We start from the raw sequence: 144,179 nt of genomic DNA, 5'->3' as shown, positions 1-144,179 counted from the left end.
CACGAGAAATACATAGGCTGAGCGTTTGATCCCTTTTTTGTGAACACGCCTCTACACCCGTACGATTGGCCGGGGCCGTGTGAACGTCCAAGTTATCGATGCATCATCCCGAGTTATTGTCATTTTTTCTAGTGTGGACTTCACACTAGTTATTAACTGCTGACGCGTGCCCCGTGTACACAGTCTCGCATGACCTTCCCGCTATCACGGTCCGAAATTAGTTGAAACTAGATACGAACGATCCCGCGGGCGGCAAAATCTCCCGCCTCCTTCTAAAATTTCCGCCACCTAGTCTTTAGCATGCGAAATTCCCCTTTTCTCCTTGGTGCACGGAGAACAACAGTAACAATACTGCCCTCATCTACATAATAGGTCGGGGCTGCTTTGGTAACTTCCGGTTCCCCCCACCAAACGGCACCCCATTTCCTCTCCCCCTCCCGCAAAAAACGACTAACTCCACAGCACCAGAGCATCTTACATCACGTCGTCCATACTTCATCGGCCTTTCTACCCCTCCCCTCTCGAAACCCTAGACTGCTCATCCACCGGCGTACCAGAGCCCATTCACTGCCAGTGGCATCCACCTCACTGGATCTGCTTCTGCGGCCGCATATACCCCTCCCACCTCCACTAGAAACTAGTAGATTGCTCATCCACCACTGTACCACAGCCCATTCAGTGCCGGCCTTGTCCACGGCACCGGATCTGGTTCGCCGGTACTCTTGTCAACCGTAGTGCATCTGTAGCTTCGTGCACACCCCCTCGAGCCACCCCACCGATGGCCTTTGATCCTCTTCACCGACACCTTCCTCAACCCTACCGGAGCCGCTTCACCGACACCATCGCCAACCCTACCGGAGTAGCTTCACCTATACCATTCTCAACCCTACCGGGGTCGCTTTGCCAACTCACAAGTCCACGTCCACAGATCCGCTTCATCGCACCCTCATCCAACCTACCGAAGCAGCTTCTGACGCCACGTCCACGACCACAGATCCTTATCATCGACACCATCCTTAACCCAACCACTGGAGCAACTTCACTGACGCCCTTGTCCATGGCCACAGATCCGCTTCGCCCACACCGTAGTCCACCCTACCGGAGCCACTCCACAAACACCCTACTCGATGGTTCTAGATCTCCTTACCGGACCCCGACAGCCAGCGCAGCGTCATCACCCTTGACATTTCTAACCTGATTCCTACCATCTGGAAAGATGCCAACCACACGCCACAGCCTAGGTACTTGTCACCTTTAAACCCGTCCATTATCACCTGCCCGGTGTACTTCAAATCTACTAACAGGTGGTTGTTACCTTTATGCAGCTGGCAAAAACTACAAGGACGGTGTTTCTTCTGGATCTAACAGCTTGGCCAACCAAGATCCTGGACTCAGGCATTTCTATGATCTTGTAAGTGCGTCTCTCTCTCTCTTGTATTGTTGTGTGCCTGGCAGCATGCTTTGCTAGGATTTTCGACCAGTAATCCCTTTGTCCAGACAATGATTTCTACTACTGGCTGCTAAATTAGATATGTAGATGTCATACATGATACTACCTCATACCTCCATTCCTAAATATAAGTCTTTCTAGAGATTCCTCTATAGGCTACATACGGAGCAAAATGAGTGAATCTACACTCGAAAATGCATCTATATACATCTATATGTGGTCCATACTGGAATCTCTACAAAGACATATATTTAGGAATAGAGGCAGTACATTACACAAAATCATAGGTGCCATGGAGGAATTCCAGTGCACTACATTAGGCTCCCTTAGAGTGCCTGCTAGTCCAGCACACAGAGTCATGGCTATCAGATCACGGGTTCCGGCACAACCCTTAAGATTCGGACACTGGGGTGCGCACGAAGATTCCCCCACTATCGATCTGCGTCCTAACTTAGCCTAGATCTCACAAACTAACTCAATGAACTCGCAACACAAAGAACACGAGATTTATACTGGTTCGGGCCACCGTTGTGGTGTAATACCCTACTCCAGTGTGGTGGTGGTGGATTGCCTCTTGGGCTGAGGATGAACAGTACAAAGGGAAGAACAGCCTCATCAAGTTGAGGTGTTCTTGTGCTTGGTGCACTTGTGTGGCTGAGGATGATCTTGGATTCTCTCCCCGCCTATGGTGGTGGCTAGTCCTATTTATAGAGGCACTGGTCCTCTCCCCAAATATTGAGCGGGAAGGGAGCCAACAATGGCCAATTTGAAAGGGGACAACTAGTACAAGCTATCCTAACAAAAGGTGGTCTTCGCCTGCCAAAGGTTGTGGCGGTGACGCCGTCTTGGGCTCCATGGTGACCTTCGTCTTGCCATCCTTCTGGTCTTGGTCTCGTTGCACCAATATGGAAACCTTTGCTTGATGCCTCGGTAATCCGCGCCTATGCTTGCCCCCTTAGCACCAAAGAGGAAATATGGATGATGTGCATGCTGGCGCCTGCCTGGTCTCGATCGTCATGGCTTGCGTCACGAGAACCTCGCGAGGTTTGCCCTACCTTGAAGTCTCCGCTCCTCACGAGCCATCCTGATGAGCCTGCTCCCGAGGAGGTCTTGTGTCATCCGCCTCGCAAGGCTTGGCCCCTCATGAGGGTCTTGATTCCTTGTTGATGAAGATGGGACATACAGGCCTGCCAGCAAAGCCACGCCGTGGGCCGCAGGCAGGTAACTCTGGGGACCCCTGTTCCCGGAACGCCGACAGTAGCCCCCGGTCCCAAGGCGCGCTCAGGCTTGGCATCAAGGCGAAGCCAAGGGTCAAGTGCGGAGCACCGCGGGCCCCAATAGCCTGCTGCCTCGGTCGGCGCGTGGCGGTTGATTGGACGCGGGCGTCTCTGCTTCACCATGCTGCCTTGATACCCGCCTGGCTAAACAGACACCGCGGTGTACACGGTTATTCTTCCATCGCTTGCGCCATTCTCCTCCAATTCCTCTGCTTCCCCAAGACTCTGCTCCTCTTTCCAATCTGACCTTAGCTCTGCTTGCCCCATCGCCATGGTGCCGACGCAAGCGGATAAAGGGAAGAAGCCTCTGTCTTTGGCTAGTGCGCCCCCGGCCACTGAGCCCGCAGTAGGCCGATCGTGGGTGCTCAACGATGAGGCCATGGGCAAGGTGTGTCCCATGCTCGCATCTAGCTTCAACGAGCAGGGAGAGATGGTGGCTTGGCCTGCTTCCCGTGCTCGCATTGACTGGACGGCCACTGAGGTCCCCTTCTTCATCGACGCCCTCTGGGCCGGCTTGGTCCCTCCTTTCTCCTCCTTCCTCAACATAGTGCTTTCCCATTACCAGATCCACATGCTACACCTTGATCCCTAATCCGTGACCCTACTTGCCGTCTTTGCCTTCGTTTGCGAGGCCATGGTCGGCATTGCTGCTTTCGTGGCTCTTCTCTGCCACTTCTTCTCGCTGCACCTGATTGATCCTAGGCAGAGCTCCGGGTGCCTGAGCTTTCAGGTCGTGGTGGCGACGGCTGGCGATGGGATTGACTTCGAGCTTCCACCATCCGCGAGAGGGTTCCGGACATGGTGTGTGTTTGTTGATGCCGGAGTGCTCAGTCCCCTGCTCTCTTCTCAGTCTGAGCCCGCCATTCCTAACTCCGGCTGGTGCCACCGGAGGCTCGCTGATCCTTGCGTTGTCCCCGTCAGGCTGAGGTTGAGATGGCTCAAAGACCTTGGCGTGACTGCGCCTATGGTGGTGAGGGCGTTCATCCGGCGCTGAATTGCTCCGCTTCAACGCCACTCCCGGCCAATGTGGGCCTTGCTTAGCAGCCAGGACCACATGAGACTTCAGGAGTCTAAGCTCCCCTATGAGGGGCGGCGAATGATGTTTGAGGTCCTGACGGGCGTCCCATTGCCAGACGACTTGCCGAGGAAGAGTTGTGTCTTGTACCGCTGCTCGAACAAGATGTCCTTCGCGGAGCAGATGCCCTCCTACGGCGAGTGGGGGTTGCGCCCAGTTGGCCTCATGGGGCCCCATGAGAACCCCATCGTCGTGGTTCCTTTCCTCGATGCTGGCGCAGAGCTCACCCCAAGTGTTGGTGCAGGGGGGGCGTGCACCGCTGGGGGCCGATAGTGAAGGTGCCGAGATGCTGGTGCCGCCCAAGGCTCCCGAAGCATCGACCTCGGGATCCCGTTACTCTTGCCCTTGGGCGGCGGTTGAAGGGGCGGTGCAGCCCGCGTCTCCCGCAGCCGGGGCTCCTGAGGGCTTGGCAAGTCACTTCGAGGTAGAGCCGGCTAGCTCCCCTCAGCCTAGCGCTTCTGAGGTTGCCCCTCCGAGCACTTCTCCAGCCACACCTTGCATCGGCCTCCATGTCCAGTGCTTCGGCTGGCTGTGCGTGGACTTCGCAGAACTCCGCAAGAGAAAGGGGTCCCCAAGCTGCGGTAGTGGAACCTTCGGGCCGTTGAAACGGAGGAAATATATCGCCGTTGACGAGTAAGTACCTTATCTTGGTGATCTTTTGTGTGCCGCCTTCCTTCCTGACGATCGTCCCCTCAAGACCCCTTCTGCCAAGGCCGTAAAATCTCCTGAGAAGCAGCTCCCTCTCGTCCTATTGCACATGCCAAGCTTGAGCGTCGCAGGCTCATGTGCCGCCCACGACGCGGGGTCCACCGCGGGAGTTGGCCCGTCATCAGGGCATCTTGAGCTTGCGCCTTCGCCGTCCTTCCTTCGCGGCCTGGCTCGGAGCGCGGCAAGTGTGCCAAGGCCTCCTCCCCTGATCACTGCCGGCGGCTGGCTAGCTTCGATCCTGGGGTCCTCTTCAAGTAGCGGGCCCCGTTTAGTTTGGGCCCCTCACGAGACCCAGCCGGCGCCTGGGGTAGCGCAAGCCCCCTACCCCCAGCTAAGAGGGGATGTACCGCGTTAGGCGTCACCCACAGCCCCTGTAGCGGAGGGCGAGATGAGCCGTGCACTCGAGTTTGAGCACGAGCGGAGCGTTGTTCGTCACGAGCTATTCCAAGAGGCGATGGGCGCGATGAACCGACTCGGTGAAGAACTTGAGGGTGTCGACGCGCGCCTTGAGTCCGAGGGTCTTCGGTTGGCGGAGGAGTGGCACAAGCTGAAGGTGGCCATCAACCTCAGGCGCCACCAGTGCGAGCTGGACAACAGGAAGGACGAGGCTTCTCTTGCAGCCTCCCTTGAGGCCTGCTCCCGAGCTCTAGAGGAGGCTCGGGAAGCTGACCACCGTCGCGAGGCCGCGGAGAAACGTACGTGGAAGCAGGTGGAGGCACGCAGGGCTGCTCTAGCGTCATTGAGGGGGTCACCTGCCGAGGAGGAAGAGATCCGGAAGTGCGAGGAGGTGCTGGCGCTGGAAGCCATGGAGCGCAGCCTTGAACTCGAATGGCTGGAGACGAGGGAGCACCTGGTTGCTCATGCGGAGGACGATGTCGGCGCACATGAGGTCAGGGACCAGGAGGTGGTCAACCGCCGTGTGGCCAGGGCTCGCGCGGATCTCGAGAGCAGGCACAACCTGAAGCTGAATCTCGTGGAAGATGGGGACGCTGGTAGGACTGCTGCCCTCAAGTCCCGGCTGGTCGAGGTGGAGCGGCGCGAGGAGGCCACCTCATCAGCCCTGGCCTCAGCGCAGGCTGAGCTGGTTTCATCCCACGCCGTGCTGCTCTCTCTTCGGCAGCGGGTCGCCGACGCCGAGTCCATCGTGCGGCAGAACAGGGATGAAGTGCTTGAGTGGCAGACGTTGGAGCGTGTGGATGCCCCCATGCTCAAGGACCTCAGGAACAGGGCCAACACTGCCCTGGGCCATATCTGCAATGAGAATGCTCCTCATACACATGCAAACAACTACGCCAACCACCTCCACTTCTTCGGGAATGTGGTGACGCGCCTGCAAAACCGTTCCGAGAGGGCTCGCCAACTTGTTGAGGAGAGGAGTCGCAGTCTGCTCTGGCGCGCGTTCTCCCGCGTCTTCAGCCACCTCCGGAACATCAACCCCAACTTTGATTTTGACGCCGCCATTTCTCCCATACCAGAAGCCATCCGAGGTGATCTGGCGCGATGGGTTGAAGACAATGTGGATGCGCTGGTCAGGGCCTTCACTTCTGATGACGACGGGGTAGTGGTCGTGGTAGATGAAGGCGTCGTGGTTGACGCCGGCGACGCTGGCTGATAACCCACAAGTATAGGGGATCGCACCAGTTTTCGAGGGTAGAGTATTCAACCCAAATTTATTGATTCGACACAAGGGGAGCCGAAGAATATTCTCAAGTATTAGCAGCTGAGTTGTCAATTCAACCACACCTGGAAACTTAATATCTGTAGCAAAGTGTTTAGTAGCAAAGTAATATGATAGTAGTGGTAATGATAGCAAAAGATAGTGGAAACTCAGGCCCTAGTGACAAGCATTAAGCATAGCAAAGTCATAGCAACATCAATCTCAGAACATAGTGGAAACTAGGGATCAAACCCTAACAAAACTAACTCGATTACATGATAGATCCCATCCAACCCATCACCGTCTAGTAAGCCTACGATGGAATTACTCATGCGCGGCGGTGAGAATCATGAAATTGGTGATGGAGGATGGTTGATGATGACGATGGCGACGGATTCCCCTCTCCCGAGTCCCGAGCAGACTCCAGATCAGCCTCACGAGGCTTGGCGGCGGCTCCGTATTGTAAAACGCGATGATTTCTACTCTCTGATTTTTTTCTCATTGAAACTCAATATATGGAGGTGGAGTTGGAGTCGGAGACGTAACAGGGGGCCCACGAGGTAGGGGGGCGCGCCCCCACCCTCGTGGAGAGACGGTGGGCCCCTGGCCTTCATCTTTGGTAGGTATTTTTCTTATTTTCTGAAAAGTGTCTCCGTGAAGTTTCAGGTCATTCCGAGAACGTTTGCTCCTACACATAAATAACACCATGGTAATTCTTCTGAAAACAACATCAGTCCGGGTTAGTTCCATTCAAATCATGCAAGTTAGAGTCCAAAACAAGGGCAAAAGTGTTTAGAAAAGTAGATATGTTGGAGACGTATCAACTCCCCCAAGCTTAAACCTTTGCTTGTCCTCAAGCAATTCAGTTGACAAACTAAAAGTGATAAAGAAAAACTTTTACAAACTCTGTTTGCTCTTGTTGTTGTAAATATGTAAAGCCAACATTCAAGTTTTCAGCAAAGGTTATAAGTAATGACATTTGCAATAACACATAGGTCTCAAGTTTACTCATATCAATAGCATAATCAACTAGCGAGCCATAATAATAAAACTCGGATGACAACACTTCCTCAAAACAATCATAATATGATATAACAGGATGGTATCTCGCTAGCCCTTTCTAGGACCGCAACATCAATGCAGAGCACCTTTAAAGACCAAGGACTGACTAGACATTGTAATTCATGGTAAAAGAGATCCAGTCAAGTCATACTCAATGTAAACTAACAATAATGAATGCAAATGACAGCAGTGCTCTCCAACTGGTGCTTTTTAATAAGAGGATGATGACTCAGCATAAAAGTAAATAGATAGGCCCTTCACAGAGGGAAGAACGGATTTGTAGAGGTGCCAGAGCTCGGTTTTGAAAAAGAGATGAATAATATTTGGATCGGTATACTTTCATTGTCAACATAACAACCAAGAGATGGTGATATCTTCCATGCTAGACACATTATAGGTGGTTCCCAAACAGAATGGTAAAGTTTATACTCCCCCTTCCACCACAAGCATCAATCCATGGCTTGCTCAAAACAACGAGTGCCTCAAACTAACAAGAGTCCCAGGGGGAGTTTTGTTTGCAATTATTTTGATTTAGTTTGCATAAAGCATGGGACTGGGCATCCCGGTGACCAGCCATTTATCTCGTGAGTGAGGAGCGGAGTCCACTCCTCTTGAGAATAACCCGCCTAACATGGAAGATACAGACAACCCTAGTTGTTACATAGGTGGCATGGAGGAATTCCAGCACACAGAGTCATGGCTATCAGATCACGGGTTCTGGCACAACCCTTAAGATTCGGACACTGGGGTGCGCACGAAGATTCCCCCACTATCGATCTGCGTCCTAACTTAGCCTAGATCTCCCGAACTAACTCAACAAACTCGCAACACAAAGAACATGAGATTTATACTGGTTTGGGCCACCGTTGTGGTGTAATACCCTACTCAAGTGTGGTGGTGGTGGATTGCCTCTTGGGCTGAGGATGAATAGTACAAAGGGAAGAACAGCCTCATCAGGTTGAGGTGTTCTTGTGTTTGGTGCACTTGTGTGGCTGAGGATGATCTTGGATTCTCTCCCCGCCTATGGTGGTGGCTAGTCCTATTTATAGAGGCACTGGTCCTCTCCCCAAATATTGAGCGGGAAGGGAGCCAACAATGGCCAATTTGGAAGGGGACAGCTAGTACAAGCTATCCTGACAAAAGGTGGTCTTCGCCTGCCAAAGATTCTGGCGGTGACGCCGTCTTGGGCTCCATGGTGACCTTCGTCTTGCCATCCTTCTGGTCTTGGTCTCGTTGCACCAATATGGAAACCTTTGCTTGATGCCTCGGTAATCCGCGCCTATGCTTGCCCCCTTAGCACCAAAGAGGAAATATGGATGATGTGCATGCTGGCGCCTGCCTGGTCTCGATCGTCATGGCTTGCGTCACGAGAACCTCGCGAGGTTTGCACTACCTTGAACTCTCCGCCCCTCACGAGCCGTCCTGATGAGCCTGCTCCCGAGGAGGTCTTGTGTCATCCGCCTCGCAAGGCTTGGCCCCTCATGAGGGTCTTGATTCCTTGTTGATGAAGATGGGACATACAGGCCTGCCAGCAAAGCCACGCCGTGGGCCGCAGGCAGGCAACTCTGGGGACCCCTGTTCCCAGAACACCGACAGTAGCCCCTGGGCCCAAGGCGCGCTCAGGCTTGGCTTCAAGGCGAAGCCAAGGGTCAAGTGTGGAGCACCGCGGGCCCCAATAGCCTGCTGCCTCGGTCGGCGCATGGCGGTTGATTAGACGTGGGCGTCTGTGCTTCACCATGCTGCCTTGATACCCGCCTGGCTAAACGGCCACCGCGGTGTACACGGTTATTCTTCCATCGCTTGCGCCATTCTCCTCCAATTCCTCTGCTTCCCCAAGACTCTGCTCCTCTTTCCAATCTGACCTTAGCTCCGCTTGCCCCATCGCCATGGTGCCGACGCAAAGCGGATAAAGGGAAGAAGCCTCTGTCTTCGGCTAGTGCGCCCCCGGCCACTGAGCCCGCAGTAGGCCGATCGTGGGTGCTCAACGATGAGGCCACGGGCAAGGTGCGTCCCATGCTCGCATCTAGCTTCAACGAGCAGGGAGAGATGGTGGCTTGGCCTGCTTCCCGTGCTCGCATTGACTGGACGGCCACTGAGGTCCCCTTCTTCATCGACGCCCTCTGGGCCGGCTTGGTCCCTCCTTTCTCCTCCTTCCTCAACATAGTGCTTTCCCATTACCAGATCCACATGCTACACCTTGATCCCTAATGGGTGACCCTACTTGTCGTCTTTGCCTTCGTTTGCGAGGCCATGGTCGGCATTGCTGCTTTCGTGGCTCTTCTCTGCCACTTCTTCTCGCTGCACCTGATTGATCCTAGGCAGAGCTCCGGGTGCCTGAGCTTTCAGGCTGTGGCGGCGACGACTGGCGATGGGATTGACTTCGAGCTTCCACCATCCGCGAGAGGGTTCCGGACACGGTGGGTGTTTGTTGATGCCGGAGTCCACAGTCCCCTGCTCTCTTCTCAGTCTAAGCCCGCCATTCCTAACTCCGGCTGGTGCCACCGGAGGCTCGCCGATCCTTGCCTTGTCCCCATCAGGCTGAGGTTGAGATGGCTCAAAGACCTTGGCGTGACTGCGCCTATGGTGGTGAGGGCGTTCGTCCGGTGCTGAATTACTCCGCTTCAGCGCCACTCCCGGCCAATGTGGGCCTTGCTTAGCAGCCAGGACCACATGAGACTTCAGGAGTCTAAGCTCCCACATGAGGCGTGGCGAACGATGTTTGAGGTCCTGATGGGCGTCCCATTGCTGGACGACTTGCCGAGGAAGAGTTGTGTCTTGTACCGCTGCTCGAACAAGATGTCCTTCGCGGAGCAGATGCCTTCCTACAACGAGTGGGGGTTGCGCCCAGTTGGCCTCATGGGGCCCCATGAGAACCCCATCGTCGTGGTTCCTTTCCTTGATGCTGGCGTAGAGCTCGCCCCAAGTGTTGGTGCAGGGGGGTGTGCACCGCTGGGGGCCGATAGTGAAGGTGCCGAGATGCTGGTGCCGCCCAGGGCTCCCGAAGCATCGACCTCGGGGTCCCGTTACTCTTGCCCTGGGGCGGCGGTTGAAGGGGCGGTGCAGCCCGCATCTCCCGCAGCCGGGGCTCTTGAGGCCTTGGCAAGTCACTTCGAGGTAGAGCTGGCTAGCTCCCCTCAGCCTAGCGCTTCTGAGGTTGCCCCTCCGAGCACTTCTCCAGCCATGCCTCGCATCGGCCTCCATGTCCAGTGCTTCGGCCGGCTGTGCGTGGACTTCGCAGAACTCCGCAAGAGAAAGGGGTCCCCAAGCTGCGGTAGCGGAACCTTCGGGCCGTTGAAACGGAGGAAATATATCGCCGTTGACGAGTAAGTACCTTATCTTGGTGATCTTTTGTGTGCCGCCTTCCTTCCTGACGATCGTCCCCTCAAGACCCCTTCTGCCAAGGCCGTAAAATCTCCTGAGAAGCAGCTCCCTCTCGTCCCGTTGCACACGCCAAGCTTGAGCGTCGCAGGCTCATGTGCCGCCCACAGCACGGGGTCCACCGCGGGAGTTGGCCCGTCATCAGGGCATCTTGAGCTTGCGCCTTCGCCGTCCTTCCTTCGCGGCCTGGCTCAGAGCGCAGCAAGTGTGCCAAGGCCTCCTCCCCTGATCACTGCCGGCGGCTGGCTAGCTTCGATCCTGGGGTCCTCTTAATGTAGCGGGCCCCGTTTAGTTTGGGCCCCTCGCGAGACCCAGCCGGCGCCTGGGGTAGTGCAAGCCCCCTGCCCCCAGCTAAGAGGAGATGTACCGCGTTAGGCGTCACCCACAGCCCCTGTAGCGGAGGGCGAGATGAGCCGTGCTCTCGAGTTTGAGCATGAGCAGAGCATTGTTCGTCACGAGCTATTCCAAGAGGCAATGGGCGCGATCCCGTGCCGTGCTGCTCTCTCTTCGGCAGCGGGTCGCCGACGCCTAGTCCGTCGTGCGGCAGAACAGGGACGAAGTGCTTGAGTGGCAGACGTTGGAGCGTGTGCATGCCCCCATGCTCGGGGACCTCAGGAACAGGGCCAACACTGCCCTGGGCCATATCTGCGGTGAGAATGCTCCTCATACACATGCAAACAACTACGCTAGCCACCTCCACTTCTTCGGCAATGTGGTGACGCGCCTGAAAAACCGTTCCGAGAGGGCTCGCCAACTTGTTGAGGAGAGGAGTCGCAGTCTGCTCTGGCGCGCGTTCTCCCGCGTCTTCAGCCACCTCCGGAACATCGACCCCAACTTTGATTTTGACGCCGCCATTTCTCCCATACCGGAAGCCATCCGAGGCGATCTGGCGCGATGGGTTGAAGACAATGTGGATGCGTTGGTCAGGGCCTTCACTTCTGATGACGACGGGGTAGTGGTCATGGTAGATGAAGGCGTCGTGGTTGACGCCGGCGACGCCGGCTGATAACCCACAAGTATAGGGGATCGCAACAGTTTTTGAGGGTAGAGTATTCAACCCAAATTTATTGATTCGACACAAGGGGAGCCGAAGAATATTCTCAAGTATTAGCAGCTGAGTTGTCAATTCAACCACACCTGGAAACTTAATATCTGTAGCAAAGTGTTTAGTAGCAAAGTAATATGATAGTAGTGGTAATGATAGCAAAAGATAGTGGAAACTCGGGCCCGTGTGACAAGCATTAAGCATAGCAAAGTCATAGCAACATCAATCTCAGAACATAGTGGAAACTAGGGATCAAACCCTAACAAAACTAACTCGATTACATGATAGATCCCATCCAACCCATCACCGTCCAGCAAGCCTACGATGGAATTACTCACGCGCGGCGGTGAGAATCATGAAATTGGTGATGGAGGATGGTTGATGATGACGATGGCGACGGATTCCCCTCTCTCGAGCCCCGAACAGACTCCAGATCAGCTTCACGAGGCTTGGCGGCGGCTCCGTATCGTAAAACGCGATGATTTCTACTCCTTGATTTTTTTTCTCATCGAAACTCAATATATGGAGGTGGAGTTGGAGTCGGAGACGTAACAGGGGGCCCATGAGGTAGGGGGGCGCGCCCCCCACCCTCGTGGAGAGACGGTGGGCCCCTGGCCTTCAACTTTGGTAGGTATTTTTCTTATTTTCTGAAAAGTGTCTCCATGAAGTTTCAGGTCATTCCGAGAACGTTTGCTCCTACACATAAATAACACCATGGTAATTCTTCTGAAAACAGCATCAGTCCGGGTTAGTTCCATTCAAATCATGCAAGTTAGAGTCCAAAACAAGGGCAAAAGTGTTTAGAAAAGTAGATACGTTGGAGACGTATCAACTCCCCCAAGCTTAAACCTTTGCTTGTCCTCAAGCAATTCAGTTGACAAACTGAAAGTGATAAAGAAAAACTTTTACAAACTCTGTTTGCTCTTGTTGTTGTAAATATGTAAAGCCAACATTCAAGTTTTCAGCAAAGATTATAACTAACGACATTTGCAATAACACATAGGTCTCAAGTTTACTCATATCAATAGCATAATCAACTAGCGAGCCATAATAATAAAACTCGGATGACAACACTTCCTCAAAACAATCATAATATGATATAACAGGATGGTATCTCGCTAGCCCTTTCTGAGACCGCAACATAAATGCAGAGCACCTTTAAAGACCAAGGACTGACTAGACATTGTAATTCATGGTAAAAGAGATCCAGTCAAGTTATACTCAATGTAAACTAACAATAATGAATGCAAATGACAGCAGTGCTCTCCAACTGGTGCTTTTTAATAAGAGGATGATGACTCAGCATAAAAGTAAATAGATAGGCCCTTCACAGAGGGAAGAAGGGATTTGTAGAGGTGCCAGAGCTCGGTTTTGAAAAAGAGGTGAATAATATTTTGAGCGGTATACTTTCATTGTCAATGTAACAACCAAGAGATGGTGATATCTTCCATGCTAGACCATTATAGGCGGTTCCCAAACAGAATGGTAAAGTTTATACTCCCCCTTCCACCACAAGCATCAATCCATGGCTTGCTCAAAACAACGAGTGCCTCAAACTAACAAGAGTCCCAGGGGGAGTTTTGTTTGCAATTATTTTGATTTAGTTTTCATAAAGCATGGGACTGGGCATCCCGGTGACCAGCCATTTATCTCGTGAGTGAGGAGCGGAGTCCACTCCTCTTGAGAATAACCCGCCTAACATGGAAGATACAGACAACCCTAGTTGTTACATGAGCTATTCGAGCATACAAAACAGGATATTTATTTGAAGGTTTAGAGTTTGGCACATACAAATTTACTTGGAATGGCAGGTAGATACCATATGTAGGTACGTATAGTGGACTCATGTGGAATAACTTTGGGGTTTAAGGGATTGGATACACAAGCAGTATTCCCACTTAGTACATGTGAAGGCTAGCAAAAGACTGGGAAGCGACCAACTAGAGAGCGACAACAGTCATGAACATGCATTAAAATTAATCAACACTGAATGCAAGCATGAGTAGGATATAATCCACCATGAACATAAATATCGTGAAGGCTATGTTGAATTTGTTTCAACTACATGTGTGAACATGTGCCAAGTCAAGTCACTTAAATCATTCAGAGGAGGATAACACCTATCATACCACATCATAACCATTTTAATAGCATGTTGGCACGCAAGGTAAACCATTATAACTCATAGCTAATCAAGCATGGCACAAGAAACTATGATCTCTAGTTGTCATTGCAAACATGTTTATTCATAATAGGCTGAATCAGGAACGATGAACTAATCATATTTACAAAAACAAAAGAGGTCGAGTTCATACCAGCTTTTCTCATCTCAGCCAGTCCATCATATATCATCATAATTGCCCTTCACTTGCATGACCGAACGATGTGAATAATAATAATAGTGCACGTGCATTGGACTAAGCTGGAATCTGCAGGCATTCAATAAATAGGAGAAGACAAGGCAATATGGCATCTTTTGTCAGATCAACAATAATGCATATAAGAGCCACTTCAACAATTAATCATGGTCTTCTCCTATCGACCCCCAAAGAAAAGAAAAGAAATAAAACTATTTACACGGGAAAGCTCCCAACAAGCAAAAGAAGAACAGGAAATCTTTTTGGGTTTTCTTTTTAATTATTACTACAAGCATGGAAAGTAAATTAATTAAAAGCTACAACTAATTTTTTGGGGTTTTTCTTAAGGTTTATTAAACACACAAGAATAAAGCATAAAAAGAAAGGTAAACTAGCATGGATGATACAATGAAAAAGTATGAGCACCGACATCTAGCAATGAGTGTATGAGCATAAATGTAATGTTGGTGAGAAATACGTACTCCCCAAGCTTAGGCTTTTGGCCTAAGTTGGTCTATGGCCACGGCTGGCCTGGCGGATATCCATAATAATAGTTGGGGTCATACTGTGGTGTCAAAGAGGAAGACTCTGATTGCCACTTGTTGACAATCATCTCCGGATCCCACTGATAATTAGACTGTCGTGAAGGATCAAATTGTGGTTCCGGCTCTGGCTCGTCGGCTGGTGCAGGGTTCCAGAGGGCGTGGATAGCCGTCAACGGAACAAGGTACGTGCCTACAGTCAAATTAAACAAAGAAGGAGCAGGCAAGGTAATAGTCTCGGGATGATGTTTATTTAAGAACAATTGATATTTAAGCTCTCCTTCCCTATTCTTAACAATAAAGTCATGTGCTACCATAATTTTATAATCTAAATAAACACGAGGCAGCACCTTTTCTTCCTTCTCATAATGCCTAATAGGTGTCACACCCTAGCTAGTTCAAGCATTAGAATGTGCATCATGTTTAAATTCTTCTTAAATTTGAATTAGGGAAGACAGAACCCCCAACACCCCCCTGGAAACAACTAGGGTTTACTAAAATTATTTTCAATGAACCTGAAATGCCCTTCTAAAAAGTTCACCCTCTTTGTCTTAGGTTAGAACCTCTGGCAAAATTGGTGCACAATTTTCTAGGTCAACAGAAGGTCATTGAATTAAATCATAAGTATTTGAATTTGGGCATTTAAATGCTATAAAATAATCTAAGTGCTAAAATAATTCTGGGAATAAATGTTTCCTGTTGGAAATAATCTAAACAGAGGCCACATTTATTTTCAGGATTTTTGGAAACATTTTAGTATTTTATTTAAAGCCCAATAGTTGCAGTTAAATAGAAAACAAAAACTAAATAAATAAAAAAAGAGGAGAAAGAAGCCCACCTGGGCCTTACCTGTGCTAGCCCAGCCACCTGGCTCGGCCTAGCCTGCTGGCGCTGCCAGTCGTCGTCCTCCTCGTGCCAGAAGGACGCGGGGCGCGTGCTTGCCGCGCGCCGGCCACGCGCCGGCCACCTCCTGCTTCTGCCGACGCCGGGAGATGCCCAGAGGACGCCACGCGACCCCCACGTCTCCCTCTCATCCTCTCTCCTTCCCCCCCCCCCCTTGTCCCCTCATCCTCTCCCGCAATGGCCGAGCGCGTCCCTCGCTGCCGATCGCCGTAGTCGCCGCCAGAGACCTCCCCTCGCCCCTCCGACGAGCCCCTCAGCTCCGCCTCGACTCCCTCGTCCTCCCCACCGAGCTACACTTTGCCGGAGGCCCTGCAACACCGCCTTCACCCTCGTCTTCAACCTTGGGCACCCGAGCCATCTCCGGTCGATTCGCCGCCGCCAGGACTTCCCCGAGCTCGCTGACCCCCTCTCCGACTCCGCTGTGAGCTCCTCTTCCTCTTCCCCTAGCTCCTGTGCTCGTTTGGCCCCTGTAGCCGTCGTTTCCACCGCACCCAAGAGATCCCCGCCCCCGGCCATGGCGCAGCCGTGGCCACAGCCGTGCAAGCCCACAACGGAGCGCCTCACCGTGCTCAGTGCAGCACCAGGAACCCGTAGCCACCCCCAGTTCTCCCTCCCGTGCACCGTAGCGTCGAAACCGACCTCGCCCGAACTCCGGCCGCCGCCACGAGCTCGATTCCGGTGAGCTCGCTCCACCCCAGCTCCTCACACTTGCTCCATTGGATGCGCGAGAGCCTGGGCTTCGCACGGGTGGTCTCCGGCGTCGATTTGGTCGCCGGAGGGCATTTTCCAAGCCGTGCCGCCGGCGAGTTGACCCAGTTTGACCCCTAGGTGGGCCCAGGTAGACCCCCCCTGAGTCTATGACAGGTGGGGCCGGTCTGTTAACTAATTTATGTTTAGTTTTCATTAATTTTAATTAAATCAGTTTCTGACATGTGGGCCCAGGCCCCACTGACAACTAATTAATGTTAATCTAATCTTGCTAATTAGCTGAGAGGCTGACAGAAGGGGCCCACCAGTCAGGTTTGACCTGGGCTGGCGCCTTTGACCTGCTGAGGTCAGCATGACGCAATGCTGACGCAGTAATGCATTTTCTGGATTTAGTTTTTTTATTCAGGAAATTCCAGAAAATGTTTAAAACTTCTAAAAATCATAGAATCTCAACCGTAACTCCAAATGAAATAATTTATATATGAAAAATTATCAGAAAAATTCAATCTATCCATCTGTAATGGTTTCATGCATGACAAAACAAGTTTACCTTGCTGGTTAAGCATAATAAGGAAATGCACTATTAAGACCATGTTTAATGAGCTAATATTTGAATCTTTGATTCAAATGAGTTCATCCCTTTCTATTCTAGCTTGCATTAGGCCAAAACACATTCATATTGCCATGTCATAGCATGCATAATATTGTTGCATATCGTCATGTGTTGATTGTGTTCCGATGTGTTCCCCGTGGTAGGTTCTGCCTCCGAGGATATTCACAAGTATCCAACTGAAGGGCAGTATCCCGCTACCACTCCATCAGGCAAGCAACCATTGATCATTCCGATACAAACCCATGTTCTCGCTTCTGCTCTTGTTTACTGCAATAAGACAACGCGATTCAAACTGCTGTGTGCTACGGTAGTTGAACCCTTATCCTTTGCATGACCTGTCATTGCCACAGTAACTAGATGAAACCCACTAGCATGTGTAGGAGTTGATTGAGCCATGTATGTGATTCCTACCTTGCTATGCCTGCTATGCTTAGAGTTGTGTCAGGTCTGGTTCATATGGGTGATGGGCTAGAGTGAAATGCTTATGTCGGTAATGTGAGGGATGTGTTGAACATGTTTTGGTAAAGGTATTGATGAGAGGCCATGTAGGAGTACATGGTGGGTTGTTTCATTGAGGCCGTCCATAAGAATTGAGATCTGTATGTGTGATTTCAAGATTCAGCTACTACCATGCATTGGGATCCTTAATTGACCCTCTCGGATTCTTAATCACCCTAGTACTCTGTCCAGGAGTTGCAAATAGTTTCTGGTGTTTGTAGGTTATGTGTTGGCGGCCGTGCGTAGCGCTGACCCTAGGGGTGGGCTATGTTGTGGTAGATACACCATGGCCGGGTATGCCGGGCGCCCGTTTGGCGTCTCGGGACCCTGTTCACATCGTTCGGGGCCGTATGTGGAAACCTCGGCCGGACTCCCTGCGGATGGAACCTGGATAGGCGATAAACCTGGACTAGAGACTTAAGTGTTTAGGTAGGCCGTGGCCAACACCCTCGCTGGGCTTCCGCTTGAAGGTTGCTGAGTACATGTCGTGTAAGCGGCGGTAAGTGGTGAAAGTGTGTATGAAGAAGTACACCCCTGCCTCCAATTAATGGATACTACTAAAAGACTCAAGATAAGTGTGAGTACCGAGGATGGCCCTCACGTAGGATGACGAGGGAGGATCCCCGGTGGAGTATTGTGTTGGTGAGTAGTGGACTCGTGTGTGAAAACTATTTTACTAGAGAGGTTCCGTAGGATAGCTTAGCCAAGAGTCAAAGTTGGCTTGCTGCATCAACCCCACCACCTTCTTGAGAATAAGCATGTATAGTAGGTTCTGATGTAAGACTTGCTGGGTACCTTTGTACTCATGTTTGCTTAATTACTATTTCAGACGACACCGCCCACTCCGATGTGTTTTATGTAGACCTTGACATCGATGAGTGACTAGCCACCCAGGTGGTGATCCCGGCCATGGAGGGCCCTATGTAGATAGTCAGGCTTCGAGAAGCCTTCTTACTTTCTAGAGTCTGTACTCAGACTAGTTCCTTCCGCATGTGCTTGTATGTTTGTATGACTCGAGTGTCGGGTCATGTGACCCCTATCTGTATGAACATGTTATGTATGGCTCTCTGGAACCTTTAATTAAAGTACTTGAGTTGTAGAGTTTTGTTGTGATGCCATGTTGTATGTACTCATATCGGGCATATTGTGTGTATGATTGAAATGCTTGGTATAAGTGGGATCCGACAATCTAGTTGTTTGTCCTTGGAAGCTTTTCTTATGGGGAAATGTAGTCTAGTGTTCCTCGAGCCATAGTAGTCCGCTACAGCCCAGTTCACCGGAGTCCTGCTAGCCCAGCACTACTGTTCAGGACACTTGACTAGCCGGCATGTGTTTCACTTTGTTCCTATGTCTGTCCCTTCGGGGAAATGTCACGCGATGATATCCGGAGTCCTGCCTAGCCTGCTACAGCCCGGGTTCCCCGGAGTCCTGTTAGCCCAGTGCTACAGCCCGGAATCACTCGTTGATGACCAACATGCTCGATGTGATTCATGTATGCCTGTCTCCATAGGTCTGTGCTGCTTTGGGTTCACGACTAGCCATGTCGGCCCGGGTTCTCTGTCATATGGATGCTAGCGACACTATCATATACGTGAGCCAAAAGGCGCAAACGGTCCCGGCCATGGTAAGGCGACACCCGTGGGATACCGTGCGTGAGGCCGCAAAGTGATATGAGGTGTTACCAGCTAGATCGATGTGACTTGGAATCGGGGTCCTGACAGCGTTGGCATCAGAGTCGGACTGCCTGTAGGTTCGTTGAGCCAAACTGGTCGATGTCGAGTCTAGAAATGCTTTAGTTATATGTAGGGGAATTGATTGTGGAAGGGAACGTAAGTCTCTTTTACTCCTTTACCCTATGCCTCTAATCTGAGTCGTTCTCTTCTCATTCAATGTGGGTTAAGGACTAGGCTCTCTTCTTCTATCGGGTTCATGTGTTACTAACCTGTAGTAGCTTATAGGATTGTTGTTACCAGTCCCAGTTCAGTTTCTACTATTCTTAGTATGTTGCTAATTGGATCAGAACCTTGATATGATGTTGTTGAGTGGTATTGCGAACTGTTGGGGATGTCTCAAATCTTTTTTGGAGCATTTACAGCTATTATGCTGTCCAATTTTCCCTAGAAATTCTGATGTCTTTACATTGTGGTTGTGCTTTCAGATGGCCAACCGTGTTCCAAACCAAGTGGTTCGCCTGACCCGGTGCCTCGACGTGCCTGGTCATACTGCTATGTTAGTCCGGGTCATGATCGAGACGGGCTACCATTGGTATCCCGAATACACCGTCGAAGAGCAGTTCCGCGACTTTAATCAAAGCCAATATCTCTGCACCGTCAGGATATTTCCTTCTTATCCTGGATCTACCGAGCCCCTTCACTATTCCTATGGACTTGGGGTTACTGTTGAGATGGCTGTGCAGGATGCTGCCTATTCCATGATGACCATCTTGCGAGTCCGGACTGGCCTGCTTCGGAACACCGACTTCCGTTACATGCCAGCTTCACTTCCGGGAGCGCAAGGGTACCTTCAGGCTATCTATGTTGACTCCACTCAGGAGGACTCATTAACTCGTACCACTGCCGAGATGCTTGAAGATAAGGACCGAGAGAATCGGGCCTTGAGGCTGGAGCTTTTCAATACCCGTGCTGATCATTGGGCCACATTGACTCGGTTTGCACCTACGGTGCAAGATGGATGTATGGATACAAGGGATCTGTATCCTGTGAGATCAGCTCTACCAGGCATGGTGGATTGGCGTGATGTGGGAGGAATCACCCCACCCCGTGGTCCCCGCAGGCCATCGTTTGTTGGTCCAAGACCTCATCCTAGCCCCTATGGTCCACAGGCTCCTCAGGACTGTCTGTTTCCGGATGGTCACGTTGAACTTCCAGGCTATGGAGGTGACTTCTATGAGAACTACTACGGAGTTGTCTGAGTTAGTAGTAGTAACATTAGTTTTGTAGTAGTTGTATCTCCACTGTCCTGCGAGACTTGTGGAATATGACTTTGTGTGTAATCAAATTCGGAGGTGTAGACAAATAATGTATAGGAGCTTGGAATGCCTTCGATGAGATGTAATGTCTTTCATCATAGTTGTACTGTAGCCTGGGCTTGTACTAAACTATGTATGATGTGTATGACCGTTGGTATATATATGGCAGTTTTATATTACCATGACATACGGATGAACATCTCTGCATTCCGTGCTATCCATTACATTCTGCACTTCCTTGCTAAGTTTGAGCCATCCTTGTCTAAACCGTTGTCTTGTTTTTCTCCTAGGATGGTCAACACCCGCAGCAACCCTGCTGCCTCGGAGCAGGGGGAAGCCAGTGCAGCTAGGGGTGAAAATCTGCCTCACCCGCCTTCTCTGGCCGAAGTAATGCTGGAGGCGAAAAGAAACAAGCGTGAGACCAACCGCCTGCTGGAGCGGATTGAGCAGAACACTACACGCCACCCACGAAATGACTTGATGTCAATCAATGACTTTATCAAGCTATACCCACCAAAGTTTAACCACTCCGTCGAGCCCCTCGACACAGATGACTGGCTTCGCAGCATCACCCACAAGCTACGTTCTGCCAACGTAGCCGAAGACGATAAGGTTACTTATGTTGCCTATCACCCCGAAGGCCCTGCTAGCCTTTGGTGGGAAAACTTTGAAGCTATGCGCCCGGTCGGCCAAATCACTACTTGGGCTGAATTCAGTGAGGCTTTCCGTGAGCATCACATTCCGGAAGGTCTCATGGATCACAAGAGGGAGGAGTTCTGCAACTTCACCCAAGGAAGACTGACTGTGGATGCATATAGTCGTGAATTTGGGAATCTGGCACGCTATGCCCCTGAAGAGGTTTCTACTAACGCTAAGAAGCAGGCAAGGTTCCGCAAGGGACTTAGCCCTGAGCTTCGCCGCGATCTCCGTCTGCACGAGTGCACATCCTTACAAAAGCTGGTCAATAAAGCCATCAGCGCTGAGACAGGCCAGACTGATTATGACGCTTCACGCAAGCACTCCCGTGATTTTGGCTCTTCAGCCGGCTCTGGAGCTCAGAAGCGCCGGGTGTGGATCCCAAGCACGGCACTGCCAGCCAGGTTAATCCCGAGGCCATCCTTTGAGGCGCCTCGTCCCAACCAGCAATTTGCACCACCCAAGCCCTATGGTGGCCCCGCTGCTAATGCTGCTCCACGCCCCAATGTGGTTGCATGCTTCAAGTGTGGAGAGCCGGGTCACTATAGCCGAGAGTGTCCCCAGAACAACAACCCCAATCAAACTGGAAAGTCCGTTGGCCATGATAAGCCCGCGGGGAAGACTTTCTACGCCAAGCCGGCCACCACTGCACGTGGCCATGTCAATTATGTTTCAGCCGAGGAGGCTCACGAGGATCCCAATGTCGTCCTTGGTACGCTCCTTGTTAACTGCCATTCGGCATCTGTTCTTTTCGATACTGGAGCATCTCATTCATTCATATCCGAGAACTATGGTCGATTGCATAACACGACATTCTGTGACATGCCCTCTACCATGGAAATTCAAACCCCTGGCTCTAGATGGCAAACTTCTAGAGTAAGCCATGGGAACGAAATTCTTGTCGATAGGCTTGTCTTCCTTGCATCCTTAATAGCTCTCAAGTCCTCGGACATAAACATCATCTTGGGTATGGACTGGATGTCAGCTCATTATGCTAAGATCGATTGTGCCACTAGAACCGTTCAACTTACTCACCCCTCGGGCAAGACGGTTAACGTCTTAACCCGAGTGGCCAAGCGCCAACTTTACTCCCTAAATGCCAACACCCTTCCAGACCTTGAGGATGTTCCGGTAGTCCGAGACTTTCCGGATGTCTTTCCAGAAGAACTGCCAGGTGTTCCACCTGACAGGGATGTTGAGTTTGTGATTGACCTTGTTCCAGGAACCGTGCCAATTTCTAGAAGACCCTACAAGATGGCACCCTTAGAACTAGCCGAGCTTAAGAACCAACTCGATGAGTCCTTGAAAAAGGGTTTCATCCGTCCTAGTTCCTCTCCTTGGGCTTGCCCCATCCTCTTCGTCAAGAAGAAGGATGGAACGGATCGAATTGTTGTGGATTACCGACCTGTCAACCTGGTCACCATCAAGAACAAATACCCTCTTCCCAGGATCAATGATCTGTATGATCAGCTCGCTGGATCCTCAGTCTTTTCCAAAATGGATTTGAGGTTGGGCTACCATCAAATCGATACAAACCCATGTTCTCGCTCCTGCTCTCTTCTACTGCATTAAGACAACGCGTTTCAAACTGCTGTGTGCTACGGTAGTTGAACCCATTTCCTCTGCATGACCTGTCATTGCCACAGTAACTAGATGAAACCCACTAGCATGTGTAGGAGTTGATTGAGCCATATGTATGTGTTGTTCCTACCTTGCTATGCCTGCTATGCTTAGAGTCGTGTCAGGTCTAGTTCATCTGGGTGATGGGCTAGAGTGAAATGATTATGTCGGTAATGAGAGTGGTGTGGTGAACACGATTTGGTAAAGGTGTCGATGAGAGGCCATGTAGGAGTACATGGTGGGTTGTTTCATTGAAGCCGACCTTAAGCACTGAGATCTGTATGTGTGATTTAAGATACAGCTACTACCATGCATTGGGCCCTGAAATATGACCCCGCTCGACTGCTTATTCACCCTAGCTCTCTGTCCAGGAGTTGCAAGTAGTTTCTGGTGTTTGTAGCCTACTGGAGGCCGTGGACAGCGCTGACCGTAGGGGTGGGCTGTGATGCGGTAGGTACGTGGCATGGTGTACCGAATACCCGTTAGGTATCTCGGGAACCCTGTTCACATCGTTCGGGGCCGTATGGGAAACCTCGGCCGGACTCCCTGTGGATGGAACCTGGATAGGCGATAAACCTGGACTAGAGGCTTAAGTGTTTAGGTAGGTCGTGGTCTACACCCACGTCGGCTTTCGCTTGAAGTCTGCCGAGCACATGTCGTGTGCAGACGCTAAGTGGTGGAAACATGTATGAAGAAGTACACCCCTGCAGGGTTATCATGATCTATTCGAATAGCCGCGTCCACGGTAAAGGACTACTTGGTTGCCTATACAGTTCATAGACAAGTAAATGGAAACTACTAAAAGCCTCAAGATAAGTGTGAGTGCCGAGGATGGCTCTTCCGTAGGAAGACGGAGGCGGATCCTCGGTAGTGTATTGAAGTGGTGAGTAGTGGACTCGTGTGCGCAAAACCATTTCAAGTTGAAGTATCGTAGGATAGTCTAGCCAAGAGTCAAAGCTGGCTTGCTGCAATAACTCCACCAACCCTTCTTGATAATATGCATGTATGTAGGATCTGATGTAAGTCTTGCTGAGTACCTTTGTACTCATGTTGCTATAATTTACATTTTTACAGAAGACGCTGCAACCCCTTCTGATGGGTTCTATGTAGACGTTGACATCAACGAGTAGGCTAAAGGCCCAGGTGGTGATCCTGAGCTTATGAAGGACCACGTAGTATAGTTAGGCTTTCCAAGCCTCTTTTATTTTACTAGTTGTCTGTACTCAGACAAGTTACTTCCGCTGCTGGTTTGTATGACTGTATGACTTGAATGCTGGGTCGCGAGACCCGTACCTTGTGTATGTTATGTATGGCTCCCTGAGCCTTAAATAAAGTACTTGTGTCGTAGAGTCATGTTGTGATGCTTAGTTGTATTTGCACATATCGAGCATATTGTGTGTATGATTGAAATGCTTGGTATGTGTGGGATCTGACTATCTAGTTGTTTATCTTTAGTAGCCTCTCTTACCGGGAAATGTCTCCTAGTGTTACCGCTGAGCCATGGTAGCTTGCTACTGCTCTGGAACACTTAGGCTGGCCGGCATGTGTCCTTCTTCGTTCCTGTGTCTGTCCCTTCGGGGAAATGTCACGCATTGAGTACCGGAGTCCTGTTAGCCCGCTACAGCCCGGTTCACCGGAGTCCTGCTAGCCCAGTGCTACAGCCCGGACCCACTTGCTGATGACCGACACGTTCGAAGCTGGGTCATGGATGCCTGTCCCTGTAAGTCTGCGCCACTTTGGGTTTACGACTAGTCATGTCAGCCCGGGCTCCTTATCATATGGATGCTAGCGACACTATCATATACGTGAGCCAAAAGGCGCAAACGGTCCCGGGCAAAGGTAAGGCGACACCCGTGGGGATACCGTGCGTGAGGCTGCAAAGTGATATGAGGTGTTACCGGCTAGATCGATGTGACATCGAGTCGGGGTCCTGACAGCGTTGGCATCAGAGCCGGACTGCCTGTAGGTTCTCCAAGCCAAACTGGTCGATGTTGAGTCTAGAAATTCTTTAGCTATATGTAGGGGAATTGTTTGTGGGTTGGAACGTAAGGCTCTTTTTACTCCTTTATCTTATGACATTCTGATCTGAGTCAGTCTATTCTTCCACCGGGGGTTAAGGAATTAGGATCTATTCTCTCTATCAGGATCAGGTGTTACTAATCAGTAGTACCTTATAAGTTTAATGGATACAAGCCTAGTTCAGTTCTTCTACCACGTTATGTTGCTAGGATGGACTCAGAACTTGATATGATGATGTTGAGTGTGTATGAAATCCTTTGACAAATGTCTCAAAATCCTTCTTGAGCATTTACAGCTGTTATGCTGCCGAAATTTTGCTAGAAATTCTAATGCCTTTGCATTATGATTGTGCTTTCAGATGGCCACTCGCGACCTTAATCAAGTGGTTCGTCTGACTCGATGCCTAGATGTACCCGGCCATACTGCCATGTTGGTCAGGGTAATGACTGAGGCTGGATATCGTTGGTATCCTGAGTACACGGTCGAAGAGCAATTCCGAGACTTTAATCAAAGCCAGTATCTCTGCACTGTCAGGATATTTCCATCTTATCCTGGATCCACCGAGCCCCTTCACTGCTCCTATGGACTCGGGGTTACTATTGAGATGGCTGTGCAGGACGCCGCCTACTCTATGATGACCATCATGCGGGTCAGATCTGGTCTATTTCGGGACTCTGATTTCCGGTATATGCCAGGATCACTTCCGGGAGCACAAGGGTATCTCCAGGCTATCTATGCTGACCCCACCCAGGAGGATTCACGGACTCGCACCACTGCTGAGATGCTCGAGGATAAGGACCGTGAAAATCGGGCCTTGAGGTTAGAGCTCTTCAATACCCGTGCTGACCACTGGGCCACATTGACTCGGTTCGCACCGGCGGTGCAAGCTGGATATTCGGATATGCGCGATCTCTATCCTGTGAGATCTGCTCTGCCAGACGTGATGGGTTGGCGTGATGTAGGAGGCATCACCCCACCTCGCGGTCCCCGCAGGCCACCGTCTGTTGGTCCAAGACCTCATCCTAGCCCTATGGTCCACAAGCTCCGCGAGATCGTCTGTTTCCAGATGATCATGTTGAGCTTCCAGGCTATGGAGGTGACTTCTACGAGGACTACTACGGATCGGTCTGAGTTAGTGGTAGTATCACTAGTTCGTGTTAGCTGTGTCGTCTATCGTCCTGCGTGACTCGTGGGATATGACCTAGTTTGTACTCTTTCCGGAGGTGTAGAAAAATAATGTATAGGAGCTTGGGATGCCTCCGATGAGATGTAATCCTCTTTTCACCGTAATAGTACTTTGTTTGGTCTTGTACTAAACCCTGTATGGTGTGTATGACGATGGAATAAAGAAGCAGTTTCTGTATCTACCATGTCATACGGATGATCATCTTGCATTTCGAGTTATTCCTTACATTTGTATCCTATGTCGGAATTTTATCATTCTGACTAAATCATTGTCTTGTTTACCTAGGATGGTCAACACGCGCACTAACCCTGCTCCTCAAGAGCAGGCTGAAGGCAGTGAAGTCAGGGATGCAAATCTGCCTCATCCTCCTTCCCTAGCCGAGGTTATGATGGAAGCTGAGAGAAACAAGCGGGAGACCAACCGTTTGTTGGAGCGTATTGAACAGAACACCGCACACCATCAGAGGACTAACGTGGTGTCACTCAGTGATTTTATCAAATTACATCCACCCACGTTCCACCACTCCGTCGAGCCTCTCGACGCTGATGACTGGCTTCGCAGTATCTCTCACAAACTGCGTTCCGCGCTGGTAGCGGAGGCTGACAAGGTCACCTTTGCTGCATATCATCTTGAAGGCCCCGCCAGTCTATGGTGGGAGAATTATGGAGCTATGCGCCCAGCGGGCCATGTCACTACTTGGGCTGAATTCAGCGAGGCTTTCCGTGAACATCACATTCCGGAGGGTCTCATGGACCGTAAACGTGAGGAATTTTGCAATTTCACCCAAGGCCGACTCTCTGTGGATGCTTACAGCAGGGAGTTTGGTAACCTCGCACGATATGCAACTGAGGAAGTTTCTACTGATGCCAAGAAGCAAGCAAGGTTCCGTAAGGGACTTAGTCCTGAGCTTCGCCGCGACCTCCGTCTGCATGAGTGCACATCTTTTCAGAAACTTGTTAACAAAGCCATCAGTGCTGAAACTGGTCAGACTGATTATGACGCAACACGCAAGCATGGCCGTGACATGGGTTCCTCATCCGGTGCTGGTCCTCAGAAGCGCCGCGTGTGGGTGCCCAACACCGCCCTGCCACCCAGGTTCACACCGAGGCCATCTTTCCAGGCGCCTCGCCCTGTTCAACAGTCTGCTCCAGCCAAGCCCTATGGGGGTCCAACCAACAATGCTCCTCCACGTACCAGTTCCGTGACTTGTTTCAAGTGTGGGGAATCTGGCCACTATATGCGTGAGTGTCCCCAGACCAACCCCAACCAATCTGCTAAAGCTGTTGGCCGTGGCAAGCCGACAGGGAAAGTGTTCCACGCCAAGCCGGCCACCGCCTCACGTGGCCATGTCAACTGTATCTCTGCCGAAGAAGCTCAAGAAGATCCCAACGTCGTTCTCGGTACGCTCCTTGTTAATTGCCACCCGGCATCTGTTCTTTTCGATACAGGAGCCTCTCATTCATTTATATCCGAGAACTATGCTCGTTTGCATAACACCGCATTCTGTAACATGCCATCCACTATGGAAATTTCTACTCCCGGTTCTAGATGGCAGACCTCCAGGGTAAGTTATGGAAATGAAATCCAAGTCGATAGACTTGTTTTCCTTGCATCTTTGATAGCTCTCAAATTTTCAGATATTAATATCATTTTGGGTATGGACTGGATGTCAGCTCATCATGCCAAAATTGATTGCTTCTCTAGGACTGTTCAACTCACTCACCCTTCGGGCAAGATAGTCAATGTCTTGACCCGATTAGCCAAGCGACAATTATATTCTCTTAACGCCAGCCCTTTGCCAGACCTTGAGGACGTTCCGGTAGTCCGTGACTTCCCGGATGTCTTCCCAGAGGAATTGCCAGGTGTTCCACCTGACAGGGATGTTGAGTTCGTAATAGACCTCATTCCAGGAACCGTTCCGATTGCTAGAAGACCCTATAAGATGGCACCACTAGAACTAGCCGAGCTTAAGAAACAACTCGATGAGTCCTTGAAAAAGGGTTTCATCCGACCTAGTTCATCTCCGTGGGCTTGCCCCGTCCTCTTCGTCAAGAAGAAGGATGGTACGGACCGGATGGTTGTAGATTATCGACCTGTCAATTTGGTCACAATCAAGAACAAATATCCGCTTCCCAGGATCAACGACCTGTATGATCAGCTCGCTGGATCCTCAGTCTTCTCCAAGATGGATTTGAGGTTGGGCTACCATCAAATCAAAATCAGAAACGGGGACATTCCTAAAACGGCCTTTGTTACTCGTTATGGCCAATACGAGTACACCGTCATGTCCTTCGGTTTAACCAACGCTCCAGCCACCTTTTCTCGGTTAATGAACTCAATCTTCATGGAGTATTTGGATAAATTCGTCGTAGTTTATCTCGATGATATACTCATCTACTCCAAGAACGAGGAAGAACATGCCGAACATCTAAGGCTAGTGTTGAAGAAACTTCGAGAGCATCGCCTTTATGCCAAGTTTTCCAAATGTGAATTTTGGTTGTCAGAAGTGACCTATCTGGGTCATGTAATATCTGGTAAAGGTATTGCTGTTAACCCTGAGCGAGTTCAAGCCGTCCTTAATTGGACTCCACCTGAATCGGTCAAGCAAGTTCGGAGTTTTCTGGGCTTAGCGAGCTATTGCCATCGCTTTGTCGAGAACTTCTCCAAAGTTGCCAAACCTCTAACCGAACTCCTCAAGAAAGATAAGAAGTTCGAATGGACTCCACAATGTGAGCACAGCTTTCAGGAACTGAAAAGACGCCTGACTTCTGCTCCCGTACTGGTACCGCCAGACTTCTCCAAGGACTTTGTTATCTACTGCGACGCCTCGCGACAAGGACTAGGTTGCATTCTCATGCAAGATCGACACGTAATTGCTTACGCTTCACGGCAATTGCACCCACATGAGGAGAATTATCCTACTCATGATCTAGAGCTTGCAGCCGTAGTCTATGCACTTAAGACCTGGCGACATTACCTCCTCGGTAACCGTTGCGAAATATTCACTGATCACCAAAGTCTGAAGTACATCTTCACCCAACCGGATTTGAATCTCAGGCAAAGACGTTGGGTCGAGTTGATCACAGATTTCGACTTAGGAATAACTTACACCCCAGGGAAAGCCAACGTCATGGCTGATGCACTAAGTCGTAAATCTTATTGTAACAACCTGATGTTACAACAAAGTCAACCGCTTCTCCATGAGGAATTTCGGAAGCTTAACCTTCACATTGTTCCTCAAGGATTTCTTTCCACCTTGGTGGCGAAACCTACTCTTACGGATCAAATCATCGCTGCCCAGAAGCGAGATAAGGGAATATCTAAAATCAAGGAGAACATTGCTAGCGGAGGTGCTAGTTGTTTCTCCACAAATGATCATGGTGTTGTGTACTTTGAGAACCGTTTAGTGGTTCCCAAGAACCAGCATCTACGGCAGTTGATCCTTAAGGAGGCTCATGAATCTCCTCTCACCATTCATCCCGGTAGTACTAAGATGTATCAGGACCTACGCCAGAGGTTCTGGTGGACTAGGATGAAGAGAGAAATTGCTCAGTATATTGCTAATTGCGACGTCTGTCGTCGTGTAAAAGCAGAGCATCAACGGCCTGCTGGCACCCTTCAACCCTTAGCTATTCCTGAATGGAAATGGGATAAAATTGGTATGGATTTCATTACCGGTTTTCCCAGGACCAAGAGAGGGAATAATGCTATCTTCGTCGTTGTCGATCGTCTTTCCAAAGTAGCCCATTTCTTACCTGTTCGTGAGAGTATAACCGCTAGTCAGCTGGCAGACTTATACATCTCCCGGATAGTGTCTCTCCATGGTGTTCCTTTGGAAATTAACTCGGATCGAGGAAGTCTTTTCACCTCTCGATTTTGGGAAAGTTTCCAAAATGCTATGGGAACCCGTCTCTCCTTTAGCACCGCTTTCCACCCTCAGTCGAGTGGTCAAGTGGAACGCGTCAACCAGATTCTAGAAGACATGCTTCGAGCCTCTGTTATCTCATTCGGAATGGATTGGGAGAAGTGCCTTCCATTTGCCGAATTCGCTTACAACAACAGCTATCAATCTAGCTTGGGTAAAGCCCCTTTTGAAGTTCTCTATGGACGACGGTGTCGAACACCCCTTAACTGGTCAGAGACCGGGGAAAGACAATTCTTTGGCCCGGATATGATTCAGGAAGCAGAAGAACAAGTTCGCATCGTTCGTGAAAAGTTGAAAACAGCCCAATCTCGTCAAAAGAGTCAATATGACCGAAAACATAAGGCTATGACTTTCGAGGTTGACGAGAAGGCTTACCTTCGGGTTACCCCTCTGAAGGGAACCCATCGTTTCGGTATCAAAGGCAAATTGGCTCCTCGTTACATTGGACCTTTTCGCATTCTCGCCAAACGAGGAGAAGTTGCCTACCAATTGGAACTACCTCCGCACCTCTCCAGAGTCCACGATGTCTTCCACGTTTCTCAACTCAGGCGTTGCTTCTCGGATCCTATCCGTGGAGTGGACCACGAAACGCTTGATCTCCAAGATAATCTTACATATCGAGAGTACCCCATTCGTATCCTCGATCAGGCCGAGCGTACCACTCGACGTCATAATATCAAGTTTCTCAAAGTACAATGGTCGCACCATTCTGAGGATGAAGCAACTTGGGAAAGGGAGGATCGTCTTCGACTTGAGTATCCCGCCTTCTTCCGGAGGAACCCAAATCTCGGGACGAGATTCTTTTGAGTGGGGGTGAGTTGTCACACCCTAGCTAGCCATGCATTAGAGTGTTGCATCATGTTTACTCTTTCATCAGAAACTTGAAATGGGGATGACAGAACCCCCAGTCCCCTCTGAAACCAATTAGGGTTTACTAAAAACTTTTTCAATGAACCTGAAATGCCCTTCTAAAATGCCCATCATTTTTGTCTTGGTTCAGAACCTCTGCCAAAAGTGGTGCACATTTTCCTAGGCCATCCTAGGGTTTTTGAATTAAATCATAAATATTTGAATTTGGGCATTTAAAATTATATAAAATATTTAAATGCTCAAATAACTCCAAACTAAAATGTTTCATGTTGGAAATAATCCAACTATGGACCAGGAGTAGTTTGGTGATTTTAGGAGTTGCCTAAGTATTTTATTTAATTCAACAAAGTTGCAGAAGTATTAAAAAAACAGAAAACAGAAGAAAATGGGAAAAGGCTTACCTGTCGCCCAGCACCGGCCCACCTGCCGGCCCAGCCCAGCACCGCGCCAGCGAGCTGCTTGCCGGCCAGGCAGGCAGGCAGGTGCTCGACGGCGAGCACCGCATGGGGGCCACGCACCTGCTCGCCGCCCCGCCGCCTCCCTCGCCCGGCTAACGCCGTGAATCGGCCTCCCTCTCTCCCCCGAACCCCCCAGACACCCCCTCTCCTCTCCAGCTCCTCCCCCTCGCACGCCCCAGCCATGGCCGACGCCATCGCCGCCACCCCCTCGCCGTAGCCACGCCCTCCGTCCACCCCACGCCGTGCCACCGTGTCTAGGAGCTTCGCCGCCGTCCACTTCATCGAGCTAGCCGAGCCCCGTGTGCTCGAGCGGCCCGAGACCACCGCACCGACCTCGCCCGAGCTTGCCGTTGCCGGAGATCCCCTTCAACGCCGTCGCCGCCTCAGCTCGTCCCCGACCCCGCCGGTGGCCTCTACGGGAGCGCTGTGAGCCTAGCTACTCCTCCGACCCTCCCTCTCTCATTCCCGAGCCGTGTAGCCACCGCACGAGGATCACACGCCCGCACCGCCGCGGATCTCGTCGCCGACGTGCTTCCGGCCACCCTCCGGCCACAAGCTGGTGTCCATCTTACTCACCGAGTCCCGCAGCACCTAGCTAGCCACTCCCCGAGCCTCACCGACCCCTCTAGCGCCAAGTTCATCTTCGGCCGAACCCCGGTGGCCGCCAAAGTCGTCGCCGGCGCCAACTCCGGCCACCCCGACCCCAACGGACTCCACCAAGAGCTGCGGCTTGTCCTCAGCTCCACTCCGGTGGTCTCCGCGACCCATTTGGTGGCCGAAATGGCCAAAACCACTCCCGCCGCCGCGTCGGGCTCGCCGGCGGCTAAACGCCGGCGCCGCTGGCATTGACTTTGACCACGGGTGGGCCCTGGTTGACTCCCCTGAGTCAATGACAGGTGGGGCCCAGCCCTGTTAATTAAACAGGTTTAGTTTTAATTAAACTTTAATTAAAATAATCACCCTGACATGCGGGACCCACTGTCAGGTTTGACCCTGACGTGTTCCGTTGACCTGCTGACGTCACACTGACGTCAGGCTGACGCAATAATTGATTTTCTGGAATTATTCTAATATAGGAAATTCCAGAATATAATTTAAACTTCAAAAATTCATAACTTTTATTCTGTAACTCCAAATCAGACAAATTATATATGAAAAATGATCAGAAAAATCCAATCTATCCATCTGTACTATTTTCATGCATGACTAAACAAGTTAACTTGATGTTTAATGCAGAACAAGGAAAAAGCACTTTAAAAGGCCATGTTTGAGTTTGAAATTTGAATCTTTGATTCAAATTGGTTCAAACCCTTCTGGTTTTAGTTGCATTAGCCCAACACACTCATATTGCCATGTTTCATGCATGCATCATATTGTTGCACATTGTTTGGTGATGGTTGTGTATCGGTGTCCTTTGCGACAGGTTCTGCCTCCGAGGAGTACCGTGATTACCCTAACGAAGAACCGTATCAGTGCATCGAACCATCAGGCAAGCAACCAACCATTTGATCATATCGATACAATCCCATGTTCTCGCTCCTGCTCTCTTTTACTGCATTAAGACAACGCGTTTCAAACTGCTGTGTGCTACGGTAGTTGAACCCATTTCCTCTGCATGACCTGTCATTGCCACAGTAACTAGATGAAACCCACTAGCATGTGTAGGAGTTGATTGAGCCATATGTATGTGTTGTTCCTACCTTGCTATGCCTGCTATGCTTAGAGTCGTGTCAGGTCTGGTTCATCTGGGTGATGGGCTAGAGTGAAATGATTATGTCGGTAATGAGAGTGGTGTGGTGAACACGATTTGGTAAAGGTATCGATGAGAGGCCATGTAGGAGTACATGGTGGGTTGTTTCATTGAAGCCGACCTTAAGCACTGAGATCTGTATGTGTGATTTAAGATACAGCTACTACCATGCATTGGGCCCTGAAATATGACCCCGCTCGACTTCTTATTCACCCTAGCTCTCTGTCCAGGAGTTGCAAGTAGTTTCTGGTGTTTGTAGCCTACTGGAGGCCGTGGACAGCGCTGACCGTAGGGGTGGGCTGTGATGCGGTAGGTACGTGGCCGGGTGTACCGAATACCCGTTAGGTATCTCGGGAACCCTGTTCACATCGTTCGGGGCCGTATGGGAAACCTCGGCCGGACTCCCTGCGGATGGAACCTGGATAGGCGATAAACCTGGACTAGAGGCTTAAGTGTTTAGGTAGGTCGTGGTCTACACCCACGTCGGCTTTCGCTTGAAGTCTGCCGAGCACATGTCGTGTGCAGACGCTAAGTGGTGGAAACATGTATGAAGAAGTACACCCCTGCAGGGTTATCATGATCTATTCGAATAGCCGCGTCCGCGGTAAAGGACTACTTGGTTGCCTATACAGTTCATAGACAAGTAAATGGAAACTACTAAAAGCCTCAAGATAAGTGTGAGTGCCGAGGATGGCTCTTCCGTAGGAAGACGGAGGTGGATCCTCGGTAGTGTATTGAAGTGGTGAGTAGTGGACTCGTGTGCGCAAAACCATTTCAAGTTGGAGTATCGTAGGTTAGCCTAGCCAAGAGTCAAAGCTGGCTTGCTGCAATAACTCCACCAACCCTTCTTGATAATATGCATGTATGTAGGATCTGATGTAAGTCTTGCTGAGTACCTTTGTACTCATGTTGCTATAATTTACATTTTTACAGAAGACGCTGCAACCCCTTCTGATGGGTTCTACGTAGACGTTGACATCAACGAGTAGGCTAAAGGCCCAGGTGGTGATCCTGAGCTTGTGAAGGACCACGTAGTATAGCTAGGCTTTCCAAGCCTCTTTTATTTTACTAGTTGTCTGTACTCAGACAAGTTACTTCCGCTGCTGGTTTGTATGACTGTATGACTTGAATGCTGGGTCGCGAGACCCGTACCTTGTGTATGTTATGTATGGCTCCCTGAGCCTTAAATAAAGTACTTGTGTCGTAGAGTCATGTTGTGATGCTTCGTTGTATTTGCACATATCGAGCATATTGTGTGTATGATTGAAATGCTTGGTATGTGTGGGATCTGACTATCTAGTTGTTTATATTTAGTAGCCTCTCTTACCGGGAAATGTCTCCTAGTGTTACCGCTGAGCCATGGTAGCTTGCTACTACTCTGGAACACTTAGGCTGGCCGGCATGTGTCCTTCTTCGTTCCTGTGTCTGTCCCTTCGGGGAAATGTCACGCATTGAGTACCGGAGTCCTGTTAGCCCGCTACAGCCCGGTTTACCGGAGTCCTGCTAGCCCAGTGCTACAGCCCGGACCCACTTGCTGACGACCGACACGTATGAAGCTGGGTCATGGATGCCTGTCCCTGTAAGTCTACGCCACTTTTGGTTTACGACTAGTCATGTCAGCCCGGGCTCCTTATCATATGGATGCTAGCGACACTATCATATACGTGAGCCAAAAGGCGCAAACGGTCCCGGGCAAAGGTAAGGCGACACCCGTGGGGATACCGTGCGTGAGGCCGCAAAGTGATATGAGGTGTTACCGGCTAGATCGATGTGACATCGAGTTGGGGTCCTGACATCCTCTCCCGCGATGGCCGAGCGCGTCCCTCGTCGCCGATCGCCGTAGTCGCCGCCAGAGACCTCCCCTCGCCCCTCCGACGAGCCCCTCAGCTTCGCCTCGACTCCCTCGTCCTCCCCACCGAGCTACGCTTTGCCGGAGGCCCTGCAACACCGCCTTCACCCTCATCTTCAACCTTGGGCACCGGAGCCATCTCCGGTCGATTCGCCGCCGCCAGGACTTCCCCGAGCTCGCTGACCCCCTCTCCGACTCCGCTGTGAGCTCCTCTTCCTCTTCCCCTAGCTCCTGTGCTCGTTTGGCCCCTGTAGCCGCCGTTTCCACCGCACCCAAGAGATCCCCGCCGCTGGCCATGGTGCAGCCGTGGCCACAGCCGTGCAAGCCCACAACGGAGCACCTCATCGTGCTCAGTGCAGCACCAGGAACCCGTAGCCACCCCCAGTTCTCCCTCTCGTGCACCGTAGCGTCGAAACCGACCTGGCCCGAACTCCGGCCGCCACCACGAGCTCGATTGCGGCGAGCTCGCTCCACCCCAGCTCCTCACACTTGCTCATTGGATGCGCGAGAGCCTGGGCTTCGCACGGGTAGTCTCCGGCGTTGATTTGGTCACCGGAGGGCGTTTTCCGAGCCGCGCCGCCATCTCGGGCCTCGCCGGCGTTGAGCCGCCGGTGAGTTGACCCAGTTTGACCCCTGGGTGGGCCCAGGTAGACCCCCCCTGAGTCTATGACAGGTGGGGCCGGTCTGTTAACTAATTTAGGTTTAGTTTTAGTTAATTTTAATTAAATCAGTCACTGACATGTGGGCCCAGGCCCCACTGACAACTAATTAGTGTTAATCTAATCTTGCTAATTAGCTGAGAGGCTGACAGAAGGGGCCCACCAGTCAGGTTTGACCTGGGCTGGCGCCTTTGACCTGCTGAGGTCAGTATGACGCAATGCTGACGCAGTAATGCATTTTCTGGATTTATTTTTTTTATTCAGGAAATTCCAGAAAATGTTTAAAACTTCTAAAAATCATAGAAATTCAACCGTAACTCCAAATGAAATAATTTATATATGAAAAATTATCAAAGAAATTCAATCTATCCATCTGTAATGGTTTCATGCATGACAAAACAAGTTTACCTTGATGTTTAAGCAGAATAAGGAAATGCACTATTAAGGCCATGTTTAATGAGCTAATATTTGAATCTTTGATTCAAATGAGTTCATCCCTTTCTATTCTAGCTTGCATTAGGCCAAAACACATTCATATTGCCATGTCATAGCATGCATCATATTGTTGCATATCGTCATGTGTTGATTGTGTTCCGATGTGTTCCCCGTGGTAGGTTCTGCCTCCGAGGATATTCACAAGTATCCAACTGAAGGGCAGTATCCCGCTACCACTCCATCAGGCAAGCAACCATTGATCATTCTGATACAAACCCATGTTCTCGCTTCTGCTCTTGTTTACTGCATTAAGACAACGTGATTCAAACTGCTGTGTTCTACGGTAGTTGAACCCTTATCCTCTGCATGACCTGTCATTGCCACAGTAACTAGATGTAACCCACTAGCATGTGTAGGAGTTGATTGAGCCATGTATGTGATTCCTACCTTGCTATGCCTGCTATGCTTAGAGTTGTGTCAGGTATGGTTCATCTGGGTGATGGGCTAGAGTGAAATGCTTATGTCGGTAATGTGAGGGATGTGTTGAACATGTTTTGGTAAAGGTATCGATGAGAGGCCATGTAGGAGTACATGGTGGGTTGTTTCATTGAGGCCATCCCTAAGAACTGAGATCTATATGTGTGATTTCAAGATTCAGTTACTACCATGCATTGGGATCCTTAATTGACCCTCTCGGCTTCTTAATCACCCTAGTATTCTGTCCAGGAGTTGTAAATAGTTTCTAGTGTTTGTAGGTTATGTGTTGGCGGCCGTGCGTAGCGCTGACCCTAGGGGTGGGCTATGTTGCGGTAGATACACCGTGGCCGGGTATGCCGGGCGCCCGTTTGGCGTCTCGGGACCCTGTTCACATTGTTCGGGGCCGTATGTGGAAACCTCGGCCGGACTCCCTGCGGATGGAACCTGGATAGGCGATAAACCTGGACTGGAGAGTTAAGTGTTTAGGTAGGCCGTGGCCAACACCCTCGTTGGGCTTCCGCTTGAAGGTTGCCGAGTACATGTCGTGTAAGCGGCGGTAAGTGGTGAAAGCATGTATGAAGAAGTACACCCCTGCAGGGTATAAAACTATTCGAATAGCCGTGTCCGCGGTAAAGGACTACTTGGTTGCCTATACAGTTCATAGACAAGTTAATGGATACTACTAAAAGACTCAAGATAAGTGTGAGTACCGAGGATGGCCCTCTCGTAGGATGACGAGGGAGGATCCCCGGTGGAGTATTGTGTTGGTGAGCAGTGGACTCGTGTGCGAAAACTATTTTACTAGAGAGGTTCCGTAGGATAGCTTAGCCAAGAGTCAAAGCTGGCTTGCTGCATCAACCCCACCACCTTCTTGAGAATAAGCATGTATAGTAGGTTCTGATGTAAGACTTGTTGGGTACCTTCCTACTCATGTTTGCTTAATTACTATTTCAGACGACACCGCCCACTCTGATGGGTTTTATGTAGACCTTGACGTCGACGAGTGACTAGCCACCTAGGTGGTGATCCCGGCCATGGAGGGCCCTATGTAGATAGTCAGGCTTCGAGAAGCCTTCTTACTTTCTAGAGTCTGTACTCAGACTAGTTGCTTCCGCATGTGCTTGTATGTTTGTATGACTTGAGTGTCGGGTCATGTGACCCCTATCTGTATGAACATGTTATGTATGGCTGTCTGGAGCCTTTAAATAAAGTACTTGAGTTGTAGAGTTTTGTTGTGATGCCATGTTGTATGTACTCATATCGGGCATATTGTGTGTATGATTGAAATGCTTGGTATAAGTGGGATCCGACAATCTAGTTGTTTATCCTTGGTAGCTTTTCTTATGGGGAAATGTAGTCTAGTATTCCTCGAGCCATAGTAGTCCGCTACAGCCCGGTTCACCGGAGTCCTGCTAGCCCAGCACTACTGTTCAGGACACTTGACTGGCCGGCATGTGTTTCACTTCGTTCCTATGTCTGTCCCTTCGGGGAAATGTCACGCGATGATATCCGGAGTCCTGCCTAGCCTGCTACAGCCCGGGTTCCCCGGAGTCCTGTTAGCCCAGTGCTACAGCCCGGAATCACTCGTTGATGACCGACATGCTCGATGTGATTCATGTATGCCTGTCTCCATAGGTCTGTGCCGCTTTGGGTTCACGACTAGCCATGTCGGCCCGGGTTCTCTGTCATATGGATGCTAGCGACACTATCGTATATGTGAGCCAAAAGGCGCAAACGGTCTCGGCCATGGTAAGGCGACACCCGTGGGATACCGTGCGTGAGGCTGCAAAGTGATATGAGGTGTTACCGGCTAGATCGATGTGACTTGGAATCGGGGTCCTAAAAATAGGTATGTTAAAATGTGCAGCTAGGCGTGTAGCATAGATGCCTCCAAAGATGGGGCCCTCGGTACGGTTCAGACTTAACCGTTTGGCAATAATGCCGCCCATACTAAAAGATTTATCACCATATAAACCGTGGTGCAAAATAATAATATCAGGGATACTCAGGTTTCCACAGTTTCCGCGACCAATTAAGGAACAACTAGCAAATAATGCAAAGTAGTGTAAAACAGGAAAATGTATGCTAGTGATTCGTGCATCGGAAACCTTCCTTGTTTCCCCTACAGTGATAGTATCGATAAATCCCTCCACATCATCACGATGTGGTTCTTCTGTCTTGCCCCCAAAAGGGACTAAACCGATCCGACAAAAATCATAAGTGACATCTCCTTATGCTCATCATATAAATGAAATTCCACCGTAGGTGGTGACTTCCTAGAATGGAAATGAAAGTTTTGCAATAAGGTATTTGTGAGCAAGAGATACTGATCGCATTGGTCGAGGAGGAAAGCGATAAGGCCTGCAGTCTGAGCCAATTCATGAAAATCTTCATAATTCTTGGCTGCTCTTAAGAAATCCTCGGAAGGCCATTCACACGCCCGAACCTCCGCGGTGCGAGGCAGATTATACTTAGGCTTTGGTTTCTTTTCCTTCGTGCTTTGCCTCGATGAGCCCCTCAAGAGTCTCCTCATCATTTTTTGAAAAATTCTGAAATTTTTAGTAACTTCAAAATAAAAGTAAACTAGACTCAATAATATTGATAGTAACTACTCCTACAAGTGCCTAGGGCCTATATCATGCATCAAAACTACTTTTGACCATATAAATTTGACATGCAAGCTCAAGAACAGGGTCACCTAAGCAACACAAATTTGCAATGAATATAGCACTAGAACAAAAACTAATTGGACCAATGGAGGAGTCACATACCAAGGAACAATCTCCCCAAGCAGTTTTGTGAGAGGTGCTTTTAGCAAGGAGATTGAAAATGGCAGCAAAACAAGCTTGGACTCGGGTTTGAGCTGGTTATTTGTGTTTGGGGGAGGAAGATGAAGTGTATGGGTGAAAGGATAAGTGGAGGAGGGCCACCGTGGGCCCACGAGGCAGGGGGCGTGCCCTAGAGGGGTGGGCGCGCCCTCCACCCTTGTGGGCAGGTGGTTGACCCCCCCTGGTGTGTTCTCAGTTCCATAAATCCTCAAATATTTTAGAAAAAATCATATTTAAATTTCAGGGCTTTTGGAGAACTTTTATTTTCGAGGTATTTTTTATATTGCACAGATAATCAGACAACAGATAGACAAAAATATTTATTTTTATTTTATTTAATATAAATAACAGAAAGTAAAAGTGGGGTACAGAAGGTTGTGCCTTCTAGTTTCATCCATCTCATGATCATCAAAAGGAATCCACTAACAAGGTTGATCAAGTCTTGTTAACGAACTCATTCCGAATAACATGGAACTGGAGAAATTTCGAATAACACTATGTTACCTCAACAGGGATATGCACATCCCCAATAATAAGAATATCATATTTCTTCTTAACAATAGGAAGAGGAAATTCAAAACCTCCAAATATAATCGATGGGATTTTTCCAATAGAGTTGATACTATGAACTTGAGGTTGTTTCCTCAGAAAGTGTATCGTATGTTCATTACCATTAACATGAAAAGTGACATTGCCTTTAGTGCAATCAATAACAGCCCCTGCAGTATTCAAAAAGGGTCTTCCAAGAATAATAGACATACTATCGTCCTCGGGCATATCAAGTATAACAAAGTCCGTTAAGATAGTAACATTTGCAACTACAACAGGCACATCCTCACAAATACCGACAGGTATAGCAGTCAATTTATTAGCCATTTGCAAAGATATTTTAGTAGGTGTCAACCTATTCAAATCAAGTCTACGATATAAAGAGAGAGGCATAACACTAACACCGGCTCCAAGATCACATAAAGCAATTTTAACATAATTTCTTTTGATGGAGCATGGTATAGTGGGTACTCCTGGATCTCCAAGTTTCTTTGGTATTCCACCCTTAAAAGTATAATTAGCAAGCATGGTGGAAATTTCAGCTTTCGGTATCTTTCTTTTATTTGTAATAATATCTTTCATGTACTTAGCATAAGGATTGGTGTTAAGCATATCAGTTAATCGCATACGCAAAAAGATAGGTCTAATCATTTCAACAAAGCGCTCAAAATCCTCATCATCCTTTTTCTTGGATGGTTTGGGAGGAAAAGGCATGGGTTTCTGAACCCAAGGCTCTCTTTCTTTACCATGTTTCCTAGCCACAAAGTCTTTCTTATCATAACGTTGATTCTTTCATTGTGGGTTATCAAGATCAACAACAGGTTCAATTTGTATGTCATTATCATTACTAGGTTGAGCATCATCATGAACATTATTATTAACATTATCACTAGTTTCAGTTTCATTACCAGGTTGTGTTTCAGCATCAGAAATAGAAATATCAATTGGATTCTCAGGTGTTTCAACAATAGGATCACTATAAGCATGCAAAGTCCTGTCATTTTTCTTTTTCTTCTTTTTAGAAGAATTAGGTGCATCTATAGTATTTCTCTGAGAATCTTGCTCAATTCTCTTAGGATGGCCTTCAGGATACAAAGGTTCCTGAGTCATTTTGCCAGTTCTAGTAGCCACTCTAACAGCATAATCATTATCTTTACTATTCAATTCATTTAGCAAATCATTTTGAGCTTTAAGTACTTGTTCTACTTGAGTGGTAACCATCGAACCATGTTTACTAATAAGTTTAAGTTCACCTTTGACATTAGTCATATAATCACCCAAGTGTCCAAGCATATTTGAATTGTATTTTAATTTTCTACCAAAATAAGCATTAAAATCTTCTTGCTTAGCCATAAATTTATCAAACTCATCTAAGCATGGGCTAGCAATTTTAGTAAATGGGATTACAGCTTTATCATATCTATAGAGAGAATTTACCTTTACTACCTATGTCGGGTTATCAAGACCATGAGTTTCTTCAATAGATAAAGGATTAAGATTATGTGTTTCTTCAACAGGCGGTAAATTAAGACCATGTATTTCTTCAATAGGAGGTAAATTCTTAACATCTTCAGCTTTAATACCTTTTTCTTTCATAGATTTCTTTGCCTCTTACATATCTTCAGGGCTGAGAAATAGAATACCCCTCTTCTTCGGAGTTGGTTTAGGAATAGCCTCAGGAATTGGCTCCGAAGGTGTTCAATTATTTTCATTTGTCAACATATTATTCAATAGAATTTAAGCTTCATCCGGTGTTCTTTCCCTGAAAACAGAACCAGCACAACTATCCAGGTAACCTCTGGAGGCATCGGTTAGTCCATTATAAAAGATATCAAGTATTTCATTTTTCTCAAGAGGATGATCAGGCAAAGCATTAAGTAATTGGAGAAGACTCCCCCAAGATTGTGGGAGACTCTCTTCTTCAATTTGCACAAAATTATATATATCCCTTAAAGCAGCTTGTTTCTTATGAGCAGAGAAATATTTAGCAGAGAAGTAATAAATCATATCCTGGGGACTACGCACACAACCAGGATCAATAGAATTAAACCATATCTTAGCATCACCCTTTAATGAGAATGGAAATATTTTGTGGATATAAAAGTAGCGAGTTCTCTCATTTTAGTAAACAGGGTAGCTATATCATTCAGTTTAGTAAGATGTGCCACAACAGTTTCAGATTCATAACCATGAAAAGGATCGGATTCAACCAAGGTAATTATATCAGGATCAACAGAGAATTCATAATCCTTATCAGTAACAAAGATAGGTGAAGTAGCAAAAGCAGGGTCAGGTTTCATACTAGCATTTAGAGATTGCTTACTCCATTTAGCTAATAATTTTTTAAGTTCAGTTCTATTTCTGCAAGCTAAAATAGCTGAAGAAGCATCTTGATCAAAAACATAACCCTTAGGAATATCAAGTGGTTCTTCATCATCACTTTCATCAGTATCATCAGATTCGATATTTTCAATTTCTCTAGCCCTAGCAAGTTGTTCATCAATAAAAGCACTAAGTGGCATAGTAGTATCGGGCATAGAGGTAGTTTCATGATAAGTATCATGCATAGAAGAAGTGGCATCATCAATAACATGCGACATATCAGAACGAATACCAGAAGCAGGTGTAGGTGTCACAAGCTTACTCAAAACAGAAGGTGAATCAAGTGCAGAGCTAGATGGCAGTTCCTTACCTCACCTCGTAGTTGAGGGATAGATCTTGGTTTTTGGATCTCTCAAGTTCTTCATAATGATAAGCAGATATATATCCCAAGTGACTCAAAGAATAGAGCTATGATCCCCGGCAACGGCGCCAGAAAATAGTATTGATAACCCACAGGTATAGGGGATCGCAACAGTTTTCGAGGGTAGAGTATTCAACCCAAATTTATTGATTTCACACAAGGGGAGCCAAAGAATATTCTCAAGTATTAGCAGCTGAGTTGTCAATTTAACCACACCTGGAAACTTAATATCTGCAGCAAAGTGTTTAGTAGCAAAGTAATATGATAGTAGTGGTAACGATAGCAAAAGGTAACAGTAATAAAGTAATGTTTTTGACATTTTGTAGTGATGATAGCAATAGCAACGGAAAAGTAAATAAGCGAAGAACAATATATGGAAAGCTCGTAGGCAATGGATCAGTGATGGAGAATTATGCCGGATGCGATTCATCATGTAACAGTCATAACTTAGGGTGACACAGAACTAGCTCCAGTTCATTGATATAATGTAGGGATGTATTCCGAATATAGTCATATGTGCTTATGGAAAAGAACTTGCATGACATCTTTTGTCCTAACCTCCCGTGGCAGCGGGGTCCTTACGGAAACTAAGGGATATTAAGGTCTCCTTTTAATAGAGAACCGGAACAAAGCATTAACACATAGTGAATGCATGAACTCCTCAAACTACGGTCATCAGCGGTAAGTATCCCGATTGTTGTCACTTTGGGGTTAACGGATCATAACACATAACAGGTGACTATAGACTTGCAAGATAGGATCAAGAACACTCATATATTGATGAAAACATAATAGGTTTAGATCTGAAATCATGGCACTCGGGCCCTAGTGACAAGCATTAAACATAGCAAAGTCATAGCAACATCAATCTCAGAACATAGTGGACACTAGGGATCAAACCCTAAAAAAACTAACTCGATTACATGATAGATCCCATCCAACCCATAACCGTCCAGCAAGCCTACGATGGAATTACTCACGCACAACAGTGAGCATCATGAAATTGGTGATGGAGGATGGTTGATGATGACGATGGCGACAAATTCCCCTCTCCGGAGCCCCGAACGGACTCTAGATCAGCCCTCCCGAGAGGTTTTAGGGCTTGGCGGCGGCTCCGTATCGTAAAATGCGATGATTTCTTCTCTCTGATTTTTCTCTCATAGAAACTCAATATATGGAGGTGGAGTTGGAGTCGGAGACGCAACAGGGGGCCCACGAGGTAGGGGGGCGCGCCCTAGGGGGGCAGGCGCGCTGCCCACCCTCGTGGAGAGACGGTGGGCCCCCTGGAATTCATCTTTGGCAGGTATTTTTCTTATTTTCTGAAAAGTGTCTCAGTGAAGTTTCAGGTCATTCCGAGAACGTTTGCTCCTACACATAAATAACACCATGGTAATTCTGCTGAAAACAGCGTCAGTTTGGGTTAGTTCCATTCAAATCATGCAAGTTAGAGTTCAACACAAGGGCAATAGTGTTTGGAAAAGTAGATACGTTGGAGACGTATCACCGGCGCTGGTGAAGGTGGAGGCAACGCCAACGATGGCGACAGCGACGCCAGCGGTGCATCAGAAGATGATATGGGAGATGCGGCGAGTGACATATCCGATTGATTCATTGTTCCCCTGCCGTTTACCCTATAAAAACTTGGGCATGGCCCCGGAAGATTGTAAGAGCATTTTGAGAGGGGGAGCCCCTCATGTAAACAACCGTAGCTTTTATCCTTCTGTGTCAAATTGAGTACGCGTCTTCACGAGCTTACGCATGTCGGGGCAAGGTTATTGTTGCGGTTTACCTTAGCTTGGACGAGCCCAAAACTGGCCCGAGAGACTGCGGGTTTTTGAGGAGCTCCTGAGGAGTTCGTCAACACGCCCGAGGGGGGCGTGTGATAAGCAAGTGCTAGCCATGGCTTGGCGCGTGCGCGGCTCGTGTGCTTCATGCCCAGCCCGGCTCGTGAGGGGCCCTCGAGGGGGAGCGACTATCGTGAACTCCGAAATAAGGAAAGAACTAGACTACGAGAAATAGCTCGAATGAGAAAAGGCACCCCCCCGCGCGCATCAAATAAAATTCAACTTCAACTTAAATCCAAATCCAGAAGGCAGGGTTACAGAAAAGAGATCCAAAGCAAATGGCCGCGTCCGGCGCCTAGTCTAGTCTTCGATGTCATCTCACTAGCGCGGAGCTTAGTGCTGCCACTAGGCATGGGAGGGAGCCCTCGAGGCCTGAGGGCGGCTCTCCTGAGGCTCCGGGGTGTGTACAGCTCCACTCATTATTATGTGAGAGTGTCACGGGTGGCGATCTTCGTAGGCGTGAGCCTTACTTCGTATCGCCTGACGAGGGCCCCGCCTTGCGCCACCCCTGCCACTGCTGGGACGACCGGAAACCAGGACGGCCCAACGAGGGCAGAGGGGACACCAGCGGCGCCCTCGGAGACTACGGGTTCTCTGCCGGGGGAAAGGTCGTTGTCGCCACCCCAGCAGAGGGCCTACCTCCGGGCGTTGCCTTGCTCCGTGCGACACGAGGAGGGCCTTGCTCCTGGCCCCTTCCATGCAGCCCCCAGCGGGTCTCTCCTATCGGGGCGGGCATTGCCTTGCCGGAACCATCGTTTGGCGCCATGACCTGGTTCATCTGTGACTCATGATTAGCGTAATCTTACCCCTGAGGGATTAATAGTACCCTGTATCTGTCGTCAACCGCGCGGCCGGCGGGGCTCTCTGGCGGCTCCTGGAAGGCTTCGGCCCCTAATGTCTCCTCCTCCCATCGTGGCCTGAGGAATGAGCCGGGGTCGTCCTCCGGCGTGTACTCCTGATCCATCATGCGGGGCACGTAGGCCTCCGAGGCCGCTGCCCCGAAGACCTCGCCGAAGTGCCCCATGCTCCATGTCGCTCGGCCCGTCATGCTATCCAGAGGATGGCGGGGCGGGGCTCGGATGCGAGGGGGCGCCTTCCACCATGGACCGTGCTATTGTCGACGAAGCCCCCGCACACTTGGGGGTACGCGGGCACGGTGAGGCCCGTCATGGGATCCTGCCGCTGCCTGGGGCGTGAGCTGGTAGTAGAAGGGCGGTGCTCGTGTGGACGCTGCATCCAGGAGCTCGGCTGCATGTTCCAGCAGTGCATCCCGTCCGCTCTCCATCAGCCGGCACCACAGCAGCTCCTGAGCCACTGTGAGTGTGGCCCGCATGTTCGCCTGCTCTGTCCTAGTGTGCAGTGTCGTTGCTGCGGTGTGGCTTGCGGCCCTTGCAGCAGCTCGCATCTGTCGAGGGGTAAGAGTAGAGGGTGAGTGGCCACGCCGCCCACGCCCCATGGTGTTTGGGCGTGTGCCGCCTGAGACGCGGGGTTGAGGTCTTCCTGGGCAGGCGGCGCCGCCCGGGCAGGCCTGGCTGCCCATCGGTCGTCGTCAGCCCTCGGTTCACCATACATCGGAACCGCGGAGCATCGACGGATCGCCTGGTGGGGAAGAAGCTCCGGCGCACCCCTACCTGGCGTGCCAAATGTCAGATCACGGGTTCCGGCAAAACCCTTAAGGTTCGAACAATGGGTTGCGCGCGAAGATCTCCCCCCCTCACGAACTAACTCAACGAACTCGCAACACAAAGAACACGAGATTTATACTGGTTCGGGCCACCGTTGTGGTGTAATACCCTACTCCAGTGTGGTGGTGGTGGATTGCCTCTTGGGCTAAGGATGAACAGTACAAAGGGAAGAACATCCTCCTCAGGTTGAGGTGTTCTTGTACTTGGTGCACTTGTGTGGCTGAGGACGATCTTGGATTCTCTCCTCGCCTATGGTGGTGGCTAGTCCTACTTATAGAGGCCCTGGTCCTCTCCCCAAATATTGAGCGAAGGGAGCCAACAACGGCCAATTTGAAAGGGGACAGCTAGTAGAAGCTATCCTAACAAAAGGTGGTCTTCGCCTGCCAAAGGTTCTGGCGGTGACGCCGTCCTGGGCTCCATGGTGACCTCCATCTTGCCGTCCTGCTGGTCTTGGTCTCGTTGCACCAATATGGAAACCTTTGCTTGATGCCTCGATACTCCGCCGCTGCGCTTGCCCCTTAGCGCCAAAGAGGAAACAAGGATGTTGCGCGCGCTAGACCCCGCCTGGTCTCGATCCTCATGGCTTACGTCATGAGAACCTCGCGAGGTTTGCCTGACCTTGAACTCCCCGCTCCTCACGAGCCGGCCTGATGAGGGTGCTCCCGAGGAGGTCTTGTGTTGTCTGCCTCACAAGGCTTGGCCCCTCACGAGGGTCTTGATTCCTTGTTGATGAAGATGGGCCGTACAAGGCTGCCAGCAAAGCCACGCCTTGGGCCGTAGGCAGGCAAGTCTAGGGACCCCCGTTCCCAGAATGCCGACAATGGCTAGTTTATGCTACGCACACAATCATTAATAGGTGGTTTAAATATGCGCAAGGGATATGCAATGTATTATCATGTAGAGATGTCTGAAATTAGCCGTGTCAACTTGCAGATAGGGTTACACAATGAAAAAGTACAAGATGTATGTGGCAATTTCATGGAACATCGCAAAAAAAGGAGAGGCAACGGTGAGCCTATACAGTGTCCTATGGTAGGTCACTCCTCCATTGCAATCATCGTGACATGTTATTTGTATGTCAGTTCTATTGGTCAAGTTTCTTAGGGGTAGTTATTACGAGTTATCCTAAGAAAATAAGCACATGTGAATATAAGCTCCAGGTAATAAGCCAACCAGTTCTTTTCATTGCCTTCCTTTTCAGCTTATCTTTGGTATGATGAGTGAAAAGTCTAGATTGCATTATATTTTTTCATTTTGTTGCCCATATAAAAAATAATTTGACTTGCAAACATCACAAATTGAACCCAGTGCAGTAATTAATATGGTAGGAAAACAGACCATCACTATTTGTTCAAAATGCAAATACAAAGATACCATCTACTTGGCACAATCTACTTTGGTCAATGTCTTCCATAGAGATCCCATTGCCTAATTTAAACGAAGAATGCATGACCCACATTTAAATGAAGAAAAAATATTTATTGAAATTTGATGGTCCAAGTGGCTGGTTATTATCATATAGCAGCACCACCTGAAAGCATCGTATAGCAGCAGCTCATAACAACTCATCATACAGCAGCAGCAGCAGTGTGCAATTCATCATATACCAGCAGCAGCTCATAGGAATTCATCATATAGCAGCAGCAGAAGCAGCTCATAGCAATTCATCATATAGCAGCAGCAGGAGCAACTCATAGCAATTCATCATATAGCAGTAGTAGCTCATAGCAATTCATCATATAGCAGCAGCATCTCATAGCAATTCATCATATAGCAGCAGCAGGAACTGCTCATAGCAATGCATCATATAACAACAGCAGAAGTAGCTCATAGCAATTCATCGTATAGTGGATCAGAATGAAAATTTGGCAAAAATTAGAGGAGATCCTCACCTTGTTGGATGAGCTCATCCTTCAATAGCACCTCAAGGCCACGGCCTGGGAGGAGGGGAGGGGGAATAAGGTGCCTTCTGCTGCAGTGTGGCATCAGCTGTAGTTGTGCGGCGCCCGCCGAAGTAGTGTGTTGGACGGACCACAGTGGAGCAGCCAGGGAGATTTGCCCCTACCCGCTGGCCATGTAGCCTTGCTGGACAGAGCATCATCGAGGACCAGGCCAGATGGGACCAGAGGTGACGACTCACTGGAGGAACCCTAGGGCTGCAAGCAGGGGATCGGGGTAGAGGGAAAGGGGAGAGGAGATGCAAGCGGGCAGGGCAATGAACGCTTGCGTGTTTGTTTTTACTTGAGGGCCAGGTGTGACGCGGGCGTGAGCAGTTGCATTTTGAGTGTAATATAGGCAGACAACAGAGTCATTTCACTATTCCCCTTCCCTTCAATTTTTAGTGAGCTTCTACCTGAAACACCCCCCTCCAAAGCGAAACAAGTTAAGCCCAAGCCCATAACTCAAAAATGATTTCTTTACATCTTTTATGGCCTATTTTGACAATAAGCCCTGAAAAGGCGGAATCGACCTAGCCCTTAACCTGCAATTCAATTGTGTGTGCAATGATGAATCACTCATGCCTGCTATAGTGTACATTTAGGCATCATCATACATGGCATAACCTAATACATGTGCATTCCATTGTAGAATCTGGAATATGCAATGTTTATGTTAGTTCATACATTGCACATGATGTTTAAATGCCCCTTAAATGTGGTCAATCAAGTGATGGTCTTTAAGCCTCCTTCTTTGCTTCTTTTCTTGATATGTAAGATTTGCTCACACATCTGTTCAATTATTGTTTGCATCAGCCAGCCATACTAGGACTGTTTGCTTTGATTACTTGTTGTTCTTGACCTAACACTCTAACAGAGCTTGTCAACAATTTAAACACTAAGGGCTACTATAGTGGGGCCTTGTCTAACTCATAGGTGACATAAAGGTTTGGCTATACACTACAGTAGGCTCTCCAAGTGTACCTGGAGATCCAGTTCGAAGGTATGCCTAGTTTTTACATAGTGCAGACATAGTAAATGCTCATTTCATTGTCTGCAAGTGCAAGAGATGTGGCATGTTTCATTATGTGGTATTGTTTTGTTATAATCTCATCCTTTTGTGTTGCTCACAGACTGGAAAGTATGCATATTTATCTTCCAAGGAGACGAGTAACTAGTTTGTGTCACCTTGCAGAGGGGGTGCAATGAAGATAAGATTGAGGATTTCCAAGTACAAGATGTTAGGAAGGAGCCTTGCAAGAGAAGTAGGAGCTGCGCTGAGCCCGTCCAACCAGTTAAGGTAAGTCACTGTATCCAACTCAACAGTTCAATTCCTTGTTTTTTTAGGCATAGTTAATTTGCTCTTTTCAATTGCTTTATTTGTCCTCAGTTAATGAGATGCCCAAACAATGATGCCTGATGTTGGGTACTTGTATAAATATTAGTTGACATAATTAAAGGCCTTACCATTTAATTACTCTGGCAAAGTGTGCCTAAAGCTTTGAAGTCTATTAACCAACTATTATTGCATGAGGCTCACAATCTAGTTTATACTAGGCTAATGATTGCATAGTTTTGCTTGTTGTAGTAGGTTTGTGTGAATCCCTCTACTATTCATTATGCTCCCTAAGACTTTAATTGAGCTACAGAATGGCCAACTCCTTGCTTACTTATACGCAACGTGCTGTCTAAATTTGTAACTTGTCTGTGTTTTAGATTGGGCCCCATCATCATGCTCCTCTGGTGAGCTAAGAGAGATTTCTGTATGCAGGCTGCTTCAACTACCTTTTTTATAATTTTTAAAATATCACGTGCTTATGCTTCATGACGTGTAACATTATTGTTAGTCATGTTTTGCCATGTACAAAATAGTCTGTCTTGCTCGCTTCAGTATTGTAACTATATTTTTGCCCTAGTCATGTGTACTTACAGAAACATTTCAGGATGAAGTGACATCAACACAAAGATCTGCGAGGAGTGCGTCATGGTCGTTACCAAATGATTATGTATTGGAATTGGAATGTGCTGATGTTCTCGAGCATCAACTAGAGGTGGCAAGACAACATGTACATGATTCTCAACGTATAATCAATAAGTTGAGACTGGACATGCAGGTATTAGATGCAGAGTCAAAAAAATGAAACAAGACACTGAGGTAACCATGAAGGAATTGGAGATTTTGCAGACTGAAATTTGTGCTATCTGAATCCGGCCAATCCTTTTTCCTTAAGAGATTATAGTTCAAATGGTAAGTTCTGTTGATGCGTGTCCATGATGTATGAGCTTTATTTGTCCAGTGTGTGTAATTTGTTGTTTGTGTATGCTTTATAATCATTGGTGTCAAACTATAATGCCCAGTGGGTATATTCGGGTGTAATTTCTTTATTGTATAGTGCAGGATTATTCTACGTTTCTATGCTTTTTATTGTATAGTGTATGTTTTTAGAGGTGATAGTATAGAGTAGGATATTTCTTGAATATGCTATATCGTTGAAACGGGGGCCAAGATGCCCAAACATTTCTTGGACGCCATACAAATGAACAAACATGTGCAGTCAAAGCGGGCCTTAATTGGGCTGGTCAAAATAATATTTAGTGGATCCCAAATGGGCCCGCCGTAACAACAGCTCTTAGTAGACCGTCAATAGGCCTAAAGCTCGATAGGGCCGTATAAATGGAAATGTCCTGCGGGCCTTTAGCAGGCTGAAATAAATGTCAATTTTGTCTTGGCCCTTTTACTTTATGGGCCAGTAAGAGGCCGAAAGTGTTATGGGCCAGAGGAGGCCCAATTTGCAAACTAGGCTTTTAACAGGCCGAAAGTCACATTGGGCTGAAATGATGCCCTGCGGAACATGGGCCCCTAATGGACCTAAACTCAAAGGCCCAACTGTTGTGCGGGACCTGAACAAGCTGAGAGGCAAAATGGGCTAAGAGTTGGCCCATTTACTGAATGGGCCAAGGACAGGCCTAAAGCACAACGGGCTAGAATTGGCCCAACTGCAGAATGGGCCGAGAAAAGGCCGAAAGACGTTTCGGGCCGTTAATGGGCTAGAACTAACAATGGGTTGCTAACAGGATGAAAGAAGCTCGGGCCACAATTGGGCCCAAAAACGTAGCGGGCTATTAACGGGCTTAAACTGACGATGGGCTAGAAATTGTCGAATCTAGAATGGGCCTTTGATGGGACGATTCTGTGTAACTTGTATGGGTCGTACTTGTAAATGGGCCTGACTCAAGTAGGCCGCTAATGGGCCAGCTCGCTTATTTTGACAGGCCCGGCCTTTTCACTGGAATGGGCCTCTGTTGGGCAGTGCCACGTGTCGATGTATCATAGGCGCCTCCTGTCCAATGAGTGGATGACATCTGTCTGAACGTTGAGCTGACACGTGTTTCCTCCGGTCAATGAGAATTTTACACGTGGAAAATTCCCATTGGTCCGGGCTGTTAATGGGTTATCGGATCCCAAGCCGAACCCGGTAGCTTAACGGTGTCCAATTACGGTGGATGCCACGTGTCGGTCACCCTTGACGAAAGCAATTCTATGACGCGTGATTTATCGTCATGGAAGTGGACAGTTTCATGATGATAATTTTGGTAATGTCATGGAACACTTCTACGACAGCACATGTATGACTATCTTGATTCTGTCATAAATTTGTCATGGATGAACATGCATAACAGAAAACGTGACCTACTGTGATGTAACACCCACGATGCGGCTATATCTCCCACATGTCAAGGCACGACTTAGAGGCATAACCGCATGATGGTTTAGTCGCAAGTGGGGTAATCTTCACACAATCCCATGTACTGAATAAGAATGGGATAAAATGTTGGCTTACAATCGCCACTTCACACATATAACAAGTTAAACATACATCATCCAGAATACAATCAAGGTCCGAATACGGAACCAAAATAAAAGAAGACAACCCCAAATGCTAGATCCCCGATCGTCCCAACTGGGAACCACTGTTGATCAACCGGAAAAGACACAAAAACAACGATCAAGATCTTCATCAAGCTCCCACTTGAGCTGGGTTGCGTCACCTTCACTGGTATCATCGGCACCTGCAACTGTTTGGAAGTATCTGTGAGTCACAAGGACCCAGCAATCTCACACCCGCGAGATCAAGATTATTTAAGCTTATGGGTAGGATAGGGTAATGAGGTGGAGCTACAGCAAGCACTAAGCAAAATAGGGTGGCTAACATACGCAAAATAAGAGCGAGAAGAGAAGCAACACAATGGTCGAGAAGCTAGAAGTGATCCTGAAACTACTTACGTTCAAGCATAACACAAGATCGTGTTCACTTCCCGGACTCCGCCAAAAAAAGACCATCACAGCTACACACGCGGTTGATGCATTTTAATTAAGTCAAGTGTCAAGTTCTCTACAACCAGATATTAACAAATTCCCATCTGCCACATAACCGCGGGCATGGATCTCGAAAGTTTAAACCCTGCAGGGGTGTCCCAACTTAGCCCATCACAAGCTCTCACAGTCAATAGAGGATATTCCTTCTCCCGGAAAGACCCGATCAATCTCAAAATCCCGGTTACAAGACATTTCGACAATGGTAAAACAAGACCACCAAAGCTGCCCTAATGTGCCGGCAAATCCCGATAGGAGCTGCACATATCTCATTCTCAGGGCACACCGGATTGTCCAAACTTCCAGTAGGCCAGCCCAGAGTTGCCCCTTGTGGCCACCGGCGGTTGACAGGTTGGACCAACACTCAGAGGAGCACTGGCCCGGGGGTAAAATAAAGATGACCCTCGGGCTCCGGAAACCCAAGGGAAAAAGGCTTAGGTTGTTAGGCAAATGTAAAACCAACGTTGGGCCTTGCTGGAGGAGTTTTATTCAAAGCAAACTGTCAAGGGGTTCCCATAACACCCAACCGCATAAGGAACACAAAATCAAGGAACATAACACCGGTATGATGGAAACAAGGGCGGCAAGAGTGGAACAAAACACCAGGCATAAGGCTGAGCCTTCCACCCTTTACCAAGTATATATATGCATTAATTAAATAAGAGATATTGTGATATCCCAACATATCCATGTTCCAACATGGAACAAACTTCAACTTCACCTGAAACTAGCAACGCTATAAGAGGGGCTGAGCAAAAGCGGTAACATAGCCAAACAACGGTTTGCTAGGAAGGAGGGTTAGAGGCTTGACATGGCAATGTGGGAGGCATGATAAACAAGTGGTAGGTAGCGTGACATAGCGATAGAGCGAACAACTAGCAAGCAAAGATAGAAGTGATTTCGAGGGTATGGTCATCTTGCCTGCAATCCTGCAAGGAAGAAGAATGAGTCCATGAAGAAGGCAAACAGACACAGTCGAACGGATCCTCACAACTCCGGAACGAAACCGAAGCTAACGAGAGAAGCAACCCAGAAAGAAGCAAGAAACATAGTAAACAACCATCACATAAACATCGCATGATGCACAACCAAGTATGATGCATGTCCGGTTTAAAGAGGCATGTCATGGCAAAGTGCAACAAACAATACTACAAGTTAAGTGGAGTTCAATATGCAACAAGTTGCGTATTGATGAAACACCACATCAATTATTTAGTCTTCTCTCGTTTATGCTACTCAACAAAATTAAATGTTATTAGACATGTCAAGAGGTGAAGCATAAGTAAATTAAACATTTAGGCCGCAAATAACAACAACCATTCTGGAAAATTCCCACGTGCATATCTAGCAATTGAAGCAAACAACAATTTAAACATTCTTGATGTTGTTATCATGATGCAGATGACATTTGCAAGAATTAAACAAAATTTGTTAAAAGTTGACATGAACATGATATGAAGCATTTGGTCGCCATGACGGAATGAAAGGGGTGCCATGGCGGCGATAACGAAAATGATGCCAAGGCATTGTTTCGATGATCCGGTAGCTCACGAAGATACCGGTGTAAAAGGAAGTAGGTGTGGGTGCGTCATGCAACGATGGTGGGGTGATACTGGATACCGGGTTCCCACGGGTCGATGACGTGGCAACGAGAAGGAACAACTAACGTTCCCGAGCGGATAGAACATCCAAACATGCATCTCATACAACTCATGCATTCATCCACGGGCGGTCGTTCTCGGCAGTTATACCTTCGAAGTGTGCATTTCGAAGCGGATCGGTTCGTAGAGGAAGTAGTCGTTCATGAGTTGTCAAGGGAAGTAGTGGTACACGATGACAGTAGTGGTACACGTTTTCGTAGATGTTTGGGGTCGTCGGTAGAGGTACTTGTCGCATCGCCGGGCGTATTCGTACACGTTTCGGAGAGGAACTTGGTATATCCATGTACTTGGCGTTTTGCAATCCCATGTCCAGGGTCATCATGTAGTCACTCGGGCGTCGTAGAGGAACTTAACGTTCACGGGGTCCCGGTCTTGGCCATCGAGAGGGCGCAACCCATGCAAGGAGGGGAGGACGTGGTGGGTGCACTGGGCCTGCGCGTGCAGCAATCAATGGGGCTGGGTCATGGCTCGATGTGGCTGGGTGCTGCTAGTCGTCTCCTTCACCAGGAGACAGAACGAAGGCGCGATAGCAGGGCGAGCAGGGGGGATGGTGCTGGTCGTCGTCGTTCGGCACACAGAAGCAGGTTAGGACGGCGATGAGGGTTTGGGGAGGTCGATCCGATTGCCTCCAAGGCTTGGGCGCACCGGAGCTTCGAGCTGGAGGCGGTGGACGGCATCCATGGCCATGGCTGCTCCCGGAGCTTCGCCAGAGGCGCGCAGACAAGGCGGGGCACGGGAGCTTGAGGTCGATGGTGTCGGGCGCAGGCCAACGCGCTCGTCAGGGATGTGTGCGGCAGGGAACTCTTGCCGGTTCGGTCGGCTGGCGGCGAGGCTGACGTAGGAGGAGGGAGAGCGAAACGTGAGGAGGGCGCGGTGCTGCTCGGTGGCTTGGACTCGCCGGCCGGAGCGGCAGCGGGGAGCTCCTGCCCCCGCCGAAGACAGCGACGGGAGACCTGCGCAACGAAGCGGCTTGAGAGAAACAGCGACGGGAGGAAGGGGGAGAGGGAGCGCGAGGCCAGGTGGAGAAGTGGGATCGATAAGAGGCTCTCTCTTCTCCCTCTTTGTGGGTGCAGCGCAGGAGGAGGACGAAGGGGAGAGGGGGATCGATCGAGAGGATCGGTCGGGCTAGGGTTGGAGGTTGTGGGGGTCGGCTGGGCCTTGGAGGCCGGCCCAATAGAGAGGGGGGGTTGCGCCTAGGGAGGCCGGCGGCTGGGCCTTAGGCCAATTTGGTGGAGATGGAAAAGGCCAGAGGCCTGGTCGGCTGTGCTGCTGGTTGTGCTCTCTCTCTCCCTCCCTCATATTTCTATAGCAGAAAAAATAAATGCAAAGAAAGAAAAAGGAGTGAAGAAAAGGTTAAAGAGTTTGGGCATGGGATTATTCTCCCGGACTCACAAAAATATGCTTGTTCCGAGAAAATAGAAAAGGCCATGATTGAAAGATGTAAATTCAAACTCATTTGAATTTAATTCAAATGGGTTTGAACTAGGACTCGGTAAAAGGAAGGTTCAAAAATGTTCGGATTTTTGGTGGAGCTCCGGAAATGATGAAAGAATATATATGGTAAGGTTGGAGACCAAGAATTAAGATAGCAAAGGCATTGGGATATTTTGCAAGTGTGTTTATGGGTGATTCCAAATCAATGGAATATTTAATAGTAGCTCTCTAAAATATTGGGAGAATATGTTATAAAGAGAATCACCATGTGAATTCCCTCGGTTTAAATGGATCAAAGATCCATACAATTTAATTGGTTGAGTTTTTAAAAGGGGTGCCAGTTTACATGACGCAATGCACATGATGCAAAGAAATGAAAGGAACGAACCAAGCAAATCACACGACGAATCTCGCAAATCATGGAAGGCATCTGAAGCTCCGGTGTTGGGGCATTACAACACTCCACCAATACAAGAGGATGTCGTCCCGAGATCTAGGATGGCACCTGAGAGAAAATGGAAGAGGAAGAGGTAAAACAAAGTTGCTTCTTTGACAAATGAGTGAAACTAATGAACCTTGTGAGGTTAAACAATTGGAAAGAAGAATACAACGGAGATGAACGAAGTTGAAAACACTCCGTTAGAAAAGAGGAACAAGGAACATTACTAGAGCCTTGTAGGTTGAAAGACATAAGAATAGGGTTGCAATGGACAAGAAGTACATGCAAGCACTCTGGTTGAAACGATATGTACAATGAATGATAAAGATCAATTACGACAACACTCCGGATGGAAAAGGAAGGCATAGAATATGAACTTGGCAAAACGAAAGCACTTGGATGAGACTCCGGTTAGAAAAGGAATGATAGACACAACACTCCGATTAAAACAAGATAGAGAAGGGAAAAGAATGATATAATTTAGACAGCACTCCGACTATAAATGGTGGGAATTGAACATGAACTTTGCAAGATGAGAGGATACTTGATGAAATCAACAACACAGTGCCTCCGGAACTATTGAAAGAATGGCACAAGGGTTAGAAAGATTTCAGACAGCACTCCGTTTGAGAAGGGAGGCACCACTTGACAGGATGGGAAGAACTTGAAAAGAGGGCACGACACTCTGGTTAAATAGATAAGCATGAAAAGAACACGATCCTCACCATTCGAGATGATGAGGGAAAAGAGCAACATCACAAAGCCTCCGGAAACAAGAATATAAATAGATCATTGGAATAACAGAATGGAGAAGAAAATGCCAGCTTCTGCCACAATTGAGCGTGGAAAGCACCCTTCCAAGAAGGATATCACGGAGTTGTTGGAAAACAAACAACGAAAAGAATAAGCTTGTAGTGGGCTTATGGAAACATCTCAACATTATCAGGTGACAAATGCACTAAATGAAGCCATTGATTTGAGTGAGAGCACCAAGGCGATGAAAAACTTCTTTCACCAAGAGGATAGGAGAAAAAACATGGATCATTGGTAAGCACCACAATAGCAACATTCCTTAGGGAAGTCTTTAGGTGAAACATGACACAAGATAACTCCAACGAAGAGATTGATGGATTGAGAAGAGCTCATGCTCGAAGAAAATTATCGGTTTAACAATCTCATTCTTGAAAATTGTTGAATCATGACACACGAATGGAAATTGTCAAGAGTGACATAACACCACCTCAAAAGATAAGGTAGAAAGAATTGCACTTCGAAATGCAAGAAGAAGAATACTTGAACTCCTTAGAATAAAACATGTGTTGAGCACCATGTTTATTTTAGAGTATAGCTTGGCGGATCTTATCTTCGAGAGAAATCTTGAAGAACAATAGAAGAATGAAAGGAATCCTTGACGAACTACCATGTAGAGCCTCCATGAAGAACTTCGGTAATAAATGATGATAGAAAGAAAGAGAAGTTGAGAACACAAGGTGAAGCCTTGCAGTGATTTAGATGGAGCTTCACGACGATGTAATCGAGAAAACTTGGAACTCCGAAAAAGAAAAGATGAAGCATCTCGAACCGAGAAATGTGACGTGATGAACAACTCTGGAACGAAGAAACTAGATCACTTGGATGAAACAATAATAAGAATTACGTTATGTGTATCCTTCACCAATTAAATTGATGACAAGCAACGGATTTGGCATACTACTTATTCTCGTAGAAAGGATTAAGAGAGCTATAGCGCAAACTTGGGAAGGTATTCAATGAACCACCGGTAGGAGTTGGGAAGAACAAATGAATTGATATGATAATGGAGGAAGAGAAATCTTGAACGAACCACCGTAAGAAATAAAAAATGAAGGAAGAAAAGATAAAGAAACACCGGGAAGAATTAGAGAACGAATGAAGATACTTGAGGGAATTTGATACAAGAGAACGAAGAGATCATGAGCTGACTAGAGAATATTTGAATGATGCATCGGTAAGATTTGGAGAATGAGAGCTGAAAACTGGAATGAATAATTCTAAGATGATGGACTCTGGAGAATCAAACTGAAAAGACTCCTGATTTGCTCCGGATGGGTAAGAAAATAATTACTGACAAACGGAATAATTTGAGAGGACAGCGTGAAGCTAGACCCATGAATCTTCAATAGAACAGACAAGATTTAGGAGAAATTCTTCTTTGGTCTCCAAAACCTGAGAATGACGATGGGAAACACCACCATGAATTGTTGAGGCACTCCAGAATGTCAGGTAGAAAGATTGAACGAATGATGAAAATAATTTGAAGGATCTGGGAGAAAGACATGCCTGGTGATAATTCATTCTTACGTCAAACTTGGAAAAGAATTTGAGAGTAACTCCGAGAAAATTAGAAGAGTCGGGTAAGATCCTGGAAAAAGACCAGTGGGTTAGGGCCCACTCAAAAGATACACTGTTGAACGATTTAAAAGAGATATTGCACCGGTTGAATTAAATGGCTTGAATGAGATAATATTCTCCAAATAGTTAAGAATGAAAACATGAATCTTCTAAGATATCTTCGGCACTTCAGATATGAATAGACAGAGGTGAGCAATTAAGAGGTGCACCGGCATGAGAAAGCATTTGAAACGACGAAAGGGATATGATCAACACCAAAAGCTTGAATTGCATCCACCGAAGAAGAAAAGAGAACGGAGAATGATAAACTTGAAGCTCCGTTAGTATCTTCCTGAGAATCGCCGGATAAGAACGTTGAATGAAAAGAATGAAGAGACTTCCCATCAATAAAAATGATACTTGATTAAGAAAACTGAGTCCTTGAAGAAAAAGTGTGGGAGGGAGGGAAAACAAAGGCAACTTTGGCAGATGGAAAGGATACCATTGAGAAAACTTAGAGTTGATCTTGTGGATGTGGAAAGTGATCGGATCCATTTGAAGAAGAGAACTTCAGATGGAAAAGAAATGGCATGACCACCTCAATGATCAAGAAGGATTAGTATTCCTATAGAAATGTGGGAACACCTCTTAGGAAAAGGTATGGAATCAACACTTGACAATGAAGCAACTCGAATACCACAACTCAAAACAAAACAAAGAATTGGCTTGCAGAAATAAGCCGGAAACAAACATATGATAGATCCCATATCTTATCATGTGTCTGTTGGAAAGATATCCTACAAGATACTTGAATTCCCACTTATAAACTCCCGAAACTTTCTGTTCATGCAATCAGGTGTTGGGGATATAGGGGAAGCATAATATCTCACCCAAACTAACAATCCCTACATCTAGTTGTATCCATTCTTCAACACATAACCAAGAAACCTTCGGAAATCATGTACCTCATCCTTCGAAAAGCATCCGTGATATGAGTTATGGCAATACTCCCGAACTCCCGGCCCAGTACTGGGTGGCGTCAGGGTTATCTCACCAACAACTGCATAAAAGTGATTTTCAATGTCGGCGAAACTCAGGTATTCCAGAACTGCAACGATAAAATTGTGACGTCAACACCTCAGAGCTCAACTCACCGGGACACTGCCACAACCCCTTAATGCCAGGAGGCACCAAGAACAATGTTCTCGTCACAAGACTATCGGAACATTTCCAAGATACCCGCGTGATCCTAAAAAAATTCATGAAATTTGAGGAGAGGAAAGTAAAAACTTCTACGTCAGGAGGCCTCACCAAAGCGACAAATGGACTGAGGAGTAAAAGAATCCTACTCTCCTATATATATAATCCTAAGACTCAAAACATTTTGTTCTAGACTCAACAACGTCAGCGATTCGATCAAGCAGGGGGGGCTCCTAAGTCGGGGATGGCTCTGATACCAACTTGTAACACCAACGATGCGGCTATATCTCCCACGTGTTGAGGCACGACTTAGAGGCATAACTGCATGGTGGTTTAGTTGCAAGTGGGGTAATCTTCACACAATCCCATGTACTGGATAAGAATGGGATAAAGAGTTAGCTTACAATCGCCACTTCACACAAATAACAAGTTAAACATACATCATCCGGAATACAATCAAGGTCCATCTAAGGAACCAAACTAAAATAAGACAACCCCAAATCCTAGATCCCCGATCGTCCCAACTGGGCACCACTACTGATCAAACAGAAAAGACACAAAACAACGATCAAGATCTTCATCAAGCTCCCACTTGAGCTGGCTTGCGTCACCTGCACTGGTATCATCGGCACTTGCAACCGTTTGGAAGTATATGTGAGTCACGAGGACCCAGCAATCTCACACTCGCGAGATCAAGACTATTTAAGCTTATGGGTAGGATAGGGTAATGAGGTGGAGCTACAGCAAGCACTAAGCAAAATTTGGTGGCTAACATACACAAATAAGAGCGAGAAGAGAAGCAACGCAGCGGTCGAGAAGCTAGAAGTGATCAAGAAGTGATCTGAAACTACTTACGTTCAAGCATAACACAAGACCGTGTTCACTTTGCGAACTCCGCCGAAAAAAGACCATCATGGCTACACACGTGGTTGATGCATTTTAATTAAGTCAAGTGTCAAGTTCTCTACAACCGGATATTAACAAATTCCCATCTGCCACATAACCGAGGGCATGGCTCTTGAAAGTTTAAACCCTGCAGGGGTGTCCCAACTTAGCCCATCACAAGCTCTCACGGTCAACGAAGGATATTCCTTCTCCTAGAAAGACCCGATCAGTCTCAGAATCCCGGTTACAAGACATTTTGACAATGGTAAAACAAGACCAGCAAAGCCGCTCGAATGTGCCGACAAATCCCGATAGGAGCTGCACATATCTCGTTCTCAAGGCACACTGGATTGTCCAAACTTTTGGTAGGTCAGCCCAGAGTTGCCCCTGGTGGCGACCGGCGGTTGACAGGTTGGACCAACACTCAGAGGAGCACTGGCCTGGGGGGTAAAATAAAGATGACCCTCGGGCTCCGGAAACCCAAGGGAAAAAGGCTTAGGTTGTTAGGCAAATGTAAAACCAAGGTTGGGCCTTGCTGGAGGAGTTTTATTCAAAGCGAACTATCAGGGGGTTCCCATAACACCCAACCGTGTAAGGAACACAAAATCAAGGAACATAACACCGGTATGACGGAAACTAGGGCGGCAAGAGTGGAACAAAACACCAGGCATAAGGCCGAGCCTTCCACCCTTTACCAAGTATATAGATGCATTAATTAAATAAGAGATATTGTGATATCCCAACATATCCATGTTCCAACATGGAACAAACTTCAACTTCACCTACAACAAGCAACGCTATAAGAGGGGCTGAGTAAAAGCGGTAACATAGCCAAACAACTGTTTGCTAGGAAGGAGGGTTAGAGGCTTGACATGGCAATGTGGGAGGCATGATAAACAAGTGGTAGGTAGCGCGACATAGCGGTAGAGCAAAAACTAGCAAGCAAAGATAGAAGTGATTTCGAGGGTATGGTCATCTTGCCTGCAATCCCGCAAGGAGGAAGAACGAGTCCATGAAGAAGGCAAACAGACGTAGTCGAACGGATCCTCACAACTCTGGAACAAAACCGAAGCTAACGAGAGAAGCAACCCGGAAAGAAGCTACAAACATAGTAAACAACCATCACATAAACATGACATGATGCACAACCAAGTATGATGCATGTCTCATTTAAAGAGGCATGTCATGGCAAAGTGCAACAAACAATACTACAAGTTAAGTGGAGTTCAACATGCAACGAATTTTGTATTGATGAAACACCACATCAATTATTTAGTCTTCTCTCATTTATGCTACTCAACAAAATTAAATGTTTTTAGACATGGCAAGAGGTGAAGCATAAGTAAACTAAACACTTAGGCAAGTTTAAATGAGGCCGCAAATAACAACAACCATTCCACAAAATCCCCATGTGCATATCTAGCAATTGAAGCAAACAACAATTTAAACATTCTTGATGTTGTTATCATGATGTGGATGACATTTGCAAGAATTAAAAAAATTGTTAAAAGTTGACGTGAACATGATATGAAGCATTTGGTCGCCATGACAGAATGGAAGGGTTGCCATGGCGGCGATAATGAAAATTATGCCAGGTCATTGTTCCGACGATCCGGTAGCTCACGAAGATACCGGTGCAAAAGGAAGTAGGTGTGAGTCTGTCATGCAAGGATGGTGGGGTGATCTCGGATACCGGGTCCCCACGGGTCGATGACGTGGCAAGGAGGAGGAACAACTAACGTTCACGGGCGGATACAACATCCAATCATGCATCTCATACAACTCATGCATTCGTCCATGGGCGGTCATTCTCGGCAGTTATACCTTCGAAGCGTGCGTTTCGAAGCGGTTTGGTTCATAGAGGAAGTAGTTGTTCACGAGTCATCGAGCGAAGTAGTGGTACACGATGATGGTAGTGGTACATGTTTTTGTAGATGTTCAGGGTCGTCGGTAGAGGTACTTGTCGCATCGCCGGGTGTATTCGTACATGTTTCGGAGAGGAACTTGGCATATCCATGTACTTGGCGTTTTGCAATCCATGTCCAGGGTAATCATGTAGTCGTTCGGGCATCATGGAGGAACCTGACGTTCACGGGGTCCCGGTCTTGGCCATGCAGAGGGGCGCAGCCCATGCAAGGAGGGGAGGCCATGGTGGGTGCACTAGGCCTACGCGTGCAGCGATCAACAGGGGCTGGGTCATGGCTCGATGCGGCTGGGTGCTGCTAGTCGTCTCCTTCACCAGGAGGCAGAACGAAGGTGCGGCAGCAGGGCGAGCAGGGGGGATGGCGCTGGTCGTCGTTGTTCGGCACGCAGAAGCAGGGTAGGCCGGCGATGAGGGCTTGGGGAGGTCGATCCGGTCGCCTCCGAGGCTTGGGCGCACCGGAGCTTCGAGCTTGAGGCGGCCGACGGCATCCATGGCCATGGCTGCTCCCGGAGCTTCGCCAGAGCTGCGCGGACAAGGCGGGGCACGGGAGCTCGAGGTCGATGGCGTCGGGCACTGGCCAATGCGCTCATGAGGGATGCGTGCGGCAGGGAACTCATGCCAGTTCGGTTGGCCGGCGACGAGGCTGATGCAGGAGGAGGGAGACGGGAACGTGACGAGGGCGTGGTGCTGCTCGGTCGCTTGGACTCGCCGGCCGGAGCGGCAGTTGGGAGGTCTTGCTCCCGCCAAAGACGGCGACGGGAGACCTGCGCGACGAGGCGACTTGAGAGAAACAGTGACGGGAGGAAGGGGGAGAGGCGGCGCGAGGCCAGGTGGAGAAGTGGGATCGATAGGAGGCTCTCGCTTCACCCTGTCTGTGGGTGCGGCGCAGGAGGAGGACGAAGGGGAGAGAGGGGATCGTTCGAGAGGATCAGTCGGGCTAGGGTTAGAGGTTGTGGGGTTCGGCTAGGCCTTGGAGGCTGGCCTAGTAGAGAGGGGGGATGCGCCTAGGGAGGCTGGCGGCTGGGCCTTAGGCCAATTTGGTGGAGATGGAAAAGGCTAGAGGCCTGGTCGGCTGTGATGCTGGATGTGCTCTCTCTCTCCCTCATATTTCTATAGTAGAAAAAATAAATGCAAAGAAAGAAAAAGGAGTGAAGAAAAGGTTAAAGAGTTTGGGCATGGGATTATTCCCCCGGACTCACAAAAATATGCTTGTTCTGAGAAAATAGAAAAGGCCATGATTGAAAGATGTAAATTCGAACTCATTTGAGTTTAATTCAAATGGGTTTGAACTAGGACTCGGTAAAATGAAGGTTAAAAAATGTTCGGATTTTTGGTGGAGCTCCGGAATATGATGAAAGAATATATGGCAAGGTTGGAGACCAAGAATTAAGAAAGCAAAGGCATTGGGATATTTTGAAAGTGTGTTTATGGGTGATTTCAAATCAATGGAATGTTTAATAGTAGCTCCCTAAAATAGTGGGAGAATATGTTATAAAGAGAATCACCATGTGAATTCCCTCGGTTTAAATGGATCGAAGATCCATACAATTTAATTGGTTGAGTTTTTAAAAGGGTTCAAGTTGACATGATGCAATGGACATGATGCAAAGAAATGAAAGCAACAAACCAAGCAAATCACACGACGAATCTCAGAAATCATGGAAGGCAGCTGAAGCTCCGGTCTTGTGGCGTTACATGTGACAAACACATATCATCACATAAGTGTCTTTTTTTGTAGTGTGCCTTAACTCGCAAAATCTTGCTTCATCTAGAGGCTTGGTGAAAATATCTGCTAGTAATCTTGAGTGATGATGTAGATGATATCAATATCTCCCCGCTTGATGTGATCCCTAATGAAATGATGACGAATCTCAATATGCTTCGTCTTGCTATGTTGCATCGGATTGAGAGAAATCTTGATAGCACTTTCCTTGTCACATAGAAGAGGCACTTTGTCACAAGTGACACCATAATCCTTTAAAGTTTGCCTCATCCATAGCAATTGTGCACAACAACTTGCGGCAACTACATACTCGACCTCGGTGGATGAGAGAGATATACAATTTTGCTTCTTTGAAGACCAACTCATCAAAGAGAGACCAAGGAATTGGCACCCTCCGGAAGTTGACTTCCTATCCACTCAATCTCCCACCCAATCCAAATCCGAGTAACCCATGAGATCAAAGCTTGCTCCTCTAGGGTACCATAAGACAAAGTTTGGGGTATGAGCCAAATATCAAAAGATTCGCTTGACCACCACAAAGTGACTTTCCCTAGGTGCGGCTTGAAACCGTGCACAAATTCCCACACTCAACATGATATTCGGTCTAGATGCACAAAGGTAAAGCAAGGATCTAATCATAGAACGATATACCTTTTGATCCACCGCTTTACCATTGGGATCACTATCAAGCTTGCATTTGGTGGGCATTGGAAACTTGACCGGCTTGACATCATCTAGCTTGAATCTCTTGAGCATGTCTTGGGTATACTTGGCTTGGTTGATGAAAGTTCCTTCTCTTCTTTGTTTGACTTCGAACCCAAGAAATAACTTCAACTCTCCCATCATGGACATCTCAAACTTCTCGGTCATTAGTGCGGCAAAATCATCATTGAAAGATTTGTTAGGACAACCAAAAATAATATCATCAACATATAGTTGGCATATGAACAAATCCCCTTTGACCCTCTTAGTAAAAAGAGTGGGATCGATTTTCCCAATTTCAAATCCACGATCTTGTAAACAACTTGGTAAGATGCTCATAACACGCACGTGGGGCTTGCTTAAGGCCATAGAGTGCCTTTTTGAGTTTGTATACATGAGTGGGAAACTTGGGATCCTCGAATCCCGGAGGTTCTTTGACATACACCAACTCATTCAAAGGACCATTAAGAAATGCAATTTCACATCCATTTGTTTCAATTTAAAGTCATGATGAGATGCATATGCAAGCAACATGTGAATACATTCAAGATGGCGGAAACAGGGGCAAAGGTTTCACCATAGTCGATACCCTTGACTTGGGAGTAGCCTTCTGCCACCAATCTTGCCTTGTTTCGAACAACCACACCATTTGCATCTTGCTTGTTCTTGAAGATCCATTTGGTTCTAATGACATTATGTTCTTCCGTTGGCCTTGTAATTCCCAAACTTGATTGCGCTTGAAGTTGTTGAGTTCGTCGTGCATGGCTTCAAGCCAATCCTCATCATCAAGCGCCTCATGTACCTTATGGGGTTCAACACACAAAACAAACACGTGATGCTCACAAAAGTTTGATAATTGTTACGAGTAGTTACCCCCTTTCTCCAGCTTCCAAGCACATTCTCCATGCCATGTTGTTGATGCTTTAGCTTGGAAGCCACCTTGGCGGCACGACACTCCAAAAGTTCCTCGATGGGCATTTGAGGATCATCTTGCACATCTTTAGCACCGTCTTGAGTTTGCTCTTAATCTTGAGCATGGTCTTGAGCTTGCTCTTGACCTTGAGTTCGCTATTGATCTTGAGAGCGCTGGGAGGTGTGAACTTGATCTTGGGCATCATTTGGTGCATCACCATCTCCATGGAGTTGATCTTGCCCTTGGTCTTGTTCATTGGGTTGAGGGCCTTCATTTTGTTCTTCGGAAGCATGTGGGTCTAGTGTAGGTGATGGCTCCATTTGAGTAGAGCATTGTCCTTCTCCTTCAGCCACAAGGGGTTCCTCAATGGGGAGTATTTGACCAATCCCCATTCTTCTTATGGATTGGGGAGGAATTTCATCACCTAAATCACAAAGACCACTTTGCTCCACTTGGGAGCCGTTATTTTCATCAAACTCCACGTTACACGTCTCCTCAATGAGTCCAGTGGACTTGTTGAGGACACGGTAAGCATGAGAGCCTGTAGCATAACCAACAAATATGCCCTCTTGAGCTCTAGGTTCGAATTTAGACAAAGGAACACCTTTCTTTAGAATGAAACACTTACAACCAAACACCCGGAAGTACTTGAGGTTGGGTTTGTTGCCGGTAAGTATCTCATATGGAGTCTTATTCAAGCCTTTGCAGAGGTAGAGCCTATTGGAAGCATGACATGTAGTGTTGATGGCTTCGGCCCAAAAGTTATACGGAGATTTGAATTCTGCCATCATGGACCTTGCCGCATCCATCAATGTACGGTTCTTCCTCTCTGCCACGCCATTTTGTTGAGGGGTATAGGGTGCGGCATATTGGTGCTTGATCCCCTCGTCACTAAGAAACTCATCCAAGGTGTAGTTCTTGAAGTCTGTGTCATTGTTAATTCTAATCATCAAGATCTTTGCTTCATGTTGACGTTGAGCCTCATTTGCAAAGTTCATGATGGTTTGTTGAGTCTCACTATTGCTCTTGAAGAAGTATACCCATGTGTATATTGAGTAGTCATCCACAATCACCAAGTAATATTTTCTTCCACCGAGACTATCAAATGATGGAGGAGCAAAGAGATCCATGTGAAGGAGCTCCAAGGCCCTCTTTAAGTAGATGATAATCAATGATCGATGAGCTGTTTCATGAACTTTTCCTTCGATACAAGCACTGCAAGCACGGTCTTTGGCAAAACTCACATTTGTTAGTCCACGCACATGGTCCCCTTTGAGGAGACTTTACAAAGATCTCATTGAGGGAGTCCTGGATTAGGGGGGTCCTCGGACAGCCGGACTATATCCTTCGGCCGGACTGTCGGACTATGAAGATACAAGATTGAAGACTTCGTCCCGTGTCCGGGTGGGACTCTCCTTTGCGTGGAAGGCAAGCTTGGCAGTTCGGATATGTAGATCTCCTCCCTTGTAACCGACTCTGTGTAACCCTAGCCCCCTCCGGTGTCTATATAAACTGGAGGGTTTAGTCCGTAGGACAACAATAATCATAATCATAGGCTAGCTTCTAGGGTTTAGCCTCTACGATCTCGTGGTAGACCAACTCTTGTAATACTCATATCATCAAGATCAATCAACCAGGAAGTAGGGTATTACCTCCATCGAGAGGGCCCGAACCTAGGTAAACATTGTGTCCCCCGCCTCCTGTTACCATCCGCCTTAGATGCACAATTCGGGACCCCCTACCCGAGATCCGCCGGTTTTGACACCAACATTGGTGCTTTCATTGAGAGTTCCACTGTGTACTGTAAGGTTTGATGGCTCCTTCGATCATCGGCAACGATGCGATCTAGGGTGATGTTTTTCTCCCTGGACATATCTTCGTATTCGGCGGCTTCACACTATGGGCCAACTCGCTTGGCCATCTGGAGCAGATCGAGAGCTACGCCCCTGGCCGTCAGGTAAGGTTTGGAAACTTAAACTATACTGCAGACATCCGCGGAGACTTCATCTTCGACGGATTCGAGCCCGTGTCAGGTGCGCCGCACAGTCACGACAAGCATGACTTAGCTCTGCGGCCAGACAGTATTCGGGAGATCACACATGTGGCAACTCCGGCCCTCGATCCAGAGTAGATCACGCCATCCGAGGATGGGGGGATGAACCCCGCCATGGAGGCCGCACACTCAGCGGCGATAGAGCCGAATATCGACTTCACCTCCTATGAGACCTATGTTGCCGGACCTTTGGATTCATCCCCGGCCACAGGCTCCGAACCGCCTGCGTCCATGCCTATCGAATCTGATTGGGCACCGATCATGGATTTTACCTCCGTGGATATCTTTTAGCACTCGCCCTTGGGCGACGTGCTAAATTCATTGAGGTCTCTCTCCTTGTCAGGAGACCCTTGGCCGAACTATGTCCAGCTTGAGTGGGAAGCGGACGACGAAGAAATTCGTTCCCCATCGACCACCCACTTAATAGCCACTATCAATGACTTAACCAACATGCTTGATTTCGACTCCAAAGACATCAACAGCATGGACGACGATGCAGGAGATGAACGGGAACCACCGCCCACAGGGCGCTGGACAGCCAATTCATCACACGATATATACATGGTGGATACACCCAAAGAAAACAATGACAAGGAACGGAAGGATGTAGCGGAGGATAATTCCCTCGAGAAGCAACCAAAGCAACGACGTAGGCGCCGCCCCCAATCCCGCCTCGGCAAAAACAACGATAACAGCGCAAGAAAGAATAATACCCCGGTCGACTCCAAAGAAAACGACGACCACATGGACCCAGCGACAGAGCAGGATGAACCAGCGGATGACGAACATAGTACGGAGCCGTTGTCCGATCACGGCAACGCCGAGGGTAAAGCTCACCAACTTGTCTCCCGAGAGGAGAACAGTCCGAACGACGATGCACACATCATCCCGGAAAGGCACTTGGAGCAAGACGACCTCCATAGAAGGCTTATTGCCACCGCGAGGAGTCTGAAGAAGTAGAAGCAAAGGCTTAAGGCCGTGCAAAATACACTCAACAGTAGATGGAACAAAGTGCTCAATACTGAAGAAAAGTACGGTGGAAACCGTCACACAAAGAGCTATCCAAAGCGCAAGCTGCTGGCCGAATTCGATGACGAGGCTTTAGAGCCTATACAGCCGAAAAATAAAATGACCGATCAGCCGGATCGACCACCCCGTGGCTGCGGTAGGGCGGCTAACGATGTCGCACATAAGTCAGCGCACGGTTTACGTGAGGACTTGCACCAAAAAGCCGGTATGACCAGGTCCATCTACGGATCTAGGAAGCGCGCTCCGACACATAATCAAAACCGAACACTACAACCGTCAGAATGCCATGACACATCCAAATACAGGGGTGTCGCGCACCCCCTATGCTTCACCGATGAGGTTCTGGATCACGAATTTAAATAAGGATTCAAACCCGTGAACATAGAGGCATACGACGGAACGACAGGCCCTGGGGTCTGGATTGAGGACTTTATCCTTCATATCCACATGGCTCGCGGAGATGATCTCCACACCATCGAATACTTACCCCTCAAGTTGAAAGGACCAGCTCGGCACTGGCTGAAGAGCCTCCCCGAAAACTCAATCAGAAGTTGGAAGAGCTTGAAGATGCTTTTTGGGCTAATTTTCAAGGGACCTACGTCCGACCTCCGGATGCAGACGATTTAAGTCACATAATTCAACAGCCCGGAGAGTCAGCCCAAAAGCTTTGGAACAGATTCCTCACTAAGAAGAATCAAATGGTCGACTGCCCGAACGCCGAAGCCTTAGCGGCTTTCGAACACAGTATCCGGGACAAATGGCTCGCCAGACACCTCGGCTAGGAAAAACCGAGGACAATGGCAGCCCTAACAAGCCTTATGACCCGCTTTTGCATGGGCGAAGATAGCTGGCTGGCCCGTAGCGGCACAAGCGACCCAGGCACATCCGAAGTCAGGAATGTAAAAGGAAAACCACATCGCAATAAAAGCAAGCATCGAAACAATGAAGACAGCCCAGACAACACAGCGGTAAACGCAGGATTCAGGAGCTCTCGACCCGGTCAATGGAAAAAGCCATATAAAGGCAGCAGAGATGGACCGTCCATCCTAAACAAGATTCTAGACAGATTATGTCAGATTCATGGCACCTCCGACAAACCCGCAAATCACACCAATAGAGAATGATGGGTCTTCAAGTAGGCCGGCAAGCTAAACGCCGAACACAAGGGGAGGGAGACACCAAGCGAAGACAAGGATGAGCCTCGCCAGCCGAACACTGCGGGACAAAAAAAATTCCCACCAGAGGTCAAAACAGTGAACATGATTCACGTAACGAAGAGGAGGAGCAAACGCATACTCCGAGACGTATGCGCCGTGGAGCCCGTCACCCCCAAGTTCAACCCTTGGTCGGCCTGCCAGATCACTTTTGATCGCAGGGATCACCCGACTAGTATCCGGCACAGAGGATCGGCTGCCTTGGTACTAGACCCAATAATTGACGGATACCATCTCACCCGAGTCCTTATGGACGACGGCAGTAGTCTTAATCTTATATATCAGGACACAGTCCGCAAAATGGGGATAGACCAGACAAGAATCATCCAAAGCAATGCTACCTTTAAAGGAGTAATACCAGGCCCAGAGGCCCGTTGTATGGGCTCTCTAGTACTAGAGGTTGTAATCGGTTCTCCCGACAACTTCCGAAGTGAAAATTTAACCTTCGACATCGCTCCATTCCGAAGTGGCTATCAAGCACTACTCGGAACAACGGCCTTCGCTCGTTTTAATGCAATATCGCATTACGCTTATCTTAAGCTTAAGATGCCCGGTCCACGTGGCATCATCATAGTTAGCGGAAACGCAGAACGTTCCTTACGTGCGGAAGAATGTGTGGCGGCTTTAGCAGCCAAACACTGAACACCCTCTCCAACCAGAATAAATGATCGGTCGTCAAGACTGCAGACACGGCTAGACGAGTCCGGCGCACCACTAGCTATAACAGCTAAAATAAACCTAAGACTGGGTCGATGGATATACCCCCATAGGTGGTGCTAGGGGCTTCCCACATGTAAAATGGACTACAGTTCGGCTTGATCTTACTCAGATTGAATTTTCATGGTTTATTAAGAATAACCAATTTTTTGCACGAAAACTTTCACCTAGGCTTTTCTCTCTTATAGATGATCATCGTGCTATACCCTTCCAAGATACGGCACAACAGAGACACAGGCGCAGACGTGCAGCAGGGCCCTTTTCAAAGGTTTATTTTTAGATTAAGACCATGTGTAAACCTTTTTTATTGTCTCTTGTTGCTTCACACCCTCAGGATACTAAACATAACCAAGAGGGATGCTGGCGTTATTGACATTTTGTCACGTTAGACTAATGCACGTACCTGGAAATTCAGGGCTTATTATCGAGGGTGTTACTCAGCCTAGTATATGTTGTAAAGACCGAATACCTTAGGGAGTGTTCGGCGTCGCAAGTTTGGCCTTATATGCATCAGCTCCGAATCATGTCTTTGGTCCATAGTTGGGTTTGCTCGGCTCCCGTGTTTTGCTACCTTACATTCCGCTCTATCGGCTAAGGTGGCACTGGGAGAACTACTATGATTTTGCCTTGGTTCATCTGGATGAGCACCTTAGTAGAGAAAGCCGAAAACTGACTGTCATGATAAAGCGCGAGGCTGGTCAACCACTCAAGGACTCAGCGGAATCTTTGCGATTCCTCCGCATTAACGAAGGACCGGTTTCCCAGTCATGTATGTACGCACACTGTATTCGGATAAGCGCGGAAGAACTAGGGGCTATATAGTATCCCCACTGTCAAACTCCTATGGCTAAGTGAAAGTGTTAAAGCAATATAGTCCGATTGCCTTGTTCTCCGCGCTATCACCTCCTTAATGGACCAAGACATTGGATCAAGTGTGAATACACGCTTTTCCGAACACCTCCGCATTATATGCATGGGGGCTGAAGCTGACGACTGCATACTTTCAGGTTATATACATACATAAAACGGCCGCACAGGAGGCATCATAATACTTTCAGGCAAAAGTATAAACACAACCTTTATAATCCAAATAGCATTGTTTTTACAATTGGGATACATGTCACTCGAACATGATACTCTTCGAGCACTGAGCCTATATTAAACGAGCGCCTTCTAGGACTTCTACAAAATAGTGCTCGACTGAGCCCTGCTCTACGGCCGGACCCCGGGTTGCAATAGCGGTGGCATCCATCTCAGCCCAGTATGTCTTAACTTGGGCAAGACCATCCGCTCACCCTCTATGCACGCCGACCTCTTTACAGCGTCGATATGCGGCACAACACCAAGGAATCGTTGCACTAAACCAAAATAACTATTCGGCCTTGGTCCTTCCGGCCAAAGATGATCCACGACAGACCTCATGGAAAGCCCGGACAACCTATGGAGCTCAGCCCACTCAGCCATTTGCTCATTTAACAGCAGGAGACGCGTTGGAGCATTGAATTGCGACCAGAACAACTTTTCCACTCCGTGATCTTTTTGATCTTTTAAAAACTCAGTCGCATCAACAACACTCATTGCCAGGTCCGAATACGCATCTGCAACACTCCATAATTGATCCAGAGGGGCATACTTCGGATCTCTGAACTTCGTCCGCAACAAAAAGGGCTTCCTAGCCGTGATATCTCCGGCTTGACGAAGCTCCTCTTTTGCTGCTCTGATTTTAGAACGGGTCTCCTTGGCTGCTACCATGGTTTTCTCCAGGTCCGCCGCCTTCGCTTGGCTTTCCTTTTCAAGAAGCTCATACCGGTCGGCGGCATCCTTCAGCCCAACGGCCATCTTGGCTATTTTATCTTCGCTCTGGCGATGAGCAGCCTGTTCAGCTCTTAACTCTTTGGCTGCCTTTAGGGCGGCCGCATCACTCCTCCTGGCTTGTTCCTTGGCTCGGGCAAGTTCCACCCGAAGGGTCTCCACGGTGGCAGCTCCATCTGAAGTCACAGCATATTATATATACTAGCATCATGCCCCTCTTAATATTTGTTGACCACCCGAAAATACATACCTCGTGCCTCGTCAAGCCGCTTGTTCACAAGCGCAATGTCAGCATCTGCCGCGTCTAGTTGCCGGCTAAGACCGTCAAACTCAGCAGTCCGGCCAGCCACCAGACCGTCAGCCGCCTGCACATGAAAGCAGCACAGTCATTACCTGGGACTACGATCCTCTGTTTGCTACCTCTAGACAGCAACCAGAGTCTCAGGGGCTACTGTCTATATAGAGCACACCTAGCGTGTGCGCTACCGTCAAAAAAACTTATATATTACTTTGCGTACCTCAAAGCCACTTTGGAGGCTTGTAAAAGCTTCATGCAACCCACTTTTGGCGGATGAGATCCTCTCAACCACCGTACCCATTAAAGTACGATGCTCCTCTGAGATAGCCGCTTGCTCCAAAAGACCCATCAGCACGTCTAGTTTTGCACCAGACAATCCCAGACTCTTTCTGTTGCTCTCCTTAGGAGCTGAATACTTGGGACTTCGGGTGGCCAAAGGGTTACCTTCTGGCCTCGGCGGATCAGGACAAATCCTTCATGATGACACCTCAGGGTCGTCCTCCCCAGGAGGCGGGGAGACAGGGGGAGGCTTTCCCTCTCCATCATCTCCGGAAGAAGATCCCCCAAAGACGAACTCTGTCGACAAGGGCTACAAGCCGGACTGAAAGATATATGTCTCGGTTATTGTCCTCGGAGATAAAGCAGGATATATTTACCAAAAGTACTCTTGATTCACTAATAGCTCGGTGGAGGGTTGGCCCCCTTGCAGGCACTGCTTCCCTCGTTTGGAAACTTTCGTTTTCGAGTCGTCAGAGGCAGTCCTTTTTCTTCCTTGGGGAGAGGGGATTCTAGATTCTTCTCCCCGATTATCCTGCTTCGCGGAGACACTAATTCCCCCGGTTTGGATGAGTAATGCGTGAGGCCCGCTTTCGGCTTCTTTATCCCTCCCTTTATCTTCCCCTAATGGCACTTGATAAAGTGCGTGCTCAAGCATCCTGGCTAGTACAGGATCCGGTGAGCCTTCGGGAAGGGGGGCCGAACACCTGATCATCTTCACCTTTCTTACCCAGTCCTGGCCAAGAGCAATTTTTCAGAATGATATTATGACAAATGAAAAGACAACGTGTTTGGCCGCAGAATTACTTACATGGGGATCTGGACGATTGCAGTTTAGACCCGCATCCTCGGTGGTGTCCGGACACTTTATTCGTGATCCGAAGAACAATCCATACATCCCTTTGAGCATCATGCTGAAGAATTGCTGAATAGTTCGCGGTCCTTCCGGGTTGAACTCCCACATACGAAGAGATCGACGTTGGCATGGCAGGACCCGGCGAACTAGCATAACTTGCATTACCTTGACAAGACTGACATCCCTCTTGAGGAGATCTCGGATGGACTCTGCAATGTCAGCACGTCATTAACCGGACCCCAGTCCAGCCTCTTGTCGACCCATGACACCAGTTGTGGCGGGGGCCCTGAACGGAAGGCAGGGGCGGCTACCCACTTAGTACTTCAGGGAGCTGTGATGTAAAACCACTCCCGCTGCCATAAGTTGGACATCTCCGGGAAGGAACCCTTTGGCCATGGAGCATCGACGCCTTTGCTTATTATGGCACCTCCGCATTCTGCGTGTCGCCCATCGATCATCTTCGGCTTCACATTGAAGGTCTTAAGCCATAAGCTGAAGTGTGGGGTGATGCGGAGGAAGGCCTCACACACGACGATAAACGATGAGATGTGAAGGATATAATCTAGGGCTAGATCGTGGAAATCGAGCCCGTAATAGAACATAAGCTCTCTGACAAAGGGATCAAGACTAAATCCTAGCCCTTGGAGGAAGTGGGAAACAAATACGATGCTGTCGTTGGGTTTGGGAGTGGAGATGACCTGCCCTTGAGCAGGCAGGCTGTGCGAGATTTCGGCGGTCAGATACCTGGCTTCCCTTAGCTTCTTGATGTCCCACTCTGTGACAGAGGAGGCCATCCACCGGCCTTGAAGGTTGGATCCATACATGGTTGAAGGTCCGAAGCGCTTATCTTGGGCCTTGGGTGTTAGAACTCAAGGTGGGGGAGGGGAAGGATTGAGCGCGAGAGGAAAAGGACAGGCCTTGGCCCCTTTATAAATAGGGCGAATATCAAGCGTCCTCCGCATGCCCGTTTGGAACTTGCCTAAAATCGAGGAGTCATATTAACAAGCACGATTGGGTTACCCACACCCGTATTGATGAGACTCCTGTGATAAGGGGAACACGATCTCTGCTTCGACAAGGCGTGCCAAGAAAACCGCCTCGCAATATGTGCAGTAGCTGGTTGAGAAAAACAGTTTGAATAATGACCGGGCCATGGCGTGATGTCACGTTATGAAAAGTTGTCAGCAGATTAGATTTGTGGAAATATTATATCCTCTACGGTGGTATGTGGAATTTGTTTTGCAGAGCCAGACACAATCCTTTTGTTCAAAATCTTCTATGGAGTATTCGGAGAAAGAACCCGCCTTGCAATGCTGAAGACAATCTTCGCGCCGGACTCATCGTCTTTGAAGCCTGGTTCAGGGGCTACTAAGGGAGTCCTGGATTAGGGGGTCCTCGGACAGCCGGACTATATCCTTCGGCCAAACTGTTGGACTATGGAGATACAAGATTGAAGACTTCCTCCCATGTCCTGGTGGGTCTCTCCTTTGCGTGGAAGGCAAGCTTGGTAGTTCGGATATGTAGATCTCCTCCCTTGTAACCGACTCTATGTAACCCTAGCCCCCTCCGGTGTCTATATAAACTGGAGGGTTTAGTCCGTAGGACAACAACAATCATAATCATAGGCTAGCTTCTAGGGTTTAGCATCTACGATCTCGTGGTAGATCAACTCTTGTAATACTCATATCATCAAGATCAATCAAGCAGGAAGTAGGGTATTACCTCCATCGAGAGGGCCCGAACCTGGGTAAACATTGTGTCCCCCGCCTCCTGTTACCATCTGCCTTAGACGCACAGTTCGGGAACCCCTACCCGAGATCCGCCCGTTTTGACACTGATACTCATATTGACGTGGGTTAGACGGCGATGCCAAAGCCAACCCACGTCAACTTTAGCCATTAGGCAAGTCGCGGTCTTAGTGGGTCACTCTGAAAAGTTCACCACATAGAGACCATTCTCGACATGCCCAACAAAGGCTACTTTAAGAGTCTTCGTCCACAAAAGGGCCACGGTATCAAGATCAAAGAATGTTGCAAAGCCCATAAGTGCAAGTTGACGAGCGGAAAGTAAATTGTATGCAAGGTACTCAACAACCATGACCTTCTCAATAGATAAATCTTGAGAGATGACCACCTTGCCAAGCCCCAATACCTTAGAAGTTGAAGCATCGCCGAATTGGACATGGGTGGGCATAGATGGAATTGTATGCACATGCACCACAAGTCCTTGCTCCCGGTCATATAATTTGTTGCTCCACTATCGAGCAACCATGACACCCCACCGTAAGCAAACTCCCACGAGAAACCAATGCTTGGATTTAGGTACCCATTTTTGAATGGGTCCTTTGATGTTAGCAACAAGGGTATTAGGAACCCAAATAGACCATTCAATGTACTCATAAGAAGAACCAACAAATTTGGCATAAACATGCCCATCACTAGCACGGCACCAAACATAAGAGGGGTTAAAGTCGTCGGCTTTCTTGCTAGGGGTGGTTTTGCCCTTCTTGGCATTACCACCCACTTCCTTGGTCTTCTTCTTCTCATGAGCACCCTCACTCACCTTGACAAAGGTGTCATTGAGAGGGAGAGTTTGCTTGGTCTTGTTCTTCTTCATCTTCTTCTTCTTCTTCTTCTTCTTTGACTTGGGTACAAACCCAAGTCCCTCCTTTCCTACAACTTCCTTTTGATTGCTCAAAAGGTCATTCATGTTCTTCTCTCCTTGTATGCAAGTCACAAGGCCCTTCTGAAGTTGGTCCTTCAACTTAGCATTTTCCTCTGCAAGATGAACATGCTCACAACAAGGGTTAGTAGCATGCGCATTACCAATTAGAACGAAAGGAGGGCAAGTGGAAATCTCCTTGTTTAGTTTCACTTGGAGTTGATCATGAGACTCCTTGAGAAGCATGAGCACCCTTCAAGACCTTGTGAGCCTTGCCAAGTGTATCAAACTCTTCCTTGAGTCTATCATGGCCAACCGCAAGTGTAACTTTCTCGAATTTAAACACGCGAGTAAGAACAATAGCATGATCAAGATCTTTTTGTATTTTAGCATGATCAACATTGTGTGACTCCTCAAGAGTCAAACGAAGATCTCTCTCTTCCTTGAGAGCAATGGAAAGATCCGCATTCTCATCAGCATAGTCACGACTATGCCCCTCCAACTTGGAGATGGTATCCTCATGTGACTCAATGATATCACTGGCCTCACCAAGTTGTTCCAAGAGAGCAACAAGGTGCTTCTTGGACTCACCCTGGAGCTTGCTCACAAACTTGGTGAACTCATTCTCATCAACTTTCTCCACCTCACTATCATCAACACAATCTAACAATGAAGGAGTAGTAATGATGGTGGTTTTGATGTTAGGAGTTACCTCGTTGATACCTTTGGCCATGAGACACTTGGCAATGGTGTTTTCGTTGGGGGCGCCTAAGAGAGACACCTTGGAGGGGGAAGATGTAGCAATGGCAATGGTTGTCGTTGCCATACCTTCTCCACTTGTATCTTCCTCAACATCATCGGAGGGGTACTCTTCATGTGCCACCAAGCCCTTTGGAGGAGTCTTCTTGGTGAAGTTTTTCTTGCTAGGGAAGACTTTGGCTTTATCTTTGCGAATGAGTTTGCCACCATTGTCTTGCCTCTTCTCATAGGGGCAATCCACCACAAAGTGACTCATGTTGCCACAATTGTAGCAAGTCCTTACACGTTGCTTGTTCTTTGACCCACTTGAGTTGTTCTTGGTGAAGTTGGGCCTTGAGTTCCTCTTCTTGCTCCAAAATTGCCTTGACGCAAGATCCATGTGCTCATGGTAGGAATACACTACTGTAGGATGCTGCTAACGCGACACTATGATCAGAGGCCCTTCGTCGAAACTATGTGCGATGCCATAATCGCAAATGGTGGTGTAAAAACCGTCAAAAAAGGTGCAAAACATTTGCGATGGAGGATGCATCAAACATGGTTCAGATTTTAGTTGCGTGTGCGATGCAGGGCATATGGTTTTGCTCGATTAACTATTGGAGGAACAAAAGTAATGGGAAGCCAGATGAAGGTGTGTGCTATGTACAGCATACGGTTCACTCGGATGAACTATTTGTGATTAGGAAACACACAAAAAATAGTCAGCCAGATCAAAGGTGTGTGCGATATATGGCATGCGGTTCACTCGGATGAACTGTTTGCGTTGAGACATAAGAGCAGAAACGGTTCAATATAACAGATGTTTGTGATACGCGGCAAACAGGTCTGTAATCAGAAATGTGTGCGAATACCAATAATAACAGAGACGGTACCCTAGTGTGGTCCGTGTTCATCTGATCATCATCTCCTTATTGTGCTAGCTCGATGTTCCTTCTATGCTAAGTTTCCATTAATTGATGGCGTTTTATGAACACGTCACTGTTTCCCGCCATTTCCTCAACTGTTTCCCGCCACCTAGCGAAATTGCGCATAGGCGGCGTGCGATGCACGGAGGTGTCAAGCACAACCTATAGCACATCCAACTTTTCCAAGCATGCCAACCCACCAAAGCTACGCTTCTGCCATCAACCTCGTCAACGAGGAAAATGAGCATGCACCACAGCCCGTCGAGGCCGAGGCGCTCCCCAGCAATGCGATGGATGACACTGAGGGAGTCCTGGATTAGGGGGTCTCCGGACAGCCGGACTATCTCCATTAGCCGGACTGTTAGACTATGAAGATACAAGATTTGAAGACTTCGTCTCGTGTCCAGATGGGACTCTACTTGGCATGGAAGGCAAGCTAGGCAATATGTATATGGATATCTCCTCCTTTGTAACCGACCTTGTGTAACCCTAACCCTCTCCGGTGTCTATATAAACCAAAGGGTTTTAGTCCGTAGGACAACAATCACAACATATAATCATACCATAGGCTAGCTTCTAGGGTTTAGCCTCTCTGATCTCGTGGTAGATCTACTCTTGTACTACACATATCTTCAATATTAATCAAGCAGGACGTAGGGTTTTACCTCCATCAAGAGGGGCCGAACCTGGGTAAAACATTGTGTCCCCTGCCTCCTGTTACCATCCGTCCTAGACGCACAGTTCGGGACCCCCTACCCGAGATCCGCCGGTTTTGACACCGACATTGGTGCTTTCATTGATAGTTCCTCTGTGTCGTCGCCGTTAGGCTTGATGTCTCCTACTATCATCGATAGCGATGCGGTCCAGGGTGAGACTTTTCTCCCCGGACAGATCTTTGTATTTGGCGGCTTTGCACTGCGGGCTGATTCGCTTGGCCATCTGGAGCAGATTGAAAGCTACACCCCTGGCCATCAGGTCAGATTTGGAAGTTTGAATTACACGGCCAACATCCGTGGGGACTTGATCTTCGACGGATTCGAGCCACAGCCGGGCGCGCCGCACTATCGCGATGGGCATGACCTAGCTCTGCCACTGGACGGTACCCCAGAGGCCACGCCCGCATCAGCTCCGACCCTTAGCTTGGAGCCAACTGCACCAATCGAGGACGGGTGGCTAGACACCGCCTCAGGGGCTGCAGTCTCGACAGCGATCGAGCCAAAAACCAGCATAATCCTCTGCGCAGCCCGTGACTCCAAGGTGCCAGACTCTCTTCCAGACCCCGAACCATCCGTGCCCCTGCCAATCAAATCCGATTGGGCGCCGATCATGGAATTCACTGCCACGGATATCTTTCAGCACTCGCCCTTCGGCGACATTCTGAATTCAGTAAGGTCTCTCTCTTTGTCAGGAGAGCCCTGGCCGGATTATGGACAACAGGATTGGGATGCGGACGACGAAGAAATTAGACGCCCACCCACCACCCACTTTGTAGCCACTGTCGATGACTTAACCGACATGCTCGACTTCGACTCCGAAGACATCGATGGTATGGACGACGATGTAGGAGACGAACATGAACCAGCACCTATAGGGCACTAGAAAGCCACCTCGTCGTATGACATATACATGGTGGATACACCCAATGAAGGCAATGGCGATGAGATAGCGGAGGATGACCCCTCCAAGAAGCAACCCAAGCGCCGATGTCAGCGGCGCCGCTCTAAGTCCCGCCAAAGCAAAAGTGGTGATACCGGCACAGGAGATAATAACACTCCGGATAGCGCCGAAGACAACAACAATCCCCTCCAGCAAGATTTAGAGCAGGAGGATGAAGGAGCCAGCTCTCCTGAGAGAGCGGCTGGCGGAGAGGAGGAGGATGACAATTACATGCCCCCCTCCGAAGACGAGGCAAGCCTCGGTGACGATGAATTCGCCGTACCAGAGGATCCCGTCGAACAAGAGCGCTTCAAGCGCAGGCTTATGGCCATGGAAAATAGCCTGCAGAAAAAGCAGCAGCAGCTTCAAGCTGATCAAGATCTGCTAGCTGACAAATGGACTAAAGTCCTCGCAGCCGAGGAATATAAACTCGAGCGTCCCTCCAAGAGTTACCCAAGGAACAGGTTACTACCCCGACTGGAGGAAGAAGCGTATGATACGGCGGATCGGCCACCTCGTGGCCGCGATAAAGAGGCATTCCAGCCAAAAGCTTAGCCTCCAACCCAACACCATCCAAATAAAAAGGCATGGGGAGATACGCCAGACCTGCGAGAAATATTGGAGGACAAAGCCAAGCATTCAAGATCGATCTACGGATCACGAGGGCGCACCACTCTGCGAGACGGTAAACGTCATGCCGGATACAGTAAAAGCAAATCCGGCCGGGCCGAACACAGCGGGCAGGACCCATTCGAGCTGCGTCGCAATATAGCCCAATACAGAGGCGCCGCACACCCGTTATGCTTCACAGAGGAAGTAATGGAACATCAATTCCCAGAAGGTTTCAAACCTGTAAACATTGAATCATACGACGGCACAACAGATACCGCGGTATGGATTGAGGATTTACTCCTCCACATCCACATGGCCCACGGTGATGACCTACACGCCATCAAATACCTCCCACTAAAACTGAAAGGACCAGCGCGACATTGGCTTAATAGCTTGCCAGCGGACTCCATTAGCTGTTGGGAAGATCTGGAAGCCGCATTCCTTGACAACTTTCAGGGCACTTCTGTGCGACCACCAAACGCCGATGACTTGAGCCACATAATTCAGCAGCCAGAAGAGTCGGCCAGGCAATTCTGGACTCGGTTCCTTACAAAGAAAAATCAAATCGTCGACTGTCTAGATGCGGAGGCCTTAGCGGCTTTCAAGCACAACATCCGAGACGAGTGGCTAGCCCGGCACCTTGGTCAGGAAAAGTCGAAATCTATGGCAGCCCTCACGACGCTCATGACCCGCTTTTGTGCGGGAGAAGACAGCTGGCTGGCTCGCAGTAATAACATATCAAAGAACCATGGTACCTCAGATACCAAGGACGGCAATAGCAGGTCACGTCGCAACAAGCATGAGCGCCGCATTAACAGCGAAAGTAATGAGGATACCGCAGTCAATGCCGGATTCAAAGGCTCTAAACCCGGTCAGCGGAAAAATCCATTCAAACAAAGTACGCGGGGTCCGTCTAGCTTGGACCATATACACAATCGCTCGTGTCAAATACACGACACCCCAGACAAGCCAATCAATCACACCAACAGGGATTGTTGGGTGTTCAAGAAGGCCAGCAAGTTAATTCCCGAAAACAAGGACAAGGGGCCGCATAGCAATGACGAGGAAGAACCCCAGCAGCCGCACACTGGAGGATAGAAGAGGTTTCCCCCGCAAGTACGGACGGTGAACATGATATACGCAACCCACATCCCAAGAGGGAGCGGAAGCGTGCGCTCAGGGACGTATATGCGTTGGAGCCAGTCGCTCCAAAGTTCAACCCTTGGTCATCCTGTCCGATCACCTTCGATCGCAGGGACCACCCCACTAGTATCCATCATGGCGGATTCGCCGCACTGGTCCTAGACCCAATCATTGATGGATTTCACCTCACTCGAGTCCTTATGGACAGCGGCAACAGCCTGAACCTGCTTTATCAGTACACAGTGCGCAAAATGGGTATAGATCCCTTAAGGATAAAACCCACAAACGACCTTTAAGGGCGTCATTCCAGGCGTAGAGGCCCACTGCACAGGCTCAATTACACTGGAAGTGGTCTTCGGATCCCCGGATAACTTCCGAAGCGAAGAGTTAATCTTTGAATAGTCCCGTTCTGCAGTGGTTGTCACGTGCTGCTCGGACGAACCGCATTTGCTAGATTCAATGCGGTACCACATTATGCATACCTCAAGCTCAAGATGCCAGGACCTCGCGGAGTTATTACAGTCAATGGAAACACAGAGCGCTCTCTCCGAACAGAGGAGCACACCGCGGCCCTTGCAGCAGAAGGGCAAAGTAGCCTCTCAAGGCAATCTACCAATTCGGCGTTTCAAAGTCGGGACATCTCCAAGCATGCTCGAGGCAATCGGCAAATAGACCGCCTGGCGCGATCTGAGCTCGCGTAGCAATACGACAGCCACCCCAATCCCATCCCAACGGTGATATTCGTGCCGCGCGTACATAATTATGCATTAAAAATACCATGGGCACAGGTGGGGAGGGGGGGGGCACAACTGCGGCACGCCCCAAAACGCGGCCTAAACCGCACCAGGGGCTTCCCGTTTGGTTATTTTTCTTTTGCTTTCAGGACTTTAATCTCTGGAAACACTGTCCGGCAGCTCTATTGCCGAACACATGATACAGCAACCAAGGAGGCAGACAACTACGTTATACAGCGGAATTCCCAGGTTGATTACAGATTTCATATCATTCCTCAGCTCGCCCTTGGAAGGGACATAGTCCTACTCTTTTGCTTATTGCACTATCTGTATCACTCTGCTTTATTGCAATTTTTTAATAAACAATGCATGACATTACGACTACTATTGCATTTTTCTTATATATATATATATCTATGTGTTCATTAATGACGCCTTGCAACCATACACTCTGGTACGGCCAATGAACCAGGGGCTTACGTACCCACAATATGGTGTGAAAAGTCCAAAAACTTTCACAAGTGCAGCACCCCGAACTTATAGCATTATATGCATCAGCTCTGAATCATGTCATTGGTCAAATGTTGGGTTTGCCCGGTTCATATGTTTTGGTACCTTACATTCCGCTCTATCGGCTAAGGTAGCGCTAGGAGAACTACTGCGATTGTGCCCCGGTTCTGTCGGGCCGAGCACCTCAGTAGAGAAATCTAAAACTGACTGTCATGATAAGGCGAGAGACTGGTCGCTGTTCGGCAAGGTTTTTCGAGTCCCTAAAGACTTATGCCGCTTAGGGAGAGGGGCCGGCTCTGTCCGTCTTACAGGCGTGTATCGCACCCCGAATTCGGCCTTCTGAATACTAGGGGCTTTGCCGAAATTTAAAATTATAGAATTCTATGGCTAAGTGAGAGTGATAAAGCATTATTAGTCCAGTTGCCTTGTTCGTTGTGCTGAGCACCTCCCTCGAAGGACCCAAACATGGGAACAAGAGTGCTCAGGTTTATCCCGAACACCCCAGCACTCGTGGCATGGGGGCAGAAGCCAAGGACTAGCCATCTCTCAGATTGGATAAACAGCCAAACAGAAGGTAATATTTTAAATTCACTCAAGCGTTTCATAGCGAATACGATACAAGTTTTCATACATACAGGACAAAACGAGCAAGTCTCATTCAAATATTACATTTTGTGAACACTCATCCGCGATAAGACGGGCACCCAGCAGAACACCCTCGTAGTACATCTCGGGGTGGCGGTGCTCCTTGCCCTCCGGCAGCCCCTCCTTGATCAGCTTCAGGGCGTCTAGCTTGACCCACTGCATTTTTACACGGACGAAAGCCCGACGTGCACCTTCAATGCAGACGGATCGCTTGACGACCTCCAGCCATGGGCAGGCATCCACAAGCCGCCTCACCAGGCCGAAGAGGCTATTTGGAAGGGCGTCGCCAGGCTACAACCGGACTATGAAGCCCTTCATGGCCTGATCAGCCGCCTTATGTAGCTCGACCATCTGCTTCAGCTGGTCGCTCATTGGCACTGGATGTTCGGCCTCAGCATATTGAGACCAGAACAGCTTCTCCGTCGAGCTTCCGTCCTCGGCCTGGTAAAATTGTGCGGCATTGGACACACTACGGGGAAAATCTGCAAATGCTCCTGAAGAGCTCCGGATTCGGGTAAGTAGTCGGTAATTCACTTTTACATTCTTGCTTTGCATATAGAAAGCCTTATCCGCCGCTATATTCTTCATCGCGTCGATCTCCTGAAGGGCCTTCTGGGCCTCGGCCTTGGCACTCTTCGCGCTCTCACGGGCTGCGGCAAGCTTAGACTCTCGCGTCTTCAAGTCAAGCTCCAACGCCTCGTGCTTCGTCACGAGAGCCTGGAGCTCTTGCTGCACCTCGCCCACCCGAGCCTCGTCCCTCTCTCGCTCGGTGCGCTCCTTGGCCGCTGCATCCTCGGCCTTGGTCAGTGCTTGCTTCAAGGTCGCCACCTCGGTCGTGGAAAACATACAATGATCCTGTCATTTTGCAATCGTGTCCTTTTTTTATATATACATATATCTATAGACGGGGTATTACTTACCCTCGTTCTCCTTGAGCTGCCTCTTGGCAAGGCCGAGCTCTTTCTTGGACCCATCAAGGTCCTGCTTCAGTACGGGGACCTCCGCAATTAGTGCGGCGGACGCCTGCAGAGAAGCTTGCATATGCATATTGACATACTTATATTAGACTCCTACGATATTAATTGATCCTCTGTTTGGCTTTTCTTTGTGAACACCGAACAAAGAATCAGGGGCTACTATCTATGCGGTAATACTTCTACTACATTTTAAAACACTTACCTCGAAGCCTGTTAGAAGGCTGGCACATGCTTCAGTCAATCTGCTCTTAGCGGACTGAACCTTCTGGATCACCGCACTCATGATGGTGCGGTGCTCCTCGTTGATGGAAGCGCTGTGAAGCGCTTCCAGCAGGCTGTCCGGTGCCTCTGGATGGGCAGAGGTCACCGGCACTGGCGTTTTGCCCCTCTTAGAAGGGGACTGCCTACCCGAGTCCGGAACCGTTGGAGGATCCGGCGCGGTGTTCGGCTGAGGGCCGAACTCGGAGCTCTCGGGGACCCCGTCCCCTCGGCTCCCGGAGCCCAGAAGGTCGCCTTGAGGCGCCTCCGGGACGGTCCCCCCTCGATCCGGTGCCTCTTGAGACAACACTTCAGCGGCTTCGGCAGGATGAGGGGAGGTGGCGGTCGGGACTGGATCGCTATCCATTTCCGACGAGCCCAGGGATCCGTCCGATGATACGTCGATATTGGCTCGTGGCGGCCTCCGTAATTATGTTCAATGATTACGGAAAACCATGCGAAAAAGGAATCCTATGGGTTACTTTGGTATCCAATACTTACGATCTCCCCTGGGGCTTGGCCCTGGGCAACCACTCGTCTTCACTTTCGTCGGCGGCGGTGGAGCAGTCCGGAAGGAGAGTCCTTCCCTTCTTGGACCCTCCGGCCTCCCCAGTTGGGGCGGCCTTCCTTTTCTTGTCTCCCCCAGTCGATGGGGGAGCCTCTTCTCCCTCTTCCTCGTCTTCGGGGGAAGAGTGTGTCGCATAGTCATCGGACGGTGAGTCCGATGACGCCTGGTGTCGGGAACTCTTTCGAGCTCCCTTGGCCTTCTTGGTCTTCTCCGGCACCTTATAAGGGGCCGGAGTCAACATCTTCGCCAGAAGGGCGTCTGCGGGGCCTTCGGGCAAGGGAGCCGAACAGTCTATTTGTCCGGCCATCTTCTGCCAGTCCTGTCAAAGGCACGAGAGTTTAGATCCCGCATAGAGTCAATCTATATAAAAAACAAGTATCCTGTGAAAGGTAAAACAGCTTACCGCACTGGCTTGGTGCTTCGCGCTGAATCCGCGATCCTCAGTAATGGGGGGAGGGACCTCGGCGCTCTAGAACAGCACCCTCCAGGCATCTTCATGAGTCATGTTGAAGAGCCTGTTCAGAGTTCGGTGCTGCGCCGGATTGAACTCCCACAAGGTGAACTCCCGTTGTTGGCACGGGAGTATCCGGCGGATGAGCATAACCTGGACTATGTTGACAAGCTTGAGCTTCTTGTCCACCATGTTTTGAATACATGTCTTGAGTCCGGTCAGCTCTTTTGAATTACCCCAGGACAGGCCCTTCTCTTTCCAGGAGGTGAGCCGCACTCCACCTGGTAGATGCCCACCACCTTCGGCTTGACATTGAAGGTCTTCAGCCATAGGCCGAAGTAGGGCTTGATGCGGAGGAAGGCCTCACACACGACGATAAACGCTGAGATGTTGAGGATGAAGTTCGGAGCCAGATCATGGAAATCTAGGCCATAATAGAACATGAGCCCCCGAACGAGGGGATGGAGAGGGAATCCCAGTCCGCGGGGGAAATGGGTGAGGAATACCACCCTCTCATGGGGCCTGGGGGTGGGGATGAGCTACCCCTCATCTGGGAGCCGGTGCGCGATGTCGTCGGGCAGGTATCCGACTCTCCTTAGTTTCTTGATGTCTCCCTCCGTGACGGAGGAGACCATCCACTTGCCTCCCACTCCGGACATGGCTGCAGAAGGTTGAGATGGAAGTGAGAACTTGGGCGCTAGAGCTCGAGTGTGCGGGAGCGGATGAGCAAAGGAGGAAGAAGGCATGGATAGAAAGGTGAATCCTTATCCCTTTATATGGGCAGACAAAATTAAGCGTCCCATCTTGCCTGGTAAAACTCGCTTATCTCCCAAGCGCCACAATTGATGGCGCGGTTGGGTTACGCACGCCCGTATTGAGGAGAATCCCGTAATAAGGGGACACGATCTCTGCTTTGACAAGACGTGTCGAAAAACTTCCTCGCATTATGTGCGTGGCTGGTTAAAAGAAACGGTTCGAACAATCATCGGGCCGTGACGTAACGTCATGCTGCCAAAACAAGCTAGCGAATTAGATCTGCGAAAACATTATTCTCGCTATGGTGGAATGTGGAACTTATTTTGCAGGGTCGGACACTATCCTCGTATTCAAATTCTTCTGTGATGTATTCGAAGAAGGAACCCGCCTTGCAATGCCGAAGACAACTGCGCGCCGGACTCATCGTCATTGAAGCCTGGTTCAAGGGCTGCTGAGGGAGTCCTGGATTAGGGGGTCTCCGGACAGTCGAAATATCTCCATTAGCCGGACTGTTAGACTATGAAGATACAAGATTGAAGACTTCGTCTCGTGCCCAGATGGGACTCTACTTGGCATGGAAGGCAAGCTAGGCAATACGTATATGGATATCTCCTCCTTTGTAACCGACCTTGTGTAACCCTAACCCTCTCCGGTGTCTATATAAACCGAAGGGTTTTAGTCCGTAGGACAACAATCACAACATACAATCATACCATAGGCTAGCTTCTAGGATTTAGCCTCTCTGATCTCGTGGTAGATCTACTCTTGTACTACACATAGCGTCAATATTAATCAAGCAGGACGTAGGGTTTTACCTCCATCAAGAGGGCCCGAACCTGGGTAAAACATCGTGTCTTCTACCTCCTGTTACCATCCGGCCTTGACGCACAGTTCGGGACCCCCTACCCGAGATCCGCCAGTTTTGACACCGACAGACACCGTGATGCGCGTCATCGCCAGGGTTGAGTAGACCTTTGGAGTATGGCGCTTGAGTGCCGTGGATCAAGATAGGCATGTCAGCACCGACAAGCTGCAGCTCGTCGCACAACATGATCGATGGCGCGCCGCAGAGCAAGCTAGGCGCGTCCGCACCGATAGGTTGCGGCTCATCACACGACGAGACCGTTGGAGCACCACAGAGCGAGAGGCACGGCACGCCGCACAGCAAGAGCAGATCCATCGGCGCTTGCCTACTGTCGACATGGCATCATAGCTGAGTACATGTCCGGTTAGTACCCCCATTCCTTGCCATAAGTGGGCAGAGGCCCCGAGTGCCCTACTTGCACCAGAAGTCAGCCGCGCCGTACTTGCACTAGATGCCCACCGCGCTATTCGCATGGGAGCCGCCGTTTGCCTTGTTCGTGGCCCGCTGGATGCCAACGCGTTGGTCCGTAGGGTCGACCGCCTCCTTGGCCCAGGTGTCCACCTGGGCACAGTAGAGGAACATGGCCGTCACATCCTCTAGCTGGTGATCTCCGATGAAATAGCCAACTTGGAGCTCGAAATCGTGCTCCAGCTGTACCACGAGTGTGTCGACCGCATGGACGAACGCCAGCACGAGTTCAGGCAGAGCCAAGAGCTACCATAGGTAAGGGCTACTGGTCATGGTTTCATGGACGCGTTTTATTTTCAAAAGTCGTTTCGATATGGATAGCTATGTATTCACAGCAATCATAGTATTGCTCTATTTATTGCTCTGTTTCAATGTGTGTACTCTGTTTTCCATTCTTATATGTTCTGTTTCAATGTGTGTATATATACGTTTTCCATTCTGTATATGTGGATGATAATAGCTAGATTCAAATTAGTATACAAAAACAGATTGAAAATGGAATTCATTATATATATAATGTTCATTAGTTAATCATAGAATATATAAGTATATATATATATATATATATAATATCATCACATATACGTGATGATACTTAACTACTAGGTACAACGCATAAAATTGAAAACGAACAATAGTAAAACTAATAATCCCTCCTGGGGCTAGTATTCCGGCAGCCCCTCACCAGCAGCTCCCTGGTGCGCGGCGTCTTCCCAGTGCAGAGGCAGTACTCCGCCTCGCAGCGCTTGATGTACCGATCTGCCTCTTGCTAGCGGACGCGCGCGACCAATCTTGCCATTTCGTTGGGCGCCCACCGGAGCTCCTCATCGGTGGCACGCCGGAGCTTATCGGCCCACCTCCACGTAGCGACGAGGCGCCCAACGCCTATGACCTTCCTCACAAAGTACCCGTCTTCGTACACCTCCTCGGCACGACGATGCGCCCTCCCCCAAAGGTCCGCCGCCTCCTTTTTCCAAGCGGCATCACGGGCTTCACCGGCCGCCTGGTACCTGGCTTCCTCCTCCGCCATCTCCTTCTTGAACGCCACTTGCCTGACTTTCTCAGCTGGTGGCAGCGACTTCCACAAACAAAGTTTGTACTGGCCCCAAAACCAATCCAAAGTTGGGGGGTCCGGCGCAACCCCGTCAGGCGGTGTGTAGGGGTCCTCGTCGCTGCTAATCGAGTGAGCGTCCTCGGGGGGCAGCGACTCCTCGTCGGCCCGTGGGTAAACCGACGGCGCCATGGCAGAGATTTCTGAGAGAGAGAGAGAGAGATAGAGAGAGAGAGCAAGCGAGGGGAGGATGTAGATGAGAATGCAGGCGGGACAACGTGAGCAAGGTAATATTTATTGGCGGCCGGAATCAAGATCGACGGGGACATTGCACACGCCGATCGCCGGAATTTACGAGTACTGTAGTTCGAATTACACACGATTCCCGCAGCAAAATCTGTGTGTGAGCATAATAGCCAAAATCCGTGTGTGAACATAATAGCTGACGGTTTCTGATGCAGAACCATGTCTCATTAATGATTCCTGCCACTCACCTACCAAACCTCGAGCTGCGGGATAGAGTGCCAATCGTGTGGGGGTCAGTTGTCTTGCCAGATCTTTACATTTTCTTTTTTGAACACCAGATATCTACATCGTCTGATGATTTTTTAACTCGCACACAAGTACACAAAAATATGATTTTTCAAACCGTTATGGTTAGGCGTTGCATGTAGATGTAGTTCAAATTTGAATTACGGTCATTAAATGGTTAGAAAATCACTTAAATGTCTTTAAAAGGTCAAATGACCCCTGAAATTTTCCAAATTTTCACAAGACAGTTGTATTAGTGCACTTTAAACGTAGAAAAAAATTTGAAAGCCGTAAGAGGAAGCTATCTCCCGTTCTTCATCAAACATGCACTGTTCCCTCTCGGAACTGAGAACCTTCTAGTGAGTTGCTCCGGTTTGTGAGGGGTGTGTGTCCAAACTTTCGTCAAACATGCCAATTTTTTTTACCACATTATCTTGGTGGCATGACATTAAATCAAGCAAGGTTTCATGTTTTTCTGATCATTTTTCAATTTTTTGGAATTAAAATGCTATGGCACTCCATGCATGTGTGCCCATGCCTTGAAACCAATATGTTTGAAAATTCCTTCTAATTTACTACACATGGAATTAACTCGCACACAAGTACACAAAAATATGATTTTTCAAATTGTTATGGTTAGGCGTTGCATGTAGATGTAGTTCAAATTTGAATTACGGTCATTAAATGGTTAGAAAATCACTTAAATGTCTTTAAAAGGTCAAATGACCCTTGAAATTTTCCAAATTTTCACAAGACAGTTGTATTAGTGCACATTAAACGTAGAAAAAATTTGAAGGCCGTAAGAGGAAGCTATCTCCCGTTTGTCATCAAACATGCATTGTTCCCTCTTGCAACCACGAACCTTCTAGTGAGTTGCTCCGGTTTGTGAGGGGTGTGTGTCCAAACTTTCTTCAAACATGCCAATTTTTTTACCACATCATCTTGGTGGCACGACATTAAATCAAGCAAGGTTTCATGTTTTTTTATCATTTTTTTATTTTTTGGAATTAAAATTCCATGGCACTCCATGCATGTGTGTCCATGCCTTGAGACCAATATGTTTGAAAATTCCTTCTAATTTACTGCACATAGAATTAACTCGCACACAAGTACACAAAAATATGATTTTTCAAACCGTTATGGTTAGGCGTTGCATGTAGATGTAGTTCAAATTTGAATTAAGGTCATTAAATGGCTAGAAAATCACTTAAATGTCTTTAAAAGGTCAAATGACCCCTAAAATTTTCAAAAATTTCACATGAGAGTTGTATTAGTGCATGTTAGACGTAGAAAAAAAATTGAAGGCCGTAAGAGAAAGCTATCTCCTGTTCATCATCAAACATGCATTGTTCCCTCTCGAAACCACAAACCTTCTAGTGAGTTGCTCCGGTTTGTGAGGGGTGTGTGTCCAAACTTTCGTCAAACAGGCCAAATTTTTTACCACATCATCTTGCTGGGATGACATTAAGTCAACCAAGGTTTCATGTTTTTCTGATCATTTTTTAATTTTATGGAATTAAAATGCCATGTCACTCCATGCATATGTATGCATGTGTCGATGTCGTGAGACCAATATGTTTGAAAATTCCTTCTAATTTACTGCACATGGAATTAACTTGCACACAAGTACACAAATATGATTTGTCAAACCGTTATGATTAGGCGTTGCATGTAGATGTAGTTCAAATTTAAATTAAATGGTTAGAAAATCACTTAAATGTCTTTACAAGGTCAAATGACCCCTAGAATTTTCCAAATTTTCACATTATAGTTGTAGTAGTGCATGTTAAACATAGAAAAAAATTGATGGTCGTAAGAGGAAGCTATCTCCCATTCGTCATCAAACATGCATTGTTCCCTCTCGGAACCACGAGCCTTCTAGTGAGTTGCTCCAGTTTGTGAGGGGTGTGTGTCCAAACTTTCGTCAAACATGCCAATTTTTTTTCCATATCATCTTGGTGGCATGACATTACATCAACCAAGGTTTCATGTGTTTCTGATTTTTTTGGAATTAAAATGCCATGTCACTCCATGCTTAATTGTGTCATATCCTTGAGACCAATATGTTTGAAAATTCCTTCCAATTTACTGCACATGGAATTAAATCGCACACAAGTATACAAAATATGAGTTTTCAAACCGTTATTGTTAGCTGTTGCATGTACATGTAGTTCAAATTTAAATTACGTTCATTAAATGGCTAGAAAATCACTTAAATGTCTTAAAAGGTCAAATGACCCCTGAAATTTTCCAAAATTTGACATGACAGTTGTATTAGTACTACAAAATTTCTTGTATATTTAAAACACCATCCGTTGCCATTGTACTCCAAATTCATCTTTCACGGCTAATAAAAAATATCTACAACATCACACATAGTTGTTTTCTAGGAACCGTTTGCGATGAAAATATCTGGGTCTATTTAAGTCTCCCTCCTTAAGCTTCGTCGGCTCGTCTGCTCCAGTGCCGGCAACCCCCGAATCCACGAATCTCGACCCCCATTCCCGCACCCCCTTTTGCAAAGATGACGTCGTAGAAACGCTTTGTGAAGGCCCGTATGATGGTTGCGTCCCCCCGAGCGCCGCTGCCTGCGCCAAGAGTGTGGCCGCGTACGCCTAGAGTGCCGCCGCATCCACATTCAGCGCAACCGCTTCCACCGAGAGGGCGTCTGCGGTAGCTGACAGGATAGCTGCAGCAGCCAAGACGGTTGCAGCTGCTGCTGCGACGGTGGCTGCAAACACCGAGAGCGCTCAAGCTACCGTCCCTGCCGCTGATGTCGCCCTGGTCTGGGTCGAGGCCATCCACGCCAAGACCGAGGATGCACACGCCAAGATATTCTGGGCCACCTCGGACTCCAGCATGCAACCCACGTCTGAAAAGGCGGCGGTGGCCATGGAGCACCTGCCTCCTCATGAGGTCGCTAAGTAGGAGCTGGAGATGCAGGAGGCGGCGGAGATCGAGGAGCGCCGGGAGGAGGAGTTGCGCGTGGCCGAGGTAGATGTAGAGAAGAGTCTGTCCATCGAGGAATCGGCGGTGGAGTACCAATGCGAGCTCTGGCGCAGCCACTACTACGAGTCCTACAACCTTGAGGGCGGCACCGAGGACAAGGACGAGGATGAGGACGCGGTCAACTTAAGCAGGGGGACACGGAGTCCACCAACGGCGGCATGTCACCAGGACAAGTCATCGACGTCTCATCTCACACCAGCGATGCATAGGCCGGCGCGGTGGCGGCTTTGGTAAAATTATGCGTACTTAGGCTTTGTTTTTAATGCCGGTCTTCTGTTAGAGCAATGTTTAGGTCAACTGGCTCTGTTTAATTACTAAAATTGCTCGATTCAGTAAGTGTGGTATGTCTGTTGTATGCTCTTTTGTGTGCCCAAATTAGCAAGCGATGTTAAATTATGCAATGACGTACCTAGGGAAATTTCCACCAAAATTTGAATTATCAAACTCATCCCATGCGTGTAAAGCAGAAGAATCGTTTGCGATGCACACAATCGTTCAAAGTGAATGGTCCGGCGGCACCGCGCGCAAAGTTTCCCTCCACATTTCTAAAATTTTGTCCTACCACCAAAATATCTACCCCCTTCCCCACCCCCTTTTCTCCTTGACCGCAAGTCACATTTCCCTTGTTTCCTCCTTCCTTCCTTCCTTCCTTGCTAAGCTATAGCCGCTTCCTCGCTCTCGTCGTCTCGCATCCTACCACTGCGGTCGCCATGGTCTTCTTCAAAGACATGTCCAGCGGTTCCTCCTCCAGCGACTACTCCTTCACCACCCGGGTATGCCTCTCTTCTCTCTCTCGGGCTATGACTTGGAATGAAGGATTTTTACCCGGCGGTTGATTTGACTCATTTATTCCTCTTGTAGCTCCCTAAGACCATCAGTGGCAATGAATGGAGCGGGGTGGCTGAAGATCTACCTGTTCGTTGTCATGATCAATCTCCATGTGTGAAGCTAGTTGCGTTTGATTCTGTGGATGGTGGGAGGAAGTTTCTAGAATGTGCAGTGAAGGTTAGACACTCTTTCGTTGTTACAAATCATTTGTTAGATGTGATTTAGACATTGTCACGGTCCCAACCCATTCATACCACACCTTCAACCAAATGCATCCTAAGACAGTGTCACCGTTTGTACCTAGTATCTTAAATTGTTGCCATCTCATCAGCAGTGCCATTAGAAAATTATTTAGCAGCACTTCAGCAGTTTGTGCAGCCAACTTTGATCCACACATCTGAGCAGCCAAGTAGTAAAATACTAAATCTTTATGGCATGAAGGAACTGGGCATCGGAGCAACTACATGCTCCGAAGTCCGGGTCCTTGATTTTTTTCCGCTCCATCGGCTCGCTAGTGCAGGGCACCGTGCGAGATGTAGCAACAGTTGTCTTTATCCCAGTCTTGGCATACATAGTGGACGGCCTTAGTGCTATTAGTTCTATGTTACTAAATTTGTGCATGTACACATATGTTAGTATCAATTTGTTGTCATCCAAACACTGTCGCTATGCTGTTGCAATTATATTTACCTTCCTCATAAAATGTTCAATTTGTTATTTATTGTACATGAGTAAGAACTTGTAGCGTCGTTGTAGTTAATTATAGCTTCTGATGTTCTAGAATTTGGTTGTTGTCTCGGTACCAATTATTTCATTTGCACATTGATCTTTTTGAGAAGATATGTCATAATTAACATGTGTCGGATTACGGGTTCCGGCAAACCCTTGAGGTTCGAACACCGGTGTGCACACGAAGATCTCTCTCCCCCTAGCTCACGCTCTCGCCACGATCTCAAGGCCTAGCACGCCGAACACACGGAACAAGAGACACAAGAGTTTATACTGGTTCGGGCCACCGATGTGGTGTAATACCCTACTCCAGTTTGGTGTGGTGGATTGCCTTGTAGGCTGGGGATGAACAAGTACAAGGGAAGAAGAACCTCTTGAGGAGAGGCGTTCTCGAGCTCGATGAGCTTGTGTGGTCGCCTTGGTGGAATGGATCCAGTCCAATATCCGTCCTCTCCCCCATGGTGGTGGCTAGTCCTATTTATAGAGGCCCAGGTCCTCTTCCCAAATATTAGGCGGGAAGGGATCCCACAACTGTCAATTTGTAGGGGGGGAACAAGTACAAGTTATCCTAACAAAAGGTGGTATTCGCCTGCCAAAGGCTCTAGTAGTGACGCTGTCGAGGGCTCTGTGATGACCTCTGTCCTGCCGTCCTACTGGTCTTGTTCTCATTGCACCGATATGGAAACCTTTGCATAATGGCTCAGGAGTCCTCGTCTACGCCTGTCCCTTTAGCACCAAAGAGGCAACCGGTACTCTGCGCGCACTGGCGCCCGCCTAGTGCCCGCCTGGCCGTGGTCGTCATGGCTCACATCATGTGAACCTCACGAGGTGCCCCTCTCCTTGATCTCTCCGCTCCTTGCAAGCCAGCCTAGTGAGGCTGCCCCTAAGGAGGTCTCGTGTCATCCGCCTCGTGAGACTTCGCCCCTCGCAAGGGTCTTGAGTGTTTGCTGATGAAGATGGGCTGTACCAGGCCACTGGATGAGCCATGCCCTGGGCCGCAGGCAGGCAAGTCTGGGTACCCCCTGTCAGTGTCAAAACTGGTGGATCTCGGGTAGGGGGTCCCGAACTGTGCATCTAGGCCGGATGGTAACAGGAGGCAGGGGACACAATGTTTACCCAGGTTCGGGCCCTCTTGATGGAGGTAAAACCCTACGCCCTACTTGATTAATATTGATGATATGGGTAGTACAAGAGTAGATCTACCACGAGATCAGAGAGGCTAAACCCTAGAAGCTAGCCTATGGTATGATTGTATGTTGTGGTTGTTATCCTACGGACTAAAACCCTTCGGTTTATATAGACACCGGGGAGGGTTAGGGTTACACAAGGTCGGTTACAAAGGAGGAGATATCCATATCCGTATTTCCTAGCTTGCCTTCCACGCCAAGTAGAGTTCCATCCGGACATGAGACGAAGTCTTCAATCTTGTATCTTCATAGTCTAACAGTCCGGCCAATGGAGATAGTCCGGCTGTCCGGAGACCCCCTAATCCAGGACTCCCTCAGTAGCCCCTGAACCAGGCTTCAATGACGATGAATTCGGCGTGCAGTATTGTCTTCGGCATTGCAAGTCGGGTTCCTTCTCTGAATACATCACAGAAGAACTTGAATACGAGGATAGTGTCCGACCCTGCAAAATAAGTTCCACATACCACCGTAGAGAGAATAATATTTTTGCAATTCTAATTTGCTGACTTGTCTTGACAGTATGACGTTATGTCATGGCCCGGTGATTATTCGAACCGTTTCCTTAAACTAGCCCCGCACATAACGCGAGGCTGTTTTTCGACACATCTTGTCAAAGCAGAGATCGTGTCCCCTTATTACGGGATTCTCATCAATATGGTCGTGGGTAACCCAACCGTGTCTAGGACTCCTAGATTATAGGCAAGTCCCAAACGGCTATGGAGAGGACACTAGATATTCACCCTCTTTATGAAGGGACAAGGTTTTCGCTTTTTCCCTCTCGTGCTCAATCGAACCCTTCCTCCGCCTCGAGTTCTAACACCCAAAGCCCAGGTCAGGTGCTCCAGATCTTCAATCATGTTCGGATCCAGCCTTCAAGGCCGGTTGATGCCCTCCTCCGTCACGGAAGAGGATATCAAGAAGTTGAGGGAGGCCAGATACCTGACTGCCGAGGTTTCGCATCGGCTGCCTGCTCGAGGGCAGGTTGTCCCTACCCCCGAACCCGACGAGAACGTCGTGTTCATCTCCCACTTCCTCCGAGGCCCAGGCCTCACTCTAGACCCCTTCGTCAGGGGTTTGATGTTATATTACGGGCTAGATTTCCACGATCTAGCTCCGGACTCCTTTCTCCATATCTCGACATTTATTGTCGTGTGTGAGGCCTTCCTCCGCATTACCCCTCACTTCGGCCTGTGTCTCAAGACCTTTGAAGTGAAGCCGAAGTTGATCGAGGGGCAACATGCAGCGTGCGGAGGCGCGTCAATAGGCAAGATGGCAGGAGCCCCGCGGCCGAAAGGTTCCTTTCCAGAGGTGTCTGATTATGGCAACGGGAGTGGTTTTACGTCACGGCTCCCAGAAGTGCCAAGTGGGCGGCTGCCCCCGCTTTCCGCTCGGGCCCCCCACCACAACTGATATCATGGATTAGCAGAGGTCTGAGCTGGGGCCCAGCCAAGGACGTGCCCAAACTGCAAAGCCGCATTCAAGATCTCTTCGAGGGAGATTTTAATTTGGTTGTGGTAATGCAAGTTATGCTGGTTCGTCGAGTCCAGCCTTGCAAATGCTGGCCTCTTCGCTTATGGGAGTTCAACCCAGAAGGGTCGCGTGCCATTCAAAGTTTCCTCGGCCTGACGCACGAGGAGAGGTACAAGGCATTCTTCGGACCTCAAATAGAGTGTCCGGATACTACCGAGGACGTGGGCCTGAGCAGTAACCGCGCCGCTGAACAAGTAAGAAATCCTCTAGCCGAACACATCGTCTTTTATTCATGAAGTTATTTCTGAGAGATCGCTCTTTGACCAAGATTGGCTAACGAAGGCGAAGATGATTCGGTGTCCGGCCCCCCTCCCTGAGGGTTTGGAAACTCCGGTTTTGGAGAAGATGCTCGAGCTCGCACCTTGCCCGGAGCCCTCGAGGGAAGATACAGGGGGGAATAATATGGGCGGAAGCGGGCCCCCATCGTTGCTAGTTCCAACCGAGGGAATGAGCACCTCCATAAAGGAGGATAACCGGGAGAGGAAGAGGACTCCTTCCAAGGATCCGGAAGCCGAGGCCTCCAAACGGGAGAAGAAGTCTCCAATAGAGGGTCCTGCCTCGGGGGGTGCTCTTACCGCACAAAGTCCACGGGGGGATCAGCCCTCCAACGAGTCGTAAGTGATCCAAAATACTTTAATAGTGAATGTATACTATCTTTTTTCTGAGAAAATAACCGCCGCATATATCTTGCAGTTTGGGCCTTAGGCCCTCTTAGCTGAGCTCGTCTTCGGGGGATCTTCTTCCAGAGATGATGGAGAGCGAAACGCCTCCCCCGGACTCCTCCGCTCAAGAAGCGGGCGACCCCGAAGTGTCATCATGGAGGGCCTCTCCGGATCCGGTGACGCCAGAAGATAATCCCATAGACCCCCGAAGTCCCCAGCATCCGGCTCCCGAAGAGAGCAAACAAAAGAGTCCGACACCGTCTGGTATGCGGCCGGATGTTCTGAGGGAGCTGGTGGGGCGAGCAGCCATCTCAGAAGAACACCATACGCTGATGGGTATGGTGATGGAGAGAATTTCATCCGCCGAAAGCGGATTACATGAAGCCTTTATGAGTCTACTAACAGGCTTTGAGGTACGTGAGATAATATGTGATAGTACCGCACATGTTAGGTGTGCCCTGTGTACATAGTAGCCCCTGAGACTGTGGTTGTCATCGAGAACGGCGGTGAACAGAGGATCATAGTCCCAGGCAATAACCAGACTACCCTTATGTGCAGGTGGTGGAAGCTCCGGTGGCTAGCCGGACTAGTGAGTTTGCCGAATTAAAACGGCAACTGGATGCGGTAGACGCCGACATCGAGCTTCTTAACGAGAGGCTTGACGAGGCATAGGGTAAGTGTTATTATCTGGTGAACGCCACATAGTAAGAGCAGCATGATGCCAGTATCTTTAATATGTTGTGACTGCAGATGGAGCTGCCACCGTGGAAACCTTGTAGGCAGAACTTGCCCAAGCCAAGGAACAAGCGAGGATTAGTAATGCGGCTGCTTTGAAGGCGGCCGAATAGTTGAACGCTGAGAAGGCTGCACATTTCGAGAGCCAAGAGAAGATGGCCAAGATGGCCGTAGAATTAAAAGACACTACCGCCATTGCCAGCTCCTTGAAAAAGAAAACCGAGTGAAGGCAACGGACCTTGAGAAGGCCATGATGGCGGACAAAGACAACCGCTCTGCTATGAGAGCGAATAAGGAGGAGCTGCGGGAAGCCGGGGATATTGTGGCTGGGAAGCCCTTCATGCCACGGAGGAAGTTCGGAGATCCATGGTATGCCCCTCTGGATCAGCTGTGGAGTTCAGCAGATGCGTATATGGACTTGGCGGCGAGCGCTGCCGATGCGGCCAAATACTTCCAAGGTCAAACAGATCGTGAAGTGGACAAGCTGTTTTGGTCGCAATTCAACATTCCAGAGCGTCCGCTTCCATTGACTGATCAGCTAGCCAAATGGGCCAAACTAAATAGGTCGTCCGGACTCGCCATGAGGTCTGTCGTGGATCAGCTATGGCCGGAAAAGCCAAAGCCGAACAGCTATTTCAGTTTAGTCAGCGGTTCCTTGGTGTGGTGCCGCGCATTAATGCGATGAAGAGGTCGGCGTGCATAGAAGGCTCGCGGATCGCCCTTGCCCGTGTTAAAGCATACCGGGTGGAGATGGATGCTACCACTGTTGCGGCGCAGGGTTCGGCCATAGGCCGATTGGCTGCTGAGCACTATTTCGAGGAGGTTCTCGACGGTGCTCATTTGATAGAGGCCCAGTGTTCGAAAAATATTATGTTTGAGTGATATGTATTCTCATTGTAAACACAATGTATTTATGAAATTTTATAAGGCTATGTTTATACTTTTGCTTGAAACTAGTATGATGCCTCCTGTGCGGCCGTTTATGTATACATGTGTATAACCTGAAAGATTGCAGGCGTCGGCTTCAACCCCCACGCATATAATGCGGAGGTGCTCGCGAAAAACGCATGTTCACACTTAACCCAACGTCTTGGTCCTATTAAGGAGGTTATAGCGTAGCGAACGAGGCAACCGGACTATAATGCTTTAACACTTTCACTTAGCTATAGGAGTTTGACAGTGGGGCTACTAGATAGCCCCTGGTGGTTCCGCACTCTCCCGATCTCGGGGTCCGTACATGCCTGGCCGGAAAACAGCCCTTCGTTAAGGCGGAGGAATTCTAACATTCCGATAGGTCATCGAGTGGTTGACCAGTCTCACGCTATATCATGACAGTCATTTTTCGGCTTTCTCTACTGAGGTGCTTGTCCGGATGAACCAGGGCACAATCGCAGTAGTTCTCCTGGTGCTGCCTTAGCCGATAAAGCGGAACGTAAGGCACCAAAACACAGGAGCCGGGCAAACCCAACATTTGACCAAAGACATTGATTCGGAGCTGATGCATATAAGGCCAAACTCGTGACGCCGAACACTCCCTAAGGTATTCAGTCTTTATGGTATAAACCGGGCCCAAATAGTGCCCTTTGTAAGAAGCCCCTTGTGTCTAGGTACATGCATTATTCTGACATGGCCACATGCCAAGACGTCAGCATCCTTCTCAATTGTGCTGAGAATTCGGTGGATGTGTAACAACAAGAGACAATAAAAATGGTTTATGCAGCGTCTTAATCTAAAAAGAATCCTTGGAGCGGGTCCCTGCTGCACATATGCGCCTGTGTCTCCGTTGTGCCGTATCCTGGACGGGTGTAGCACGATGGTCATCTGTAAAAGAGAGGAACTAAGGTGAAAAAGTTGTCGTGCAAAAAGGTGGTTTTTTTAAAGAAACCATGTATAACTAGAAATGAGTAGAAATTGCCACTTGTCTGCGCGCGTTGAACCCCTTGTATTTGTAGTAGCGATGTGGCCATCAATCCGGTATAAATTACATATAGCAGCGCCGGACTCGTCTAACCGCGTCCGTGATCTTGACGACCTATCAATTGCTTTAGTTGGCGAGGCCGTTTTTAGTGTGCGGCTGCCAAGGCAGTCGCATTCTCTTCGGCGCGCAAGGATCGCTTAATACTTCCGTTCACTGTAATGATGCCATGTGGACCGGGCATCTTGAGCGTCAGCGAAGCGTAATGTGGTATTGCATTAAAGTGAGCAAAAGCTTCGCGTCCAAGTAGTGCTTGATAACTGCATTGGAACGAAGCAATGTGGAAGGTTAAATGTTCGCTACGAGAGTTATCGGGGAAGCCGAATATAACCTTTAGTAGCAGGGAGCCCGTGTAGTGAGCCCCTGGGCCTGGCATTACTCCTTTAAAGGTAGTGTTGCTATGGCAAATTTTCGTTGGGTCTATCCCCATTTCGCGGATTGTATCCTGGTATATCAGGTTTAAACTGCTGCCACCGTCCATCAGGATGTCCGGCGCTGCCATGAAGGATGTCGTAGTCCGGTTGTGGCCAACCGAGCCTGTTCCGAATAGCTATTTCAGTTTAGTGCAAAGGCTTGTTGAGGCGGTGCTGTGTATCGACGCTGTGAAGCGGTCAGCGTGCATTGAGGGTGCATGAATGGATTTTGCCTGAGTCAAGACATTCTAGGGGAAGATGAAGGCCATCGATGTTGTGACGAAGGGTCCACCCAAAGGCAAGGACCGTCCGGATCCAGAGCATTATTTTGAAGACGTCCTAGAGGCCGCCCGCTTTGTAGAGGGTCAGTGCTCAAAAGACATAATGTTCGAGTGAGGTGTATGAATTGTAAAAAACAATTTTATAGTTAATCTATTTATGTTTTGCTTGAAAGCTTGAATTCCTCCTCTGCGGCCGTTTTGATATAATCTGAAAGTATTCCAGTCGTTAGCTTCAGCCCCCTCGTAGGAAGTACGGGGGTGTTCGGAAAATCACTTAATCACTCTTTATCCAACGTCTTGGTCCATGAAGGAGGTGATAATGTGGCGAACCAGGCAATCAGACTATAAGGTGTTAACACTTTCACTTAGCCATAGGAGTTTTATGGTGGAGCTATGACATAGATCCTGGTATGTATGCGGCATACGGTGCCTTACACATTTGACCTGAAAAAGATCCCTCGTGTGATAGGAGAATCGCTAAAGATTCTAATAAGTCGGCAAGTGGTTGACCAGCTCACGCCGCATCATGACAGTCAGTTTTCGGCTTTCTCTACTGAGGTGCTCGTCTGGTTTAGACTAGGGCACAATTGTAGTAGTTCTCCCTTTACTACCCTAGCCGATAGAGCGGAACGTAGGGTAGCAAGCACAGGAGCCGGGCAACCCAACTATTGACCCAAGACAATGATTCGGAGATGATGCATATAAGGCCAAACTTGCGATGCCGAAGTATGCTATAGAGTTGTTCGGACTTTTACTGGCAACTCATTTGTTCCCACACCGAGCCCCTGGCAAGTTAGGCCAAGGTATTTTTGTGAAATAACCGTAGGAGCCATATTTATCGGGGGAAACCATACGGGTGACTAACTCGGATATTGTTTACTGGTAACTGAGCGATATGCCAATGATTACTTATGATATATGTATATAAAAGCCATCCCCCCCCAACTATTTGACATGCTCGGGGTTGGAGGCGGAGGAACGGGCATAGTACAGGCTCGAAAAATAGAGTGCGGTCTACAAAAAGTTATTTTGGACCTCCTGTCGCACGTCTGCGCCGCCAGTCCTAGGTGGGGGGAGTCCTTGATGGACATAGCCCCTTAGGTGAGTATACGGATCCGGACTCCGATAGAGCCTGTTTCCGATTTTTATCCTGTTCGTCACCTGTTTTTTTAAAGGATATCGAGAGAGGAAATAAAAAAGGAAGTAAATAGTTATACATAGAAAAATTTACTGGAGTGCTCGCAGGCTTGTCCGTATTGTGCTTCCGCCGATTCCCATGGTATCTTGAGTGCGTAATGATGTACGCATGGTACAAACTTTGTAGGTGTATGGAGTGGGCAGCGGAAGCCGGGTTGCTACTGCCGTTCTAGGGGTAGTCGATCCTCGGGTGGAGACTGCTTCAGACCCCCAGTTTTTCGTTGGTGAACCTTTCTGTCATCCCTGTCATTTGGCCGCTTCCTTCCCCTGTGTTCGGCGTTGAGCTTGCCGGCCTGTTTAAAGACCCAGCAGTTTCTGTTGGTGTGATTGGCTGGTTTATCGGGGTGGCCATGAATCTGGCAGGGTCGGTCCAAAATCCTGTCCAGGTTGGATGGTTCATCTCGGTTCGCCTTGGATGGCTTCTTCCGCTGACCGGGCTTAGGGTTGCTGAATCCGGTGTTAACTGCTGCGTTGCCTGATCTTTCATTTTCAATGTGACTGTTGTTTTTGTTTCCCCGTGGCTTTCCATTGGCGTCTCGGATTTCGGAGGTGCCCTGGTTGCTGGCGCTATTGCTTCTGCGAGCGAGCCAGCTATCTTCTCCCGTGCAAAAGCAAGTCATCAGAGCAGTGAGAGCTGTCATGGATTTAGGTCCTTCTTGGCCGAGGTAGCATGCAAGCCATTCGCCCCGGACGCTGTGTCTGAAAGCCGCGAGGGCTTCTGCGTCCGGACAGTCGATGATTTGGTTCTTTTTGACTAAGAACCAGGTCCAGAGCTCCTTGGCTGATTCGTCGGGCTGTTGGACGATGTGACTTAGGTCATCGGCATCCGGTGGCCGGACATGTGTTCCTTGGAAGTTATTGAGGAAGGCCTCTTCCAAGTCCTTCCAGCTGCCTATGGAATTTTTAGGCAAGCTATTTAACTAGTACTGAACTGGTCCTTTTAGATTTAGTGGGAAGTATTTAATGGTGTGGAGGACGTCTCCACGGGCCATATGGATGTGGAGGATGAAAACTTCTATCCATACTACAGGATCGGTTGTCCCGTCGTATGATTCAATATTGACGGGTTTGAATCCTTCGGGGAATTCATGATCCATTACCTCATCAGTGAAGCAAAGTGGGTGTGCGGCGCCACTATGTTGGGCCACACTGTGGCGTAACTCCGAAGGACTCCCATTGCGGTTTTCGGCCTGGTCATGGCGAGGTGTCACATGTCCGAATAGGTAGCCATCATCGCGTGTCGAAGCATGTTTTTGTGATCCGTAGATCGGTCTTGCGCTTCCTGCTCTATTGTCCCCGTCCCTCTGCAGGTTGTCTGGGTAATCGTGGCCTGCGTTGTTCTAGCGTTTATGGCGAGGTGGGGTGGTCTGGTGTTTGGCTTGAGTTGCCTTTTTATCCAGGCAGAGTTGCCGGCGACCTGCCGTGTTGTGTGACGATGGTATGGGCTCCAACACCCCGTCATCGGATTGGTAGAGCGATATGTGCTTTGGGTAGCTTTTGGCTGGGCCACGGAGGCCGTATTCTTCGGCGACCCAGACTTTGGTCCATCTGTCATTGAGTAGGTCTTAGTCAGCTGGAAGCTGCTGCTGCTTCTTTTTCAGGCTCCTTGCCGTAGCTATCAGCCTGCACTTAAAGCGCTCCTGTTCGAGGGGCTCTTCGGGTACGATGAAGTCTTCGTCGTCAAGGCTTTCCTCATCTTCGGAGAGCGGAAGGTAGTTGTTGTCCTCCGATCCGTCGCTGTGCAGGGCCTGTTTCTCGGGGCTGGCTTGCCGTTTTCCTGTTCCTCCTGCTCAAATGTTGCTCCCACAAGGTCTTCATTGCTTTCGGCGTCGTTCGGAGTACTATTTTCTCCAGTACCATTGTGGCTGTGGTGTAGCTTGGGGCGCCGGAACTTAGACTGTGACTTAGGAGTTTTAACTGGGTCTCCCTTGTCTTTGGCGCGAGGCTTTTTGAGTGTATCGATCATGTACACGTCATGTGAAGGGGTGGCCGTCGTATGCCTGATGACTGGAGGATCTTGGCCTTGCTCCTTATCTGCATCATCGTCTGGACCGTCAATGTCTGGGGAGCCAGGAGTGGGCATGTCGGTTAAGTCCTCGACAGTGGCTATGAAGTGGGCGGCAGGCGGGAAGCAAAATTCTCCATCGTCAGCCCCTAGTTCGAACCAGACATAGTTCGGCTGCGAGCCTCCCGTGAATGACAGGTTCCTTAAAGAGTTTAGCACATCGCCCAAAGGTGAGTGCTGAAAGACGTCTGCGGCACTGAATTCGAAGATCGATAACCGATCTAGCTCAGTGTCCGCAAGCGTATATGGTCCGGAATTTATAGCAGGAAAGGAATCCAGAGTTCCATTGACGCAGATATCTCGGGGTGCCGAGTCCATGTGTGGCTCCAACGCCACGGACTCTGTCGCTTAGGATGGCACGATCTGCTCTAGCTCTACTGCCGTTGCAGCAAGAGGGGCCGTCTCCTGGAAGTGATCTGATGACAGATTTATGTCATGTTCCTCGGAGTGAAGGGGAACGATCGCTGCAGTCTCAAATCCATTGAAGATCAAGTCTCCACGGATATCTGCGACGTAGTTAAAGTTTCCAAATCTGACCTGGTGGCCTGGGGTGTAGCTATTGATCTGCTCTAGATGGCCGAGCGAGTTGGACCGTAGTACAAAGCCGCCGAACATGAAGATCTGTCCGGGGAGGAAAGTTTCTCATTGGACATCGTCGCTATAGACGATTGAAGGGGCCATCGAACCTTTCGTCAACGGCACAGTGGAACTCTCAATGAAAGCACCATTGTCGGTGTCAAAACCGGCGGATCTCGGGTAGGGGGTCCCGAACTGTGCGTCTAGGATCGATGGTAACATGGGACAGGGGACACAATGCTTACCCAGGTTCGGGCCCTCTCTATGGAGGTAATACCCTATGTCGGTGTCAAAACCGGCGGATCTGGGGTAGGGGGTCCCGAACTGTGCGTCTAAGGCGGATGGTAACAGGAGGAAAGGGACACGATGTTTACCCAAGTTCGGGCCCTCTTGATGGAGGTAATACCCTACGTCCTGCTTGATTGTTCTTGATGATATGGGTATTACAAGAGTTGATCTACCACGCGATCGTAGAGGCTAAACCCTAGAAGCTGGCGTATGGTATGATTGTATGTTGTCCTATGGACTAAACCCTCCAGTTTATATAGACACCGCAGGAGGCTAGGATTACACAGAGTTGGTTACAAGGGAGGAGATCTACATATCCGTATTGCCTAGCTTGCCTTCCACGCCATGGAGAGTCCCATCCGGACACGGGACGAAGTCTTCAATCTTGTATCTTCATAGTCCAGCAGTCCGGCCAAAGGATATAGTCCGGCTGTCCGGAGACCCCCTAATCTAGGACTCCCTTAGTAGCCCCTGAACCAGGCTTCAATGATGATGAGTCCGACGCGCAGTATTGTCTTTGGCATTGCAAGGCAGGTTCCTCCTCCGAATACTCCATAGAAGATTTTGAACACCAGAATAGTGTCCGGCTCTGCAAAACAAGTTCCACAAATCCAATCTGCTGACACGTTTTGATAGCATGACCTCACATCATGGCCCGGTCTTTATTTGAACCGTTTTTCCTAACCAGCACCGCACATATCATGGGACGGTTTTCTCAACACGTCTTGTCAAAGAAGAGACTGTGTCCCCCCTTATTACGGGATTCTCATTAATACGGACGCGGGTAACCCAACCGCGCCATTAATTATGGAGCTTGGGAAATAAGAGGTTTTACCAGGCGAGGGGGGAGGCGCATCACCTCTTCCGCCCTTATAAAGGGACAAGAATTCACCCTCTTCACCCATACCTTCTTCCCAACTCATCCCATTCTGCTCAGGATCCAATGCGCGAGCATTCACCTCCTCTACCCACAAAAGGTTTTCCAAAGATGTCTGGATCCGGAGCAGGAGGCAAATGGATGTCCTCTACTGTCCGAGAGAAGGATGTTAAAAAGCTTCGGGAGGCCGGGTATCTGGCCAAGAAAATCAGCCACCGTCTCCCGACGGCGGGACAGATCGTCCCTACTCCGGAACCCCATGAGAGGGTTGTATTCCTCCCTCACTTTCTCCGCAGGATAGGATTTACCCTTCACCCATTCATTTGCGGTATCATGTACTATTATGGGATCGATCTTCACGATCTGTCCCCTAATTCCTTCCTCAACATCTCGACATTCATTGTCGTGTGTGAGGCTTTTCTCTGTGTTTCGCCACACTTTGGTTTATGACTGAAGGTCTTTAATGTGAAGCCCAAGGTGGTGGGCGGCGAGCACGCCGAGTGCGGTGCTGCTATGGTGAGCAAGATGCCCAATGGCACATGGCCAACGGGAACCTTCAATGATTCTGTCAAGGAGTGGCAACAACAGTGGTTTTACATCACTAAGCAGAGCGGTAAGGAACAGGCCGCTTCTCCCGAGTTTCGATCCGGTGCCCCTCTGCGGCTTACGTCCTGGGTCAAGAAAGGACTGGATTGGTCCTCGTCCGACGAATTGTTGGTGCTCCAGATGCGCGTTAAAGATATGGGAGATAAGAGCATTGAACTCGTCGACGTAGTCCAGGTCATGTTAGTCCGCCGGATACTGCCTTGTCAACACCGGGCTTGCAATCTATGGGAATTTGATCCGGCCAGGCACCAAACCTTGCGAAGGCTCTTCGGCTCTTCGCATGAGGACATTTGGAAGGTGCTTTTTAAGTCCAGCAAATCATGGCCGGACTCCGCCGAAGACCGCGGGTGCCAACTGTCCCGTCCTGCAAGTTCGGTGAGTTTATCAAACCTTTCCATCCGCCTGACCCAAAGGAAGCGCTTAACGCGTGTTCATTCAACTTTCCCAGAGCTGGACGAGGAAGGCGGAGCAGATCTATTGTTCGGCCCCGCTGCCCGAAGACCCGCCCATCCCACTTCTGACGAAGATGCTGGTCCTGGTGCCTTACAAGGTGCCGAAGAAGACGGCCGAGAAGGAGACTAAAAAGACCCGGGGCGGCCTTCGTCGTCGTGGTACTTTGGGCACAATACTCGAAGGCTCTGATGCCCCTTCCTCCTTCGGAGAAGAAGAAAAGGAGGAGGAAGATGAATCCCCTGCGGGGGGAAGAAGGAAGAGGACGGCCTCCGCATCCTTGGAGGCCGAACTACCCGAAAGAGGAAAGATTCCTCATCAAAAAGAGTCTCCTGCCACCGCCGACAGCGGCCTGGCATGGGATCCCAGGGCCCAGCCCCTGGTGAACTCGTGAGTATATAAAATTTGAATACATTTAAGCGTCCGGATTCTTTGTGCCTTAGTATTTTAACCTAAGCCATATATTTCTTATAGTCCGGAGAGGTCCCGTACCAAATAATCCTCATTGAAGGACCTGCTGAGCTCAAACGTTGTGGAGAGGGGGACGTCCCCGAAGGACCCTTCCTCCAAGCTGGTGCCAAACACCGAGGCCTCGTCCCGAAAGGACCCCGGCCCAGGAGAAAAGGAAAAACAGTGAAGGTGGCGCCTGGAGGTCGAACCGCGAGGGCCGGAGACATGGGAAAAAGATTCCACCGGTAACCTCTGTCCATACAGAAGTGTCGGATGCTTTGTTGGTGGCGCTACGAGATGCCTCCATCGTTGATGAACACCGTGCCCAAATGGGTGCGGTGATTGAGAAAATTCAGTCGACCGAGAGTGGACTGAATGAAGCCTGTATCAATCTTATAAAAGGCTTTGAGGTATGTTTTATGAGTTATCGAAGAGTGTCATAGTATAGATAGTAGCCCTGATACACTGTTCAGTGAAAGAAAGAATCGGACAGGGGATCGAATTCATGATCTCAGGAAGACTCACTAAATGACATTGATTTCTCTCATGTTTCAAGCAGATACCTGTAGCGGCTGCTGCCTCTCACACTTAGGAGATCGCCAGACTGAATCAAAGTCTGGAGCGGGACAGAGAAGAAATTGGCCGATTGCAAATGCAGTTGAGGGATAACCAAGGTATGCACCTGTATTATGTGCATTTATTGTGAGATAAATGTTCAATATGGAATAAGCCGCATAATTTGTGCTAGGAGTTATGACCGAATTCGAGGCCCTCAAAAGGGTTGTTGCAGAGGCCGAGAAAAAGGTGGCCACGGAGTGGGATCTTTGTGAGAAACATGAAGCCAGAGTTATTAAAGCTGAGCAGGAGCTGCAAGAGGCCGTAAGTAAATGTGAGGCCTTGGAGCAGAGTTTAACGGAGAAAGAGTCTGAACTCACCAAGGCGCGCCAAGCCACGAGCGACGCCCAGGGGGAAACCCAAAGTGCGCTACAGGGGATCCAAGAGGCGAGGAAGATCACGACAGGTAAGCTTCTCCCATGTAAAGAAAATATTTGAAGGGAAAACTATGTTTTTGATTGTGAATATGGACTTCTCAGACGTATTTGCTGAGCTGCCGCATAGTATATCAGATGCCGCTCACTTCTACCGAGCCGAAGGAAGGAACACTGTCGATAAGCTTTTTTGGTCTTAGTATTTGGCACCGAATTATCCGGTGCCTTTTGCCGATCAACTGAAACAGCTGATCGAACTACATAAGGTGGCAGAACTAGCCATGAAAGATGTGGTTATCCGGCTATGGCATGCCGAACCGATTCCAAGCAGCTACTTCGGGCTTGTAAGGCGGCTTATAAGCGCTTGCCCTCGACTTGACGTCATCAAGCGGCCGGTCTGTATAGAAGGAGCACGAATGGCCTTCGCCCTTGCAAAGGTGCACTAGGGGAAGATGGATGCCGAAAAGCTAGTGACCGAAGGACCGCCGGAGGGGAAGGAGCACCGCAAGCCCGAATCATATTATAAGACTGTCCTGAAAAGATCCTACCTTGCGGCGGAGCTATGTGCCAAGGACATTATATTTCCCTGAATGTGGATTATGTTGTCCGTTGTAATGTTTAAGCAAGGTCGTTGATATGTCGCCTGTTATATAAAAGTTTACCCTCCTGTGCGGCCGTTTGTATATTGAGGCTGAGAGTTGGCCAGTCGTCGGCTTCTGCCCCCACGTAAGAAGTACGAGGGTGTTCAGGATAAACCTGAGCACTCTTTATCCTAGTTTTGGGTCCTCCAAGGGAGGTGCTCAGCACAATGAACCAGGCAATCAGACTATAGGGCTTTATCACTCTCACTTAGCTAGAGGAGCTTTAGTATGGTCGGCGCAGCCCCTTGTGTTCGGAAGACCGTACTAGGGGCTCTATAAGCGCCTGATCGAAGAAAAAGGTCGATCCATCGCACGCTGCATTGGTTACGGCATTGTGTGGGAGAAATCCTTAAAGATTTTGTGACCACTCGAACAGCTGACCAGCTCTCGCCGTATCATGACAGTCAGTTTTCGGCTTTCTCTACTGAGGTGCTCGTCCGGAAGAACCGGGACACAATCGCAGTAGTTCTCCCAGTGCTACCTTAGCCCATATAGCGGAACGTAAGGTACCAAAACATAGGAGCCGGGCAAACCCAACTATTGACCCAAGACATGATTCGGAGCTGATGCATATAATGCTATAACTTCGGGGTGCCGAACTTACGTGAAGGTGTTCGGACTTTTAATGCCGTGTTATGGGGAAGACGAAGCCCCTAGCATATTTAGGGCATACCGCTGTGTACAGATGCCATTTATGAAATGATTTCGATAAGAAATAACCAGCAGGTAAACATCATATGAATCCACATGTTGTATAAATAATACGTCTATGCGTATGGTACAAGTAATGTGATAAAAAAGGAGTTGTGATAGCAGAACCTGCTGTGACCAGGGGGAAGAGGTTGAGTGTGGGTCGGTATTGTAGCCGTACGGTCGCTGCGGGGAATGTCTAAGGATCCCCAGACGTGTTTGAGCTGCCTCTGTGGAGTCCGTCCTGGTCGGTGCAAAGGTGAACCTGCGAAGGAAATATAAGAAATGTTTGTGTGCTGGGGGCGGTTGAGCCGCTGAGTTCGGCCTGTCGTGGCCTTTGCCGGAGTGTTTAATTGAACCCTGACGAGCCGTAGTATCCTTCTGGAAAGTAGTTCGGAGCCCCTTGATGATGTCCGGGAGCCTAGGTGTCAACTCGAGGTTCGGCTGCCAGGTGCTGCTCAGTGTTCCTGCTAAGGCAGTGATGTATTTGTCGACAGAAAATTCAGCCTTGCCATGAACCATGATGACTCCGCGTGGACCGGGCATTTTGAGTTTACGATAGGCATAATGTGGCACCGCGTTGAATCGAGCGAACGCGGTTCGCCCGAGTAGTGCTTGATAGTCACTGCGGAAAGGGGCGATTTTGAAGATTAACTCTTCGATACGGTAATTTTCTGGTGATCCGAAGATTACCTCAAGGGAAATGGAGCCTATACAGCTGACCTCCATACCTGGTATGATGCCTCTAAAACTGGCCTTCGTGGGCTTGATCGCTGATTGATCGATGCCCATCTTGCTCACTGTATCCTGGTAAAGCAGATTTAAACTGCTACCTCCGTCCATAAGGACTCGAGTGAGGTGGAACCCGTTTACTATTGGGTCGAGGATTAGTGCGGCTAGATTGCCCCGGTTGGCGTTGACCGGACGATCCGTGCGGTTGAAGGTGACCGGCCCTAGCTTATATTGTGGGACGGCGAGTTCCGTTGAGCCGCCATCCTTAAGGGTGTATATCTGGTCCAAGTGGGCCGTTTGGGTGGTATTTACCACATTCACCGATTGAGTATGCGGGGGGGATTTCTTTTGCCCTCCTGTGTTCGGAAATCTAGGCTCTTCGTCGCTATCGTCGCTTTGAGACCCCTCTTCGTGTTTGGCGCCTGCCCTGCCGGCTTGTTTGAAGACACAGCATTCTCTGTTGGTATGGGTGGCTGGCGTTTCTGGGGTGCCATGAATTTGGCATTGGCGAGCGAGTATGCAGTCTAGACTGGATGGACCCGGATTTGTATTTTTGGGCGGCCCTTTCCGCTGACCGGGCTTTGAGACCCTAAACCCGGCATTAACTGCCATATTATTGGTTTTATCACCATATTTGCGGCGCTTGTGTTTGTTGCGTCGTGGTTTTCCATTGGCATCTTTGTTATCCGGAGTGCCCGTATTCCTGGATGTATTGTTGCTGCGAGCCAACTAGCTATCCTCTCCCGCACAAAACCGGGTCATGAGTGTCGTGAGGGTTGCCATAGACTTCGGCTTCTCTTGGCCAAGGTGCCGGGAGAGCCACTCGTCGCAGATGTTATGCTTGAATGCCGCTAAGGCCTCTGCATCCGGACAGTCGACAATTTGGTTTTTCTTTGTTAGGAATCGTGTCCAGAATTGCCTGGCCGATTCCCCGGGGTGCTGAGTTATATGGCTCAAGTCATCAGCATCCGGTGGTCGCACATAAGTGCCCTGGAAGTTATCTAGGAATGCGTCTTCCAAATCCTCCCAACTGCCGACGGAGTCTGCTGGCAAGCTATTCAACCAATGCCGAGCTGGTCCTTTGAGTTTTAGTGGGAGGTACTTGATGGCATGTAAATCATCACCACGAGCCATGTGGATGTGAAGGAGGAAATCCTCGATCCATACAGCGGGATCTGTTGTACCATCATACGATTCGATATTTACGGGTTTAAAACCCTCTGGGAATGCGTGATCCATAACTTCATCAGTGAAGCATAGGGGGTGTGCGGCGCCTCTGTGCCGGGCTATGTCACGACGTAGTTCATATGAGTCTTGTCTGCTGTATTCGGCCCGACCGGATTTGCTTTTGGTGTATCCGGCGCGACGATCATTGTCCTGTGTTGGCGCACGTTCCTGTGACCCGTATATTGACCTTGCAAGTTTTGCCTTACTGTCCAATTACGTCTCGCGGGTCCCGTGTGTTGCCCCGGGCCTTGGTATTTTTGATTGAGTGGCGGTTGGGTGCAGGCTGATCTTTAGGCTGAAACGCCTCTCTGGCTCGGCCATGCAGTGGTCGGTCAGCCGTATTGTACACTGGTGAATGAGGTTTCAATGCTTCCTCCTCGAGGTGAGGTAGCAACCTGCGTTTTGGGTAACTCTTGGAGGGGCGCTCGAGTTCATATTCCTCGGTCGCAAGGACTTCGGTCCATTTGTCTGCTAGAAAGTCTTGATCAGCTTGAAGTTGTTGTTGCTTTTTCTTCAGGCTATTTGTTGTGGCCATAAGCCGGCGCTTGAAGCGCTCCTGCTTGACAGGGTCCTCAGGCACGATAAATTCTTCATCACCGAGGCTCGCCTCGTCTTCGAAGAGAGGCATGTAATTGTCCTCCTCCGGTTCTCCATCTGCTGCCTGCTCTGGAGGGCTAGTTTGTTCATCCTCCGACTCTACATCGTGCTGGAGGGGATTGTGGTTGTCTTTGGCACTATCCGGAGTGTTATTATCTCCTGTGCTGGTATCACTACTTTTGCTGTGGCGGGACTTAGAGCGGCGCCGCTAACGTCGGCGCTTGGGTTGCTTCTTGGAGGGGTCATCCTATGCTGTCTCGTCACCATTGCCTTCTTTAGGGGTGTCCACCATGTATATGTCGTATGATGAGGTAGTGGTCCAGTGTCCTATGGGCAGTGGTTCCTGCTCATCTCATGCATCGTCGTCCATACCGTCGATGTCTTCGGAGTCAAAGTCGAGCATGTCGGTTAAATCATCGAAAGTGGCTACTAAGTGGGTGGTGGGTGGGCAGCGAATTTCTTCGTCGTCCGCATCCCATTCTAGCCAGACATAGTTAGGCCAAGGTTCTCCTGACAGGGAGAGAGACCTTAATGAATTTAGCAAACCGCCGAAGGGCGAGTGCTGAAAGATACCCGCGTAGGTGAACTCCATGATCGGCACCCAGTCGGATTGGACGGGCACGGATGTAAGCGGCTCGGAGTCCGTGGCCGGAGGTGAATCCAATGGTTCGGCAACACAGCTCTCGTAAGGGGTGAAGTCAGTATCCGGCTCTATCGCCACTGAGAGTGCGGCCTCCATGGCAGGGTCTATTCCTCGCTCTCGGATGGCGCGATTTGCTCCGGATTGACGGCCGACGTAGTTGCAAATGCGATTTCCCGAATATTATCCGACGGCAGAGTTACGTCATGCTCGTCGTGACTGTGCGGCGTACCGGACAAGGGCTCGAATCCGTTGAAGATCAAATCTCCGCGGATGTCGGCAGTGTAGTTTAAGTTTCCGAACCAGACCTGATGGCCAGGGGCGTAGCTCTCGATCTGCTCCAGATGGCCAAGTGAATTGGCCCGCAGTGCGAAGCCGCCGAATACGAAGATCTGTCCAGGAAGGAAAACCTCACCTTGGACCGCATCCTTACCGATGATCGAAGGAGCCATCGATCCTTACGGTGACAGCACAGTGGAACTCTCAATGAAAGCACCAATGTTGGTGTCAAAACCGGTGGATCTTGAGTAGGGGGTCCCGAACTGTGCGTCCAAGGCGGATGGTAACAGCAGGCAGGGGACACGATGTTTACCCAAGTTCGGGCCCTCTTGATGGAGGTATACCCTACGTCCTGCTTGATTGTTCTTGATGATATGAGTATTAGAAGAGTTGATCTACCACGAGATCGTAGAGGCTAAACCCTAGAAGCTAGCCTATGGTATGATTGTATGTTGTCCTACGGACTAAGCCCTCCGGTTTATATAGACACCGGAGGGGGCTAGGGTTACACAAAGTCGGTTACAAGGGAGGAGATCTACATATCTGTATTGCCTAGCTTGCCTTCCACACCAAGGAGAGTCCCATCCGGACACGGCACAAAGTCTTCAATCTTGTATCTTCATGGTCCAACAGTCCGGCCAAAGGATATAGTCCGGCTGTCCGGAGACCCCCTAATCCAGGACTCCCTCACCCTATGTCCTGCTTGATTGATATTGATGAATATGGGTGTTACAAGAGTTGATCTACCACGAGATCGTGATGGCTAAACCCTAGGAGTCTAACCTGTATGACTATGGTAATGAATGTGTCCTTTCCGGACTATCCCCTCCGGTTTATATAAACACCAAGGGGATCTAGGGTTTACATAGAGTTGGTTACATAAGAAGGAATCTTCATAGTTGGTCGCCAAGCTTGCCTTCCACGCCAAGGAGAGTCCAATCCGGACACGGGTTTAGTCTTCGGTCTTCATGTCTTCATAGCCCATCAATCCGGCCCAATAGATAGCAGGTCAGACGCCCGAGGACCCCTTAGTCCAGGACTCCCTCACCGGGCGCTCCTCACCCAGCGCACTCCTGAGGGAAACGTGCGGCGAAGCACGCCTCCACATGGTGCCCGATCGCCTCCCTCGTGATGCTGGCTAGGTCTGAGGCCCTCCAGAAGAGAGCCCTTGAGCCTTGCCCAAGGAGGGCGTCGGGCGCGCCTTCCTATGCGAGGGAGGGAGGCACCCCAGCTACGGGCGTGGATCCTTAGGTGGTGCCGCTGGAGACGCCGCTCTCCTAAGGCCCTAGGTGGAGTAGCTGCTTCTTCTTCTTCGGGATGGCCTTAGGAGGGTACAGGATGCCTTCGTTGTTGGGGTCTTCGGCCGCTGCAGCTTGGTAGGCACGCTCGAGGGAGCACACCGCATCTCGTTCTTCACAAGGGACCGTGATGACGCCACCACTCCCTGTCATCTTAAGGACGTTGTAGTTGTGGTGGGTCACTGCATTAACTTGGCCAACGCTGGATACCCAAGGATGGCGTTGTACGGCAGACGGATGTGGGCGACGTCGAAGTCGATGAGCTCGGTGCGGTAGTTGTTATGCCGGCCGAAGGTGAAAGGGCGGCGGACCTGCCCTATTGGGGTGGTGGAGCCGTTGGTCACTCCTGAGAAAGGCTTGGTAGGTTGTAGCTGATCGTATGGCACTTGTAGGCTATCGAACATCTCGACGGACAGAACATTGAGCCCTGCGCCACCGTCGATGAGGGTCTTGGTGACTTCGACGTTGCTAATGACGGGTGAACAAAGCATCGGAAGGACGCCGGCGGTCTCCGCGCACTTGAGTTGGTCCATCGAGCTGAAGGTGATGGCGCACTTGGACCACCTGAGCGGGCGCGTGGCCTCGAGCCTGGGAAGGGCCACGTTCACCTCACGAGCAAACTGCTTGAAGATGCGTTGGGAAGCTGGGGCTTGAGCACCTCCCAAGATGTAGGCGATAGCGCGTGGCTCTTGGAAGCCCCCAACCCCCTCGTCCTGATGGTGGTCGTCATTCCTCCTTGGTGGTGGCGGTAGCGGAGGGAGGCCAACATTGCCCTGAGGACGGTCCTCACGAGGTTGGTCCCCCCAAGCGCCCTCGCGAGGCTGTTCTTGCCAGTGGTCCTCACGAAACCGGTCGCGCCACTCCTGACGGGGGGCACGGTCATCCCAGTGTCCCCCACTTTGTCCTCCTCCTCAGCCGTAGCCCCGGTCGTTGCGCTCGGGGCGTTGACCGAAGCGTCTATCTCGAATGGCCCTGAGCTCTTGGCAGTCATTGGTGTTGTGGCTATGTACGTTGTGGAAGGCGCAGAACGGGCGGTTGGCCTTGGACGACTTGGGGTGGTCGCGACCGCGCTTCATCTCTGGCTCTGCCGTGAGCACGGCAACCCCTTGCGCTTCACGTCCTTGGCCTTGTCTTTCTTCTCTTCTGGGTCGGCAGCAGGGAGCTCGAGGAGGGAGAGGCGCCCCTCCTCAGCTCTAGTGCACTTGGTCGCCATGTTGAACATGTCCAGTGCTGTGCATAGCTCCTTGTGGATGGAGAGCTCCTCCTTCATCCTGACGTCGTGGACACCATTATAGAATGCCGAAATGTTGGCCTCGTCCGTCGCCTTGGGAATCTTGAGGCGAACGCTGTTGAAGCGCTGGATGTACTTCTGCAGGGTCTCTCCTTGCTCCTGCTTGATGCGGCGCAGGTCACCCGCGGCCGGTGGGCGGTCGCGAGTGCCCTAGAAGTTGGCGACGAAGCGGTCGCGCATCTCACCCCAGGAGGAGATTGACCCCGGGGGAAAATCGGGAGCCATGAGCGAGCACCATCTTTGAGAGCCATGGGAAACCAGTTCACCATGGCTTTCTTCTCGCCGTTGGTCGCCTCGATGCTCAGCTCGTAGAGCTGCAAGAACTCCGCAGGGTCGGGGGTGCCGTCATAGAGCGGAGGTAGGTCTGGCTTGAACTTGCCTGCCAGACTACGCTACGCAGCTCTGGAGTGAAGGCACGGCAGCCTGTTGTGGCCACCGGGGCCCGTTGCGGGGGCGGAGCTTGATCTTGATTCCCACGCACCGCCGCCGCAAGCGGCACGTGGTCTTGACGTGGTGGCGCCAGGAGTGTAGGAGCGTTTTCTGGCGGTCGGGGAACTTCTTGGCAGCTTCCCTCTTCGCGCACGGGCACCTAGCGCGGCGGGTCACGTCGAGGGGCCGCACGTCTTGGTGCCAGGATGCCGTCTTGGTGCGGAGGTGGCGGAGGTGCTCCGTGAGCTACATCGGCTGCAGCTGGGGGAGGGCGAGGCAGTGAGAGAGAAGGTACGGGCACTACTAGGGAAGACCCTATACACAGAATCTTAGTAGCAGCGCGGCTCAAAAAGGAGTGCTGCTGCTAATTAGTAGTAGCGCGGGTGTGGAAAACCCGCTACTGACAAGTCCTTAGCAGTAGCGTGCTCGGCGTAACCCACGCTGCTACAAATATGGACCGACAGTGCCCACCCAACTCCATTTAGCAGCAGCGCCGTGCCGCGAGCCACGCTACTGCTATAACTGTAGCAGTAGCGCGGTTTTTCTGATGTCGCTGCTGCTAATTTTCAAATCGGGCACACTTTTGGTCCCGGTTAGCAGTAGCGCTTGTACCGAAAGCGCGCTGCTGCTACTTTCTTAGCAGCAGCGCGTTTTACATCCCGCGCTACTGCTAATCCGCACCCACCACCTTTTCCCCACCCACCCCCCCTCCCCCTCCTCTCCCTTTCCCGTACCTCTCCCACTCTCACTCTTCTTCTTCCTCAATACTTCTCCCCCATTACTCTTCCTCTTCTACCTACCTTTCTCTCTCTTCATTACTCCTACCTAACTACACCACCTACACTAATGCATCTCCTTTCTCTTTTTCCTTCCCCCTCCACTAGTTGAAGTTGTCTCCTCCCAAATTAGGTAGCTAGCACTACAAAAAAAAGACACATCCATGACATTTTGGGCCGAACAATTTTTTTTTCTGTCATACATATGACACTTCTATGACGACAATTGTGTCAAACCCCAGTATCATCATAGATGTGGTGGGATCCTACTTCTATGACAAAAAATCATGACAGAAAATGGGCTTTTCGTCCTGGGCAGGCTGGAGACGCAGCTGCATGACATTCTTTGGGCCGTCCATGACAGAAAAATCGTGGTAGAAGCGAGGGCGAGGAAAATTTTGGGGAGTTCCCGGTTACGGTGGGAGGTCGGGGGCCGAGCGATGCGTGTTTCTCTCGTACACGTACGCGCGTGTGTGTGAGGCATTGGCTCTAACTGAACCCGAGCGAGGCGTTGGGCTCTAACTGAACCCGAGCGATTGCACTGCAGGCTACGCATTACTGAACCCAAGCGATCGATTGATGGCTATTAACTGAACCCGATCGAGCGATTCCTTCGCTGCTACTGCTAACTGAAGCCGATCGATGATGCCTTTGGATGAACAGTGAGCGTTGCGGGGGGTTTGGATGAACAGTTCCCGGCGGGGGTGGATGAACAGGACCCCGTGGTGTTGCCTCTGGATGAACAGGACCCCGATCGATCGAGCCGGTTGGGGCTGGATGAACAGGACCCCGTGGTGTTGCCTCTGGATGAACAGGACCCCGATCGATCGAGCCGGTTGGGGCTGGATGAACAGGACCCCGTGGAGGGCTGGATGAACAGGACCACCCCGTGGAGGGTTGGATGAACAGGACCACCCCGTGGAGGACAGGATGAACAGTAGACGGTGGAGGGTAGGATGAATAGTAGCCCATGAAGGGGTGGTTGAAGAGGAGCCCGTGGAGAGGGCTAGTTGAACAGTAGCCGGTGGAGTAGCGCGCGGTGGAGGCTCGATGAACAGGAGCCCGTGGATGAACAGTCGCAGCTGGAGGCTGGAGGAGGTCAACGGTGGATGAACAGTAGCTCGTGGAGGCTGGAGGGGGTCGATGGTGGAGATGAACATTATCCCGTGGAGTCTCGTTTTGCGGTATGCCACACCCCTCCCAATGAACAGGACCCCTGTTTCGACCGTAGTGCTCCAACACAAGTCTGTTTCCTCCATTTTGCGGTATGCCACACCCCACCCGATCAACAGGACTCCCGTTTCGACCATAGGAGGTCCGTTTCCTACGTTTTGTGGTATGCCACACCCCTCCCGATGAACAGGATCCCGTTTCGAACGTGGCCGGTCGAACACAAGCTCGTTTCCTCCGTTCTGCGGTACGCCAGGCCTCGTTTCCATCGCCTGTTCCGTCCAAGCCCTCCCGATGAACACGACGCATTCCGTTGCCTCCCCATGAACACGACGACGATGTTGTTTCTCAGTTCCGACCTAGCCATGTACACGAGCCCTGGCCGTACGTATGCGCGAGTAGGCGTTCGAGACCCCGCTCGTATGTACACATACGTGGTCGTATTTTCTTTCTTGCACCCTGGCCGCCTCTACTATGACACATGCACGCCTCTACATCGACCAGTATATATGTACATACACGTTCGCGACTAGAATGACGATGTAGCTGGTGGGTCCCAGCAATCTGGGGGGCGAAATACGGTGGCCCGTCCGGTGGGTCCCGCTATCAGGTGGAGGAATAATTATTTTGCACGTAATAAGGAGGCACTTCCTTGCTGCGGCCGTGGACCCAGCTGTCAGCCTCTCCACGTACAGTCCATGTCCGATGGAAGCCGTTCCTTGACCACGTTGACCATGCCGCGCCGAGAACACTAGGGCGGTGGACGACGGCGAGGCCTAGGAAGGGGACGATGCGGAGCTGGGGAAGACGCGGCACTGGATGCCCACGCGTAGAGGAGTATGAGGGTTCACTGGTTCGTTGCGGTGTGAGGATGCCGTCGCCGCAGAATAACAGGGGGTGTGGGTGAGTGAAAGTGCAACTATCCCTAGGTGGTTTTGGTAATTCATAAGAACATATAGCTCATTGAGCTAATGCTATTTCAAGATGATTATTTCAGGAAAGCTCAATGATTGGCATGCCATGGATGTGAAAGTGGAACCCTCAAAATGCTAAGGACAAAGGATTGGCACAAGCTCAAAAGCTCAAGACTCTTCATTTTATATTTTAGTGATCCAAGATCACATTGAGTCTTTAGGAAAAGCCAATACTATCAAGGAGGGATGAGGTGTTGCTTAATGAGCCTCTTGCTTCATGTGCTTAGTGATATGCTCCAAAACCCTCAACTACTTTCCCATATCCATATGACCTAAACCCTAAGCCAAACTCGGTCCTACCGATTCTTTCTATCCGGCGCCACCGAGTTTCATTTGTCATAAGCCACTGCCAAACCCTAGCAATTCAGTTCTACCGATAGGGATCTCGGTCTCACCGAGATGGGATTGCAAACTCTCTGTTTCCCTTTCGTAACTTTTCGGTCTCAACGAAAGAGTGAATCGGTCCCACCGAGATTGCAATGTAAATTCGGTGTTTCCTTTTTGTAACTTTTAGGTCTCATCGAAAGAGCAAATCGGTCCCACCGAGTTTGCCTGACCAACTCTCTGGTTAGCTAATTACCAAAATCGGTCTCACCGAGTTTGTGTAATCGGTCTCACTGAGATTACGTTATGCCCAAACCCTAACCATATCGGTCCTACCGAGTTGCATGTCAGTCCCACCGAAAATCTCTAACGGTCACTAGGTTTACCTTTTCGGTCCAACCGAGTTTTTTGATTCGGTCCCACCGAGATTGGAAAACTGTGTGTAACGGTTGGATTTCGTGTGGAGGCTATATATACCCCTCCACCTCCTCTTCATTCGTGGAGAGAGCCATCAGAAAACATACACAATTCCAACTCATATGTTCTGAGAGAGAACCACCTACTCATGTGTTGAGACCAAGATATTCCATTCCTACCATATGAATCTTGATCTCTAGCCTTCCCCAAGTTGCTTTCCACTCAAATCTTCTTTCCACCAGATCCAAATCCTATGAGAGAGAGTTGAGTGTTGGGGAGACTATCATTTGAAGCACAAGAGCAAGGAGTTCATTACCTACACACCATTTGTTACTTCTTGGAGAGTGGTGTCTCCTAGATTGGCTAGGTGTCACTTGGGAGCCTCCAACAAGATTGTGGAGTTGAACCAAGGAGTTTGTAAGGGCAAGGAGATCGCCTACTTTGTGAAGATCTACCACTAGTGAGGCAAGTCCTTCGTGGGCGATGGCCATGGTGGGATAGACAAGGTTGCTTCTTCGTGGACCCTTTGTGGGTGGTTGCTTCTTCGTGGACCCTTCGTGGGTGGAGCCCTCCGTGGACTCGCGCAACCGTTACCCTTTGTGGGTGGAGCCCTCCGTGGACTTGCGCAACCGTTACCCTTTGTGGGTTGAAGTCTCCATCAACGTGGATGTAGGATAGCACCACCTATCCGAACCACGGGAAAAACATCCGTGTCTCCAATTGCGTTTGAATTCTCCAAACCCTTCCCTTTGATTGATATGCACGAAGGTATCGACTCCGTCAAGGAATCCAAGTTGGATGTGCTTCAAAGTCAACTTGACAAGTTCAAAATGAAGGATGGTGAAGGTGTCGCTGAAATGTACTCTAGGCTTGCTCTCATCACAAATGAGATTGCCGGCTTAGGAAGTGAAGAGATGACCAATAGATTCATCATCAAGAAGATTCTAAGAGCCTTGGATGGAAAATATGATACTGTGTGCACATTGATCCAAATGATGCCCAATTACAAAGATCTCAAGTCAACGGAGGTGATTGGAAGAATTGTTGCTCATGAGATGTCACTTAAGGATAAAGAGGAACTTCACAACAAATCAAGTGGTGACTACAAAGCCTCATGTGAAGCCCCTACATCATCAAGTGAGAAACAAAACTTCAATGAAGAATTGAGCTTAATGGTGAAGAACTTCAACAAGTTCTACAAGAGTAGAAGCAAAGGTAGAAGCAAGTAAAGGTCCTACAATGACAAAAGATCTTCTAGTCGAGAGCGAAACTGCTACAGTTGTGGAAGACCCGGACACTATTCCAATGAGTGTACGGCTCCCTACAAGAGAAGAGAAGATTCTCCAAAAAGAAGAAGCAAAGAATCACCACCAAGAGAGAGGAGTAGAGATGATCGTTATGAACGAAGATACTCACGGAGAAGCAAGGATTTGGAAACGAAGGAAAAATCATCAAGGAGCTACACAAAACGAAGACATCAAGCTCATGTTGGTGAATGGGTATCCGGCTCCAACTCCGACAGCCACTCCGAGAGAAGTTATCACTCTGACTCCGAAGATACTCAAGATGAAGGTGTTGCCGGTCTAGCACTTGTGTCAACCAACTCCTACGACATCATTGACTCACCAAATGAAGGAATTGGAAGATGCTTCATGACCAAAGGTCCTAAGGTAACACACCCCGAGTATGTTGATTTCAATAGTGATGAAGATGACTTGTTAGGTGATGATTTGCTTGTTGACAACTCTAGTGATGAATACTATGATGAAATGTCAATTAATCATGCTAATCAAGATAAAACGAATGACAATGATAAGGAGAAGATTGAGGCTCTAACTAAAGACTTAAACACTGTTAAGTTAGCTCATGAAACTATCTTCGAAGATCATCGAGAACTTTTAAGAGCTCATGAGAAATTACGCTTTGAAAAGCTCAATCTTGAGCAAGAGCATGAGTTCTTAAAAGCAATCAATGATGATCTCCGCAAGAAAAGTTCTCCTTACATTTCCAAGCGTTTACTCTTATCCACTTACATGCCTCAAGTCAAGTCTAGTAACAAGAACAAGAAAGATTCTTCCTCTAGCAGTAACAATGATCATGCTAAATCCAATATTGTTGCTTCTAGTAGTTCTCTTGATTCCACTAATGATTCTCTTAGCCAAGTTACACTTGAGCAAGAAAATAGCGTATTGAAGGGAATTATAGAGAAAGGAGTGTACAAAAGCCTTGTCGGGAGTAAGAAATTCGAGGAAATTGTGCGCAAGCAAGGAATGCACCGGAAGAATCAAGGTGTTGGTTTTGAACGAAAGTTCAATGCCAATGGAGTTGAGTGGGAAGAAGATCAATACCCCAAGACAAAGTTTGTTCCTCAACAAGAAAAGTATGATACTTCTTTCAAGGGGACACAAGCTCAAGATGATCTTCCGCCACAAGACTACAAGCAAAAAGGCAAGGACAAGCTTCAAGAGGAAATTGATGCATTTGAAGAAGCTCCTAAGACCTTAGTCAAGTGGATTCCCAAGACTACTTCAAGTTCCACTTCATCAAGTACGACTACAACTCCAAGGATTCCCATCAAGATGGTGTGGATCCAAAAGAAGAAGAACTAGAGAGTTCTTGAGGGTGACTCCGCCAACATACTTCACTCTTATCATTTTGGCAAGAACAAGTGCAATCAACTTCCACATCTTGCACTAGTTCAAGGAGTCACAAACCCTCTTGTTGGTAAGACAAGGGACAAGGTAACCTAAAAGTTTTCATGGACATCATCTTGTGTCTGCATCACTCTATGTCTATGGATATCCTTGTTTGTTCCTTGCGGGACTAACCCATGTAGGTATTGAAAGTGCAATTCACTCAAAGGGATAGCTCCAAGTTATCTACATCAACATTGAGCATCCACATCTTCAACATCTACATGAAGTCATCATCGACAAAACCCGAGGTTAGTTCATCCCTCTAAGGGGGGATATCACATCTAGGGGGAGCTTTACTCTAAGACTTGAGCTAAAGCAACTCTAAAGATGTGAACACAACAATGCTTTATGTAAAAGTGGTAACCCCACTTGAGCTTAAACAATGAGTATGACCTATGATCAAGTGTTCTCACTTGACTCCTAAGTCAATATACTCATATATAGATGACCTTGTCATCGCAAATTGCTTGGTAGATGCTAGAATTGGTTGTGCATGCCTTGTCACATATTTCATTTGCCATCTTATTGTGTGAGCATGCTGGTTGCATATTTTACTCATTCGAGGACATCCACTTGTTGTTTTGATTGTTCGGTTTTATTTCCTTTTGCCAAATGGATGGACAAGAATGCCTAAGAACCTCCTCTAGCTATCTATGCTTTTCTCGTCTCAAACTCTATTCATGCTACATCACAAAATTTGATCAAGTCAGATTCGAACCACTCTGTGTGAGGAGCGCTCGGAGTCCCTGATTCGTCATAGACTTAAACTTCCAAAACCTCTTTATGATTCTCGGTCTGACCGATACCCTACTTTCGGTCCTACCGAGATCATTAAGTTGATCTATGTTTTCGATCTCGGTGCAACCGATTTGAACCATTCGGTCACATCGAGTTGCAATAACTGTATACAGTTTTGCATCTCGGTGCCACCGAGTCGTTCCACTCGGCCACACCGACAGGGTCGGGCTATATATAGTCACGGGCAAAAAATTTGGAAATTTCTCTGAACCCCTTCGCCCGCGCGATAGCCTGCTCTGCCAACTTGGCCTCCGGATTGTCTCCTCGCCGCCAGCCACCTCCAGTCGCTGGGCTCCATCGCTGTCAACGGAATTCTACCCCGCCGTTGCCGCCATAGCAAGTCTCCGCCGAACTAGGGTATGGACTCGATTTTTGTGCTATTCCCCAATCTGATTCTTAGCACATTGTGATCATTATGATTCTTGCCACATTTTTTAAACTTCTATCCAGTCAATGAACTTGTAGATTAGGTTTAATTCGAAAATTTTAGGGGTAGGTTTCCGCCGAAACCATCTCGGACCCACCGAGTTGAAAAACTCGGTCCCACCGATTTGGCTTATGCCATTGCACAAGTGAGACTCGGTCTGACCGAGAATTACTTATCGGTGAGACCGATTTTGGAACTCTGTGAAACCCTAGCAGTCTCGGTGCCACCAAACTGTGACTCGGTCTGACCGAGTTCACTAGTTTAGGTGCCAAAACTGCTTCGGTATCACCGAGTTTAGAAATCGGTAGATCCGAGATGCTTTCGGTGGGAAACTAAAACTAAGTTTTTGAATTATTCTTTTGCAAAATCTCTACATTTTGTGATGCTTATCCACTCTATCTCATCTATAACCTATTCACAGGGTTAGCAGTCAGAGTTTGCATCATGTCAGACCAAAGTGATAGCCAGAACTTGTCAGAGCAGCAAGTGCAGATGAGTGAGGGCACTAGTCCCTCAAGTTCCTCAGATGATGGCAGTAGGAGCACCCCTAGCAACCTGCCTAAAGCTGCCACAAGACAGTGTCAGGACCCCGACTCAATGCCACATCGAGCTAGCATGTAACACCTCATATCACTTTGCGGCCTCACGCACGGTATTCCCACGGGTGTCGCCTTACCTTTGCCCGGGACCGTTTGCGTCTTTTGGCACACGTATATGATAGTGTCGCTAGCATCCATATGATAAGGAGCCCGGGCTGACATGGCTAGTCGTAAACCCAAAGTGGCACAAACTTACAGGGACAGGCATCCATGACCCAAGATCGAACGTGTCGGTCATCAGCGAGTGAATCCAGGCTGTAGCACTGGGCTAGCAGGACTCCGGTGAACCGGGCTGTAGCGGGCTAACAGGACTCCGGTATTCATCGCGTGACATTTCCCCGAAGCGACAGACACAGGAACAAAGAAGGACACATGCCGGCCAGCCTAAGTGTTCCGGAGCAGTAGCAAGCTACCATGGCTCAGTGGAAACACTAGGAGACATTTCCCGGTAAGAGAGGCTACTAAGGATAAACAACTAGATAGTCAGATCCCACACATACCAAGCATTTCAATAACATACACACAATATGCTCGATATGTGCAAATACAACATGGCATCACAACATGACTCTACGACTCAAGTAATTTATTCAATAGGCTCCAAGGAGCGAGATATTACAAACATGGGTCTCATGACCCGACAATCAAAGCATACAAGACAAAGCACATGCGGAAGCTTAACATGTCTGAGTACAGACAACTATAAATGAAAAAGGCCGAGAAGCCTGACTATCTACTAGATCCTGCCGAGGGCACAAGATCGTAGCTGAGGTAACAAGCTAAACGTCGAAGCCCACGCGGTATTACTAGCGAGACTGAAGTCTCTCTGCAAAAACATAAATTAAGCAACGTGAGTACAAATGTACCCAACAAGACTTACATCAGATCTATCTACATATGCATCATTATCAACAAAGGGGGTGGTGGAGTTTAACTGCAGCAAGCCAGCTTTGACTCGGTGGCTATCCTGAACTACGACTGCAAGTAACTCTTTTGAGGTGGCGCACACGAGTCCACATATTCACCATATCAATACACCACTATGGATCCGCTCCCGTCTCCCTACGAGAACGCCATCCATAGCACTCACGCTTATCTTGCGTATTTTAGAGTATCCACTTTCACTTGTCTATGAACTGTACAGGCAACCCAGAAGTCCTTTACCGCGGACACGGCTATTCGAATAGATCATATTAACCCTGTAGGGGTGTACTTCTTCACACACGCTCTCGCCACTTACCACCATGTACACGTCATGTATCTCGACAACCTTCAAGCGGAAGCCTGGCGAGGGAGTCGGCCACGACCTGACTAACCACACAAGTCTCTTGTCCAGGTTTATCGCCTATTCGGGTTCCATCCGCAAGGAGATCCGGCCGGGGTGTCGCTCATGGCCCCAAACGATGTGTGCAGGGTTCCCAAGCCCACCATCCGGGTGCCACTTGGTACACCAGGTCACTGTGCCTAGTCTATCCCAAGCCCACCTGTACCGGGTGCCACTTGGTAGACTACTAACACTACCTATAAACACCAGAAACTAGTTGCAACTCCTGGACAGAGATCAAGTTGATTAATAAGTCGAGAGGGGCACTTAAGCATTCCAATGCGTGGTAGTAGCTGGTCATGGATCACAAACACAGAACTCAGTTCCTGAGGACGGCTGCAATGAGACAACCCACCATGTACTCCTACATGGCCTCTCACCGCTACCTTTACCAAATCGTGTTCACACACTTAGCTCACACACAGTAGGACATGTTCACACACCTCCGATTCATTCCCAATAAATCAGACCTGACTCAACTCTAAGCAGTAGCAGGCATGACAAACAAGCATGAATGAGTAGGCACATCAGGGCTCAAACAACTCCTACTCATGCTAGTGGGTTTCATCTATTTAGTGTGGCAATGACAGGTCATGCAAAGGATAAAGGGGTTCAGCTACCGCAGCAAGTAACAAATATGTTGTTGTTGTCCTAATGCAGTAAAAGAGAGCAGGAGCGGGAGAGTGGGATTTTATCGGAATGAACAAGGGGGTTTTGCTTGCCTGGCACTTCTGAAGATAATATAGTTCTTCATCGGTGTCATCGAACAATCGTCGGAACATCGTCTACTGAGAGGGGACAATTACCGGCAAACAAGAAAGAACACAATCAATGCGATGCAACAATATGATGCATGATAATGACATGGAAATATGAATGTGTTTTGGGCTAATGCATCTAGCAACAAAGTTAAATGAAGTTGGTTTGAACCCTAAGTTCAAAACCAAACTCCATATGTGAAATTCAAATGTCATTTATAAGATTTGTGCTAAACAGCAGCTCTAAGTTGTTCTAACATGCATGAAAATAGTACAGATGGATAGATTGGATTTTTCTGATCATTTTTCATATATAAATTATTTCATTTGGAGTTACGGTTGAATTTCTATGAATTTTTGAAGTTTTGGATATTTTCTGAAATAAATAAATCATTTCTGATTTATTTAAAACTCCAGAAAACATTTACTGCGTCAGCATGACATCACCCTGACGTCATCAGGTCAACAGGGCGGGTTCAGGTCAAACCTGACCAGTGGGGCCCACTGGTCAGTGACTCAGTTGGTTAACTGGGTTGATTAGGCTTAAACTAATACTAACGAAAATGTCAGCAGGGCTGGCCCACATGTCAGTGGCTTAATTAATTAACTAAATTAATTAGTGTTAACTAATCTAACACCTAAACTAACAGGGCAATTAGCACTAATTAAAATCCTACACTAATTCAGTCAAAGGCCGGCCCCACATGTCATGGACACAGGGGGGGTCCCGCCGTGGTCAAAGTGGGTCAAACCCACCGGCGACATGACGCCGGCGAGGCCCGAGACGGCGGCGCGATCCGGAAACGCAGCACGGGCCACGGTTCGGGGCGCGGATGGCACCGTTGGAACCCTGGGCCTCGTCCGCGTCGGCTGGTGCTAGAGGGGTCGCCGGAGACGACCTAAATCAACGGCGGTGTCCGCTTCCGCGGCGGCCGGAGTTTGGGCGCCGACCGATTCGACGCTATGGTGCACTACGGGAGGAACTGGTGGGTGCTGCGTGCTCCTGGGGAAGTACTGAACACGGGGACATGCTCAGGAACGAGCTGCGGTGGCTGTGGCCATGGCTACGCCATGGCCGGCGGCGAGAAGCTCTCGGGTGCGGTGGAAACGGCGGCTACGGAGGGAAATAGAGCACGGGGAGAGAGGGGTTCGGCGTAGCGGCTCACTGCGGTTGTAGGGGGCGTCGAAGTGGGATCGGGGAAGCACGGACGGTGTCATGGCGTTGCCGGCAATCTCGGCGACCGGAGGGAGAAGAAGGCGATGCAGATGGCGATGCAGGGCGGCCGAGCTTACGTGACTCATCGAGGAGGAAGAGGGCGTCTTGGTGGAGCTTCTTGGCGCGTCGGCGGGGCATGGGGTGGCCGGTGGCCGCAAGGGAGCTCGTCGGCGGCGACGGCTGCATTCGGGCGAGTGAGAGAGAGGAAGCAGAGGAGAGAAACGAGGGAGAGGGAGAGAGCGAGGGGGTCCAGGGGGTCGCGCTGGCGTCGCCTAGACGCGACGAGGGAGAGCCAGGCAGGCTAGGAGGGAGGAGGTGGCCGGGGCGCATGCGTGCGCGCGTCGGCCGCACGCGTGTCCTCCTGGCAGAGGAGGAAGGCGACAGGGGGGGTAGTGGTGGCGGGCTGGGCCGCCAGCTGGAGTTGGGCCAGGTGGGCTGAGAGGTGAGCGCCAGGTAGTTCTTCTGCTCTTTCCTTTTACTTATTGTTTTCTATTTTTTTCTTCCTCTGTTTTGATTTAGTTTAGCAACTAAATCATTTTAATAAATTCTGTAGGTTTTTATGTGGCTTGCTAAAATATATACAAAGCCACTCACAAACTTCCAGAATTATTGGAGTCATATTTAATATATATTAAATATAAATCCAAAGCAAATAGTTATTGGATTAATTCAAATGGCCAAAATAAATATCTCTGTGACTCCAAAAATATTGGTTTGAATCTTACCTCTTACCAATATTTCTATGAATAACAGGAACATTTTCTTGGACTCATTTGAGAAGATTTAAATGTTGGTTATTTTTAGAGGTTTCCTAAGGCTTTTGAAAATTCCTCAATTCCAATTTCATTTGAATTTAAACATGATGCACACATGGAAGCAAGCATAGGTTAGGCCAGAACTAGGGATGTGACAACTCACCCCCACTAAGCAAAAATCTCGACCCGAGATTCAAGCGTAGGGTAAGACGAAGGGGGCACGCAAACTAACACAATCTTCACGATCCAGGTTGCACTTCAAATGAACGTTGATTCAATCACCATCTTTGTCTTGTCGTCTTGCTCTGAGAACTCCAGCCAATATGACAACGAGAGGAGAAGGGGACTCTAGAAGGATCGATCTTCTCGAAGATCGAACAACTCAGGATCAACTCATGGGACGAGACATTGACACATCTCTCGAGCTGAGACACGAAGCACACATCTAGAGGGATGGAGTGAAACGGATGACGAAGGTTCACTAGGTAGGCAACAATTCCACACCTAAGAGGGTGGTGAACGGTTGTCAACGTAGCGAGGAGTTAAGTTGACATGACACCATAATGATGCACCTTAGGGAAGGTGACTCATAGAAATATCCCCTTAAGTGGCAAAAAGAATTACCTTTGATTCAAAGATCATTGGAACTCTTTATACCAGCTAAGGCAATTCTCGAGCGATCGTTTGGAGGGGGTCGGTAGAATGGCATGCTTGGATTAAAATGGATGATGTGGATTACCTTGTTGAAAACAACACAAGGGATGATTTTAGTAACTAGGGAGAAGCTCAACAGAAGAGAGTGGGTCCACTGTTTGAAAAGTTATAGCATAACCGAAGAAACTGAGAGCAATCCCAGTTAGTGCCGATGATAACACCTAGCGCTTGTGCGTGCTCTCAAGAACTTGAGCATTTCCATATTCATCAAGGTTTTACCAATATCCGTGTCAAGGATCCTGGCAACACAACATACTACCATGATGGATAGTGTTGGACGATGCAGATGCATAGGAAGATAATAGCTTCTCAGATTTCACCTTAGCGAGGCCAAGGAAACAAAATCTCGATGATCGACCGAGAGACATTTAGCACTCCGCTTCTAATGTTCTCCTTGATGTGCTAGAGTAATCCATAAATAATTATGGTTTGATATCTAGAACATCAAGTAAAAGGTCGGACTGCGGGAACTCAAAAATCTATAAGGAACAACTAGGGAGTAAATCCTACGAAGTCCTTATGGAAAGGTGGCCAACTTCTTCAATCAAGATACTACAATAATAGGTCTTCCGGCTGGGTGTGTTGGCCATGACATCCACTTTACCGGTTATCGAGGGACCAATATTATAGTTCTTGGGAAATGTTCCAACCATCATATCTGCCTGAGATTCAGATCTGGTTGGTGTCAGGGTATTCCGGACCCATCGAGTCTAGGAAGAAAAAAGAAAGTTTGCAACACAATTCTACAAGATGACGTTGCGAGATTCTCAGGAAATGAACTACGATAGCAAGCTCCAAAACATGAGCTGGTTCTGCTACACACATGTGAACACGCTGTCCCAGACAAACATGATCACATGGTAGTCTTATAATAAAACACTACCGAGTTCTGGTAGGGAACCATCATCGGGGATATCAGAGTCTTGTGCATTACCATGGATTAACACTTAACTCTTTTTCGTGAACAAATCAGTCAGTGGCTTGGGGTGCTACGGAACACACATGGAGTGGAGGTAATTAATCTACCAAACCATAGTATACTTTGCACATGCATGACTGACTTGGGATGATTCCAGAGGAGCAAAAACAAACTTTCTCGAATTCACGACGGCAACTTACATCAATGCACGTGAATCAAAGGAAGCCACTTCCTTCATCGAAACATATGCTTCATGCACGGAACATGAAGATAATGCTTATAGAAGTTTCCAACACTAGGTTGATGTCAACATGAATCATGGGGGAGACAAAATGCCGCTGATAGGCTCAACAGCAACTCATCGGAATTTCCATAGCACTGGACTTCCACCATCATGTGAACAAGGTGATAGTATTGGTCAGACCAAAAGATATAATGGTGTATGCTCGAGGGACAGCCACGAGTAAGACAACATTACGAACATCGTTGGTTCTGATTTGATTTGACGATATCCCATACTTAAATCAAAGTTTTTATAAGACAATAGGTCCAATAACTGATCACAGGGACCAATCGATGAAGATATCATCTTTCTTCAACTAACACACCAACACCAGGATATCCCTTTGAAACGAACTAAGTTAGGTAAGCTTTTATCTTCCAACTCTCCAAGTTGTCGTTTAGCTTAACCAACTAGCTCAGAGGTATCCAACATGAATTCTTGGAGAAAGGGTGGTTTACAGGAATAAACCAACTTGATCACGAACTCAACATAGCGGTTAGGTGACAACCTGGTAATACTTCCGAGAAGATATACGGAAAATCACGAACCACCGATATGTTACTAAGCTCGAGAACAATCTTGCTTTTCAGGGCAAGATGATATGATCAAATGAGCGAGGACTTGACAAAATCCTAACTCATCAATCAAAGAGTGCACCAGGAAATAAGGACTAGGTAGCACAATCTATCTTAGAATGGTGATTCAATAACCAACATGCTAAGAATGAGAATATTGTCCATTTACTACCAAGCAACTAGTTGCTAGGGGTACTGATTTCACACATCATAGTTCACCCGTCGGCATTCCGGTTCCAACAACACGGAAGCCGAGAAATGAATAATGATGGCAAGAAGTATCACTGCAACAAGAATTCATAAGAGGGTGTGCAATTCCAATGATATTCCTGATATAAAGATGGTAATACCTCAAGGTAGAACAGACCAGAAGCTGGATTGCAACTTGATCTGCGGAACACAACTACTTTGACCCAATCCTAAATATGGATGAGGTACTGGAGTTTGTTCCTCCTAGTCATTCCGGAATAGAATGGCTTGACAGACCACAAGAGTAATAGGCATCGATGAACGAATGCACACATAATCTTGACTATCAATTGATAGACGAGGGTCAGAAGACAACTAAAGAGGGACAACTCAAAGGAACAATGATTTTCTGAGTTGTGAATGCATGGTTTAGCATGTCGAACGAAGTTCAACATATTTCTTCCGGATAACCCATGCAGAAAGGTAGAACTGGCAGAGCCACAATATATAATGGAGAACTCATCAAGAGCACTCTGGTTGTGATCGTTCAGTTCAACGAGGAACTTCTGCCATAAGTAGTTCATGGTATTTGGAAGAAGAAGATACCACGGACTTCAAGGACTATCGCAAAGGTTACTAATAACCTAAGGGAGCTAGCAATTACTATCAACATGAAGTAAGTAGGGTGAATCTCGGGTTCAAAACCCAGAAGTGAAATGCCTACTAACTAAGTGGCATCACGGGATGCTTACAAGAATGATGGCCAGAATCATCACACTGGGACACAAATCATGGCTAAATTACTAGATGATCCCCTAAGACACCTAGGGTCATAATACTAGCTCCAACATATATGTCAAGGCAATAAAGTACCTCAACTCACTGATTTGTGTGATTAATCTGACCAAAGGCACATCGGAAACAGGAGGAAGGGATTTGCAAATGCATCCGACTATTTAGAAACCTGGGATGACTCGGACAGCATAACGGCTGTAAATGCTCAAAAGATTGGAGACATGCTACAAAAATGGTGGCATAGCCACTCAGAAGCACAATATCAAGGTTACGAGATCAAGAATTATCATACGGAAGTAGTAGGAACTGAACCGAGGCTTAAATCCAACAATCCTATAAGTCTACAGATTGGTAACACGTGATCCTGATAGATAGACGAGAAGCCTAGTTCTTAACCCCGTAGGAAGATAAGATGACTCGGATCAGAAGGGCATAAGGTAAAGGAGTAAAAAGAGCCTTACTTTCCATCCCACAATCAATTCCCTTATATAACTAAAGAATTTCTAGACTCAACTTCGACCAGTTTGGCTTGGTAATCCTACAGGCAGTCAAGCTCTGATACCAAAGCTGTCAGGACCCCGACTCAATGCCACATCGAGCTAGCATGTAACACCTCATATCACTTTGCGGCCTCACGCACGGTATTCCCACGGGTGTCGCCTTACCTTTGCCCGGGACCGTTTGCGTCTTTTGGCACACGTATATGATAGTGTCGCTAGCATCCATATGATAAGGAGCCCGGGCTGACATGGCTAGTCATAAACCCAAATGGCACAAACTTACAGGGACAGGCATCCATGACCCAGCATCGAACGTGTCGGTCATCAGCGAGTGAATCCAGGCTGTAGCACTGGGCTAGCAGGACTCCGGTGAACCGGGCTGTAGCGGGCTAACAGGACTCCGGTATTCATCGCGTGACATTTCCCCGAAGGGACAGACACAGGAACGAAGAAGGACACATGCCGGCCAGCCTAAGTGTTCCGGAGCAGTAGCAAGCTACCATGGCTCAGTGGAAACACTAGGAGACATTTCCCGGTAAGAGAGGCTACTAAGGATAAACAACTAGATAGTCAGATCCCACACATACCAAGCATTTCAATAACATACACACAATATGCTCGATATGTGCAAATACAACATGGCATCACAACATGACTCTACGACTCAAGTATTTATTCAATAGGCTCCGAGGAGCGAGATATTACAAACATGGGTCTCATGACCCAACAATCAGAGCATACAAGTCAAAGCACATGCGGAAGCTTAACATGTCTGAGTACAGACAACTATAAATGAAAAAGGCTGAGAAGCCTGACTATCTACCAGATCCTGCCGAGGGCACAAGATCGTAGCTGAGGTAACAAGCTAAACGTCGAAGTCCACGCGGTACTACTAGCGAGACTGAAGTCTCTCTGCAAAAACATAAATTAAGCAACGTGAGTACAAATGTACCCAGCAAGACTTACATCAGATCTAACTACATATGCATCATTATCAACAAAGGGGGTGGTGGAGTTTAACTGCAGCAAGCCAGCTTTGACTCGGTGGCTATCCTGAACTACGACTGCAAGTAACTCTTTTGAGGTGGCGCACACGAGTCCACATATTCACCATATCAATACACCACTATGGATCCGCTCCCGTCTCCCTACGAGAACGCCATCCGTAGCACTCACGCTTATCTTGCGTATTTTAGAGTATCCACTTTCACTTGTCTATGAACTGTACAGGCAACCCAGAAGTCCTTTACCGCGGACACGGCTATTCGAATAGATCATATTAACCCTGCAGGGGTGTACTTCTTCACACACGCTCTCGCCACTTACCGCCATGTACACGTCGTGTATCTCGGCAACCTTCAAGCGGAAGCCTGGCGAGGGAGTCGGCCACGACCTGACTAACCACACAAGTCTCTTGTCCAGGTTTATCGCCTATTCGGGTTCCATCCGCAAGGAGATCCGGCTGGGGTGTCACTCATGGCCCCAAATGATGTGTGCAGGGTTCCCAAGCCCACCATCCGAGTGCCACTTGGTACACCGGGTCACTGTGCCTAGTCTGTCCCAAGCCCACCTGTACCGGGTGCCACTTGGTAGACTACTAACACTACCTACAAACACCAGAAACTAGTTGCAACTCCTGGACAGAGATCAAGTTGATTAATAAGTCGAGAGGGGCACTTAAGCATCCAATGCGTGGTAGTAACTGGTCATGGATCACAAACACAGAACTCAGTTCCTGAGGACGGCTGCAATGAGACAACCCACCATGTACTCCTACATGGCCTCTCACCGCTACCTTTACCAAATCGTGTTCACACACTTAGCTCACACACAGTAGGACATGTTCACACACCTCTGATTCATTCCCAATGAATCAGACCTGACTCAACTCTAAGCAGTAGCAGGCATGACAAACAAGCATGAATGAGTAGGCACATCAGGGCTCAAACAACTCCTACTCATGCTAGTGGGTTTCATCTATTTACTGTGGCAATGACAGGTCATGCAAAGGATAAAGGGGTTCAGCTACCGCAGCAAGTAACAAATATGTCATTGTTATCCTAATGCAGTAAAAGAGAGCAGGAGCGGGAGAGTGGGATTTTATCGGAATGAACAAGGGGGTTTTGCTTGCCTGGCACTTCTGAAGATAATATAGTTCTTCATCGGTGTCATCGAACAATCGTCGGAACGTCGTCTACTGAGAGGGGACAATTACCGGCAAACAAGAAAGAACACAATCAATGCGATGCAACAATATGATGCATGATAATGACATGGAAATATGAATGTGTTTTGGGCTAATGCATCTAGCAACAAAGTTAAATGAAGTTGGTTTGAACCCTAAGTTCAAAACCAAACTCCATATGTGAAATTCAAATGTCATTTATAAGATTTGTGCTAAACAGCAGCTATAAGTTGTTCTAACATGCATGAAAATAGTATAGATGGATAGATTGGATTTTTCTGATCATTTTTCATATATAAATTATTTCATTTGGAGTTACGGTTGAATTTCTATGAATTTTTGAAGTTTTGGATATTTTCTGTAATAAATAAATCATTTCTGATTTATTTAAAACTCCAGAAAACATTTACTGCGTCAGCATGACATCACCCTGACGTCATCAGGTCAACAGGGCGGGTTCAGGTCAAACCTGACCAGTGGGGCCCACTGGTCAGTGACTCAGTTGGTTAACTGGGTTGATTAGGGTTAAACTAATACTAACGAAAATGTCAGCAGGGCTGGCCCACATGTCAGTGGCTTAATTAATTTACTAAATTAATTAGTGTTAACTAATCTAACACCTAAGCTAGTAGGCAATTAGCACTAATTAAAATCCTACACTAATTCAGTCAAAGGCCGGCCCCACATGTCATGGACACAGGGGGGGTCCCGCAGTGGTCAAAGTGGGTCAAACCCACCGGCGACATGATGCCGGCGAGGCCCGAGACGGCGGCGCGATCCGGAAACGCAGCACGGGCCACGGTTCGGGGCGCCGATGGCACCGTTGGAACCCTGGGCCTCGTCCGCGTCGGCTGGTGCTAGAGGGGTCGCCGGAGATGACCTAAATCGACGGCGGTGTCCGCTTCCGCGGCGGCCGGAGTTCGGGCACCGACCGATTCGATGCTATGGTGCACTACGGGAGGAACTGGTGGGTGCTGCGTGCTCCTGGGGAAGTACTGAACACGGGGACACGCTCAGGAACGAGCTACGGTGGCTGTGGCCATGGCTACGCCATGGCCGGCGGCGAGAAGCTCTCTGGTGCGGTGGAAACGGTGGCTACGGAGGGAAATAGAGCACGGGGAGAGAGGGGTTCGGCGTAGCGGCTCATTGCGGTTGTAGGGGGCGTCGAAGTGGGCTCGGGGAAGCACGGACGGCGTCATGGTGTTGCCGGCAATCTCGGCGACCGGAGGGAGAAGAAGGCGATGCAGACGGCGATGCAGGGCGGCCGAGCTTACGTGACTCATCGAGGAGGAAGAGGGCGTCTTGGTGGATCTTCTTGGCGTGTCGGCGGGGCATGGGGTGGCCGTTGGCCGCGAGGGAGCTCGTCGGCGGCGACGGCTGCGTTCGGGCGAGTGAGAGAGAGGAAGCAGAGGAGAGAAACGAGGGAGAGGGAGAGAGCGAGGGGGTCCAGGGGGTCGTGATGGCGTCGCCTAGACGCGACGAGGGAGAGCCAGGCAGGCTAGGAGGGAGGAGGTGGCCGGGGCGCGTGCGTGCGTGCGTCGGCCGCACGCGCGTCCTCCTGGCAGAGGAGGAAGGCGACAGGGGGGGTAGCGGTGGCGGGCTGGGCCGCCAGCTGGAGTTGGGCCAGGTGGGCTGAGAGGTGAGTGCCAGGTAGTTCTTCTGCTCTTTCCTTTTACTTATTGTTTTCTATTTTTTTCTTCCTCTGTTTTGATTTAGTTTAGCAACTAAATCATTTTAATAAATTCTGTAGGTTTTTATGTGGCTTGCTAAAATATATACAAAGCCACTCACAAACTTCCAGAATTATTGGAGTCATATTTAATATATATTAAATATAAATCCAAAGCAAATAGTTATTGGATTAATTCAAATGGCCAAAATAAATATCTCTGTGACTCCAAAAATATTGGTTTGAATTTTACCTCTTACCAATATTTCTATGGAATAACAGGAACATTTTCTTGGACTCATTTGAGAAGATTTAAATGTTGGTTATTTTTAGAGGTTTCCTGAGGCTTTTGAAAATTCCTCAATTCAAATTTCATTTGAATTTAAACATGATGCACACATGGAAGCAAGCATAGGTCAGGCCAGAACTAGGGATGTGACAGACAGAGAAAGAAGAGAACCTCAGACTCAGAAGATGAGGATTATGTGGCAGAAGAGGAAGCAACTTCCATGAGAGTTGAGCCAGCACAGGGCATAAAACCAGGGATGAAGATCAAAAGGCCAGCAGGCAGGCAGCCTATGTCAAAGGCCAGAGCTTCAACTAAGAAGACCACTCCCATTGAGCCAGTTGCTGCTGAAGGCAAGAAGAGGAAAGAAAGGGTGAAGAAAACTGTAGCCAGAGTGCTTGGCAAGGCTTCCATCATGGAAGATGAGGAGGAAGAAGAAGAGGTAGCTGCACCAGCACCTAAGGCACCCAAGCTGATGGGTGATGCCATAAGAACAGGGGCAGCTGCTTCCAAGGCCAAGCCAGCTCCAAAGCCAAAGACAAAGAGGAACAAAAGAAGCATCCCAGCTGCTGAGAAGAACAAGGCCCCAGTGCCTGAAGCTGCTGAAGAAGATGATGAAGTGCAAGTTCTCAGAAAACTCAAGCCCAAGATCCCAGACCACAATGATGCTCATCCTGTGGCTGAGGATATGAAGCTCAGGAGAGACTCAGGGCTGAGGAAGTGGAGAGAAGCAGACCCGTATGCTTCAAGGAGAAGAACTGTTGTGGATTACAGATTTCACACCAAGGAACAGCAGGACTTCTATGAGACAGTGCTGCTTGATAAGAAGACAATAGTCTGTGATATGAGATGGGTTGACTGGCAATACATCAAGGACAATGAAGAACACTACCCTGGAGTGTATGACAGCTTCAATGCTTGTGGAGTAGTAGACTTTGTTGGGCAGAAGCTCACAAAGTGGAACGAGGAGCTTATCATGCAGTTCTACTCCACAGCACATTTCTATCCAGATGGCAGGATTGTATGGATGTCAGAGGGTACGAGGTACCAGTCTACAGTTGCTGAATGGGCTCAGCTGATTAATGCCCCAAAAGAGCATGACGATGACTTGGACATTTATGCCAAGAAGAAGATGGACCACAACTCAATGTCAAACATGTACAAGGAGATTCCAAATGAAGCACTTGATACGTTCAAGTTTGGCTCAGTACACTATCTTCTGTCAGGGCTGCCAACCATCAACTGGATTCTTAGGCACACCCTATTGCCCAAGTCTGGAGATCACAAGATGATCATGGGCCACGCGATCAACTTGCTTCATATCTTTGACGTGCCACAGAAATTCAAAGTCATGAGCCTTATGATTGAAACAATCAAGAGGACAACAGCAGACAAGAAGAGGAGCTGTGGATATGCCCCACAGATTTAGGAGCTCATCAACTCAAAGATGGGCACAGGCATATACTTACTGGACAAGGAACACCTACGCATCCATCCAGATTTTGAAGATAATCAAGTGGTCATAACTGAGAATGAACCATCATCTGCACAAGCACAAGCAAAGAAGGAGAAGGCAAGGAAGGAGAAAGCTGCCAAGATGCCAACTCAAGAGGGGGCATCTGAGTATTTCTTGAAAACCAAACAAGAGAAGCTTGGTTACTTGATTGCATCCACACTGAGGATTGAGCAACGACTGGCCACCCTCACTCAGAATCAGTAGAGCCTAGAGAGAGTCATGGAACAAAAGTTCTATGACTTGGACGTCAAAGTAACAGAGATTCAGTCTGCAGTGGAACAACTTCAGGATGACATGCAGGAGAGGAGAGGCAAGACTACAACTGATGCATTTGCCAGAGCGCCAAGAGCTTAGAGATCATATGCAGTGCCAGTTGCTGACACCAGAGCCACCACTTCTGCACCAGCTACAGCCTCAGTTCCACCAGCTCCAGCGTCCACTTCAGCCTCAACTCCAACCACGTCTACAGAAGGCTTCGTCCTTGGAGTGCTCCGGACTCCACCACCACCTGAAGATCAAGCATGAGTATCGACTTAGCACCATCCATTTTCTAGGAACTTTTTGCTAACTTGTTGCCAAAGGGGGAGAAAATGTATAGGTCATAGGCTTCGAGAGAGAGAGTGTTGCTTTTTTCTCTCTTGCTTTATTTGGTCGTTTTTCGAACTTTGTTTGCTTTTGAGTGCTTGAGATACTATGTCATTGCTCGTGAGACATTGATGATCATGTGTTTGATCATAAGCTACACTTATGCATGCTTGATATATCTTATCTATCTTATGTGATCATTCACTATTCTTGGTGATGAGTGCATGTATTTCATTCTTATCATTTTAAGCGCTCCACCAAGATGTATGTGACATGGAAGAGTAACCCATGACTCTAACTCTTTGTGCATTTGTAGTCCAAAGCAAATTTTAAATATGCACAAATTTAGGGGGAGCTCTCACTTGTCACATACTTCTCAAAGCAATGATATATTTCATGCTTATTATCATTTGTCAAAGCTTTGATCTATATGTTGTCATCAATTACCAAAAAGGGGGAGATTGAAAGTGCAACTATCCCTAGGTGGTTTTGGTAATTCATAACAACATATAGCTCATTGAGCTAATGCTATTCCAAGATGATTATTTCAGGAAAGCTCGATGATTGGCATGGCATGGATGTGAAAGTGGAACCCTCAAATGCTAAGGACAAAGGATTGGCTCAAGCTCAAAAGCTCAAGACTCTTCATTTTATAGTTTAGTGATCCAAGATCACATTGAGTCTTTAGGAAAAGCCAATACTATCAAGGAGGGATGAGGTGTTGCTTAATGAGCCTCTTGCTTCATGTGCTTAGTGATATGCTCCAAAACCCTCAACTACTTTCCCATATCCACATATGACCTAAACCCTAAGCCAAACTCGGTCCTACCGATTCTTTCTATCCGGCGCCACCGAGTTTCTTTTGTCATAAGCCACTGCCAAACCCTAGCAATTCGGTTCTACCGATAGGGATCTCGGTCTCACCGAGATGGGATTGCAAACTCTCTGTTTCCCTTTCATAACTTTTCGGTCTCACCGAAAGAGCGAATCGGTCCCACCGAGATTGCAATGTAAATTTAGTGTTTCCTTTTTGTAACTTTTCGGTCTCACCGAAAGAGCAAATCGGTCCCACCGAGTTTGCCTGACCAACTCTCTGGTTAGCTAATTACCAAAATCGGTCTCACCGAGTTTGTGTAATCGGTCTCACCGAGATTACGTTATGCCCAAACCCTAACCATATCGGTCCTACCTAGTTGCATGTCAGGCCCACCGAAAATCTCTAACGGTCACTAGGTTTACCTTTTCGGTCCGATCGAGTTTTTTGATTCGGTCCCACCAAGATTGGAAAACTGTGTGTAACGGTTGGATTTTGTGTGGAGGCTATATATACCCCTCCACCTCCTCTTCATTCGTGGAGAGAGCCATCAGAACACATACACAATTCCAACTCATATGTTCTGAGAGAGAACCACCTACTCATGTGTTGAGACCAAGATATTCCATTCCTACCATATGAATCTTGATCTCTAGCCTTCCCCAAGTTGCTTTCCACTCAAATCTTCTTTCCACTAGATCCAAATCCTATGAGAGAGAGTTGAGTGTTGAGGAGACTATCATTTGAAGCACAAGAGCAAGGAGTTCATTACCTACACACCATTTGTTACTTCTTGGAGAGTGGTGTCTCCTAGATTGGCTAGGTGTCACTTGGGAGCCTCCGACAAGATTGTGGAGTTGAACCAAGGAGTTTGTAAGGGCAAGGAGATCGCCTACTTCGTGAAGGTCTACCGCTAGTGAGGCAAGTCCTTCGTGGGCGATGGCCATGGTGGGATAGACAAGGTTGCTTCTTCGTGGACCCTTTGTGGGTGGTTGCTTCTTCGTGGACCCTTCGTGGGTGGAGCCCTCCGTGGACTCACGCAACCGTTACCCTTTGTGGGTGGAGCCCTCCGTGGACTCGCGCAACCGTTACCCTTCGTGAGTTGAAGTCTCCATCAACGTGGATGTAGGATAGCACCACCTATCCGAACCACGGGAAAAACATCCGTGTCTCCAATTGCATTTGAATTCTCCAAACCCTTCCCTTTACATTCGTGCAAGTTGCATGCTTTACTTTCCGCTGCCAATATACTCTTTGCATGCTTGCTTGAATTGTGTGATGATTGCTTGACTTGTCCTACAATAGCTAAAATCTGCCAAGAACTAAAATTGGGAAAAGGTTAAGCTTTTATTTGGTTAAGTAGTCTAATCCCCCCTCTAGACATACTTTCGATCCTACAGTGAGTAGATGGATGGCCTGGCCAGCGGTGGGAGTAAGAGGGGGCGGTGAGGCCTCTACCGCATCGCAGCCGGCCACGGGAGGCAGGAGCACGAGGCACGACAGGCGCTCGTTTGGGCAGCTGGAGCAAGAAGACCATAGGTTGAAGAAGCACTACGGCCATTGGATGGACATCGTACGGTCACTAGAGCTAGAATCGTGCATATTGACTAAGTTGACAAAGCCCTCCGTCCCCGTCAACTTAGTAGGCCCACAAGTCAGCCTGCCACTATACTGGGTCCCAGCTAACAGGGGGAGTATTCATTTTTTTGTGCGTAATAAGGAGGCACTTCCTTGCGTGCGAAGATATAGCTGGTGGGTCCGAGCTGTTAGCGGCAGTAACGTTTTTTTCACGAAATACAGAGGCCCTTTCGGTGGGTCCCTGATGTCAGGTGGAGGAATCATTATTTCGCGCGTAATAAGGAGGCATTTCCTTGCGTGCGGCCATGGACCCAGCTGTCGGCCTCTCCATGTAAAGTCCACTTCAGATGCATGTCGGTCATTGACCACATTGACCAGGCAGCGCCGAGAGCACTAGGGCGGTGGACAACGACGAGGCCTAGGAAGAGAACGACACAGAGGCAGGGAAGACTCGGCAGTTGTTTCCCACGCGGGGGGGAGTATGACTGTATGAGGGTTTACTGGTTCGTCTGCCATCGCCGGAGAATAACAGCAGGTGTGGGTGAGTAGAGGGATGGCTAGGCTAGCGATGGGAGTACGGTGGGGCGGTGAGGCCTGCGTGGCAGCAGAGTCGGCCGCAGGGAGGAGGGAGCAGGCAGTCCCGCCGGCGCCTGTTTGAGCGGCTGGAGCAGGAAGAGCAGAGATTGAAGAAGCATGACGGCCATTGGATGGCCATCCAACAGTCACTGCTTGTGCGTCAACCTTTTTTTAGGAAAGCCTCAAATCTGTGGAAAATAGCATACAGCCCATCTGCCATTATTTCTAATATTTACAGCCCATTTGCTAATTATTAAGGTTTTTTTTGGAGCCCATATTATTTTTGTTAGCATTAACCCATATTGTGGCACGGTTAAAAATTTATACGAAATTTTGCATATTTCGGTGCGGTCCGAACTGTTTTTAATCCCGAAATTTCGACTCACATTCAAACTAATTTTAAAAATAAATGTATATCAATATAAAATCCAACAAATTCTCCACGCATAAAAAATAATGTAATTTCAAATCTCGAAATGAAAAAAAGATATTTGAAACTAATTGTCGGTTTGATGTGTTTTAAAAATGTACAACCCATTTCTCATTACTGATGGGCCATTTTCTCGGCCAGCCGAATGAAAGCTCTCCTCTTCTTGAAAGATTTGCAGCCCAATAGGCGTGACAAAACGACTTACTTGGCAAATCACAAAAAAACTGGGTTGTGGCCGTGGACCCAGCTGTCAGCCTCTCCACGTACAGTACTCTTCCGATGGAATGTCGTTGACCATGTTGACCACGCCGCGCCGAGAGCACCAAGGCGGTGGATGACGGCGAGGCCTAGGAAGGGGACGACGCGGAGCCGGGGAAGACGCGGCAGTGGATGCCCACGCGGAGAGGAGTACGAGGGTTCACTGGTTCGGCTGTGGTGTGAGGCTGCCGTCGCCGCAGGGCCTGGCTAGCGGTGGGAGTAGTAGGGGGCGATGAGGTCTCATCGGCAGCACAGCCAGCCACTGGAGGCAGGAGCAGGCGGTCTCCCCGGTGCTAGTTTGGGCGGCTGGTGCAAGAAGAGCAGCGGTTGAAGAAGCAGCAGGACCGTTCGATTCAAATCCAACGGTTACTGCTGGTAGAATCGTTTGTTGACTAAGTTGACAAGCCCTGCGTATGCGTCAACTTAGTAGGCCCACAGGTCAGCCTCCCAACCGGTGCGCCCCACATGTCACTGGGAGGAATCATTTTTTCGCGTAATAAGGAGGCAGTTGATTGCGTGCGGCCAGGCCAGCGGAGGGAGTAGGGTGGGCCGGGGAATAAATCACAGCGGTCCACAAGAGGAGGGAGCAGGCAGTCCCGCCGGCGCTAGTTTAGGCGGCTGGAGCAGGAAGATCAGAGATTGAAGAAGCACGTCGGCCGTTGGATGGACATCCAACACTAATTGCTGCTAGAATCGTGTCTTCACTGACAAAGCCTTGCGTAAACAAGTCAGCCTCGAAATATGTGGCGTGTACAGCCCATTTGCTATTATTTTTATAATTTTTACTCATTTTCTAATTCATATGGAATTTATTGCAGCCCGTTTTCCATTTTTAGAATTGCTGGCCATTTTCTGGTCAGTACCAGGGTCAAAAAATAAACTAAATATGTGGGAAATTTTGAAAATTCGCAAATTTTTGCTGGGGAATGAAATATTCTTAGTCCAAAAATGAATAGCCATACTAAAACAAATTTAAAAATAAATTAGTACTATGTCATGTTAAATCCAATGAAATACGTATAAGATATCGGTGAAGAACAAAAACAAAAAAAGAAACTTATATCCCATTTGCTATAATCTTTTTGGAATTTTCAACCCCTTTTGATATTACTTTTAACAGACATTGTCCACACTCTTAAGCCAGGCCGGAATGCATCCCTCCTCGTCTTGAAAGATTTGCAGCCTAGTAATTTGGAGAAAACAAATAGGCCTAGCTTGGGTATTCTTCAAAAAGAAATACTGGGCTACCTATTTTTCCAAATAACTGGTGCATTAGCAGTTAGCTTTATTTATTTATTTATTTACTTATTTATGTTTAGGGGACCATGAGCATGTACCTGGGCTGGATTCATGTGAGAGCCTCCCTTCGAGCTAATTATGGGCTTCTCTATTGGGCCTTCATCAGTGGGCTGCATGTTATCAACAAGTGGAAAATGTGTTCCGGGTTTAAAAAAAATGTGTTCCGTACGATAAATAGTATGCGCTACGTACGGTACGTACCACTAAAGGATCGAACTATGGAACGACTTCCAAAACATTATGTTTGTCGTTCTAACAACACATTTATTCAACCAACAGAAGCAGTAAGCAGGCCAGAAGAGTGAAGACGCAGCTCTCTCTTCCAAACCAAACATCAGCTATCATTACAGAAGGGCTACCAAAAAAGGACAAGTGTATGCATCAAACTAAATAGAGATCCTACTACACCAAGTGTAGGCATCTAACTAACTGGCTCAGTTAGACATTACTATTTATTAAGCTATGGAGATTGGCTGATGGCTTGAACCAGATGGGTACCTGACGGAGGAAACTCCAGCCAGCAGGTCGAAGTCTGATACTTGCGACCCTCTCTCCTACTTTGGGCTGCAGAGCGTGGCGGCACATATCAGCGTATGGTGCATGCAGAGATGCATGGTACGCTGTGTACACACAGCTTTGCCTGATGAACGAAACCGCGTTGCCATCATGATCCTTGCCGTCGGTTATCTCTTGGTTAATTGGATAATTCAGTCCGACAAACAGAGAGCGTGTACCAAAGCTACTTACCAGCCTCTAGTCAAAAATTCTTGAAGGCCCAGAGAAGCTGGGATCCTGCTCAAAGACCTTGTAGTGACTGTGATTGTATTCCACGAAACAACACGTCCGGTACGTGTGAACGATCATCAATCTTTCGCCATCG

The sequence above is a fragment of the Triticum aestivum genome, chromosome 2A, assembly GCF_018294505.1.
Source record: "Triticum aestivum cultivar Chinese Spring chromosome 2A, IWGSC CS RefSeq v2.1, whole genome shotgun sequence".
NCBI lineage: Eukaryota > Viridiplantae > Streptophyta > Magnoliopsida > Poales > Poaceae > Triticum > Triticum aestivum.
This window is presented reverse-complemented; position numbering follows the sequence as displayed.